Source organism: Muscardinus avellanarius (genome assembly GCF_963383645.1).
Source record: "Muscardinus avellanarius genome assembly, chromosome: X".
NCBI classification, from domain to species: Eukaryota; Metazoa; Chordata; class Mammalia; order Rodentia; family Gliridae; genus Muscardinus; species Muscardinus avellanarius.
The window spans coordinates 15,759,070-15,903,248 of record NC_137792.1 but is presented as its reverse complement, the minus strand read 5'-3'; the positions used below and the strand labels follow the sequence as shown (position 1 = coordinate 15,903,248).

The 144,179-nt window shown below is 43.2% G+C and overlaps 2 protein-coding genes across 3 annotated transcripts in view; both read right to left on the bottom strand.

Annotated features, from left to right (window-relative positions):
- PHEX (phosphate regulating endopeptidase X-linked) overlaps positions 1 to 28,929 on the bottom strand; it is a gene marked incomplete at its 3' end in the record, with an annotated part of 224,553 nt that extends 195,624 nt beyond the window's left edge. The window contains exons 1-3 of the mRNA XM_080719557.1: positions 28,587 to 28,929; positions 20,959 to 21,027; positions 12,807 to 12,968 (exon numbers count right to left, since the gene is read on the bottom strand). Of these exons, the coding sequence (XP_080575683.1) occupies positions 12,807 to 12,968; positions 20,959 to 21,027; positions 28,587 to 28,704 (349 nt within the window). The 5' untranslated portion in view covers positions 28,705 to 28,929. The remainder of the gene's footprint in view (positions 1 to 12,806; positions 12,969 to 20,958; positions 21,028 to 28,586) is intronic.
- A 37,975-nt stretch (positions 28,930 to 66,904) lies between these two features.
- On the bottom strand, positions 66,905 to 133,639 carry SMS (spermine synthase; the record flags this gene model as incomplete). Of its 2 annotated transcripts, XM_080718741.1 has the most annotated exons (11): positions 66,905 to 66,944; positions 68,209 to 68,324; positions 77,040 to 77,119; positions 78,153 to 78,267; positions 86,006 to 86,095; positions 86,690 to 86,844; positions 88,502 to 88,677; positions 95,785 to 95,849; positions 96,362 to 96,455; positions 99,889 to 100,009; positions 133,525 to 133,639. In XM_080718741.1, 11 exons carry the CDS (start codon positions 133,571 to 133,573, stop codon positions 66,905 to 66,907), a joined length of 1,101 nt encoding a protein of 366 aa, XP_080574867.1. The 2 variants fall into 2 exon arrangements, with proteins under 2 accessions (XP_080574867.1, XP_080574866.1); XM_080718740.1 differs by lacking the exons at positions 95,785 to 95,849; positions 96,362 to 96,455 and having other exon boundaries at positions 133,525 to 133,573.
- Positions 133,640 to 144,179: the final 10,540 nt, after the last annotated feature.

Here is a 144,179-nt window from a genome sequence, read left to right as displayed (position 1 = left end):
ATAAGCACAAGGCCACACTTAATAATTTCATCTAAAAATGTATTTACTCCATGGCACAGGCAATCCCACAAAGCCTACATTTAACCAGCTCAACGGCTGGTGCTGGTACAAACCTCTGAATGTAAATCTTCAGCTCCATCTAATATCCTTAGAAACATATATTAACTGCTGGTAATGTACTCATTACCCAGGGAGTCTAGACAGTGGGATGTTCAAAGATTTGGGGCTTTGTAAATATAGATTTACAAAGGGAAACAGGTATTCTGAAACAGAGTTAATGAAACAATTTCTTGTTGTTGTTGTTGTTGTTTACTGTGTGATTCATAATACACGTTACTGTATTAACTCATCCAAAGACAAGACCTAACACTGGGTCTAACAACTACTATAATTCTGAAGTCATGATGCAAGCAGGTAACATTTCAAGATACCTTCAACATCTATAATAAGTTAGAAAAACAACCACAATTCTCAGCTTTATTTCCTGAGCTTTGGTGGGCTTCTTGAGAAAGTCTCTACGAGCACCTATAAGTTAGAGAGCTGATCCTCTTTTCTTCTACTAATTGCAAAGTTTCTGGTCTATACTATGGTGATATGTGAAGTTATTACTATCTTTCTTCCTTTTCTTTCTTTCTTTTTTTATTTTTTTATTTTTTTATTTTTTTGGTGGTACTGGGAGTGGAACCCAGAGGCTTTCTACCTCCGGGCTACACTCCCAGACCTTTTTTAAAATATTTTATTTGGAAACAGGGTCTCACTAAGTTGCTGAGAGCCTCACTAAGTAGCTGAGGCTGGCTTTGAACCCGTACGATCCTCCTGTCTCAGCCTCCCAAGCATGGGGATTACAAGCGTGCGCCACCACACCTGGCTTCCCTCTATCTTTTATGTGTGATGCTGGGGATTGAACCCAGTGGCATTCTACCTCCATGGTACACCCCCAGCCCTGTATTTTAAATTTTTATTTGGAAACAGGATCTTGCTAAGTGGCTGAGAGCCTCACTAGGTTCCTGAGAGCCTCCCTAAGTTACTGCAGCTGGCCTTGAACCTGGAATCCTCCTGCCTCAGCCTCCCAAGTACTAGGATTACAGGTGTGCACCACCACACCTGGCTTTATCAATTTCACTAACGTGTTTATGTGTGTAGAAAGGAGGAGGAGCGGGGTGGTGTATGGAAGGAAGTCCACCAAGCGCTGTGTGCAAATATGCTTTCATCACAGTGAACCTCACTGTGATACATAATCCTAAGTAGCCAACTCACAAACACTGCTAATGGCACTGGGATGACTTGTCTGTGTGTTATTGTTGTGTGTGTGTGTGTGGTACTGGGGGTGGAAACCAGGGGTTTTTCTACCTCCATACTATACTCCCAGACCTACTTTATATTTTATTTGGAAACAGGGTCTCACTAAGTTGCTGAGGCTGGTTTCAAACCTGTGAGACCCTCCTGTCTCGGCCTCCCAAGTGCAGGGATTACAAGTGTGCACCACCATGCCCGGCACTTGTCTATGTTTTTGATTAAAGAAAATGCTCCAGTTCTGGCAGAGGGTAATGTAAATAATGGTGGACTTTTTCTTCCTGCACAACCTCGATTCTATCAAAAGCCGTGTTAGGAGCCAGTAAGCCCAAGGTGAGGATCCCTTGGTGATGAGGGAAAGAGAAGAAGAAAGAAAGGGAAAGTGGTGGAAATGTATGTGTGTGTGTGTGTGTGAGAGAGAGGGGGGGAGGGAGAGAGAGCGAGAGTGAGAGCGAGAGCGGGAATGGGATTGAACCCATTCTACTTCAAAGCTATACCCCAGCACTATTAGATTTTTTTTGTGTGTGGTACTGGAGATAGAATCCAGGGGCATTCTACCTCCGAGCTACACCCTCAGCCCTATTTTCTATTCTTTATTTTGAAACAGGGTCTCATTAAGTTTCCAAGGGCCTCACTAAGTAGCTGAGACTGGCCTAAAACCTGTGATCCTCCTGTCTCAGCCTCCCAAGGACTGGGATTACAGGCAGGCACCACCACACCCAGCTGGAAAATTTAAAGTGGTTTATAGAGAGGATCTAGAGCAGCCTAAGATGTCACCAATACCCATTTCCTCTTCTCCCAATGTAAGAGTGATTTAAAAGTCACATGCCCCCTGATGAATGTGTTGTGTGACCATTTAGATTATCAAAACCTTCTAGGGAGCCAGGCATGGTGGCGCACACTTATAATCTCAGTACTTGGGAGGCTGAGACAGGAGAATCAGGCTCGTGGCAGCCTCAGCTACTTAGTGAGGCACTCTGAAACTTAGTGAGACCTTGTTTCAAAATAAAGAATAAGCTGAGCACATTGGCACACACTTGTAACCTCAGCATTTGGGAGACCGAGACAGGAGGATTGCAGTTAGCGAAAAGCCTCAGCTACTTAGTGAGGCCCTTTGCAACTCAATGAGACTCTGTTTCAAAAATAAAGAATAAGAAATAGGACTGGGGGTGTATCTTGAAGGTAGAATGCCCCTGGAATCCATCCCCATTAATAAAAGAAAGTAATACTTTAAAAAATAATAATAAACCGGGAGTGGTGGTACACACTTGTCATCCCCGCGCTTGGGAGGCAGAGACAGGAGGATCGCGCAGGTTCGAAGCCAGCCGCGCTGGCTTAAGAGACCCTGTTTCCAAATAAAAATATAAAAATAGGTCTGGGAGTGTAGCCCAGAGGTAGAAGGGCTTCCAGGAAACCCCAGTACCACAAAAAATAATAAATAAATAAATAATAAAGAAGCCAAACATGGTGGCACATGCTTGTAACCTCAGCATTTGGGAGGCTGAGACAGAAGGATCGGATCGCAGCAGACAGCCTCAGCTACTACTTAATGGGGCCCTTTGCAACTCATTGAGACCTTGTTTAGCCAGGCATGGTGGCGCACATTTGTAATCCCAGCACTTGAAAGGCTGAAACAGGAGGGTAGCACAGGTTCAAAGCCGGCCTCAGCTACTTAGTGAGGCTCTCAGCAACTTAGTGAGACCCTGTTTCCAAATAAAGTATGAAATAGGTCTGGGAGTAGAAAAAGGCCCTGGGTTCTACCCCAGTACCACAAAAAAATAAAGAAAAAAAGAATAAAAAATGGGGCTGTGGGTGTAGCTCAGAGGTAGAATGCCCTGGGTTCCATCCCCAGTACTACAGAAAAAAAGAATAAAAAATAGGGCTGAGAGCATAGCTTAGAGGTAGAATGCCCCTGGGTTTCATTCTCAGTACCACAATAATAATAATTATAATTATAATAATTAATAATAATAATATTTTTTAAGCTGGGTGTGATGGTGCATGCTTGTAATCCCAGTATTTGGGAGGTGGAAACCGGGGGATCGCAGTTCATGGACAGCCTCAGCTACTTAGTAAGGCCCTTTGCAACTCAGTGAAACGCTGTTTCAAAAAATAAAAAGACTAAGCTGGGCATGGTGGTGCACGCTTGTAATCCCAGTATTTGGGAGGCTGAGACTGGAGGATTGTGGTTCGTGGAGAGCCTCAGTTACTTAGTGAGGCCCTTCCCAACTTAGTAAGACCCTGTTTCAAAATAAAGAATAAAAAACAGGGCAGCGGGTGTAGCTTGGAGGTCAAATGCCTCTGGATTCCATCCCTAGACCCCCCAAAATAAATTAATTAATTAAATTAAAAGACTAAAAAAAAAAAAAAAGGACCAGTAGTGTAGCCCGGAAGTGCAATGCCCCTGAGTTCCATCCCTAGTACCACAAATAAAAAAATAAACTTGTAGGGTTTAGGGTCTTTGCCGAAGTCTGACGATAAAAGTTGAGACTACGAACTGGGCATGGTGCCGCACGCTGTAATCCCAGCATTTGGGAGGCGGAGACAGGAGGATCACAGTTCAAGGACAGCATCAGCTACTTGGTGAGGCCCTTTGCAACCCAGTGATACCCTGTTTCAAAATAAAGAATAAAATAATAGGGCTGGGGGTGTAGCTAGGAGGTAGAATGACCCTGGGTTTCATCCCTAGTACCAAAAAAAAAAAAAAGTTGGGACTATGAACGAATTGATTGCTATGTTTTGAATTTGAATTTTCCTCCAAAACCTATAGTGAAATTCAATTGCCGTTGTGCTATCACTTTGGAGCTTAGCATAGTAGTAAACAACCATAATCCCAGTACTTGGTAGGCTGAGATGGGAGGAGATTCGAGACCATCCTTCGCAACTTACTGAGGCTCTCAGCAACCTAATGAGATCCTGTTTCAAAATAAAAAGTCAGCATAGGGTGTGGTGGCGCACGCTTGTAATCCCCGCGCTTGGGAGGCGGAGACAGGAGGGTCAAGCAGGTGGAGACAGGAGGGTCAAGCAGGTTCGAAGCCAGCCTCTCTGGTTTAAGAGACCCTGTTTCTAAATAAGTATAAAAATAGGTGTCTGCGAGCATAGCCCAGAGGTAGAAGGGTTTCCAGAAACCCCAGTACCACCAAAAAAAAAAAAAAAAGTCAAAAGAGCTAGGGATATAGCTCAGAAGTAGAACACCCCTGGGTACACCCCCAGCTCTATTTTTTATTCTTTATTTTGAAACAGGGTCTCACTGAGTTGCAGAGGCCCTCACTAAGTAGCTGAGGCTGTCCTTGAACCTACAATCCTCCACTAACAAAATAAAAGAGGTGATTAGGCCATTCCCCTCATGGACTGATAAATGACATTATCTGAGGATTAGGTTAGATACCCTGGAGTCTGACCCCCTTTCCTCTCTGTCTCACACGATCGCTTGCCCTTCTGCTAAATATGACGCATAACGAAGTCCCTTACTGGATGCCAGCACCATGCTCTTAGACTCCCCAGCATCCAGAACTTTGAGCCAAATAAGCTTGTATTGTGTATAAACTACCTGGTCTGTGGTATTCTGGTTTAGCTGCATCAAGTGGCCTAAATAGGGCCCAATCCATTGTGTTCAGCCCAGGCTTGCCTCTTTCAGGATCAGCTTTCTAATTTATAGGCATGTTGAGACTTTAGGAAAAGACTAAAATCATGGTATTTTAGTTTAACTGTGATGTTAAAAGTTTTTATATCAGCCGGGCGTGGTGGCGCACACTTGTAATCCCAGCCAGCATTCGGGAGGCTAAGACGGGAGAATTGCAGATTGTGGACAGCCTCAGCTACTCGGTGAAGCCCTCGGCAACTTGGTGAGTCCCTGCTTCAAAATAAAGAACAAAAAGTAGGGCAGGGGGTGTAGCTCGAAGGTCAAATGCCCCTGGGTTCCATCCCCAGACCCACACACAAAAAAAGGTTTTATTTCAATAATAAGTTCTATATAAACTTAGTTTATATCAAAAGTTCTTTTTGTTAGGCTGGAGAAGGAATTTTTCTTCAGCATCTACTATGTGCCAAGCACTTTTGAATTGCTTATTTAATCTTTATGAATTTGCCCAACATATCGCCAGATAAGAAACTGAGGCTAAGGCCAGGCGTGGTGGCGCACGCTTGTAATCCCCGCGCTTGGGAGGCTGAGACAGGAGGATCGCACGGGTTCGAAGCCAGCCTCAGCTACTTAGTGAGGCTCTCGGCAACTTAGTGAGACCCTGTTTCCAAATAAAGTATAAAATAGGTCTGGGAGTATAGCCCGGAGGTAGAAAGCCTCTGGGTTCCACCCCTAGTACCACACACAAAAAAAAGAAAAGAAAAGAAAAGACACTGAGGCTAAGGTGTGACTTGCTCATGGTCACATAGCTGATAAGTGGCAGAGTGTCCATTTCTCTTCCAGAACCTAAATGTGAATTGCATCCTCAATTTCTTCTTTTTCTCACCCTTAACTCACACAAGATCATACCACCAGGGAGCCCCAGAAAGGCTCAGGCCTGTCTCACTGCCCGTGTCCCTGTCCTTCACTTTCTCCTCCCTCCTGTCAGTGGCAAGCTGCAGTCACATTTCAGAACTCTTCGAGGCAGCAAACGGTGCCTCAGGCACAAGAGGCAGGGAAGAAAAAGAAACAAGGCACGTGTCCCCACTCCACCAGCCGGCACACACAGGAGACATCCCTAGCACGTCCCAGTGCCGGCCTTTATGAGGGTCACTGGGGTCGCAATGACACCCAAAATGGACAGGGGTCTAGATCCCATGGGGTTTATCATCTCCAGGGGTGGGGTGAACAGAGATGAGAAAAACATGTAAATGAGCACAAAAATAAGATCATTGCAGCCAGGCACCATGTCCTGTGCCTGTGATCCCAGTGTACTTGGGAGACTGAGACAAGAGGATTGAAGATTCAAGGCCAGCCTCAGCAATGTAACAAGGCTCTCTGTAACCTAGAAAAACCCTGTTCTGTTTCAAAATTTAAAAACTAAGCCTACCGTGGTAGTACATGTTAGTAATCCCAGTAGTTGGGAGGCTGAGACAGGAGGATCACAGGTTTGAGGACAGTCTTAGCTACTTAGCGAGGCCCTACACAACTTAGTGAGACCGTTTCAAAATGAAAAAAATAAAACATAGGGCTGGAGGTGTAGCTCAGAGGTAGAATGCCCCTGGGTTCAATCTCCAGTACTGCAAAAATAAATAAATAAATAAATAAATAAATAAATAAATAAATAAACAAACAAACAAACAAACAAACAAACTAGGGCTGAGTGTTGTTCAGAGGTGGAATGCCTCTGGGTTCAATCCCAGAGTCCCATTAAAAAAGAAAATAATTAACCAGATGTGGTGGCCCACGCTTGTAATTCTAGTACTTGGGAGGCGGAGACAGGAGGATCATAGGTTCAAGTACAGCCTCCACAAGTAATGAGACTCTCAGGAACCTGGTGAGACTCTATTTCAAAATAAAAATAAAAGCCGGGCGTGGTATGAGACTAGGAGCGACAAGAGCCTTTTCAGGTACAATGATTTCATTTCACATTTCAAAAGTCTGCAACATAAGTCCATATTTTCGTGCAGCCCGCCCCTCTGCCTTCCCAGAACTCATAGTGACGTCCACATAATCTGGCAGTTCACTGACTCGCGGATGGCAGAAGCCACCATGGTCTGAGCAAACCAGGTTCCTCTCTAAATGGTGCGTCCAGTTTATGCAGTGGACCTTACAGTAGACTTGATTCTCCCTAGGAATAAAGTCCAGCACAGTGGATGGGGTGTGTGTGTGTGTGTGTGTGTGTGTGTTTTATTGGGGATTGGACCCAGGAGCATTCTACCTCTGAGCTATACCTCCAGCCCCTCCCTTTCTCTCTCTCTTTCTTTCTCTTTTTCTCTCTCTCTCTCTCTCTTACTCTTTCTTTCCTTCTTTTTCTTTCTTCCTTTCTTTTGTGGAACTGGGTATTGAAACCCAGGGACATTCTACCTCCAAGCTACACCCCCAGGACTTTTTTAACTTTCATTTTTTGAAACCAAGTCTCATTAGGTTGCTGAGAGTCTTGCTAAATTACAGAGATTGGTCTCAAACCTGAAATCCTCCTGTCTCAGCCTCCCAAATATTGGCATTACAGGTATGAGCCACCACGTTGGCTAATTTTTGTTTTGAAACAGGGTCTGGCTAGCTTGCTGAGAATAATGATATACCAGTGAACATGTCTTCCAACCTTCGAATCTCTTGTCTCGCCCTCCCGAGTACTGGGATTACAGATGTACACCACTGCACTGGACAGTTTACCCTGTTTTCTGTGGATGTGGTTGCACATGCCTGTAATCCTAGTACTTAGTAGGCTGAGACAAGAGGATCATAGGTTCGAGGCCAGCCTCAGCAGCTTAACAAGATCCTGTCTCAAAAAAAGAAAATAGGGCTAGGGGTACAGCTCAGAGGCAGAATGCCCCCAAGTTCAATCACCAGTACCAAATAAGGAAACAAACCAAACAATTTATCCTGTTTTCAATAGTCTGAACTATGAAATGACTTCACGGGAGCTGAAGTGAAGGTTTCAGGTTTCTATTATCTACAACAGATGATTTGGCTAGGATCATTTATTTAAAAAATAAAAACAAGATGATATGGGGAAGGGGAGGAGTACCTGATGAGACCATTTGACTTTCAGCCAGTAGGTATTTACAGATAAGTCACTGATGCATGAATCACAATCATTTTTATCTGCACATTAATACATAGTCCATACTTCATCATGTTGTTTTACTGGAGCTGTGTATGAAAATAATATACTGTGTTTCTTTGCAAAATATTGGCAAAGATAGCTATCCCATAATAGAGATGATCTGGCCCTGCCTTGGCTCGTCTATCTTCTAGCTGACACAAGTGTTCTATCTCATTCATTGTCTCGTGCTTCAAAAGTGCTCATTTGCCCAATTTCCATCTGTTCATTCGTAAGCCATGCATGCTGTCAGCTTCATGGTTACATGAAGACTAATCGAGGAGGGGGATTATAAAATGGAAATTTTAAGACAAACACATGACCACATTCAGCCTTTTTTTAAAAAAAAATCTTTCTTCTTGGAAAAAACAAGTAATAATTTTATTTTCTAAGTAGAAATCTGAGTCTTAGATGCCATTTAAAGGAAAACCTCACAGAGGCAGGTTGCTCACTTCAATAGAGGGCAATTTTTCATCAGCCTGGTCTGTCAAATCCATTTTATTTCACAAATTGGACAGCCACATCTGTGTGTTCTCTGTCAGCCATAAGAAAATGGTATTCTTTTGGTTGGTAGTATTGGGTTTTATTTTTGGATGCTCTCTTTTATTGTCAAGGGTGAGGGAAAATATCTTGACAGTATTCAATATTTTTGAAAGCACATGGTATTTACAAAGGATAAGATCAGAATAAAACTTAAAGCATTTGATAGACATTACTTCATGAACCTTAGAACTATGTGTGAAATAAAACAGAGAAGCGAAAGACAAATATTTATTGAGGAGGTGCTTCATGCCAGGAACTGGACTAGGTCATATCTATAGGTCATCTCCTCTAGTCCTCGCAAAACACTATGATATGGGTTTTCTTAGTTCCATTCTAAAGTTGAGAAGGATTGCCCAAAGTGACCATGGGGATAAGTCAGAAAGAGAACCAGGATTTGCATCTAGCTCTTAGGGCTTCAACCCACATGTCCTGAGTGGCTTACAGTGAAAAAAAATACTGGAAATAACCTAAATGACAACACAGACTATGCTTAGGTAAGCTATAATATACCCTCACGAAGCAGGATGAATATATAGATCTATTTTTATTAACATGAAAACATGTCAAGCAAAAAGAGATTACATATGATCCTCTGCTTTTTTCTCTTCTTTTGCAGCACTAGAAATTGAACCCAGGCACCTCTGAACTATACCTCCAGCCCTATTTTTTATTCTGTTTTGTGAAACAAGGTCTCACTAAGTTGTGGAGGCCTCCCTAAGTAGCTGAGGCTGGCTGCAAACCTGTGATCTTCCTTTTTCAGCCTCCCAAGTACTGGGATTACAAGTGTGCGCCATCACACCAAGCTCTACAATCCCTTTTAAGATATGTATACATGGGTGTATAACACTATCTATATATTTGCATTTAAAAATCTATCACTGAGTGGCAGAATTTGAAACATTTTTCTTCTCTTTTATTTGTGGTTGGTATACAATGAGCTTGGATCACCTGAATGAAATGAATAGACAGATTGCTAGATCTATCTTATCTACCTAAGATGATGGACACATAAATAGATATAGAATATATAAAGAAATAAAGATAGAATTTAAAGATCCAGTGTTAAAAAAAAGATTGCCAGCAGATTTATTTGAAAAGCCCTATTATATACTTTAAGGATATCTTATCACCCAAACATACTTGCAGAGTTCAAAAGATATCACTACCTATACATTTACAGATATATTATTTTTCATACACTGTATATAAGTATATATACATGTACAGATATAATATCTATACACTTATAGATATAGAATGAGAAGTACTATGATACAGAAAATATCACAAAGTCTTAAGGCTCAGGGAAGGTTCCAACCAATAGAGAAAGAATCTGAAAACATTAATTAGAGTTATTTCTATAACTCTAATTAATAGTAACTTTATCACTGACATCTAAAAAATTCCAAAGAAGCCACCCAAAAACTATTAACTAAGACATCTCTAATCAGACCCAATACAGTTAGATCAAAGCTGTACATCAGGCATCAGGGGTGGTCAAATGTTGTCCATAAAGGCAAGACAGAGAGTATCGCCAGTTTTGTGGGCCATATTGTCTCTGTTGCAACTATTCAATTTTACCATTATAGCACAAAATCAGTCATTCATTATGTATAAATGAGTGGATTTGGCTCTGTTTCCATTAAATACAATTTACAAAAATAGGCAGTGGACTGGATTTGGCACAGTGGCCAGAGTTTGCTGGCCTCTATTTTATACCTTCCTACACACACACACACACACACACACACACACACACACACACACGTTGATGGGGGAGAGTTGCTTAAAACAGCAAGACAATATATAAAAGACCCAGAAATAAATTTTCTAAAGGGCAACTGGATTCTATGCATCAAAGCTTAAATTGTAAATACTCTTTCAACTCAATAATTCCATTTCAGGGAATTTATCTGGGGATATACTTAGATAAGGCTATAAAGACATGGACACAAAGATGTTTACTAGAGTATTATTTATAATAAGAAAAGTTATCTACTGGCATCGTCCATGTCTATGAGGAATACATAGTTCTTTAAAGGAGGTTGCACAGTTTTTATCATGATATTGGCTAATTTTTTAAATATATAGATATGAAGCCGGGTGTGGTGGTGCATACTTGTAATCCCAGCATTCGGGAGGCTGAGACAGAAGGATTGTGGCTTGCGAACAGACTCAGCTACTTATTGAGCCCCTTTGCAACTCAGTGAGACCCTTTTTCAAAACAAAGAATACAAAATCGGGCTGGGGATATAGCTTGGAGGTAGAATGTCCCTGGTTCCATCCCTTGTACTATACAAATATATATATATGGATACGCATATAAAATCATGCACATGGGCCCATCTGTATATGGAAAAAATACCTAGAAAGATATAAATCCAGCTGTTTTATTAGCAGTTATTTCTAGAGGTGGACTTATGGGCAACTTTCTTCCCATTTTTTGCTCTTTTTTATTTTTCCAATTGAGTTTGAAAAATAAATGTTTCATCTCCTTTTTTTAAAGCCACCAAACAAACAAACAAAAAAATCCTGCAACTCTCTGAACAACTTACTGTCATTTCTATGAATATTGCAGGGGCCTATATTTAGTAGTCTCCTCAAACAAAGCACGTAAATACTGATTTTACTCTCTACATTAAGACATCCCAAAAAAAAAAAGACTGGACATGGCAGTGCACACCTGTAATTTCAGTACTTAGGAGACTGAGACAGGAAGATCACAGGTTCGATGACAGCCTCAGCAACATAGCGAAGCTCTCAGAAACTTAGCGAGAACCTGGTTTTCAATTTTTTTAATTACAAATAGGTTTCAGAGATATAATGCCCCTGATTCAATCTCCAGCATAAAAAGAAAAAGGAAGATGGAAGGAAGGATCCCCAGAAAGTTCCTGTTGTAACCACTTCATGTCCTAAAGACATAAATCTCTTAGTCATATAAAAGGATCATCTAGCTAGAAATCTTGTATTTTCCTATCCTTCAGTGATACTCTTGCATGCATGATTGTGTGCATGTATATGTATGTGCACATGTGTGTATCCATCTATAAAGGAAGAAAAGGGACAAGAATGGTACATGAAAGACCAATAAGAATGAATGTCCTGCAGAGAAATAAGTATTGATCTATAAATTCACTCTTCAAGGTCTCATTTATGGTTCTACAGTATAGGAATCTCATCTGTTAGGTTAGAGGAAAACCTTGATATTCTCATGAATTATATATTTATAATTTACCAGACTATATTTGAGCCTGCTAATAGAAAATAAAAGTCCATGTGATTTACATCTTGTTGTGAAATTTAATTATATTTTCCTTACACTTGACAAGAGGTATCTAATTATTTTTCCAGTAGTTTTACATGTTATAAAATATGCATAAATTGATTCATATTTAATGTCATGACTTAAAATCCTGGAGAAGTAGAGCTAGAAAAGAAAGAAAAATTACAATTCTTATCACTTCACAAATAATTCTTTGTAGGTGTTACTAAATGCAAGTTATACAGCATAGCTTCCAGTTTCAAAAAGAGAGAAAAAATACTCTTTGCCTTCTCCAACCAATTACCTTATCTGTCTTTGAAATTTTCCTACTTCCCTTCTGGGGTGGCTTTCTTCAACAGCTTAGCATACAAATTAGATCCAATACAAACATAATATCCTCCCATAACAGACATTTCCAACTTTCTTTACAGGGGAGTGTAAGCACACGTGAGTATGTGTGTGTGAGCTCATCATTGCTAGAGAGACCATGGGAGAAAATTGAATCTCCCTAGAGCCAACTTAGAAATTAACAGGAACAATACGACAACCACAGGTCATCCAGAGTTCTCACAAATTATGTCAAAAGACGACCAAGTGTTAAGTACACATTGTAAGCCATGAAACTCCAGCACACAACAAGCAAAAAATGAAGCTTACCCTGAACACAACAGACAAATGAGTATATTGATATAACTTCATTTTCATGCACTATTCCTTTTCTCCCAATCTCATTTCAGTGCTCTTTAACTACGAGCAGTAGAACTTAGTATTATCAAACGTGAACATAACAACCTATAATTGGGCTTGTATTGCAATCTGAAAGACTAGAATTGTGCAAACTTTCAATTTTCCATTAAAAAATTTCTTGGAAATAAATTTAGTAGCATTAAAAGCTGAGCCGTCACAGATCAAATTCCAAACTGTTTTCCTTGTCAAACAAAGGCTGCTGTCAAGTACATCACCAAACTCCGGTAGAAACTTACCCTTCAACTTGAGGTCAACATTATGTCTCAGCCAAGGATAAACCCCGTAGCTTGGCATATCTTCAGGAATTGGATTATTGTTTATCCAGCCATCACAAGCGAACCGGAAGAAATTATCACAAGGATCCACAGACAGATTTACTTTGCTCAAGATGGCAGCGGCTATTTAAAAAGAAAATCACAGGATTAATGATGAGCAGTGAGTGTTGTTTTCTGTCCTTTTCCAAATTAAACAACAATTTCATATCAGCCAGTTTCCAAGCCGCCTCCGCTCTATATTTCCCCTCGAATGACTCTCTGAATCAGTTTCACTTACATGAAAGGACCACACTAGGAATGAGTGGGTAAAAGTTGCAGGTTATTGCCAGGCGTGGTGGCACACACCTATAATCCCAGTACATGGGAGGCTGAGACAGGAGGATTGCAAGTTCAAAGCCAGCCTCAGCAAGTAGTGAGACTCTCATCAACCTAGAGAGACCCTATTTCAAAACAAAAGTAAAATAGGGCTAGGGATGCTGGTCAGAGGTAGAATGCCCCTGAGTTCAATCCCCAGCATCAAGGGAAAAAATTTGCATGGTATTTTGGTTATCGGTTTTGTAGAATCATTGGTAACATCATGGGGTATAGAACAAGGATATAGCATGTGCAGTAGATTGTTTGCAAAGATGGTGCGACTCTTTCTTCGATTCTGCATGTCCTTCTGCATAGACTAGCCCATGGCTGTGCTATTCCTTCCGTTTCCCCTGCCTCGAATCTGGACTGGCCTTCCCATTCACTTTGGCCAACAGAATTGGCAGAAATGACTTTTTGTAAGTTTCAAAGCTAGGCCTCAAGAGGCCTTGCACCTTGCAAACACTCCCTTTGAGTGGAGTCCAGAGATCATCCTTTGAAGAAGTCTCCTGGAGAACGAGAGGCCATGCAGAGAAGAACCAAGCGAACACCAGCTTCCCTCACATAACCGCAACCATCAGAGGCCTTCCAGCCTGAGTCGTGCACCAGCCAGAAGCAGCTGCAGAAATGAGCCTTGGCGATACCAGCAGAGAAGCCATCTACCAAACCCACAAACCCTGAAAATGTGAAGTCCTTTCTGTTTCAGGCCATCCCTTTTGTTTCAGGAGTGGTTTGTGCTTCACCAAAGGGTAACTGAAACAGGCTCACATGTCATCGATGTCCAGGTATTAGAGATCTATTTATAATATGCCTTCACAAAAACATGGGAGGCTAGGCATAAATTCTTGAGCTCCCCCACACATACCCTGGAAGCCCTGAAAGAGACCCATAAAGGCCCTAAAAGGGGGGCTTGGGGCCATTTGGCAGGTAATTCTTGGGTGCAGAAGAGAGTACTGTAGACTTGGTCCCATAGACACCTTGAGTGGGCTGGGGAAAGAGATATGGCCACAGAAGAGCCGAAGTGGGGGTAGAGGTGGAGGGCAGAACTGAGTATCTATATAAATTAAAAGATGCAATACATCAGGTGTAGTGGATCATGACTGTAATTCCAGTACTTAGGAGGCTGAGGCAAGAAGATCACAGGTTTGAGGACAGCCTCAGCAAGTAGTAAGACTCTTATTAACCTAGTGAAACTCTTTTTCAAATTTTTAAAAAATAAGGCTAGAAAGCCAGGCATGGTGGTGCACACTTGTAATCCCAGTATTTGGGAGGCTGAGACAGGAGGATCTCGATTTGCAGACAGCCTCAGCTACTTAGTGAGGTCCTTTGCAACTCAGTGAGACCCTGTTTCAAAATAAAGAATAAAATATAGGGCTGGGGTGTAGCATGGAGGTAGAAGCCCCCTAGGTTCCATTCCCAGTACCATAATGTGTGTGTGTGTGTGTGTGTGTGTGTGTGTGTGTGTGTATGTGAATATATATGACTAGGGGTGTAGTTTGGAGGTAGAATGCCCCTGGATTCAATCCCCAGTACCATACACACACACACACAAAAAAAATGATGTGATACACTGAGCTACCATTTTTCTTCTTTCATGAGCCCAAACACAACTATATAATAGAAGATTATCCATAGGTAGGAAATTTGCACATAAATATGTAACCAGGAGCTTTGGAAGAAAATCATTCCTTACAAAATGAGAAGGTTCCAAAAATTCCTAATATTGAACCCTAATTCTCTCTCAACTTCCATAAAACGGCTGGCTACCACTCTAGCACAAAGATGTGTACCAAGTGATTTTTTAAAAAGCCAATATTTTAATGACATTGGAAGGATGACATTCTGGGCAATTTTCATATCTTCATTAATGCCAGAATATGTTTGTTTGAAGTCATGAAAACCCAATGATCCTCAGCTAAATTAGAATGAATTGTCCCTAAAAGTGCAATCTGCGTAAATTTAGATATGTATCTTATAGTTTGGTAACATACATAGTTTTCCTAGGTTTCACATAAGGGAGACATTTCTCTAGTCTAGACTTCCTGTGGAAATTTCAAACATCATTTTGGCCTCATTAAAGCGAATAATATACAAAGATCCTTATTTTTATGGACCTGCAAAATCTCTACCATTTTCAACCCTCCCTCTTCCCAAATAAACTAGCAAAATCTTAATTTGAAATCTGATAGATTTAAAGTCGGAAGCCAGGCGTGGTGGCGCACGCTTATAACCCCAGTATTTGGGAGGCTGAGACAGGAGGATTGCGGTTCACAGACAGCCTCAGCTACTTCTTAGTGAGGCCCTGTGCAACTCAGTGAGACCCTGTTTCAAAACAGAGAATAAAAATGGGGGTGTAGCTCGGAGGTAAAATGCCCCTGGGTTCCATCCCCAGTACCGGAAAAAAAAAAAGAAAAAAAAAAAGATTTCAAGTCGGTCGGCTTAAAGTCTTTGTTTTTCAGAGCAAATTTAGTTGTCTTTAATTAGATGTTTGCTTACTGCTACGATTTTGTTGCTATTATTTCATAGACAAACATTCAAGGACATGAAAAAAAAAATCTTCCCTCCAGTTTGTATTTATAGTTAGGCTGTGCAGCCACAGCACGGATCTGCTGCGTGACACCTCAGGGACATGGATCACACACATCTCAGCTCCACACGACACTCACAGTCACACAGGGGCGCTCTCAGGTGCATTTGCACTCACATAAGCTCTCTGCGCTCTGGCTTCCTTCCCAAACTGCCCCTGCCCCCCACCCCCAAAGCACCCTCTCCATCTCCGTGGTACCTGCAAAAACTGCAAGGTCAGCTCTGACCTCGGCCCTGAGAGGAAAGGGGGGGATACATCACTCGTGCTGGATTTGGAAAGCAGCCTGCTGAGAGAGGAAACTTCTGCCTGCAATCCATCACCGCCGTCCACAGCTGGGCATGGGGCTGCGCTTTCTGCAGGGGATGTGACTTCAAATGACAAGGGACCGTGATTGTCAAGACACCAAGACTCCTTTCCCCCTACTCAGCTCCATGGAGAAAACTCAGAAACTCTTGTTTCAATGAAAGAAATATGACGACAAGGGAAGCCTGTGAAAGCCCAGGCTGCTATTCATCCTCTCCAGTCATGGCATGTGCGGTTAATTGCTAGGCAGGCGCCGGCTGGCTTCTGCAGGACAGCTGGAGGCAGCCTTCCATATACCAAATGGAGTGTTGAGGTTTAGTCAGGGCTCACAGGAGAGCCTTGTTAAGGCTTAAACCTCATTATTTAATTAGTGTGTGTGTGTGTGTGTGTGTGTGTGTGTTACTAGGGATGGAACCTAGGGGGTCTTCTACCTCTGGGCTATACCCCCAGAAGTATTTAACTTTTTTACTTGGAAATAAGGTCTTACTAAGTTGCTGACGCTGGCTTTGAACCTGTGACTTTCCTGTCTCAGACTCCCAAATACTGAGATTACAAGTGTGCACCACCACGCCCCGCGAAACCTTATTATTCATACAAATGCTAACATACACCAGGCGTCCTTGTACACGCTTGTAATCCCAGTCCTTGGGAGGCTGAAACAGGAGGATTGTGGGTTCCAGGATAGCCTCAGCTACTTAGCAAGACCCTCTGCAACTTAGTGAGACCTTGTTTCAAAATAAAAAAAGGCTGGGTGTAGCTTAGAGGGGGAATACCCCTGGGTTCCATCCTCAGGGTTACACACACACACACACACACACACACACACACACACACACACAATAAATAAAACTAAAATAGCTAACAGCATTTCCTCTGGGCCAGGAACTATACGCTAAGTCCTTTATAAGCAAAATGGCATCGTCACAAACTCTAAAGTCAGACCCCTTGGGTCAGAATGACAGCAGGCCATGCCATGCAATACTTAGACAACCTTGGGTAGGTTACTTAAACTCCATGAGCCTTAATTTCCTTGTTGGGAAAATGGGGATGACAATTGCACTACTATGTAATGCATTGCCAGGCAGATTAAATGAGTAAATATATATAAAGTGTTTATAAACTGGGCATGGTGGCCCATACCTGTAATCCTACTATTTGAGAAGCTGAGGCAGGAGGATTGAAGGTTCAAGAACAGCCTCAGCAATGTAGTGAGACTCTCAGGAACGTAGCAAGACCCAGTTTCAAAGTAAAATAGGGCTGGGGGTAGAGTTCAGAGATAGAAATGCCCTGGGTTCAATCTCTAGTACCACACAAATACAGTGCTTAGAATAGTGTCAGGCACATTGCCAATACAGTCACCAGATAAAGTACAGGATGACCAATGAAATGTGAATTTCAGATTTAAAAAAAAAAACTACTTTTGGCCAGGCATGGTAGCCCAGGCTTGTAATCTGAGTACTTGGGAGGCTGAAGCAGGAAGGTCACGGGTTCAAGGACAGCCTCAGCAAGTAGTGAGACTCTCATCAACCTAGTGAGAGCCTGTTTCAAAATAAAAGTAATAAGGCTGAATGTATGCCATTTTCAATATGATCCACACAAAAATTTAAAAATTTTTTAAAAATAAATAAAATAGGGCTGAGAGTGTAGCTCTGAGATAGACTGCCCCTGGGTTTAATCCTCAGTGCTGCAAAACAAACCCTACTTTTTATAATAAGTATTTATGAAATATTACATGGAACATACTTATACAAAAATGTAGACATCATTGTATATCTACAACTCAAACTTAACTGAGCATACCTGTATGCATATATTTAGCTAAATCTGAGAACCATACATGTAACATTTGCTATTACAATTCCATAAACCCTTATATGAAACTCTGAGGTTAGCTTTTCAGAGCTCACAGAATTTTCAGATTTTCAAAAAGAAATAGTATATAACCACCAATGACAACATACCTCAACAATGTCTGGAGAGAACCCCTGAAGCAAGCATATTAATATGTCTATAGAGAAACAAATGCATATTCTCCTAAATGGGACAAAGTCTAAAACAGCCTCACTGGAGTTAAGATCTGTTTTTTTTTTCTGTTTGTTTTTGTGTGTGTGTGTGGTACTTGGGATGGAACCCAGGGACATTCTACCTCTGAGCTACACCCCCAGCCTTATTTTTATTCTTTATTTTGAAACTGGGTCCCATTGAGTTGCAAAGGGCCTAAGTAGGGGAGGCTATCTGTGAACCGCGATCCTCCTGTCTCAGCCTCCCAAATGCTGGGATTACAAGCGTGCGCCACCATGTCCGGGCAAGATCTGGTTTATGATGTCAAAGGAACTGAGGTCAGGTTTGCTCTTGACAACTGGGACTTGCAATGCTCTCTGGGACTGGATATTGTGGACCTGCATTACTACTATCTTCCTTCCTTCCCTCCTTCCTTCCTTCTTTCCTTCCTTCCTTCCTCTTTGTGTGTGCACGCAGAAGATCAAACCCAAGGGCATGCTGTCTCCAGATTACACACCCTGTTCTTTTTATTTATTTTATAAGTCCCCCAAATCCATCTCATTGTCTGATGTGAAACAGAGTCTTACTAAGTTACTGAGGCTAGCCTCAAAGCTGCGGTCCACCTGTCTCATTCTCCCAATACTGAGATGACAGGCATGTGCACCACACCCAGTCATTATTACTTTCTTTCATTCTCACAACTAGTATGAGAATTCAAAAACTGGTATTACCATTTCATAGATGAAACTGCACTTGGTATGGTTGTGTATTTAGCGAGGACCACGTTCTTTTTGTAAGTGGCCATATCTCCCTTCAAACCCAGGTCAGCTGATCTCTCCTTAATCCTTCTCATTAACATGTTCGTTATTTTCTTTGTATTCTTTCTACAGCTTCCTCCACCCTCACCCCCTGGGCATTCTACCTCTGGGCTACACCGCAGGCCCTTTTCTTTTTATTTTGAAAGAGACCCTAAATTGCTGAGGCTGGTCTTGAACCTGTGATCCTCCTGTCCCGGCCTCCCAAGTGCTGGGATTACAGGTGTGTGTGCCACCGCACCCAGCTAAACCTTTGTATAAGTCCTCAGAGTTTCTGTGCCCTTTCCCCTAAGGCTCTCCCATCTCCATAAAAGCTACAACTCTACCTCTATGCATCACACCTGACTTTCTGTCTTTCCAGCCCACATAGAATCCTGCAGCACCTTCAGCTAGCTTCTAGCTCCTATACCGGTATCCACCTCTTGAATTCAAGGTGCATCTCTCCTCACCTGGCCCGTGGCAATAACCTCCTCTCTGAACAACTTTCCTCCATTCTATGTGTGTGTGTGTGGGGGGGGGGGGGTAATTGGAGGCTGAATCCAAGAAATCCCACATGGAGCTACATCCCCAGCCTTTATTCTTTTGAGATGCCATCTCACTTAATTGCTCAGGCTGGTCTCAAACTTGTGAGCCTCCTGTGTCAGCCTCCCAAGTGCTGGGATTGCAGGCGTGCACTACACGCCCAGCAACCTACCTCCAGTCTTGTTCTTCACAGAACGGCCTTTTTGAATATTCGTAAGACGTACTCCCTCTTCTTAAAACCACACAGAGGCTCTTGGGCACACTTACGAAAACCCAGACTCGTGGCACCCTGCCTGCTCACTGCCTCACGTCCCCTGCTCTGTGTTCCACCCAGCTGTCAGGGCGCCCAGCTAGGTCCTTATGGAAACTTTGCCTCACCTGCAAAGCCCCGGCTACGGTCTTCACACAGCACTTCCCTTCAGGAACTCAGGGTCCCTGACCTTCAAGGCCATGTCATTATTATCACCTTATTCTCCTTGAATATTTTAATTTTCTGTGCGTACCACCAGCTGACGCTTTTCTTGTCTATCGATCACCTTGTGTGTTTCTTTGACTGACTGGTTCATTGATAAATCCCCCAAACCTAACTCAGTGTCTGATGTGAATAAATATTTGGCGAATTTATTCATTAATCTCTTAAGGTCAAGAGGAAAAGGCCCCCTGCCTAAAGTAGACACTTTCCCTTTAGAAAATTCTCTACGGCTCCTGTCCACTTAAAGAATGTGGTCAGAGGGTGGAATTTAGCTCCTGCAAATGTGGGTCCCAACACTGATTTATGGGGGAAGTTAAGATCTAGTAGCTGAGGCAATTTTAAGCACAATCTTCATGTTAAGTCACCCACTAGTATGTGCCCTGGTCACCCCAAGAGAATTCTGACTTGCAGCTTGGAATAGAAGGCCCCAAATGGATTCCAGGACAAGGAAAGCATGGCATTGCCAAGGATCCCTGCGTAGAGGCAGGCTGTTCAGACCCACTGACCGGACGATACACAAAGACTGTGTAAGATAAATAGGGGTCAGTTGCCAGGTGAGCCATAGGAGGCTCATGGTGTCTACCCGAAGCTCTTAAGCGGGCATGGTGGCGCACACTTATAATCCCAGTACTTGGGAGGCTGAGACAGGGGGATCACACAAGTTCCAAGCTAGACTCAGCAACTTAGTGAGACCCTGTTTCCAATAAAATATAAAATAGGTCTGGGGGTGTAGCCCGGAGACAGAAAGCCCCTGGGTTCCATCCCCAGTACCAAAAAAATTAAAAAGGGACCATACAGCCTTCGAAGCCCCCTTCTGTGTTTCTTATCACAAGGTTTGGAGTGTCACCCAGCTATTTTCTTGCAGGGACAAAGAAAACAGGAACCCAAAAACTCCACTACTTCACACCCAACCTTAAAAGTCAACTTAAAATTTCTTCAAAATTGCATTTCATACTTGGTAAACCTCAAGCAAACAGAAAAACAGAATACTAAAAATATCACCTGTTTTCTCTTCCACTCCCCAAGGTACCATAATTATAACTTGACACAGGGTGGACTTACCGGCTTCGATGCACTCTGGCTTCAAGCAGTACTCCTGTTTAGCTTGGAAATTCAAGAGACCTTGACTCACTGCAAAAACAGACCAAAATAAATGACTAACTTGTCGCAGGCCACCCCCGTCTAAGTGACCAGCAGGCACATACATGCACGACCTCTGATCTACATTGTTCGTCCCTCTCAGTTTTGACATGGTACTCCAAAACCCAGTGCTCATAACACCACAGAACCAGTCTGGTCACTTCCTAAGAAACCTTGGTGAGACTCACAGTTGGTCTTGAAAGTTTAGTCTTCAGAACTGCAGGAGGAGCAGAACCTGGGAGCCTGTTCGAGATACATACTTTTAACTCCACTCGAGACCTTCTAACTAAGTTCTGGCGGTGGAATACAGCCATCTGTTTTTGTTGCTGTTTTGGTTTGGTTTTTCGGTGATGGGGGAGATGGAACCCAAGACCTCAAGCCGGCTAAGTGCGTGATCTACCACTGAGCTACCCCCAGCTGGCCACGTGGAGTTCATCAAGCCCTGCAGGTGATGCTGATGCATGGTCCAGTGTGAGAAACGGAGCGCTATATGATCTCGAAAGTGTCTTCATCTCCAGTGATCTGTGGTTCATCTCAGACCTTCACTCTGTATGTTTAGAACTGCATCACAGTCTTAGAAATGGGCAAACTGAAACTTTTAAACTATGTCATTTGGAGTAAATCCAGAGTAGAAGGAGAAAGCTAGCATGTGTGGCACTTAGAATTCCAGATCTTAGCTAAACCAAAAGAGGGAGGAAGGAGTAAAAATATGTGATACAGAACTCATCTGCAACGGTCATTGTCTGCCTGTCTGGACCCACACATACTCTCTTGCTACTAAGTCCAGCCTAGCTATGAGACATATATAGCTTTGAGAACCGAGATTCCAGTTACCTCTCCCTCCCCACAAAAAATAATAAAGCCAGCAATAAATGCATGAAAAAATGTTCAACATCACTGGCAATCAGAGAGATGTAAATCAGAACTACCCTGAGATTTCACCTAACTCCAACTAGAATGGCCATCATTCAAAACACAAACAACAACAGATGCTGGCGAGGATGTGGAGAAGTGGGAACTCTAAGACATTGTTGGTGGGATTGCAAATTAGTGCAACCACTTTGGAAAACAGTATGGAGAATCCTCAGAAAAATGGGAACAAATCTACCATTTGATCCGGCAATACCACTTCTGGGTATCTACCCAAAAGATAGGACCAAACTAGCAAACTAATGCATGTGTATCTATGTTCATAGCTGCACAATTCACCATAGCCAAACTATGGAACCAGCCAAGATGTCCATCAACAGATGAATGGATTACAAAGCTGTGGGATATGTACACAATGGAATTTTACTCAGCCATTAAAAAAAACTCAATTACATCATTTTCAGGGAAATGGATGGAACTGGAGGACATTATGCTAAGTGAGATTAGTCAGTCACAAAAAGTAAGAAAGCAGATGCTTTCCCTAATATGTGAGAGTTAGGGAGAAATGGGTCATAGGAGGAACTCTAGATGAAAATGGAAATCCTATAGAGGAGCAAACAAGGCAACCTAAAGGAGGAGAAAGGAGGGGGGAAGAGGAAAATCTCTAAAACACACAATGTACTTAAACATATCGAAGTCAACCACTAAGCCAAGCAAGGGAAGGAGGGACGGGGAGGGAATGGGGTGGGAATTGGGTAGGGGTTAAATCAGTGATGTGTACAGGTATGTACACACAAGTTTTTACCCCAATATGATATATGAATATAATGCTCCAATAAAAAATTTTAAAAATAGTGATAATAATAATAAAGCCAGGGCAGGCCCTGGGTTCGATCCCCAGAAAACACACACACACACACACACACACACACACACACACACACACACATACACACACACCTGTAAAATCAAAATAGGTTTCCTCCATCTGGCTGTCAATATGATCCAAATGGATTTCCACAGAAGTACAGAAGGATGCCCTGTTTGTGAACTCATAGCACCTGGGTATTAGCAGATGTGAGTTTAAGATTTCAAAAATATTAGCCAGGCACAATGGTGCACAGCTATAATCCCAGTACTTGGGAGGTTGAGATGGGAGGTTCACAGGTTCAAGGCCAGCCTCAGCTACTTAACGAGGCTCTCAGCAACTTAGTGAGACCCTGTTTCCAAATGAAAAAATAGAAAATAGGGCTGGGGGGGTAGCTCAGAGGTAGAATGTCCCAGAGTTCAATTCCTACTATCAAAAAAGAAAAAATTAAAAAATATATGAAATCTTTTTCTCGGTAGCTAGGGAAGTTATGAGGGCTTCATTATTGCTCTTCTCTGTGAGCAGAAACAAGGAGTCATTTCAAGAGGTGACTGTGGGGAGATGGATTGCAGGGGTGAATGTGACCAACGTCCGTCATGGCATCCTTAACCGAGAAACCAGATCAGAAAGCGTGGCAATCCCTGTGTTTGTGCTAGAGACAGGAGACCTGCAGATCAGCTGCCAGGGTAGCAAATTTCATTATTTATGACCCCTCATTCTAAGAGGGGCCTGCTTTTTCTTTGTTCTTTTCTCTACTGCCATCCTCCAACAGCCTTTTTACCCATGTTTCATTATAAATTCAAGAAAACTGTCTACGGTACATCTCAAGCCTATTTTTAAGAAAAGAAGTTTCTTCTCATAAAGGTATGTTTTGATGTCTTTAAAGGAAAACAACTTAAGTAAAAAAAAAACATATGGGTGCATAAAAAGCAGTGTGGAATATTCCAAGATGCCTGAATGGCAGCACCACAGGGTAGTTTTTCTTTTCAGTCTCTTTGTATATGTTTACTAAATGTTCTTTAATGGGTGTGTTATTTTTATATTTGAAAAATATCCTTTATTATAAACTTAGAGAATCATTTTTATTATTCTGCAAAATAGCTTCTTGATACTTGTCTTTAAAAAAAGAAAGCTACACAGCTGGGCACAGGACACAGGTCTGTAATCCCAGTACTTGGGAAGCTGAGACAGGAGGATCGCAGGTTCAAGGACAGCCTCAGTAACTTAGTAAGACTCTTATCAACCTAGCGAAACTCTGTTTCAAATTTTAAAAAATAATAATAATACTAAAATAGAACCGGGAGTGTGGCTTGAAGGTAGAATGTACCTGAGTTCAATCCCCAGTAGCACCAAAAAAATAAATAAATAAAAGGCTAATGACATGGTTAAAGACACTGGGTATGAAGGCACACTGCTGTAATCCCAGTACTTGGAAGGCTAAGAAAGGAAGATCACAGGTTTGTGGCCAGCCTCAGCAACTTAGTGAGGCCCTTTTCAAAAAAAAATAATAATAATAAAATAGGACTCGGGGTGTTCAAGCCCCAGTACCAAAAGAAATAAAAAAGAAAAAGAAAAAAATATTTACTATTGGGACTTGACAAAAAACATTTGCTGATACTGCACATGGTGGCACACACCTGTGATCCCAGTACTTGGGAGGTTGAGGCAGGAGGATCATAGGTTCAAAGCCAGACTCAGCAACTTAGTGAGGCCCTCAGTAACTTAGACCCTGTTTCCAAATAAAATAGGGCTGGGAGTATAACCCATCTCCAGAACCAAGGAAAGAAGGGAGGAAGGGAGAAGGAGAGGGAAGGAGAAAGGAGAAAGGAGGAAGGAAGGAAGGAAGGAAGGAAGGAAGGAAGGAAGGAAGGAAGGAAGGAGAAGTTTGCTGACCACTATATCTGCGAAACCGGCTGGGGAGAGGGAAGGGAAGGGGTAGGAGAAGAAAGTAAGCTTGAAAAGAAACTGGTTATAAGCATATAATTATCCATGTTTCAAATTCTAGTGCTCTGGGTTCTCTGAAACCAGCCTAAGGCCACTTAAAATCACTTTTGTGTGTATGTGTGGTACTGGGGATTAAACCCAGGAACATTCTACCTCCGAACTACACCCCTGGCCCTATTTTTATTCTTTATTTTGAAACAGGGTGTCACTGAGTTGCAGAGGGCCTCACTAAGTAGCTGAGGCTGTCTGTGAACTGAGATTCTCTTGTCTCAGCCTCCTGAATGCTGGGATTACAAGCGTGCGCCACCATATTCGGCTATCACTCTTAATGCAGAAGTATGAAGGCTTAAAAGAGGGGTCATCCGAGAGTCTTGAAGACACAGAAGAGATAAGGAAGAATGTTGGACATTGCAGGTATAGGACTGAATTAGAAAAATCAGAAAAAGCCAGGTGTGGCGGCACATGTTTGTAATCCCAGCATTCAGGAGGCTGAAACAGGAGGATTATAGGTTCGTGTCCAGCCTCAGCTACTTCGTGAGGCCCTCCGCAATTTAGGCTCTTTTTCAAAATAAAGAAAAAAACAATAGCGCTCGGGGTGTAGCTAAGAGGTCGAATGCCCCTGGATTCTATCCCCAGTACCAAAAGAAAAAAAAAGACAGAAAAATATACTGCCAAGTTCACTAGAAAGTACTTTGAAAGTACCAGAAAGGCCCTAATTAGAGTAGTTTCTGGAAGCACATTCATTGCCTGGAAGGTCCCTGGAGATTTTCTTTTTTTTTTTTTTTTAATATCCCAGAAATTGTCAGGCGTGGTGGCGCACACTTGTAATCCCCGCGCTTGGGAGGCGGAGACAGGAGGATCGTGCAGGTTCGAAGCCAGCCGTGCTGGCGTAAGAGACCCTGTTTCAAAAATATAAAATAGGTCTGGGAGTGTAGCCTGGAGGTAGAAGGGCTTCCAGGAACCCCAGGACTATATATATATCCCAGAAATTCATTTGATGTTTGCTTGAATACATTTTATATAGAAAGATTGGGACTTTTATTGTTTGCTATGGGTGACCCAGTACCCACATACAAATACAGGCACTGAATTACAAAGGGTGCCGACCTGGAGACATCAGAAATGCAAATCACAGCCGGGCGTGGTGGGCACGCTTGTAATCCCAGCATTCCGGAGCCTGAGACCAGAGGATCCCGGTTGCTGACAGCCTCAGCTACTTAGTGAGGCACTCAGTAACTTAGTGAGACCCTGTTTCAAAATAAAGAATAAAAATAGGGCAGAAGGTGTAGCTCAGAGGTCGAATACCCCTGGTTCCATCCCAAGAAAGAAAGAAAGAAAGAAAGAAAGAAAGAAAGAAAGAAGAAATGTAAGTCACAAACCCAATTTTAGGACTGTTCTTAATCTTAAAGATTTGTCTTAGCCAGGCATGGTGGCGCACACCTGTAATCCCAGAATTCGGGAGGCTGAAACCGGAGGATGGTGGTTCGCAGACAGTCTCAGCTACTTAGTGAGGCACTCCGTAACTTAGTGAGACCCTGTTTCAAAATAAAGAATAAAAATAGGGCAGGGGGTGTGGCTCAGAAGTCAAATGCCCCTGGGTTCCATCCCCAGACCCACAGACACATAAAAGATATTTGTCTTTAGTGAAATCAAGCCATTCCCTTAAAAAAAGGCTCAAGGCTCAATGTATTGGAGCTACTGCGTGAAAACATCTGACATTTAGGAGGGCATTTCATGTTCTGATAGTTGGAAAATTTAAATACTTGGAAATAAAAAAAAATATTCATCTCTGAAGTTTTCAATACTGAAAAGCTTTCAAACAAGACTTTGCTATATGCAGAGTGGTGGGAGTGGCAGAGCCCGGGGACAGGCATGGAAGACAGTGAGTGGAACAGCATGAGTCTGAAACACTGCTGAAATATTTGCCCAGAAAGAAGTGTGTCCCTCAACGTATACATCCAAGTGGACCCAGTCTCCTAGAGCAAGGCTTCTCAAACTTAACGTTTACAAAAGAAAAGGCAGACAGGAAATCAGTAGGCCTGGGATGGAGCTCACCTGGGCTGGTCCCCACAGAGGTGTAGCAAGGCTGTACCCCCAGTTTGCACTAGATCTCCAGTGGCATTAGAACGCCTCCAAGAGACTGAAGAGAAGCCTGATTGTTGGGCGCACTGGAAAATGATCTTCTATTTTATGCAGATCTCCTTATCCACAATAGCATTCCTGGCTTGGTGATTTTTACTTTGCTCAGACCCATAAAAATAAAAAATAAAAAAACCTTTAGGGGCACAGCCACTTAAAGAATCATTTCCACCAAGGGGAAGCTTCCAGCTACTATGCCACAGCCCCAGATTGCAACGCTCATAAAAATTGATGTTTGGAAAAAGTTTCAAGTAGTGGCAACATTCTTTAAGATTCTATACTCAGGAGGCTGAGGCAAGAGAATCCCAAGATGGAGACTAGCTTGTACAACTTAGCGGGACCCTGTCTCAAAATAAAAAATATAGCTCAGTGATAGAGCGCCGCTTGGCATGCTCAAGACCCTGGGATCGATCCTAATATACTCCTCCCCAAACAGAAATAAAAGAGTATGTATTTTTACATGCAGGATATTCATTTGGATTTTAAGTCTGCAAGTATTTGCAAACCCTCACCTTACAGTCACTTCCAACATAGTATCTAGTCCCTTGACATACCTATAGAATTTCTCCTCCAGTTTTGAATTTCAGGAGGGAATACTTGTCTGAACCCCAAGCGTTATGAAATCTCACAAGTTTTCAAGAGCCACAAATTCAGTTGCCCGAGTAGAAGGCTTTAGCCTGACCCAAAAGCAATAAACTCGTCTAATTTCCTAAGCCTTCAGCCACAGAAAACATGGAAAGATGGTTTGCTCATTTTAGCAGAATTCTCAACCACACAATCCTAACCCTTTTAAAGTTTAATTACTGGTTTTCCCCTGCCAAAATAAACATGGTCTCCTGCATCCTGTATATGCCAAGGAGTGTTTCCAGGCTTGCTGCATTCCAAAGTGCGCCTAGAATCTCCTAAGTATAGAGCTTGTTCCTAGGTAAATTTCAAGCAAATGAAATATTGCAGGTTGTATGAAAAATAAAAGGGGTAATTATAAGCCCAGGGTTTTAAAAGCTTACAGTTTTCAGATATTTCTCACCCCTTGCCAACATATTTGATTCTTTTTCACAGGAACACACTTTTGTCATCGCATAGACTCTCCGGGCACGTTCTAACCATGAGTCATTAGAATCATTTAATCACAATACCTTTCAAACCTTGGGAGGAAAACCTTCGTTTCCCCTCATATTAAATTTTAAATGTATTAGGAAGACAGAGTTAACATTGCCTCCCGTCAGAGTCACTGGATTAGAAGGGACCTGGAAGAATCCCATTAGAGGTGCATTTCAAAGGACTTAATTGTATTTTGTGAATTAAATCTCATGATCCATTCAAGCAAACATTAACAGACGTCAAAGGAAAAGAAACCCAGGCATGGTATTGCTCACCATGTGAAAAAGTCTTTTCTCACAAAATAAAGGAAAGTATCTGACTATGGATTCATAAATTTTGAAAATGTAACCCATGGAAACAATTTTTTTTTGTTTGCTCAATGCAACTGAATCACCTGGCCACTCAAAACCACTTTCTACCCACTTCTTTCCAGTCCAGTTCTGGGCTGTACATTTGATTCTAAAGGAAAGCCTTTTTATTTGCATATTTCATAGCAACTGAGACCTCACCACCCACTCACACAAGCGCACAGCCGCACACATGCATTATGACAAGGTTGGCTGGAATAAAGCACAAGGAAACTTCTCAGCACGTGCCCAGGTCCCCTGGCCTCCAGCGTTCCACTTACCCAGAAAAAGGATCGTGCCCAGTACCAGGGTGCCCCCAATGAACACCGCCAGGGCAATCCGAGTGCCTCTGCTGGTCCCTTTTCCAGTCTCCATACTGTTCCCCGTTTCTGCTTCCATCAGAAAAGTTGCAGAGAACACTCGAGAAGAAAGTCACTTTTCTTGGTCTGGTAGCTGGTCGCAAGAGTTTGTCAGGTGTTGACATCCAAAGCTCTCTTGCTCTTCTACTAATGGACAGCTTAAAAAAAAAAAAAAAAACCCCGTCAGCAAACCTCCCCTCGCCACCCCTTCTCAAATAATCCTTCACAAATGAAATAAAAGAAACTCAAAATATTGGTTGCCTTGGCTTCCCCCCTGACTAGACAAAACAAACAGCAGCGCTTGCTTTATCTTGGTGCGCTCCCTCTGCAAAGTCCCTCTCAACCGGTCGTTTGGCAGGCTCTTCTCTCAAGCATTCCGAGTATACATGTTTTACTATGTTGCTGAACAGATGTTTTAGCTATTTAAATGTATAGTCACTTGGGGATGGAAAAAAAAAAACTTTATCAAAACTGGATTTTCGTCCACCTCCCCCCGATCATGATGTTAGGTGGCGATGACTCGCCGGCCCCACTTCAAGATCTCAAGTTAACCATAGAATTGGGCTGCAGTCGTCACCCCACTCGCCCGGATTGTCTTCATCAAAGATACTCTTTCAGTGTGTGAGTCCCTTTTTAAAGCCTTCTAAGAGTCCCTAGGATATCCTGGAGCGCTTTATTTTAGGAACTTTGTGTATGAGAGCTTGTGCCAAAAATCAGAGTCATAGTCCGGTGCAGGACAAAGTAGCAATTAAGAGGACCTACAGAGGCTGATGGTTTGGACTAGAGCTTTTTTTTTTTTTTTAAGGAAGAAGGAAAAGTGCTTCCTCTTTGTGGTGCTAAAAATTGTACGAAAGACAGTCAAGTATATGAATTAAGCTTATTAGCAACCACAAAAGACATAGTAAAAGATTTTTCCTCTGCCTGTTTGGATGAAAACTGTACCTGTATGCTTTGTCCTCCGGTTCTTCGGAGGCAGCTGTACTGGTTTAGTATGATTTGGTGTTTTCATACAGTGTCTATTTCAGCAGATTCTCCGGGATGAACTCAAAGGCATTTGGCTTCCCTGAAAACACTGCTTAATGACTGAGTCTTTAATGATGATGACTTCAATTATGAAAATCTGCTTTCTGCATGGGGAAAGACAACTACTACTTCAATGCTACTGCGATGCGGTAGATGCCGTTCTCTAATGATATGGCCACCATGGGTTCATGACACAATTGCTACCTGCCTGCTCTGGTTTTGCTGGAGATCACAAGGTAGTGGGAGTGGGGGTGGAGGAGTCAGCTGCATCCCGGAACCGGGAGAACAAAACTGCACAGGGCTTTGAGAGTCTCACCAGAGCTCAGCAGATGCCAGCGAGCTCAGGATAGCATGGCCACGTGTTCATGCTTCTAGCGGGCAGGGCTCGTCTAGGCCTTAAACCCATAGCATGGGATTCTCCCAAGTTTCAGAACTTCGGCCTTACTTTGTACTCATTTCATGGTGCCCCAAAGTCAGAAGAGCATAAGCCACTGGTCCAGGTCATGAAATCACGACATGTTGTAGCTCTTAGGTGCTCGTTGGCTGTTGATGTTATTTGTTGTTGTTATTCAATAACACATCCTCACAGGCCTTTGGCCCCTAGCACAAGATTCTCCCAAGAGGGTTTGTACTTGACTCCGTAATACATCTTAGATCAGGAGCTCCATGCGGCCAAGGAGCATGTCTGTAATGTTCCCTAGAGCCTCGGCATCAACAGTTCCGGGCCCATCACAGTGAGGGAGGCAATAAGAGCTTTGAAAATCATCCAATTGAGCCAATCAGCTCTTACAAAGAAGCTTCAAGAACCTCAGACACTAATGTCTGGGGAAACCATGCCTCTGAATCCTTCACACAGGTGGAGCAATTTGGTTTCAAACCTGTATACTTCAAAGCAAAAGCATTTGTTTTTCACATGTGTGGTAACTTCTGCACTACACCCCTAGCCTTATATTTTATTTATTTTTTATTTTTTTCCAGTACTTGGGATGGAACTAAAGGGCAGTCTACGTCTGGGCTACACACCCAGCCCTACTTTTTAGTCTTTTTTTTTTTTTTTTTTTTTTTTTTGGTGGTACTGGGGTTCCTGGAAACCCTTGTACCTCCGGGCTACACTCCCAGACCTATTTTATACCTTTTTTTTTGGAAACAAGGTCTCTTAAGCCAGCACAGCTGGCTTTGAACCTGCGTGATCCTCCTGTCTCTGCCTCCCAAGCGCGGGAATTACAAGCGTGCACCATCACGCCTGGCTTAGTCTTTATTTTTGAAACAGGGTCTCAATGAGTTGTAAATGGCTTAAGTAGCTAAGGCTGTCCGTGAACCCAGATCCTCCTGTCTCAGCCTACCAAATGCTAGGATTACAAGCACGCACCACCAAGCCTGGCTCTATTTGATTTTTTAAACTGGATCGCATCAAGTTGCTGAGGCTGGCCTGGAACCTGTGAGCCTCCTGTCTCAGCCTCCCTAGTGTTGGGATTACAGGTGTGGGCCCTGATCAGGCCTGGTGCACAAGGGCATTTTAGACTGCTTTACAAATGAGGACGCTGGACCAAGAAGTGGCTTCGGGTGGCATGAGAAAAGCAGATGTGGAAAGATGGGGAGGCCAGATTACTGCCACACGCTGTGCACAAGGGAGAGGCCAGCCACCAGCCCCGGGGGCCCATTTTTCCCTTCTTCTCCTCCTTAGCTCCTCCCAGATTTCAGGGTCCTGACAGACATAGGATGGTGGCTGTGAGTTGCCAGCTAGAGTAGCCTTCGCCAGCTTTGGCCTGCTGAGTCCCCCCAAAAGTGAGGACAAGTTGAGGTTCCCCCTGCAGTTATAACAGTCAGGAATTCATTCCTGAACATTCAACTCCTGAGTGAAAAGCCACTAAACCAAAAAATACTTCCAGTAGTGGTAAATAGGGAATCCATGCTGCACTCTGTTTCAAACTAAGACATGCACAGAAAAATGTATTTGTTGAACAATGAAAATATGTCTATCGAAGGAACAAACAACTTTCAAGATGTTAAAAATAGGATTCGCTCATCTAATACAATGTGATGAAGGTTTCTTACACTTACCAAAGAAAGAGAGCAAGACTTGAGAGTGGGTGGGTTTGAAAGAGGAAAGGGTATGGGTAAATTATTCATTTTAAAGTGCCATTTTTAGCATTAATTTTTCCACCTTTTGGGAGATGGTGATTACTTATACTCAAAATAAACTGCGCTTAAAAATAACCTAGCACAGGGGAACAAAAAACCTTCAGGGCAAAATAAAGAAGTTAAAGCACAGAGAAATAATGAGTGCTCAGCACATGGCCCATTTCCTGTCTTTGTAAATAAAGTTTTATTAGAACTAGGCCACACTCATTCATTTACAGGCTATCTATGCTACAGGGAAAAGTTATGTCATTTCAGGACTGAGACATTTTGGCCTGTGAAATGTAGAATATTACTCTCTCTTCCTTTACAGAAATTTTACTGATACATGGACTGAAGTAAAACCTGCTACCTCAACTGGGCGTGGTGGTCAATGTCTGTAATTCCAGTACTTGGGAGACTGAGACAGAAAAACACCCAGGTTTAAGGCCAGCCTCAGCAACTTAGTGAGACACTGTTTTAAAATACAAAATAGCTGGGTGTAGTGGTGCACACTTGTAATCCCAGCATTTGGGAGGCTGAGACAGGAGGATCCCAGTTTGTGGCCAGCCTTAGCTACTACTTACTGAGGCCCTTTGCAACTCAGTGAGACCCTGTTTCAAAATAAAGAATAGAAAATAGGGATGAGGATGCAGCTTGGAGGGAGAATGCCCCTGGGTTCCATCCCCAGTACCAATAAATAAATAAATAAATAAATAAATAAAATTAAAATTAAAAATAAAGTAGGGCTGGGTACGTATCCTGGAGATAGAACACCCCTAGGTTCAATCCCCAGCACCACACACAGACACACACACACACACAAACACACACACACACACACACACACACACACACACAGTTGTTCCATTCACTATTCTCAGAATAGAAACCATTGTGATTGTGTCAGGGAAATTAGTGAGTACATCTTTGCCTCAAACTGTAATATTGAAATGACAGAGTATTATTTAGTGTGATTGAAAGCAAAAAGTCATTATTCTGGGGGCAGTGAGGGAGAGAAGGGTTGTCCAAAAAACTTTACAACTTCTCCAGATCTATGAAAATAAATTAACAGAAATGTCTGTTGATGTATCTGCACCCACTCAAGTTTTTCAACTGAGCTGCCAGGACCATTATAAGCCTTCCCTGGAGTCAATCAGGGAATGAACAGAAGTTTCTTGGCTGTTTCTCAGGTACGTGGCCCTGTACAAAGTCCTGTGAGGGAAAATCCAAGAACCCATGCACAAAAATATGTGAACTCTTGGTACCTCGCCCATGGGACACTATAGCACACAGGCCAGGCCATGAGGGCAGTGGCCATCCAGAGAAACAGAAAGCCCAGTGGTGGATTTGTTAAGAAAACTTTCAGAAGGAGAGCCTGCACGAACGAGAGCTTGAGGGCAGAGAAAAAGACTTGTAGAAGCCGGGCGTGGTGGCGCACGCTTGTAATCCTAGAAGTTGAGAGGCTGAGACAGGAGAATCATGGTTTGCAGTCAGCCTCAGCTACTTAGTGAGGCCCTTCGCAACTCAGTAACGCCCTGTTTCAAAATAAAGAATAAAAAAAAATAGGGCTGGGGGCATAGCTCAGAAGTAGAATGTCAGCTGGGCGTGGTGGTGCACGCTTGTAATCCCCGCGCTTGGGAGGCTGAGACAGGAGGATCGCGCAGGTTCAAAGCCAGCCTCAGCTACTTAGTGAGGCTCTCAGCAACTTAGTGAGACCCTGTTTCCAAATAAAATATAAAATGGGTCTGGGAGTATAGCCCGGAGGTAGAAAGCCTCTGGGTTCCACCCCCAGTACCACCACACACACACAAAAAAAAACCCCCAACCCCCCCCCAAAAAAAAAGAAGTTGAATGTCCTAGGTTCCATCCCTAGTACCTAAAAAAAAAAAAAAAAAAAAACAAAAAAAAGACTTGCCTAGGCATCCACCCCTCTCCCTGTAGGACTCACAGGTAAGATTATTTGTCCCGACATCAGTGAATCCAGCAACTTCAGCCCCAGCTGCTAACTGGCTGGGACAACAGCCAGAGGTGCGTAGAGCTGAGTCTCGTGGTAGACATGAGTTCATCTGGATGCGCAGGGTCTTCTGTTTCAAGCAGTAAACTCTCAGATGGGCTATAATTTCAAGGAGAAAGAAGGAAATGATACGAATCCTGACAAATGTTTCCATCCAGCCACTGGAAGAAAGGGCGTAGGGAAGGGAGAAATACCTGGTGTAATCTCCAATCTGGGGGCTGTGGTAGGGCTTTGTTATTTATTGGCTAAGCCCTTCAGACTAGTGGGGTTCAAATCGCAGACCTTCCACTAATGAGACACATTACTTACCTTATATCTGATCCTTTTAAACATCTTTCTCTGGTAGGTGTTCTTATCTCCTTTTACAGATAAGGAAGCTGAAGTTTGGAACTATTAAGTGATTTGCTGAAGGTCACAGGGCCCTTGTTTGTCTTAAGGCAGGAATGGTCTGGAATTCTCTCTACCTAGTTCCTGGATCAGTTTGCTTATCGGGTAATTAGTGAAGGTAGGTGTACCATGTCAAAAATGACAGTAGCAGAGGAAAAGTGATAAACTGTGCTTCCTTTCATTCTCTTATTGACAAGACTAATTATCATGCTTTATTTCCTTAACTGGGACAGCAGCCATCATTTAATATGGAGGAAAGAAATTTTTCAGTTAAGGAACCAAAACAGCAGTATGTGCGATATCCTCCTTCTTTGGTGCTGCTGATAACTGAACATTAGGAAGGATATATAAATCTGAAAAGCCAGCAATCTATGTGTTGCACTTGTTCATTTTTGAGACGAATGGGGATATTAGTCCTTGATTTTCTCACCTCCTTGGCCGTATATGCTATTTCTCTGGGCCTTGCTCATTCTATGTGTATTATCATTAGTCCGAGAAGGATGCTAAAGCTGGCTGAGACTAAGCAATATCCGCATGGTTCCTATGATGGGGAAAAGACAGAGCCCAGCTGGAACTCAACTCTGTGTGGATCTTGTGTGTTTGTTTGTGGCACTGGTGATTGAATCTAGGGGCATTCTACCTCTGAACTACACCCCCAGCCCTATTTTAGTTTTTATTATGAAACAGTGTCTCACTAAGTTGCTGAGGATGGCCTCCAATCTGCCATCCTCAGGTTTCAGTCTGTCTCAGCCTTCCAAGTACTAGGATTACAGGCATATGACACCACACCTCACCCAAGTACTTTTCAAAATAGGATCCTTTTCAAAATAGGATCCAGCTGGGCTTGGTAGACATGCCTGTGGGAGGCTGAGACATGAGGATGGCAGGTTTGATCCCCAACACAAATAAGGTAGGGAGGGTGAACTGGGGATGTGGCTCAGTGCTTAGGCACTTGCCTAGCAGACAGGAGGCCCTGGGTTCCATTTCCCAGCACCACTCCAGGGAGAAAAAAAAGAAGGAAAAAAAGAAAGACAGGAAGTACTTGGAATTTGTTTTCATTGGGTGTGGTATGATATGATATACAAGGACAGCCTTTGAAAAAAAATTTGTAGGCTAGGCATGGCTTGTAATCCCAGCATTCAGGAGGCTGAGACTGGAGGATCGTGGTTCGAGGACAGCCTCAGCTACTTAGGCCCTCTGCAACTGAGCGAGACCTTGTTTCAAAATAAAGACTAAAAAACAGGGCTGGGTGTGTAGCTTTGAGGAACAATGCCCCTGGGTTCCATCCCTAGTACTGAAAAAAAAAATTAAAAAAAGAGTTTGCTAGCCTCCTAGAAGAGGGAGCATGCTATGCCGCACAGGGTCACATGGCAATGCGCCGGGTTAGCCAGAAGGCCAAAGGCCTGAGGAAGAAACACAGGCAAAAGCCATGACTGTGATTTTTTTTTTGGGGGGGGAGGTCTGGGGACAGAACCCAGGGAATTTGACCTCTGAGCTACATCCCTAGCCCTATTTTTTAGTCTTTATTTTGAAACAGGGTCTCACTGAATTGCAAAGGGCCTCATTAAGTGGCTGAGGCTGGCCACAAACAGCCATCCTCCTGTCTCAGCCTCCTGAAAGCTGGGATTACAAGCGTGCGCCACCATGCCCAGCCTTTATTCTTTATTTTGAAACAGGGCCTCACTAAGTAGCTGAAGCTGGCCACGAACCACGATCCTCCTGTCTCAGCCTCCCAAGTACTGGGATTACAAGCGTACGTCACCATGCCTGGCAAGATCACAAGTTTGAGGGCAGCCTCAGCAGCTTAGACAGACTCTGTTTTATTTTATTTTTATGCTTTTATTGGTACATTTTAGTCTCACATCATAATGTAGTTCGTAGTATAACAACACATGGTGAGAGAGATCCTATTTTTAAATAAAAATTTAAAAGGGTTGGGGGTATAGCTCAGAGGTAAAATGCCCCTGGGCTCAACCCCCAGCACCAAAAATAAAGGTCATAGCTGGGTGTGGTGGTATACACTTGTAATCCCAGCACTTGAGAGGCTGAGACAGGAGGATCGCACAGGTTCAAAGCCAGCCTCAGCTACTTAGTAAGGCTCTCAGCAACTTAGTGAGACCCTGTTTCCAAATAAAATATAAAATAGGGCTGGGGTGTAGCCTGAAGGTAGAAAGCCCCTGGGTTCTACCCACCAGTACAACAACAACAACAACAACAACAAAAATACCATACTAAATTGGTGAGGCTGGCCGGGCGTGGTGGCGCACACTTGTAATCCCCGCACTTGGGAGGCGTAGACAGGAGGATCGTGCAGGTTCAAAGCCAACTTTGCTGGCTTAAGAGACCCCATTTCCAAGTAAAAATATAAAAATAGGTCTGGGAGTATAGCGCGGAGGTAGAAGGGCTTCCAGGAACCCCAGTACCACACACACACACAAAAATTGCTCAGGCTGACCTTGAACCTGCGATCTTCCTGTCTCAGTTTCCCAGGTACCAGGATTGCAAGCCTGCGCCACTGCACCTGGCTGTGCCTAACAGTTTTTTATTATTTATTTACTTGTTTATTTCTTTTAGGTACTGGGGATGGAACCCAGGAACATTCCACCTCCAAGCTATACCCCCGGCCATATTTTTTATTCTTTATTTTGAAACAGGTCTCACTGAGTTGCAGAGGCCCTCACTAAGTAGCTGAGGCTGTCCGCGAACCAGGATCCTCCTATCTCAGCCTCTCAAATGCTGGGATTGCAAGTGTGCGCCACCATGCCTGGCTCTAACACTTTTTTAAATTAATAACTTTTTAAAAATTAATAACAGCTAGATACTGTGGTGGACACCTGTCATCTCAGTACTTGAGAGTTTGACACAGGAGTGGCTCAGGTACAAGGGCAGCCTTGACAACTTAGCAAGGCCCTGTTTCAAAACAAAAATAAAAATAGCTGGAGGTATAGCTCAGAGGTAGAATGCCTTAGGCTCAATCATCAGTACAAAAATAAAAATAAAATATAATAACTATTCATCCAGCCAGGGATGGTGACACACACTTGTAATCCCAGTACTTGAGAGGCTGAGACAGGATCACAGGTTTATGATCAGCAATTAGTGAGGTCCTCTGCAACTTAGTGAGACTCTGTTTCAAATAAAGAATAAAAAATAGGGCTGTGTAGTTTAGAGATAGAATGTCCCTGGGTTCAATCCCCAGTGCCCCCCAAGTAAATAAGTAAATAACTATTCATCCGCTAGCACCTTTGCTCTATCCTCAGACTCATCAGATCCACTCTGACCTCTCTCTTAGACTACTAAAGAAGTTTTTAAGCCGGGCGTGGTGGCGCACGCTTGTAATCCCCGCGCTTGGGAGGCAGAGACAGGAGGATCGCGCAGGTTCGAAGCCAGCCGCGCGCGCGCTGGCTTAGGAGACCCTGTTTCCAAATAAAAATGTAAAAATAGGTCTGGGAGTGTAGCCCGGAGGTAGAAGGGCTTCCAGGAACCCCAGTACCACCAAAAAAAAAAAAAGAAGTTTTTATATCTGGGGTTAATAACGGCCAATTGTTCCAGGAGGGCTTACTCAGACATTTATGAAAGGCAGAGGCTGCCAGAAGTGATTCTCAAATTTGAGTGGGCCCCAGAATTGCCAGGAAGGCTGGTTCAAACATAGACTGTTAGCCTTAGAGTTCATGACTTGGTGGGTCTGAGATGGGCTGAGATTTGCGTTTCCAGCCACCTCATACATGATGCTGATGGAGACCACGTTTTGGGGAACCACTAGCTTAGAGCCACCACTCAACCTCTTTCCACTGTAGTAAAGTAGACTAAAGAACCAACAAAACTAAACATTAAGCTGAACATAGATGTGTGCGCCTGCGATCCCAGTACTTGGGAAGCTGAGACGGGAGTATTGCAGGTTCAAGGCCAGCCTCGGCACCTCAGCCAGACCCTCAGCAACTTAGTGAGATCCAGTTTCGAAATAAAAAATTAAAAATAGGGCTGGGGGTGTAGCTTAGAAGGAGAATGCCCCTGGGTTTAATCCCCATTACCACAACATAAATAAATAAACATTAAAGGGACATAATGAAACCAGTGATCACATTCCAGACACCTAACATCAGTATGGCATGGCACTGACTGGTGCTATGGTTCAGATAAATGCCCCCAAAGGCCCATGTGTTGAAGGCTTGGTTCTCAGCCCATGGTGCTATTGGGAGGTGGTGAGACTTTTAGGAGGTGGGGCCTAGTGGGCTTTCTAGTCATTGGAAGAGTGACCTTGAAAGGTATGGGGACCCTGTCTCCCTTTTTGTATCCTGGACACGAGATGAACAGTTTCCCCATGTGTTCCCTACCATAATGTACTGTCTCGCCACAGGCCCAAAGAAACAGGGACAATTAATCATGGACTGAAATCCTTGAAATCATAAGCCCAAACAAACCTTTCCTCTTTTTAAGTTTATCATCTCAGGTATTTTATTATAGCAATGGAAAGCTGACTAACACATCAGGGGACCAGAGCCAGTTTCAGTGGCCCCTATGTGTCAGGTACTACCTGTTGGTTGCTAGATCTGGAAAATCCCAGGAGAGGCACTCAGGTGAATGAGGTGACAGGGGGTCCTGAGCAACAGCTCTGCAAGCTAGTAGCGGGGTATTTTTAATATTTAACAAAAGCCTTAGCCACACTGTGGAACCAACTGAACTGTAGTCCTTATTCAAATTTCAAATAAATTTTGTTTTTGCAATACTGGGGATTGAACCCAGGACCATTGTACCTCTGAGCTACACCTTCAGCCCTATTTTTTATTCTTTACTTTGAAACAGGGTCTTACTATGTCATGGAGGGCCTCACTAAGTAGCTGAGGCTGGCGTGAACCTGTGATCCTCTTGTTTCAGTTCCCCAAGTAACGGGATTACAAACGTGCGCCACCAAGTCAGACTCAAATAGAATTTTGATAGTGTTTTAAACCTTTCAGTGGCTACTGTCTGCTTTTAGGGAAAATGTCAGAATGTTTCACAATGTTCTTATATGATTGAACCCAAGCAATTCTCCAAGCTCATTTGAGGATAGCACTTTTGTTTACACCTTACGCACCAGGTATTCTAATTTCTTCAAGTTCCCCGTGGCATGGGGAATTCCTAGCATTGCTACTTACTGCTGTGTGACCTTAAGAAAACGGCCTATTTTTCCACCATCCCAGGTCGGCCATCTGACAAGGGAGATAGCAATAGTCTATCTAATACAGTTATTGTAAGATGAAGGGCTTAAATAGTGCCCCGCTTCTTTTCTCTTCTTTTTGGAGGGGGGACCCAGGAATGTTCTACCACTGTGCTACATCCTCAGCCATATTTTATTTGGACACAGGGTCTAAGTTGGGGAGGGCCTTACCAAATTGCCGAGGCTGGCCTTGAACCCACAATCCTCTTGTCTTAGCCTCCCATGTACTGGGATTACAGGCATGCTGTGCTTCTTATTTCGTGTTTTATTACCCATAAGTTTATGTGTAGATGTTTCCTGTCATTTGCTTTTCATTCTTATTCAGGATGCCAATGCCTGTGGGAGGTATTCAGTGCAGATTTGATGGAGGAGAAGAGGAATGAAAAGAAAATTGGAAACAACAGGAGAGGAGGGGAGGGAGTTTTTTTTTTGTTTTGTTTTGTTTTTTGTTTTTTACCATGCTAAGTTTTTAAAGATCACCTCGTCTCTGGTCCCTTCTCCTGCGCTTCACTGTGACCCTCCCTGGTCAGCCTCTGATCCTACTTGGTTCTGTTCCTAATGGTAGTCGAGGACAGCCAGGTGTGAGCACACGCTCATCTTTTTCCTCCAGCTTTCAAGCCACGTGAGGGTTGGGACCATGATTTGGACATTGAGACCCTGGGGGCCTGACGGGGAAGGTACTTAGTGTTGCCGGATGAATGCAAGTGAAATCTCCATGAGACGGCAGAATTCGGCACGTAAAGGCCACGGTAAGAAAGGGATTATTATTATTATTATTTTTGTAGCTGAAATGAAGAGAAAGGAGTAGAGAAGAATGAGACCAAAGCCTTTTTCTTAAGGTATAGTCAGTGCCAAGGACAAAAAGGAGAAGGTTTCTTTCACAATCATGGTCACGGAATGCTGCTCGCCCCTCTGGTGGGTTGCCATAACAACTTACCTTTGAATTCCTTAATGCCAGGTGCTCTCTGGTGTACCCAGCCTGGTTTTTATCAGTCAAGACAAATCCCTCCTCTACTTTATGCCCAGAATACTTAGTGGAAAAGGGAAAAAAAAAAAAAAAGGACGAATGGATATTAAAATAAGGCGTCATCTACAAATGGGGGAAGGGAACTCAGATAATATTTTCCAATTTCAACTGATTATTTTATCTTATTTTTGATACTGGGAAATGAACCCAGGGGCATTTTACCGTCAAGGTACCCCCAGCCCTATTTTATTTTATTTTTTTGGAAACAGGGTTTCCCTAAGTTGCTAAAGGTCTGGCTAAGTTGCTGAGGCTGGCTTCAAACCTGCAATCCTCCTGTCTTGGCCTCCTAAGTACTGGAAAGACAGGTGTGCACCACTATACCAGACTATTACTGATTATTTTGAATTTTATTATGCATTTGAATTTTATACTCTAAATCAGCTGGCTTGACATAATATAAAATTGCCACTATTCCAAGTATAGCTTAGTGAGTACTTGCTGTCTACAATTTTTATATGTGTGTATGGTGCTAAAGATTGAACTTAGGGGCATTGTACCTCTGAGCTACACCCTCAGCCCTATTTCACTTTTCATTTGGAAACAGAGTCTCACTAAGTTGCAGAGGGCCTTGCTAAGTCGCTGAGGCTATCCTCCAACCTGTGATCCTCCTATCTCAGCCTCCCAAGCACTTGGGATTATAGATGTGTACCACCATGCCTGGCTCACATTTTTTTATGCACCAGAGATCAAACCTAATATTGTCCATATTTTTATTTTATTTTAATTTTTGCAGTACTGGGGATGGAACTCAGGGACATTATACCTCCAAGCTACACCCCCAGCCCTATTTTTTTATTCTTTTTATTTTTGGAACTGGTCTCAGTGAGTTGCAAAGAATCTCACTAAGTAGCTGAGGCTGTCCATGAACCGCAATCCTCCAGTCTCTACCTCCCAAATGCTGGGATTATAAGCGTGCACCACCACGCCTGACCCATCCATAATTTTAAACCCTAAAATATAGTTCATTGAGCCTCCGCTCCAAATATCAGAGTCCAAGAGTACAAATAGAGGTTCAGTCAAATATCTCTTGTTTGGGGTACTGCGGATTAAACTCAGAGGCATTCTACCTCTGTGCTACACCCCCAGCCCTATTTTTTATTTTTATTTTGAAACAGTGTCTCGCTAGGTAGATGAGTTTCACCACTTGCTGAGGCTGACCTTGAACCTGTAATCCTCCTGTCTCCGCCTCACAGATACTAGGATTGCAAGTATGTGCCAACACACCGGCTCAAATATCATTTTGAGTTTTAAATCAGGCTATATGTTATTAAATCAAATACATTCTCTCCTCCTACCTTGCAAATATACCCCCTGCATGGAAGGTCAGGTTGCAACTCAGTTATGAGACTTCGTAGAATTCTAGGCAGAAAGGTGTTGGGGAGCTGGCCCTGGTCCTTGGCCACCCCTTTCTCTGTTCATGTTCCTCCACCAGCCTAGGCACAGTCTTCCCTCAGGAAGATGGGATAATAGGCTAAGAAAGAGATCCTCCCATGGGCCCTGGAAGAGGGTTCCGAGTAAGTTTGGGGAAGAAAAAATTTTTTGTGTGGTACTGAGGGTGAAACCCTGGGGCTTTCTATCTCTGGGCTATACTCCAGGACCTATTTTATACTTTATTTGGAAACAGGGTCTCACTAAGTTGCTGAGAGCCTCACTAAGTAGCTGAGAGTGGCTTCAAACCTATGCGATCTTCCTGTCTCAGCCTCCCAAGCACTGGGATTATAAGCGTGCGCCACCACGCCCAGCTTAGGTAGGAAATTTTGAGTCTTGAGGATATAAACTGTGTTTTAGGCGCACAGGTGCATCCTTTTGGCATTTGAAGACACTTTGCCCTATAGCAAGGGTTATGGCTTGAGGAGAGCCAGTGTGGAGCCCTCTTCAAGTCAGGACCCAGGGCAGGCCTCTCTCGCTCTGGGCTAAGGGCCCTCCTTTTAACACAGCTTATAATGTTAAGTCCCTTCTCATCCAACCTACCCAAATAGATTTAAACTTTAGGAGTGTGTGTGTGGGGGGGGGGTGTGTACTGGGGACTGAACTCAGAGGCATTCTATCTCTAAGCTAAACCACCAGCCCTATTTTATTTTGAAATATGGTCTAAGTTGCGAAGGGTCTCAATAAATCGCTGAGACAGGCCTCAAACCTGCCATCCTCCTGTTTCAGCTTCCTAAGTACCAGGATTACAGGTATGTATCACCACGCCCGGCCCAAGGGTTGTTTTTTTAAGCAGAGACATTTAGATTGCTGGTATTAGAGATGAGCTACCCACTGCAACTGCGGGCTTTGACAGCTAAAACAAATAGAAAAAGACTTCAACTCTGGGTTCCTAAAAATGTAATTTATGCAAGTTCATTTCTTTAAGGAGACAATGTTTTTTCAACATGTCAAATTCTAGGAACGGTTTATTGTGTTATTATTATATAAAACACATCACATGATATATGAATTTCAGAACCATAATGCATTATACAAATAGGAAAGATCATTTGTCTTCCTAAGGAGGTGCTAAATCCTACATTATACAATAGACTGCTTTGCTGATATTATTAGCCATGAATTCCATTTGGCGTTTACTGCTCGTCTCAAAAGCTTAGCATTATTTAACTGTAATAACTCTCAATCCTAAACACTCGGCTGATCGATTCTGTTTAATCACTGATGTGCCTGTAATGGTGAAAATGCTGTCTTATTTCTGTTTGAAACTAGCACACCAAGTCCCATGGTATGGTATAATTAAGAACAACTGTTTACTTTTTCTTAAATTCAACACCCTTCACCCCCACCTCAAAAGCTAGACATTAAAGTACTAAATATAATGATCTTGGTAAACCAAATTGCTATGTTCCTGGCAGCCCTTCCCTGCTGTTTCCCTTAAACATTTCTATCTAAAATGATGATGAATAAAAAAAGAAAAAAGAAACCTGGGAAATATACAGCTATCCCTTGACACTATCTCCCACCTAACCACCAGAGTTTCCATTCCAGTGCTTAAAAACACTCACAAGCCTCTTCTTCCTCTGTCCCTTTTGGCCATTTTAGATTTTTCCTGGTTTTCCTTTAAGTGCCCTCAGGATCACGAAACCCCAGCCCATGGTTTTACGCCTGTGAGTCAGTCTCCCCCAGCAGTCTGGGTGATGTTCATGACGGTCTTTAGTCATCTTCGTCCTTTATCAGGACCTGACAGAAAGAAAGTACCCAGGATGTTATTGAGTAAACATATGCTCATCTTGTTGTCCCTGTGAACTTCGGAACACAGGTTGAACATCCCACATCCCCAAACCAGAAATCCAACTCTAAAGTTCAAACTTTTTGAGCACTGACATGACCCTACAGGGAAATGCCACACCTGGACTCACAAGACAGGTTGCAGTCAAAACACAGATGTGCTAAAAATATTGTATAAAATCACTTCAGGTTATGAGTAAATGACTTGGGTTTCATCCACAGCTATCTCAATATAGATATGCTGATATTCCAAAATCACATCCAAAATCTAAAAAATCCCAAGTGTGAAGCGTTACTGGTTCCAAGAATTTTACATACTCAGACTGCACGAGAGTCACTCTTGTATAAAGAATACCAGTCAGCCAGGTGCGATGGTGCGTGCCTGTAATCTCAGTACTTGGGAGGCTGAGACAGGAGGATTGCAGGACTGAGGAGAACCTCAGAAACTTAGTGAGACTCTTCACAACCTAGCGAGACCATTTCAAAGTTAAAAAATCGATTAAAAGGCCTAGGTATGTAGATCAAAGGTAGAATGAATGGTCCTGGGTTCAATTCCCAGAAAAGCGCGCGCGCGCACACACACACACACACACACACACACACACACACACACACACGAGAAAAATAATATCCAAGTCTATGCATCATAGCAGTGAATAACTCAGTGCACTACCTTTAAAAAACTTTTTTTTTTTTTTTTGCGGATTTAGGGATAGAACCCAGGGGCATCTGACCTCCGAGCTTCACCCCCCTGCCCTATTTTTATTCTTTATTTTGAAACAGGGTCTCACTGAGTTGCAGAGGGCCTCACTAAGTAGCTGAGGCTGGCCACGAACCATGATCCTCCGGTCTCAGCCTCCCGAATGCTGGGATTACAAGCGTGCGCCACCACGCCCGGCCCTTTATAAATGTTTGGATCTGAGAATCAGATATTTCAGCTATAAGATATCCAAATCCCACAGGGTAGCGAATGGGATACAAAGAAGTTGCAGAACTCAGTGGCAAAGACGAGACTGACAAAGCATGCCCTTGGGAAATCTCTTTAAGATGCACTTTGTTCTAATTACATTTTATAATCATCAGGAGACTAGCCTTGGCTGTGTTTTGAAAAATGGTACAACGCTACATTTAATTCAAGGTTATTCTTTAAAGGTAAAATGAAAAACGTATCAGATTCTAGATGTTTAGAAGGGAATCATTCAGAATGGGGTTGGACTAAGTAATCAACAACGTGGCTGTCAGTGTGTTGTTTTGTTCTGCTTTCAGCTATCCTCTCTCAAGTGTGCTTTAATGCTGCGAGCTGCCCCTGATCGCTTTGGGGAGTAGAGAGTTATAAAATACGAATAGAGAGAGATAACCACATGCATTCCATTGCTTACCTAAGCACAATTAGGTGGTCATTAAGAAAAACGAGTAGCATTTCTCTTTTAAGGTGATCCATGGGGCCTGGCTTAACACAGTGTATTAATCCATTTTCTACTGCCATAACCAACTACCTGAGGCTGGGTACTTTAGATAGAAAAGATGTTTATTTAGCTTACAATCTTGGAGATTCAAGAGCATGGTGATGGCTTCTGCTTGGCTCTGGTGAGCATCTTATAGCTATGTGACAACATGACATCCTAGTGGGAGCGTAAGCGAGACATCAGAAGGCAGAATGATTTAAGGGTCAGGCTCACTCTTTTATAACAACCCATTGTCTTGGGAATTAACTCATTCCATGAGACTAACACTAATACCTTCTAAGCCCAATACTCTCCATGATTTGATCACCTCTCACTAGGCCTCACCACTTTAAAGGCTCCTCTTACAGCAGGGCATGGTGGCACACACTTGTAATCCCTGTACTTGGAAGGCTGAGACGGGAGGATTGTAGGTTCAAGGCCAGCCTCAGCAACCTCATGAGGCCCTCCACAACTTAGTAAGACCCTGTTTCAAAATAAAAAATAAAATAGGAGCTGGGCATGGTGGTTCACGCTTGTAATCCTGGTTCTTAGGAAGCTGAGACAAGAGGATCACAGGCTCATAGCCAGCCTCAGCTACTTAGGCCCTTCACAACTTAGTGAGACCCTATTCCAAAATAAAGTATACAAAATTGGGCTGGGGGTGTAGCTCGGAGGTAGAATGCCCCTGGGTTCCATCCCCAGTACTGCAAAAAAATAAAAATAAAAATAAAATAAGGCTGGGAATGTAGCTTAGAGGGAGAGTACCCCTGCGTTCAATCCCCAGGGCAAATAAATAAATAAATAGTTCCAGTAATCCAACTTTACCACACTAGAGACCAAGCTTCTAATAAAAAAAGACTTTGGGGGAACAAAGCACACTCAAACCATAGCACACATCCACTAATACTTGAATTGTTCCTAGGATATGGTTTTATTTTGGTGAATTGTATGTGCTAAAGTTCTCTAACCACCAGCTTAATAATCTTAGATATTTTATCACATTCCATAAACTACTTTATTCATAGCATCTCCAGTAATTTGTTATAATGCAACGATTGAGCCTAAGATAAATGATGCCATGAAATTTAGCTACAAATTTAAGTGTTCAAATATTTTAAGTTAATGATTAAAAATAAATTATACAGTGGCAATTAGAAGAAATAATATCAGAATGTGAGCAGCATCTTTTTCCCCTTTTTGTGACATTCTATGATAAATATTGCCCATTAGCATTCTGGAGCCATCTGTGTATCTTTCTTAAAGCACATTTTTAGCATAGACCCATCAACTCTTTCTTTCTTAAAGTCCCCAAAAGCTATTAGATCAAAATCCATGTTCATGAGTAAGTAAATAATTTGATATAGGACACATACATTTCAGTCATTGGAGAACTAATGGTTAATTTAATTACGGGCACTGGGGCATGTCTTGACCACAACAAAAAAGAATATTCTTATGACTCGGCACACAGCCTGCAAAAACAGCAATAAAATCTTTGCTCACATCCTACTGAAAAAATCAAAAGGGAATACCAGATAAATGAAATTATAAAAACCCAAAGTTTAAAACACTGAATAGGTTTTGTGTTCAGAGAGAGAGAGAGAGAGAGAGAGAGAGAGAGAGAGAGAGAGAGAGAGAGAAAATGTCCAGGCAAGGGGAGGGTTTCTAAAACAAGACACAAGACCCAATAAATACAAACTGTAAAAGAAAGAGTAACAATTTTTACTACATTAAAAATTCAAAACTTGGCCAGTGCGTGGTGGCACACGCTCGTAATCCCAGCATTTGGGAGGCTGACACAGGAGGACTGCAGTTCGCGGCCAGCCTCAGCTACTTAGTGAGGCCCTTTGCAACTCCATGAGACCCAGTTTCCAAATAAAGAGTAAAACAGGGCTGGGGGTGCAGCTCGAAGGTAGATTGCTCCTGGGTTCCATCCCCAGTGCCAGATAAACAAAACATTAAAAACTTATATGCACCCAAAGATACCATTGAAAAATTAAACAAGAGGAGAGCAGGATGAGTTTAGAATGGAAACACATGAAGCAAGATGTCAGCCGGTGTGGTGGCACATGCTTGTTATCCAGGTATTTGAGGCTGAGGCAGGAGGATCGTGGGTTCAAAGCCAGCCTTGGCAACTTAGCAAGGCTCTCAGCAATCTATTGAGACCCTCTTTAGAAATAAGAAAGAAAATTGGGCTGAGGGTGTAGCTTGGAGGTAAAATGCCTCTGAATTCAATCCTCAGTGCTACAAAAAAAGAGATGTTGTGCATATATATGGATGTATCATTTTGACTTTCACTCTCATATTAAATTACAATGCACCAATAAAAAAGAAAAAAAATGGTACTGAGGATTGCACCCAGGTGCATTCATTCTCTGAGCTACCCACAGCCTTATTTTTATTTTTTAAAACTGGGTCTCACGCCGGGCGTGGTGGCGCACACTTGTAATCCCAGCATTTGGGAGACTGAGACAGGAGGATTGCGGTTCGTGGCCAGCCTCAGCTACTTAGTGAGGCCCTTTGCAATTCAGTGAGACCCTGTTTCAAAATAAAGAATAAAAAAAATAGGGCTGGGCTGGGGTTGTAGCTCAGAGGTAGAATGCTTCTGGGTTCCATCCCCAGTACCACCACACACACAAATTGTCTAAGGTTAAATATTATGTTAAAAAGCTCTGAAATCATAACCAAGAAATCACTGCCAATTTCAATGTTGTGAGGTTTTATGACCCAGATTTTCTCCTAAAAGTTTATAGTTTTAAGATTTATATTTAGGTCTATTATCTATTTTGAGTTAATATTTGTATATGGGATTAGGTAAGGGTCCAATTTTATTCTTTTCCATGTAATTATTATTTTTTAACAATATTTAGTTAAAAGATTAATATTTCCACCACCAAATGTTCGTGGAAACCTTGTCAAAAATAACTTGATAATATAGGGAAGAATTTAGCTCTAGGCTTTTATTTAACTCCAATGGTTTATATATCTGCCTTTAGAATAGTACTACACTGTTTCAATTATTGTAGCTTTATATGGTTTGAAATCAGAAAATATATATCTTCTAGCTTTGTTCTTTTTCAAGATCGTTTTGGGTACCTAGAGTCCATATTCCATATTAGGATAGATTTTTTTCTGAAAAATAAATATATAAATATATGATAGTTTCACCTAAAAAATAGAAAAAAATATTCTCTGGTAAGAAAGAAAGCAAAAAGAAATATTGAAATGTTATCTTTAAGTCATCAAAAGCTTGGTATCAGACAAATGAAACTGTTATGTGAGATTATCATTTTTAATTTTAGATAAATTGCCATAATACTAGATGTCAACCACTAAGCCAAGCATGGGAGGGAGGGATAGGGAGAGAATGGGGTGGGGATCGGGTGGGGGCTGACTGGGAAAAGTGTGCATGTATGTCTACAAAAGTATGTATCCTACTATGATGTATGAATACAGTGCACCAATAAAAAAAATAAAAAATAAAAATAAATAAAAAGCTCTGTAAGCTCTTGAGTGGTAGGGGGCATGCCCTATTGAGCTTCGGGTTGTTCCAGGATTTGCAAACACAATTATTGCCCAATAAAGTGAAATAAATATAAATGATCAAAAACAGTGAAATGCAAATCATCACAAAGTTGACATATCTGGTGGTTTGACTGGAAGACCCAGTCAACCTCATGTAAGAAATGTTCAGTAATTTATGTTTCAACGGGGCACTGACAGAATGCTATGAACAAGCAAAAGATGAGCAGCTTTTTTTTTTTTTTTTGCGGGTCTGGGGGGTGGACCCCAGGGGCATCCAACCTCCGAGCTACACCCCCTGCCCTATTTTTTATTCTTTATTTTTGAAACAGTTTCTCTGAGTTGCGGAGGGCCTCACTAAGTAGCTGAGGCTGTCCATGAACAGTGATCCTCCTGTCTCAGCCTCCCGAATGCTGGGATTACAAGTGTGCACCACCATGCCTGCCTAGCAGCTTTCTTTTTTATGGAACAAATGTACTTAATCAGGCCTAAATGTATTCAGTCCTTTGAATTTGGAAGACTAATGTCAACAGAGTGAAAATTCTACAACAATGTTATTAGAAAAAAAAGCAATGGAGATGTTTGAAAATAGTCTCTTACTATGGATGTTTGTTATGTGCCAGCCACTGAAGTCACCGCATGGGAAGAAATGATAAAAATCACCTGGAGCCAGGCATGGTGGCACTCACCTGTGATCTTAGTACTTTGGAGGCTGAAACAGGAGGATCACAGTTTGGAGAACAGCCTCTGCAACTTAGCGAGACCCTATTTCAAATACAGAACAAAAAGCCGGGCGTGGTGGCACACGCTTGTAATCCTAGTACTTGGGAGGCTGAGACAGGAGGATCACAGTTCGTGGCCTGCCTCAACTACTTAGTGAGGTCCTTTGCAGCTCAGTGAGAACCTGTTTCCAAATAAAGAATAAAAAAAAGAATAAAAAATAGGGCTGTGGGTGTAGCTCAAGTAAAATGCCCCTGGGTTCCATCTCCAGACCCGCAAAAAAAAAAAAAAAAAATATAATGTGGCTCGGGGGCATAGCTAAGAGGTGGAATGACCCTGGTTTCAATGCCCAATATCAAAGAAGAAAAAAAAAAAAAACAACCACACAAAGGCAAAACTCAGCAGAGGTTCTTTTCCTGCTGTTTTGCTCTGTTCTTTCAGACTTCAGCATTTATTAGATGCTGCTAAATGTCTATCAATTTAAATAAATTCTGATCTGAGTATAAGAATTGAGGTTTCTCTACGGCCAATACTAGGCATTGTTAGACTTCAAGTTCTTTTGCCAGTCTGGAGGTACAAAATGGTGATTTCTAGCCGGGCGTGGTGACACACACTTGTAATTCCAGCATGTGGGAGGTTGAGACAGAAGGATCACAATTCGCAGCCAGCTTCATCTGCTTAGTGAGGTCCCTTGCAACTCAGTGAGACCTTGTTTCAAAAAATAAAGAATAAAAAATCGGGCTGGGGGTGTATCTCAGAGGTAGAATGCCTCTAGGCTCCATCCTCAGTACCGCAAAAAAAAAAAAAAAAAGGTCATTTCTTTGCTTTCTTTTTCTTTTTCTTTTACTTTTTCTTTTTTGGTGGACCTGGATATTGAACCCAGAGGCACTCTACATCTGAGCTACACCCACAGCCCTATGATTTATTGATTGATTGATTTAGTGGTACTGGAGATTGAACCCAGGGGCAATGTTTTAGCTCTGAGCTATACCCCTAGCCCAATTTAATTCTTTATTTTGAAACAGGGTCTCACTACGTTGCTGAGGTTGGTCCTGAACCTGTAACCTCATGTCTCAGCCTCCTAAATACTGGGATTGCAGGTGTGCACCAACATGCCCAGCCTGAAATGGGTATTTTTTTTTCCGTGTGTGTGGTACTGGGGTTCCTGGAAACCCTTCTACCTCTGAGCTACAGTCCCAGACCTATTTTTATATTTTTATTTGGAAACAGGGTCTCCTAAACCAGCGCGGGGCTGGCTTCGAACCTGCGCGATCCTCCTGTCTCTGCCTCCCCAGCGCGGGGATTACAAGCGTGCGCCACCACACCCGGCCTGAAATGGGTATTTCTTATGGCCTAATTTTCACTTACCTGACTACTAATGTACATTTTTACAAGCTAATTGGTTTTTATTTTATTATTGATCAGTTGTGCTTTAAATGTTCAGGATAATCATTTTTGCTTTTAATATTAAGCATATCCTCAGTCTGTTGCTTTTTCTTCATTAAAAAAAACTTTTTTTGCAGTGCTTGGGATGGAATCCAGGGGCATTCTACCTCCAAACTATACCAACAATCCTATTTTTTATTCTTTATTTTGAAACCGGGTATCACTGAGTTGCAGAGGACCTCACTAAGTAGCTGAGGCTGGCCACGAACCACGATCCTACTGTCTCAGCCTCCCGAATGCTGGGATTCAAGCATGTGCCACCATGCCTGGATTTATTTTTAAATTTTTAAAATTTATTTTTCCAGCCAGGCCTGGTAGCACATGTCTGTAGTCCCAGTACTTGGGAGGCTGAGAAAGGAGGATCACAGGTTTAAAAAAAGCCTCAGCAAGTAGTGAAACTCTCATCAACCTAGTGAGACCCAGTTTTATTTTTATTTATTTTTATTTATTTATTTTTTGTGTGTGGTACTGGGGATGGAACCCAGGGGCATTCTACCTCCGAGCTACACCCTCAGCCCTATTTTTTTATTCTTTATTTTGAAACAGGGTCTCACTGAGTTGCAAAGGGCCTCACTAAGTAGCTGAGGCTGGCCACGAACCATGATGCTCCTGTCTCAACCTCCCAAATGCTGGGTTTACAAGCGTGCGCCACCACGCCCAGCTATTTTTTTTTTTTTGAAACAGGGTCTCACTGAGTTGCAAAGGGCCTCACTAAGTAGCTCAAGCTGTTCACAAACCACGATCCTCCTGTCTCAGTCTCCCAAATGCTGGGATTACAAGCGTGCGCCACCACGCCTGGCTACCTTAAACAATTTTAACACACACATGGAAGCTCACTCATGGTGTCCTTAACTATGTCCTTTCAGGACACATCAAGAACACCTGACAGCTTTTATTATGCTCACTTAATTATCATTTAACATAGCCAGTTACCTGGGAGGCACATGGAGAAACGGAAGGAAAACACGGAGCATCTGAAGACATGAAAGTAACAGGTTAGTGAGTATGAAGACTGAAGAGGGTATTACTATTAGTATTTTTCAGAAAGATGCTGATTTTGTGTGTGTGTGTGCATGTGCGTGTGTGTTACGGGGATTGAACCCAGAGACATTCTACCCCAGACCTACACACCCTTTAGTTCCTTATTGGGTGCATTATATCTTCACATACTCTTGTTGCTCTGCCTACCAGGTCCCCCCAGCCTTCACCCTACACTCCTGAGATTGGAACTGTTGTAAAGAGTAGCTTTCTCTGACTTTAACCCCATCCTCTTCCCCTAATCACTCTGTTATTCCCCTGGAGTCTCTGCTCATCTACCTGACATTGCCCTTATTGACAAATATCTAACTTCCACATATAAGACAGAACATACATCTACTTGCTCTTTGGGATTGGATGTACTTACTTAGCACAATATTCTTGGTTCCATCCATTTGCCTACAATGGTACGATTTTGTTATACTTTATGGCTAACCCAGCCCCCCCCCCCTTTTTTTTTACGGTACTGAGGATGGAACCCAGGGGCAGTCTATCTCCGACCTACATTCCCAGCCCTATTTTTTATCATTTATTTTGAAATGGGGTCGGTCTTACTAAGTTGTGGAGGACCTAAGTAGCTGAGGCTGACCGTGAACCTGCAATCCTCCTTTCTCAGCCTCCAAAGTACTGGGATTACAAGCATGCTCCACCATGTCCAGCTTTTTCTTAACTTTTTGTTTTGAGATAAGGTCTTGCTACGTTGCTGAGAGTCTTACTACATTGCTTACTACATTGCTTACTACATTGTTGTCTCCCTATGGTCCTCCTGTCTCAGCCTCCCAGAAAATCACAAATGTGGGTGTCTCGTGCAGGCATAGATGCATGTGCATTTTGCAGTACTGTTTTACATACGAGGTACCTGTTGGTGTTTTTCTTTCAAAATTTTAAACATATTTTGCTAATAAGAGGTCATCTATTGAATATTTTGCTTAACGTCGGATGCAGGGTTCTAAGAGTCAGTCTTCCCTCCATTTGTCAAACTAGACTGCTGCTATCTCTGAGAAAGAAATTGTCCTTATTTCCTTAAACACTATTAATTTTAAATTAGGGTAATTAAAAACTCCCTGGATTTTAAATTCTGGGTAAAATGTGGAAGACTGAATTCTTGTATCCCAATTTTTGACTCCCCCATCATCCATCTCCTGACCATGGCCTCCTGACTGGCAGAGACTTCCCTGTCTCTTGGCTTCAGGTTTAGCCATGCAATGTGCTTTAGCCAGGGGGACACGAGCAGACATGGCAAACATCTTCTCACACACCTGCCTTTCACCAGAACATGTCTCAGGTAGCCACAGGTCCAAGAAGGATGAGTCTTATGGAGCAGACACAACAGCTTAGGGAAGAGCCCAGCCTAGATCAGCTGAACTCCAGCCCAACCCATGAATGGGTAAGAGAGAAATCACATGCTGTTGTGAACTGCTGAAATTTCAAGTCTCTTTGTTGTACAGTGCTACTGTGGTAATAGATGATACATAAACCCTCTTCCAAATGCTAGTCAGCTTTACATTACTATGACAAAATACTCGAGGCAATTAACTTATAAGAGAAAAAAATTTCTTTGGGCTCATAGTTCTGGAAACGCTAATCCCAGAGTGGGTGGCCCCATTCCTCTAGGCCTGTGATGTGGACGGAGCACCACGACAGGAGTACATGGCCAGCATACACTGATATCATGAGTCAGGAATCAGAAAGACAGGGCTGCCTAGGTTCCCATAATCCCTTTAGAGGACATGTCCCCTAGTGACCCGAGGACCTAAGCTCCACCTCTCAAAGGTCCATAGCATCTTCCAATGTTGCTCTGCTAGCCAATCCTTGAACACATGGACCATAGCAGGCTATGTAATTATTCTGAAGACTAATAGCTTTCTGGGGATGCTGTAACAAAGCACCATATGGTGTGTAGCCTAAACAATAGAAATGTATTGTTTCATAGTTCTGGGGGCCAGAAATTCAAAGTCAAAGTGATGGCAAGGTTGATTTCTTGAGGGCTGTGAGGAAGAATTGGTTCCCTGCCCCTCTCCCAGCTCCAGGCATTCCTTAGCTTACAGACGGCATCCTGTCTCCACATGGTCTTCCCTACATACATATCTGTTAAATTTTCCCTTTTTATAAGGACGAGCCATATCAAATAATGGTTCAACCTAAGGATTGTAATTTATCACCTGTGAAGACACTATTTCCAGATAAATTCAAATTCACAGGTACTGAGGGTTAGGACTCCAACACAATGGGAGGGAGGCCCACATCCCATTAACACCAGGCCAGATATTTTTCTGGGGGTTGGGGACAAAATGAGACTGAATGGGCCTGATGGCTTTTTTGATTAATGGGAAATCAATGAGTTTTCTAACTTGTAGTACTTGTAGTAAATCACTTCAATCCCTATCTCTTAAACTACAATACAAATGCTTTTTATTTCTTTTTTGATCCTGGGGGGTTGAACCCAAGGGCATTCTATGTCTGAGCCACACCCCTGCCATTTCTATCCTTTTATTTTAAAACAGGGCCTAAGTAACCAAGACTAGCCTTGAACCTAGGGTCTTGTCTCAGTGTCCCAAGTACTGGGATTAGAGGCACTGGTCACCACACCTGTATAACACGGTACAGGGGAGGGGGTATTCTATCTCTGAGCTACATCCCAGCCCTTTTTATTTTTTGTTTTCAAACAGGGTCTTACTAAGTCATTGAGATTCTTGCAGTTGTTGAGGCTGGATTCCAAACTGCAATCCTTCTACCTCAGCCTCCCAAGAACTGAGATTACAGGTGTAGGTGACTGTGCCAGGCTATATGTGCATATTTTTGAGCCTTCACCTTGTTAAGTCTACGCTTCCCCTAATGCTTCTATTTCCAGGACCCTTGACAGAGAGACACACACACATATACACACACTGGAGATTGAACCCAGGGTAGTTTTACCTCTGAGCTAGACCCCCAGTTTTTAATTTGTGTGTGTGTGGGGTGTGTGTGTGTGTGTGTGTGTGTGCGTGTAACTGGGGATAGAACCCAGGGGCATTCCACCTCTAAGCTATACCCCCAGCCATTTTTTAATTTTTATATTGAAACAGGGTCTCACTAAGTTGCAGAGGGCCTCACAAGTTGCTGAGGCTAGCCGCAAACCTGCAACTGTCTCAGCCTCCCAAGTACTGGGATTACAAGTGCGCGCCACCACATATGGCTATGTTTAATTTTGAAACAGGGTCTTACTAGGTTTCTAAGGCTGTCCTGAAACCTGCCATCCTCCTGTCTCGGCCTCCCAGGCACTGAGATTCTAAGCATGTGCCACCGCGCCCAGCTGGAGCTGGTGTTTCGTGTTTATATTTCTTTGCTCTTGAAAGCGCTGCCCTGAATCCATCCCAGACCTTGTGTCCTCCACCCCCACAGAGGCTGCAGCAAAAGTAGACCGCAAGTGCTGCCGAGAGCTGCTCTAGTCTGTCAAAATGGAATCGTGTAACCTCTTATCCTTCCCCTATTATTCTTTGTATTTTCAACAAACCTGCCAAACACCCAAGCACCCACTGAAATTTGTTCTGGTTTTTGCTCTCCACAGAAATAAACAAACTTACCTAAGCCAGTGAAATCAAAGCTTAGTTGAGTAAAGAGTATAATCCCTTCTCCTGTGCTTAGACCCTCAGGGTGCAATGTCTGTACACTGAGCAGGGTCTCCACATCCTTTCCGAATCTCGGGGACTTGAAAACGCACTGCTCATTGCTTCAAAGCCTTTACAAAAGGGACTCTATCGGCCACCATTGTTTGTAATTTTCCAAGCTTTCTGACCCCTAAACTGATGGTATATCAAAAGAAAAAATTTCAAGGTGCCTAGGATGGAACGGGTCCTTGCACATGCTAAGCAAGTACTCTGACACTGAGCTACAACCCGTCTCGCCTCTTTTTTCTTGGTAGTACTGGGGATAGAACCCAAAGGTATTCTACCTCTGAGCTACACTGAAACAGGGTCTCCCTAAGTTGTTGAGGCTGGCTTCAAACCTGAAATTTTCCTGATGGCATACCAAGTATTAGGATTACAGGCATGTACCACTGTGCCCGGCTCATGCCCTGTCCGTATAATCTATAAGAACATTTCTAACCCTTATAAATCAACGATGGCGACACCTATGGCCTTTGAGGCCCCTATTAACTACATGTTGATATTTATTTTTTAACTGGGAATCAAATGCAGGGGCATTCTGCCTCTGAATAGAACCTCAGCCCTATTTTATTAAATTGTTTGTTTTTTAAAGTCTCACTAAGTTGCAGAGGGCCTCCCTAAGTAGCTGAGGCCAGCCTTGAACCTGAAATCCTCCTGTCTCAGTCTCTCCAATTACTGAGATTACAAGTATGTATAACTGCACCCAGCTTATATGTTGATATTTAAAAGTTAAATCTGACAGTGTTTCATGCCACACCTTTCTGCATTGTGACCCATTCTTCAGTGACCAGCACTCAAAGTATGGTGCACTGGCCACATCAATATGTGCAGAGTAGATGGTGAGATATGCAGGCTGCTGAGCCCTGCCCCAGCCCTACCAAATCAGACTCCTATCTGAACAAGATCCTCAAGTAATTTGAATGCACCCTGAAGTTGAAGAAGCCCTGTCCTGGGTTTTAGCTTCCTGTTTCTAGATGGCATGATGACTTCTGTTCCAACAGAACATGTCCAAGTCCTCAGCCACTTTTCTCGTGAAGCCAAGACTTTTAATGGGATCCTATTTCCCAATTTGACATACTACAATATGGAACTCCGTGCCTTAGGTCAAGTCTTCAGACCCCTCCCCCCCCCCAGTCACTCTTCATTCCTCACTGTCCCAAGTACATGAGGGAAAGGAAGAAGGAAGGTAGGTCTTCATGCTCAGCAGTATCTGCAGTAGACCAGTCTCAGGCACAAACATCTAACAGAAGAAATAGTGGCTGAGTGTAGTGGCGCACGCTTGTAATTTCAGTACTTGGGAGGCTGAGATAGGAGGATTGCAGGTTCAAGCACAGCCTCAGCAAATGATGAAACTCTAATCAACCTAGCAAGACCCTGTTTTAAAATTTAACAAAAAAATAGGGCTGGGGGTGGAGCTCAGAGGTAGAATGCCCCTGGGTTCAATCCCCAGTACCAAAAAACAACAAAAATAAAACCAGTGGAGTGTGTGAAGCCGGAGAGTGGCTGGCAGGCCATCTGTAGCACTGTCCTCTTGCTGGGTTTCCCCGTTCGCTTCTCCTACCACAGGCACCAGTGGCAGAGCCCTGCTCCGCCAACCTTCGCCATCTCTGGCGGGGGCCCTTGCTTTCTCCTTTGTACAGCAAGAGTTACAGAGCCTCAGAGACACAGAGCGGCCACTAGTACTTGTGCCCTCAGGAAGAGGCCATCACAGTCTCCTCTGCTAGAGCCAGGAGTAGCAGCGTGCTTCTTTGGTGCCGTGCAGGTCCCTCGAACCTCATGCCTATTAGGCTTCTAATTTTCTGCCCAAGACTCTTGCTGCCATATCCCTCAAGCACATGGAAACACAATTGTGCCAAGAGTGTCCCTCCTCCTGTTTAATGTTTAATACTTTGTTATTTGGAAAAATACTCAAAACGTGGCAGTAAGAATGTCAGTAAATTCAGCGCTGATATGATACCTACATCCAAACAACTTCCCATATTCTAGTTTATCAACTGACAACCATGTCTCTTAAGTCATTTTTTTCTCCAATATAGGGCTTCATTTAGGGTCAGATAGGAATGACATCAAGTTGTCATGTCCCTTTAGCTTCCCTTCATCATAAAGCTTTTCACAGCCCTTTTAAACTGATAAGAACAAATACTCTACCTGATATAAGCCAAAAGGCAGAGAAGCAATACTCATAGCCATTTTGACTGAAATACTTTTAAAGGGGCTGGATGTAGCTCAGTGATAAAATGGTCGTCTCATATGCACAAGGCCCTGGGTTCAATCCCAGCACTAGAAAAAAAAAGTCTTTTAAAGTGTGCACTAGGCCTTTTTCTTCTTTCTTTTGGTACTGGGGATTAAACTCATGGGTATTCTACCTCTGAGGTGTACCTTTAGCCCCCTTCTTTATTTTTTTTTAATTTTTATTTATTTTTTGCGGGTCTGGGGATGGAAACCAGGGGCATTCGACCTCCGAGCTACACCCCCTGCCCTATTTTTTTAATTCATTATTTTAAACCGGGTCTCACTGAGTTGCAGACGGCCTCACTTAGTAACTGAGGCTGTCCGCGAACTGCGATCCTCTGGTCTCAGCCTCCCAAATGCTGGGATTACAAGTGTGCGCCACCACACCAGGCTCCCCCTCTTTATTTTGAAACAGTGTTTCACTAGGTTGTTGAGGGTCCTGCTAAGTTGCTGGGTCTGTCCTGGAAGCTGTGCTTTTCCTGTGTCAGCCTCCCAAGTACTGAAGTGGCTGAGACAGGAGGATCCTGGTATGCCACCAGGCTGGCTGGCCTTTTTCTTAATGCACTCTTTCTCACTTGAGGTCTACAGCCTCCTCATGCCTACATTCAGATAAAGCACTGCTAGGAGGTGAAGGACTCGTCAAATTGTCATATCGAGAGGCACAGGATGCCCACCTGTCCCTTGGGGGGGTATTGATTTTGGTCACCTGGTTGCTTTTCCTTTCAATGTGTAATAGGATAAACAAATACTCTCCCCCTAAAAACGGATGTCCGTATTCTAATCCCTGGAACCTCATGCAATATTATTTTATGTGCAAAAGGGTCTTTGGCAGATATGGGAAGTGGGGAGTTTCCTGGATCAACCAGGTGGGGCTCACTGTAATCACAGGCAGCCTCACAAGACAGACACAGGAGTCAGAAAGACAGCCAGAGGCTTGAAGCTATTATGCAGGTCTCTTTGAAACAGCGGGAAGGAAACAAGAACCAAAGAAAGCAGGCAGTCTCTGAATGAAAGAAGGCAAAAAAAAAAAAAAACCAGATTCCTCCCCAGAACCTCCAGAAGGAACCAGTCACGCCAGTGCCTTTCGCTCTGTAAGACGCACTGCACACTTTTGAGCCCCAGAACTGTTATTTTAAGGAATTAAATTTACAGCAATTTGTTAAAAGGTCAATAAGAAACTGACACACACTTATAAACAATCTGCAGGAAGCATTTTAAAGCCACATAAATCAAATCCTTGTTAAAATTTCCCATTTGATTTAATGCCAATGGATGATTCTTGCCTGACTCAGTCTTTGCTGATTATAGAGCACTAATATTTCACCTTTGGTACCTCTTCCACCTTAACCACTTGATGCTCAGCATTCTACAGGAAGAAAGAGGTTTATCTATTTATGTATTTGTGTCCCTCATTTATTTCTATATTGTCACACCTACTCATGATTTCAAATTTTCTTAGCTAGGTGTGGTGGTGCACCTAGCATACATTGTAATCCCAGTACTTGGGAGGCTAAGACAGGAGGATTGCAGGTTTGAGGCCATGGTACAGTAACTTATCAAGACCTTTTTCAAAAACTAAATAAAAAGGGCTGAGGAGAGGGCTGTGAAAACCTAGGGGCTCTCGATCATGATGGGTTGATATTAGAAATGAACAGCAAGAGCCAGATGTGGTGGCACACGCTTGTCATGCCAGTACTTGGGAGGCTGAGACAGGATGACTGCAGATTCGCAGCCAGCCTCAGCCTTACTGAGGCCCTCCACAACTGAGTGAGACTCTTGATTCCAAATAAAAAATAAAATAGTAGGGCTGGGGATGTAACTCAGAGAAAAAAATGCCTCTGGGTTCAATCCTCAGTACCACAAAAGAAAGAAAAAAAATTACACCAATGCCATGTATTTGAACAGTACACTGTTGATGAATAAGGGCATAGAAGAAATAAGGGGAAAATTAAACAATTCTTAGAATCACATAAAAATGAGGAAACAACTTAGCAAAATCAATGGCAGTTTTAAGAGGAAAGTTGCTGGGTGTGATGGTTCATACCTGTACTTCCAGTACTTGGGAGGCTGAGGAAGGAGGATTGTGGGTTCGAGGCCAGCAGCACAGTTGTGAGACGCTGCTTCAAAATAAAAAATCATATAGGGCTTGAGGTGTAACTCATAGATAATAATTCCATGTTCAATCCCCAGTACCACAAAAAGTAGGAAAGTTTATAGTATTGAATGACATTTTTAAAAATCCAAAGAAATACCTTAATGATACATCTCAAGGCCTTAGAAAAATAGGAACAAACTATCCCCAAAGCCAGTAAAAGGCAGGAAGTAAATTAAACAGCAGAAATTAAGGAAACAGAATAAAAATACAAAAGACTAATCAAACAAAAGAATTTTTTGTGTGGTACTGGGGATTGAACCTGGGGTTCTACTTCCGAGCTATGCCTGGCTTTCACAAGTTGGTTTTTTGAGAAGATAAACAAGATTGATAAAGCCTTAGCCAGAGTAACCAAAGAAAGAGAAATGACCCATATTACTAAAATAAGAGATGAAAAAGATATAACCAAAATAGCAGAAAAATCCAGAGTACCATTAAGAATTACTTTGAAAACTTTTATTCTAATAAGTCAGAAAATCTAAAAGAAATGGATAAATTTCTTGATACATACAACCTATCTAAATTGAACCAAGAAAACCTAAACAGACCAATAACAAGAGCTTGAAGAATAAAAAGCCTTCAACAAAGAAAAGCCCAAAACCAGACAAATTTCCAGCTGAATTCTATAAGCCCTTTAGAAAGGAACCAAGTCCAGTGCTCTACAAATGATTTCAGGAAATAGAAAAGAGATAGAATACTCCCAAGATCATCTAGGAAGCCAGTATCACCTTGAAACTAAACCCAAATTATAAAAGCCTGAAGAAAATTACAGGACAATAAATAAATAATGTATGTATGTATGCCTCTACCATCTTGTACCCCATTAATATGTATGAGTACAAAGCGGGCATGGTGGCACACATTGTAATCCCAGCATTTGGGAGGCTGAGACAGGAAGATCACAGTTTGTAGAGAGCCTCAGCTATTTAGTGAGGCCAATTCAGTAAGACCCTGTTTCAAAATAAAGTAAAAATAGGGCTGGGAGTGTAGCTTGAAGGTAGAATGTCTCTGGGTTCCATCCCCAGTACCACACACACACACAAAAGGTATGACTACAATGCATCAATAAAAAAAAGACTTAAAGTGTAGAAAAAGAAAAAAAATGAGCAATTGAACTAAATAGATACTTTACCCGAATAAACTGTTTTTCTTCTTGAGCAAACCCAACCCTGAGTAATTGAAGACAGTCTGCTTCCTTCATGCTCATTTCGCCCTCTACAATATACTTCAACCTCCAGAGGTTAGAAATTATTTCCTAAATGCCTACTACCTGCACAAAGGAAGGCCAGGAAGAGGGTTGCCTTCAGAGCTTACATGCTAGCCAATTCCATCTGGACTACTTGGGTTGAACTTCCTTCTCCTGCCCCATCACACTTTGGTTAAAAACCTCCTGCTCTCCTGTGGCAGAGGAAGAACTCTGATTGAGAATGTCTATTCTTTCCCAAGAAGACACACCATCTCTACAGGCATGAGACACTTCAACAATAGGTATGGGGTGAGGCTAATGTAAAAAGACTGAAGAAAGCTCGAAACACAGAGTATGAAGAGTCCAGGCAATGATGAGATATGCTGACAGCTCCCTGCAGGTAGCATATTGGACTGAGACATTAAGAAGGCCATGAGAGGACATGAAATCTTGCGGGGCTGTGTGTATAGAAAGGATCACAGAGCATGGGCGTCAGCAACCACAATCAGTAACCATGATACCAATGTACTTGAGAACAGAGTCAAGAAAAAGGGATCCGGTAACTCGGAATGATCCCCAATGAGATTAACTCTAACATCAAAGTCAACATCTATACAGAGACCTGCCCCTTACAAGTCTTTACTCTGTTGGGCTTTCCTTAGCCAGTAAATAGGGTGGCACAACCCTCCAAACCTCCTCCTCTGAATCCTGGAGGTCTCTGTCAAAAAGAGCCTGCCACTTTACCCAGGAGAGCTCCTGAGTGACTGCTACATTCCTGTGCAAAGCTGCAGAGAAAGGGGCCTATTCCCGAATGCTTCATCATGAAGGACTGCTCACTACAACGATCACATGGCTGGCTGCTGCGCAGGAAAACTGTCTGCATTAATGAGCAGGCCTGGGTGTCCCTGGGACCCCCAGATGCAAGAGATGAGTCTACCTGTCCAGTCGCATTAATCATCCCATTTCCTAGGGAAATCACATTCAAGAGTATTCAGAGCTTTCCAAAAGCACTGGGCTATTTCTTGCTCATGTTCTATTTCTCATTTTTCGAAATAATGAGTAAAGCAAAAATCAGTGGAATGACTACACCAGGTAATTGAGATTTTAAATAGTTCTGGCTGATGAGAACTGATCTGCCAGAGTTGATTTGAGGTTCTGACACAAGGCTAAAGGGCCCCAACCACCTTCCCCACTACCCAAACTCAATAAATAACGAAAGCACAAAGGTCAGGGGTCCTTAACCTCGGGTCTGGTCTGGAAGGAATTCTGCGCATCCACAAACAGGCAAAAACATTGGCAGCTCACACTTCCCTAACCCCTCACTGAAATTCAGCATTGCCTTCAAGCATGACGATGGGTGACAAACCATGTTAATGCTAGTGACACCTTGTCACATGCCAGTTGCTACAGCTCTTACGCTTATTACTACTTCAAAGTTAGGACATTTGACCCACCACAAGAAAGGAGCCCAGATATTAAGCCATAAATTTTATAACACTCTTTTCCTTGGAATCATACCATTTTATGGATCTAAAAACATTTCTGAGCCAGGTGTGGTAGTGCACTCACACCTGTAATCCCAGTACTTGAGAGGCTGAGACAGGAGGATCACTGCTTTGAAGTTTACTGAGACCACTTCAAAATTAAAATAAAATACGGAGCCAGGCGTGGTGACACATGCTTGTAATCCCAGCATTTGGGAGGCTGAGACAGGAGGATCACAGTTCAAGGACAGCCTCAGCTACTTAGTGAGGCCCTTTGCAACTCAGTGAGATCCTGTTTCAAAATAAAAACTAAAAAATAGGGCTGAGGGTGTAGCTCAGAGGTAGGATACCCCTGGGTTCCATCCCCAGTACCACAAATATATATATACATACATACATACACACATACATACATACATACAATAGGGTGGGGTAGTTAGAGGCAGAATGTCCCTGGGTTCAATCCCCAGTACCACACACACATACTTGTTTATTATCTATTTATATCTATCTATTGTGTTACTAGGATTTGAACCCAAGGGCCAGCTCTATTTTATTTTTTGGAAATAAGGTCTTGGCTAGGTTAAGAGTCTCATTACTTGCTGAGGTTGTCCTCAACCTATTACCCTCCTATTTCAGCCTTCCAAGTACTGGGATTACAGGTGTGCACCACTGAGAAAGAGCTCAGAGGTTTGCCAGGCAGTTCCTGAAGGAATCCCAAGTACATAAAAGGTTAAGAACGCTTGCTTCAGGATTCCACACTGGAAACTGAGAAGGCTAGAAGCTCCATTTAAGCTGTGACTGCCATGGGACCCTCAGGCACATTTCACACTTGGACTGCTGGCCTACTCGGTAATATTAACATCCATCACAAAGCTGTTTGAAGACTGGGCAAGATAACATAAGTGAATTTGGTTTATTAACAAAAAAGCACAACAGGTCAAGCATGGTGACAAAAGACTACACTCCCAGTACTTGGGAAGCTAAGATAGGAGGATTGCAGGTCCGAAGACTGCCTAGGCAACATAGCTGTTAGCCTAACAAGACCCAGTTTCAAAACAAAAATAAATAAAAAGGCTGCAAGTATAGTTTGGAGGTAGCATACTCTTGGCTTCAATCTTGAGCACCGAAAATAAAAGAAAATAAAATGGAATAGATCAAGCCTTTGTTTCTTCAAGGTCACATAACAGCTCCTATCTAAAACACAGGCATCTAGCCGGGTGTGGTGGCGCTCGCTTGTGGCCAGCCTCAGCTTAGTAAGGCCCTCTGCAATGTAGTGAGACCCTGTTTCAAAATAAAGAATAAAAAATAGGGCTGAGGGTATAGCTCAGAAGTAGAATGCCCCTGAGCTCAATCCCCAGTACTGGAAAAAAAAATACACACACACACACACACACACACACACACACACACACACACACACACACACACTAAAAGACATGGTAAGGAGCCAGGGTGGTGGCCCATACCTGTAATCCCAGCTGCTTGGGAGGCTGAGGCAGGAAGATAGAAAGTTTGAAGCCAACCTTGGCAATCTAGTGAGACAGTGAGAAGTGGGACCATTTCAAAATAAAATAAAAGGACAGAGCGGATATAGCCCAAGGTGGAGCAACCCTGAGTTCAAACTCCAGTTCTGACCCCTGTAAGACATGGTAAAAAGCAGGTGCCATCATCACAAAGTTGCTGCCTTGCTAAGAAAGTCTTATCATGAGGAAAAAGTTCAGCTGAAATAAAGTACTTAGACTACAAAGTGCTCTAGTGCTTCGAATGGAGGTCAACGACATAGGACACAGCACCCTCACACATGATTCCTGCCCTCTCTCAAGAGTCAAGGGAACAAAGGAAAAGAATCGATTTATTGACAGACAGGTGGTAGAGAGAAATACAAACTCGTGTGTCAGTGATAGTTAAGACAAGCAAGGACATGACTATTCAAAGTGCACAAGGAAGAAAAGCGCATTTTTATTTTGACATCAGCAGTGCTCTGGCCCATTAAAAACATCATCAACCGAGCCTTCCTCCACCCCAGTTGGATCACCATTAATCAAGTTTTATAAATATTCAATCACAATTCTAACAGAAAACAGCATTTCATTTTTATATAAATCAATTCTTGATATCTGCTGATGTGCTGAACAGAATTTAAACTATAGCCTTATTTGTCTTGTCTTTCATTAAAAACAGCTATAGAACACTACAATACATGCCATTATAAAAGACACTTTAACACTATAAAACACTATGGCCATTAATGTAAAATAACAGTGCTAGATCTTTTAACATTTTTTAAAAGGCAGCAAAAGCAAAGTTGGTTTTAGTTATTAGAGTTCAGTTTGCATGCTTTTGTTTAAAGCAAAAAGAAAACAGACACCATCCTGTTTCCAATACAAAAAAAAAGAGCAGGGTCAGAATTCACCATTACCATCCAAAAGAAAATACCTATCTTTCCATTTCTTTTTCCCTCATACCACTCCCCTCCCCTCATTTTCTCCCAAATGTATCTTCCTGGCACCCCCTGATCTACTTTACTACCTCCTCTGAGCAGGTTCTGAGCAGAACCTGTATCCCCAGGCTTACTGGGGATCTGCTGCCTGGGCCTCAAGCTAGTCTTTAAGTACAAGGTTCTGCCCACACACTAATAACACCGTATCCGAACAGCAGCTCTACTTGGTTTCTTTTCTAAAATGGAAAAAAAATTCTGTTGACCTCAACAGTGCTGTAACAGTAACAGTACCATCCATTTAAATCACACGGCACAGAGAACCTTACAAAGCATTGCAGAAGAGTGTGGAAGGATGGGGAGAATGTCTACCAGTTCTGTTTTGAACCTATACCTGCCCAAGGAAAGTATGTTTATCATACTTTCATCATGACTCTGACTCCTTTTTACCTTTTTATTCTATTTTATTTCTTCTTCCACATCAACCCAATAAAAATGGGGGAAAAAGCAGGCCTGCAATCATTTCTAAAGAACATACCATATTATTTGTTTCTACCCTGGAGGAAGCATGTTCTGTAGTGGCAATAATTCTATCTCAAAATGCACAGAGGACATTTCATTTTTAACGTGTGGGGGGGGGGGGTACTGGGGTTCCTGGAAGCCCTTTTACCTCCGGGCTACACTCCCAGACCTATTTTATACTTTTTGTTATTTGGAAACAGGGTCTCTTAAGCCAGTGCGGCTGGCTTTGAACCTGCGCGATCCTCCTGTCTCTGCCTCCCAAGCACGGGGATTACAAGCGTGCGCCACCATGCCGGCCATTTTTAACATTGTACTTACTGTCAATTCACTCTAAGTGACTCAATTGACAAAGTATAAACCTTTTATAAAAATAACAGGATAACCTAGTGACATCTCTCTAACAATCCAAGTCAGTACAAGCTCCCCTTTGATGTGGACCTTTACCCATAATACAAAAAGATGCTATTAGTTATAGGTACTTGCTTGGGAGTTTTTAAGTTGTTCTTTTTGACATAGGATTCTCCACAAACTCTATTGTGTATCTGTGCATCCAAGAATCTTCTCAAAAAGTTTCAGAGCAGCTACCAAAATGGTCTTTATTTCCACATCTCATATACCAGTCAAAGTGGGAAGAGAAAGAATCTTTTGACCTTCAACTTTATAGTCGGGAAAAATCTTTTGCTGTCCTCAAGTCAACTTTATAATGAGAAGTGGTGAATGTAATAGGCTGTGTATCATTTACCACAGTGGTATTTGAAGCCATTACTACTGTTCACAAAAGGCCCCAAGGCTATCCTATTATAAAGAGATAAACGATACTGAGTGCTACAACAAGTAAACAGTCCAGGAGATACCTTTGCTCTATGCCATCAGAGGGGGATGAAGGGGACTAGGCTGAAATAAAACAACCAAACACATGATAGTCTCTTTTGAAATTTTAATTGAAGCATTACTAATTCAATTTAACTCTCTTTTAAAAGCACCAAAATTTAATCTCTAAGTCAATTCTGGGGGAAAGAATCACCATCAAGAACTGCCCTCTAGAACAAAACAATGATGTTCATTCCTCCAAACATCCAAATTTAAGGTCTACTGAAACCAAAATGAACAAAACAAAAACAAAAACAAAAAAAAAAAACAAACAGAACTAAAAAATAATAAAAATCACATTCTAGGGGGTCAGTGCATTTTGCAGTCTTTGCTGTACTGTCTAACTGCCCTTCAGCTGAATTTCAAAATAAACACCCTAGCTCATCAAAATATACATTTTCCATTTGATTTTTAAATTAAAAATAATAATTAAAAAAGAAAACTTGAAGGAATTCACAATCAATTGCCTAACTGGTTTCGATGTCATGTACAGCATGTGGAGGTCAGGAAAGGCTAGCTGCAGCACACATGAAAGGGGACATTCCTCTTCAAGGCTTAGCTTTCTTCCAAACAGTGTAAAATACCCACCTGGGCAGGGAGTCAAGGAAAGAAAGCTGGCAAGTCATGGAAGAACAGGCATCACTTAACACGTGTGTGCTGGCCTGCAAACTGCAAGCCAGATGAAAAGCTTCACTGCTCAGAGCACCCAGGTAATGACGAAGGCCTTTGAACAAGGCCACTCTGCAGCCTGCGACACCCGAAGGGGGCACTGGGAAGACAGAAGGTCACAGGAACGCACACCACCGCACTACCGCTCCCAAGTCTTCCAAAAGGGACTTGGTGGTGGGGAGGAATAGGAGGGAGGAAGAGAGGGCAAAAAAGGGCGGAAAGGGAGGAGAGGAACCAGAGAGGAACCTCATCCCAATGTTATAAACTGATTTCTCAAGAATGCAAATATGTGAAGACAGATGAGACTGTACAAAAACACTCTGAAGGGAGCCCTGAATGAAGGAGGACAGTGGGAGATGCTAAATCTCTCCACAGGCTGTGAAAGGGCACAGCTGCCAGGCAAGCAGAGAAGACCTCGCGTTCTTCTCGCCTCTTGCCTCAGCAATGGAGAGTGCTGTTATAGGAACCTGGGCTCCACCGCTGCAGAGAAGGAAGCTACTGACTGCAGACGGCCTGCCTAGCTTTTAGAAGGAAAGGTGGTACAAATTTATGATGCTCTCTCTCTCATTTCAGTTTTTCAATGTGTCCTGTCCTTTTTCAGTGGGCTAAGTGGAAATAATGGGGAACACCGGCACTGGTTTCGTGGTCCACATTATTTTAGTTCTTGATTTCTACCACAAAGGAGCATCAAGCATAGGAACTAACATTAAAGCAGGTAATTTCGATATGACTGAAGTGAGTGTTGCTGTAGTTTTTACTTGCACGGGTGGGATATTTTCCATGAGGGCATCTCAAGTACCTCGGCTGGATGAAAGTTCCCTGGAGGGGCTGGCATCCCCACCTCCAGCATCTCTGATTGGACAACAGGTCAGGGTGAGACTTGAGAATCTGCGAATGTAGCTAGTTCCTAGGTGATGCAGCAGCTCTGCAAGTGCCTTGGAGAACTACTTTTTTGGACCAATGATACCTGATTAATTTAAAGTCCCTAAAGACTGTCAAGCCACAGCCCAGAGTCTCTGAGTGGGGCCCAGAAACCAGTTTTTTAAAGTTCTCAGAGCGTCGATAACTGGGGTGTTATAGACTACACAACTATTTCTGTTCATTACTAGGATTAAAAACGCTGAACTGGCACAAGATTCATTCAGGCATTCTGATCTAACATGATGTTATGGCCAAAGGATACAATTCCAAGTATGAAGGAACACAGACGATCTCCTTCGAAAACTCCACAGGACAGTAGAGGCGCCCAAGCTGTTCTTCATAGAGCGACAAGGCTTCCGTCAAATTGACGCAGTTCCCCTAAATCAAAGAGAAAAGCAAACGACGGGATTCTTGAGCCCCACTCATTTGAATGTCTCTAATAAAGGAGAACAATTCTTGTCTGAGATAAAAGTTCATCATTAAAATCGAGATAAGGCCTCTGCACCATCACAAGTTATATTGAATTCTATTTATAAGTATATTAGCGCATTCTCCTTCTACCTCATTTACCAAGCTATTTCAAATTATTAGAGTATGAAGTAATAGAAAGCCATGGGACCAATTTCTCCCGAGCACAGTTCATTCTATGCACCCCCATGCAACTTAGCAAAGATTCAGACACATGGCCCATTCGTTCAAAGTAACTTTTTTCCGATAATGGTCACCACTGTGTTGGAAATGAAGTATCAAAAAAAGAATAATGTTCTTGGTTTCAAGAATGGTTTAAACTACAACCCTATGAATCTAAAATGGTTGTCAGGGAATTATCCTATTGCATGCTTTACTGAAAATCTGTGATTGCTCTGAAGGCACAACAGAAATTTACTCAGGGTTTATGCTAAGGATACATCCTCAATTGTACTCTTCATCAAAAACTTCCTCTGAGCCAGGAGGATGGCGATTTGAGGCCAGCCTCGGCTACTTAGTGAGGCCCTCTGCAACTCAGTGAGATCCTGTTTCAAAATAAAGAATAAAAAAAGGGCTGGACTTGTAGCTCAGAGGTAGAATGCCCCTGGGTTCCATCCCCAGTACTGCAAAAAACAAAACAAAACACTTCCTCTGGAACTCATTTGTCATGACTTTTCTCCCTTTTTGGTCACTTTTTTACTTCCCAAGCAGTTAGGGGTGGTCAAGGAGTCCTACTAGGACTGTGAGGAAAGCTTTCAATTCTGAACAATCTAGGATAGTTGTCTTCCCCTTCAGTTCTCTTTCAGCCTATAACCAGAATGTGACATTTGGAGCTACAGCAGCAATCCTGTGCCCAGGAGGAAAAAAGGGTAGAGAATCAGAAATGCTGGCTAGAATGAAGTAGAGCTGCTAAATGAGTGTAGTATATGCCTAGCTCTAGAGCTTCTCAATCTTTAATGTGCATGAGTTACAGGGGTTCTTATTAAAATGCAGATTTTAATTGACTAGGTGTGGGGTTAAGGTTTGTCATTACTTTAAGCACAATCTTCTAGATTTTTTCCTTTTGGAAACAAGATGGGTATTAATACCGCCTATTTCTATTTATTTACTTGTGTGTTTCGGGGGGAGGGGGGTTGACTGGGGATTGAACCCATGGGTATTCTACCTTAGACATATCTCCAGCCCCTTTTAATTTATTATTTTAAAACAAGGTCTTGCCAAGTTACTGAGGTTGTCCTCAAACTTGCGATCCTCCTGTCTAAGTTGCCCAAACCCTGGGATTACAGGTGTGTCTGACCACACTCAGCTATTACCTATTTCTTTTTAACCACTTAAGTTCTTAACATTCAGAAGATTACTGAATCTTTGGGTTTTGTTGACTATTTCATCTTAAAAACTTTTAGTCAGGCATGGTGGTGTTTGTAACCCCAGTACTCGGTAGGCTGAAACAGGAAGATGGCCTGTTTGAGGTCACCCTAGCAACTTAGCAAGACACCATTTCAAAATACAAAAGGACTGCTCAGACACAGAATGCCTCTGGGTTCAATCCTCAGTACCCAAAAAAACCCTTTATTAACTTATTAATTTGCCTCATATTAGCCAAGTACAATGTAAGGTGAAAATCATTTATAAATAAAAACAGCCTGTGATGTAAGAACCTCTGAGATGTAAGAGTTTCTGAGAATGGCATTTCAAAATTGTCTAGCCAGCCACGGATAAGAGGTTAGAACTATTCCAAGAGTTGGCCTTGATGGTTTTAACTTAGCACATTTGCTTAACATGACGTCGTCCTTCAGTGCCAGCCTGTTTAATAACCCATCATCTAGGGTCCTACAGTGGGATTTGGCCAAAGTGCCCTTTGCCAGCATATAATTTGGTTTCAACATCAAGTTCACCATGAGAGCATATAAACACCACACGTGTAATTTAGGATTCATAAATAGAAAACACTACCGGGTTTTTTTAGAATGCATCGCCACTGGGGAAGCTATAGAATGGAAATGCCACCAAGGTGTACAGGCGAATGGTCTTCCTTGACATCTTAAAATTGACACTACACTCTCTAGAGAGGCCAATGGGAGGACCTTCTTATAGAATGTGGGAAGGAAACGGAAAAGCTTCAATTTGTTCTTTCCCACCAATGCCAAGAAGCACTTTTTTAAAAACAGAAGAAAGTCTCCACAAATAGATATGTACCCAAAAAAAGTAATGTGATACATTCATTTTGCTGTTTACCAACGGAACTTTTTGTTTTCAAGATAAAAACATCAGGCATAAAAACAAAAAATCTAATAGCAAAGAATTAATCATACATGAAGGATAAGAGGAATCAATGGGACAGAAATGGGAGCACAACTAGGGTCTAAATCTGAATTCAGCAGCTTTAGTTCCAGAAAGTTCTCCTTGCCCCATGTTAGATACTTGCTTTTTTTACTTTATAGATTTCTATGTTGTTTATACCTTTTAAACATAAGCTACCTAACATGTATTATCTTTGTAATGTAAAAACAAAAAAATGGGTACAGAAAGCTGGGCATGGTGGCGCACACTTATAATCTCAGTACTTGGGAGGCTGAGACAGGAGGATCGCAGGTTCATGGCCAGTATCAGCTACTTAGCGAAGCCCTCCACAACTTAATGAGACCTTGTAAATTTAAGAATAAAAAATAGAGCTGGAGATGGAGCTCAGAGGTAGAAAGCCCCGAGTTCAATCCCCAGCACCACAAAAAGAAGTAAAGAAAAAGGAAGCGAAAAAAAAAGGTACAGAAATGCCCTGAACACCTTTATTTTAAAATAAATTTCAAAAGCAAGCTAACTGCTGGACATAATGGTGCCCGCCTATAATCTCCGTATTTGGGAAACTAAGACAGGAGGATTGCAGGTTTGAGGCTGGCCTTAGCAACTTAGCAAAGTTCTCTGCAACTTAGCAAGACCCTGTTTCAAAATGAAAAAAAAAAAATAGAACTAGGGGTGCAGCTCAGAGGTAGAATGCTCCTGAGTGTTCAATCCCTTATGTATGAGTCTTTCTCTTTAAGACACACACACACACACACACAGAGCACAGGATGTTTTTTATTAAAAAAATGAAACAAAGCCGGGTGTGGTGGCACACGTTTGTAATCCCAGCATTCGGGAGGTTGAGACCAGAGGATCGCAGTTCACAAACAGCCTCAGCTACTTAGTGAGGCCCTCAGCAACTCAGTGAGACCCTGTTTCAAAATAAAGAAAAATAAGGCAGGGGGTATAGCTCGGAGGTCAAATGTCCCTGGGTTCCCTCCCCAGACAGACAGACAGACAGACAGACAGACAGACAGACAGACAGAAAGAAAGAAGGAAGGAAGAGAAAAGAAAAGAGGGAGGGAGGGAGGGAGAAGGCAGGCAGGCAGGCAGGCAAGCAGGCCAATACAGTTCCACACAGCTGTGATCCTGGTAATTGGAAAAGTAAGACAGAAAAATTGCAGGTTTGAGGCCAGTGTGGTAACTTAGTGAATACCTGTTTCAAAATAAAAAATAGCTGGGCGTGGTGGCACACGCTTGTAATCCCCGCGCTTGGGAGGCAGAGACAGGAGGATCGCGCAGGTTCGTAGTCAGCCTCGCTGGCTTAAGAGACCCTGTTTCCAAATAAATAAAAAAAGGTCTGGGAGTGTAGCCTGGAGGGAGAAGGGCTTCCAAGGAACCCCAGTACCACCAAAAAAAAAAGGGGGGGCTGGGGTATAGCACAGCAAAAGACTACCCCCTTGGCTTTAATCCCCAGTACACCACCACCAATAACAAAAAGCCACTAAGGATGGGTTACTTCTAGAAAGCAGCAGGTATTAGGCAGAAATATATATCAAGAGTACTGAGAGCCAGGTGTAGTGGCGCAAGTCTATAAGCCCAATACTTGGGAGGCTGAAACAGGAGAGTCCCAGGTTTGTGGTCAGCTTCAGCAACTTAATGAGGCCGTCCACAACTTGGTGAGACCCTGTTTCAAAATAAAAAATAAAATTGGGCTGGGGGTATAGCTCAAAGGTAGAATGCCCCTGGGTTCCATCCATAGTAACACACACACACACACACACACAAATACACACACAACTAATTATGCCAATTAAAGGTGGGAGTGGTGAGAAGTTGGTAATTATGTAGCATCATAACTTACATGCATGTTTTATACATACTTTATATGCATCAAATAGCTTACCATTTTTTTAAGAAGTGTGCAAGGGAAAGAAAGAAGGGCTTCAAGTCCCAGGACATGCCTTCTAGTCCCAGAAGAGTCATTCCTCTCCAATTTGAACTCCACCAGGCCAGCTCAATTCCCAGGAGTTCTACAACATTCCCTGGCTTTCTGACACCACCAGTTACATCACAGACTTGACACTGTGATGAGAGCCATTTTGGGCAGAAACTAATTAGCACATTCCACCTCCAAGCTATACCCCCAGCCCTATTTTTTTTTCTAATCGAGGTCTTCTTAAATTTCTGGTGCTGGCCTTGAACCTGCAATCCACCTGTCTCAGCTTCCCAAGTACTGGGATTACAGGTGTGTGCCACCATGCCCAGCTTTACCCCATCCTTGCTAAAGTGTGCAGCAAGGGGGGGGGGGGAGTGGAAATAGCAGTAATTGAGGGTGCATCCCGAGCATATTGCATGACAGTTAAAAACTGAGGGGATGAGGGTATAAACCCAGCCCTACCTAGCACGCACAAGGCCCCGGGTTCCATCCCCAGCACCTACCCCCCAAAACCACACTGTAGTAACCATACAAATGCCTCCTGAGTCAGACCACCCTGCTTCTGACCAGAGCTTCCTGAAAAGCCTACACTCCTTCAACCATGTGAATCTCACCATGTGACACATTCAATCACGGAATGTACAGCAGGATCGCCCAAAGTGAAATCACAAAATGAGATCATTTGTACTGCCAAATGTAATGAACGTGGGGAAAGAAAACATGTTATATCTTTTAGATAATTCCTGGAAAACAATACAGCCTTACGCATGTATTACTTTTTGTTTTTGGCATGAGTCAGTTGGCCGAGGAAAGCTACACAAGCCTGCGTCAGTAATACTTACGATTGGGCTGCGATAGTATTCCAAGTATTTATATTAGTCTTCATACTAAGATACCAGTTGCCTTTAGGAGACAGTCTATCAGGCAAATATTCAATACAAAAGAAGAGTCACACTTTCTAATACCAACTACCTACTACAATCGCCCTCCCCTCCCCACCCTCTAGATCATGTCTTGATATGTTGCCCAGGCTGGCCTCAAATTTGCGATTCTCTTCCCTGAGTCTCCGAAAGTAACTGGATTATAGGCTTGTCCAACTGGGCCTGGTCTTGTCTTAGTCTCCGTTTAGTTAAAGATCCTCGAACCTCGTAATCTTCCTTGACTTAACCTGCATGAGATTCCCTTATATTTGCAGAAACTTGGAAGAAAAAATTGTTATAAATATGCTCTACTTCAGAAATACCCACTTGGAAAATTCCCAACTCGCTGGATCTGGTTGCTTTTATAGTAAGAAACTTTTATTTGAGCATATTTCACTGCAGATATCCTATAAAACAGGGGTCAGCAAGCTTCCTCTGTGAAGGGCCAGGGAGAGAATATATTAGCCTGTGCTGATCATCTGGCCTCTCCCACAACCATTCTTTGCTGCTGCTGTAGCACGAAAGCAGCCATCAACACTATGCAATGAATGGGCATGGTGTGGCCAAGAAAACTACAAAAACAGGAGGCCACATTTGGCCTGTAGTTCAGAGACCCCTGCTGTAAACAGAACCAAGTCCACAATGTGTTAAAAATACATTTCTAAATATCAGGAGGAAAATATTCACTCATAGAGCTGTTTGCTCTCCTCGAAGCTTCACCACACTTTCACCAAGCGCAAGGTCCAGAATGAGTCACCACGTGCCTGCAGGTCTTGCACACGTGGGCAGAGGCGGAAAAGAGAAGAAGCTAGAGTCTGAGTCAAGGTGTCTCCGAGTTGCTAAGTTGTTTTCAGCATTAGTCATCTCGGATCTCAGAAAATGTCCAGGGCAGGGTAGGGTCTGTTGGCAAGAGCTGCCTCAGGGGGAAAAAAAAGTTAAGACTTCCTCCATGTTCTCTCTCTCTCTTTTTTTTTTTTGTAGTACTGGGGATTAAAACCAGAGGCAGTTTACCTCTGTGGAACACACTCAGCCCAATTTTTTTTTAAACAGGGTCTCACTAAGTTGCTATGGCTGGCCTTGAAACTGTGATTCTTCTGCCTTAGCTTGTCAAGTACTAGAATTGTAGGCGTGCACCACCATATCCAGCCCTCTACCTGTTCTTGACAATGAAATATATTAACAATAATTTATTTATTATTTATTTATTTATTAGTACAGGGATTTAATCCTGGGACATTCTACCTCTGAGTTATATCCTCACACCTATTTTACTTTTATTTGGAAGCAGGGTCTAAGTCGATGAGAGCCTCACTAATTGCTGAGGCTGTCCTCCAATCTTGGATTCTCCTGTCTCAGTCTCCCAAGTCCTGAGATTACAAAGCATGCACCACCACTCCTGGCTTAACAATGTTTATTTTTCCCCTCTTTTCTTAATTTTCTTTTTATTTATTTCAATATACTTTTATTGGTACATTATAATCTCACATCATAATAGAGTGATAGGGACATACGTGCACACGGCACCCGCATGTTCTTCCCCGCTCCCTCTCTTACCCACCCAAGACAGCAAGATTGGCACTGACATCAGTGTGTTTCCTTCATCAGCCCTCACTCCCCTGAACCCCCTCCATCGCTCCACTAGGCTTTCTCCTCCATTATCTAAAGTCCCTCTTGTATCCAGATGACTCCCTAGCTTCTGCATGAGTATTTTTTTCTGTGGTACTGGAGATGGAACCCAGGGGCATTCTACCTCCAAGCTATACCCCCTGCCCTATTTTTTATTCTCTATTTTGAAACAGGGTCTCACTGAACTGCAGAGGGCCTCACTAAGTAGTAGCTGAGGCCAGCCATGAACCGGGATTCTCCTGTCTCAGACTCCCAAGTGCTGGGATTACAAGCATGCACCACCACGCCCAGTGACAATGTTTGAAAAAGCAGTTATCAATGGGTGCTAAGTTGTAGTTAGGAGTCAGAAGTTTTGATCTGCTACCACACAGCAGGGATACTATGGATAACGATTAGGTTAAAAGAAAGGATTCTGTATGGTATTTGCCATAAAATAAGGACAGATAGGCTTACCTTTAGTCAACATAGCACAATATATATACTATATATCAAAATATCACATGGTATCTCACTAATATGTACAATTCTAAAATTTTGTATACTTTGTAAAAAACGAATTTAAAATTTTAAAGCTAGAATATATTACTTAACAAAATATGCATTTAATAAAATGAATTTCTACAATATATTATTACTTTGTAAAGTTCTTCACCTACATAGAGCCTCTTATATGATTAGGATTACATATGAAAGACTATGGAATACTGCTTATGGAACTGTTAATGCTCTACATCATAAGATTCCCACAGTTTACAATACTGCCCCAGGGACGCTGGGGGCGGGGGTGATAGTAGCCTCAGGTGAATTTAGGGGTTATTTGCTGGGCAACTGAAACAGGATTGTAGGTTCGAGGACAGCCTCAGGTAGTAGGAAACTCTCATCAACCTAGTGAGACTCTATTTCAAAATAAAAATAGAAAATAGGGCAAAGTTGTAGCTTGGTAGTAGAATGCCCTGGGCTCAATCTCCAATACCACACATACCAAAAAATAAAAGTAAAATAGAGCTGGGAGTGTAAGCTCAGAGGTAGAACGCCTCTTGGTTCAATCCTCAGAGAAGGAAGAGGAAGAGGAGGATGAAGAGGCAAAGGAAAAGAAGGAGGAGAAGATAAATTGGAGGCACTGAATAAAAATAAGGGGGTGGTGGAAGCACGGGGAGGGGGATATATTTTTTTCTGAAAAGGCACCAGTAAAGTTTGCAAATCCACTACTTAAATAATAAACCTCATATATATATGGTCTATGGTCAAGGTAGAGGGATTTTCCTGTAACATCAGAGTACAATACTATCTATTTTAAGTGCTGACCTTTTACTTATGAGTCAAGGAATTTTTATATCAAGTAAAAAGACTGGATTAGAGATTGGTTGCCTCTGCTGTCCTGTTTGGAATTTTATTAAAGATTTTAATATACTGTAATATAGATATTTGGTGTAAATATCATGATATATGCCTTCAAACTTTCTTTGAAAATTAAAAATCCCTAGAGAATGAGAAAAGCACCAGTTTGCTTCCATGTGGTGGCACCGCTAAATTGTTAAGTGTATGTTGCTTAAATAAGCTTTTCTAAGAACACTTTCCTAGAGGATGAGGTGGCTAAAGAAAAACGCGTTCTGTGTCTCCATCTGGTGGCAGAAGTTCATATTACAGTCAAAGACTAGGAAGGACAAATGAGGATAAACCTTGGGTCCTGCTAGGAACTCATTAGTTACCAAGAGATGCCAGGTTAGCTATTTAGATACTACCTGACAGAATATAATCCAATCATGCTGTAAAAAACATGAGTTACAAGAAATGCATCCAAAATTTAAAATAAAAATTCTTATTCATAGTCTTAGGAGAGATGAAAAACCTTGAGTAGCTTACCTGTGTAAAATATTTCCCATCCTGTTTCAATACTTTCATTGAGAGGTCAAGAATCAGCCTGAGAAACTCCCATGTGGAATCTAAATGATAAAAAATGTTACGTTGTATAAGTATGCATCAAAACACCTAACATCAAATATTCACTGTAACTCAACAATCCACAAAAAAGGAAGAAAAAGCTTGAGAGCCTGCTGATAAACAATAAGGTACAGTCACAGCTGGTGTCTCGCATGCATGCTCCACACTAATGCCAAGGTAAAAACAAACGTATGTCCACTTAGATGCTTCCCTGGGTGTCAGTTAAGATTTGACTAGGGGTTTGGGGGTAGAGCACTTGCCTAGAAGGCATCAGGCTCTGGGTTGCATCTCAACACCTTGCCCCTACAAAATAGATTTGACACAAAGGTGCTTGTTGAAATCTCAAAAAAGACTTCAAGGGGCAAAGCAGCGACGTCCCGGGAGACACTCCCGCAAGGGTCATCAGATTGTAGCCCCATTTTGCAAACTCAAAAAGAAGTCAAATGTATAGTGACTTAAAGCACATGATTTGAAAAGGGGAAATAGTCTGTCACCGCTTACAACATCATCAGTCTGTCCCCCTGGAGGCAAAAATCAAGTAATTTAAAGAAACTATCAATTTAACATTTCAATGATATTTATAAACCATTTTACTTCATGTTTGTTTCAAATGATGGCATGAATTCACTTATTTAATGGCAGGAACAGAAATTAAAGCCCAATCTAAATCCAGCCATTTTTCTACCATGGGCTGCAGCTTAATTCCCTTTAAAAAATGAGAGAACTAAGCCGGGCATGGTGGCACACATAATTCCAGTACTTGGGAGGCTGAGACAGGAGGATTGCAGGTTGGCAGCCAGCATCCATCTACTTAGCGAGGCCCTCCGCAACTCAGTGAGACCCTGTTTCAAAAATAAAGATTAAAAAATAGGGCTGGAGTGTAGCTTGGAGGTAGAATGCCCCTGGGTTTTATCCCCAGTACCACAGAAAAAAGAGAGAACTAGACAATCTCTAAAAAGAACTTTTACCTTCATATGGTACCAAGAGAAACATTTTCATGAACAATTATCTTGGGTAAAACAAAAAAGAATCTACCTTCTTCTGGAGATGTGGAGATTGGAACAGCTGTCAAGTCATTAATCACATAATCAAACACTCTCCCTTCTTTGGCATACCTCTTCAGCACTGGAATACAGTCTTCTATTAGAACCTTCCAGAGACAAGAGGATTATACAAGTGAGCCAACACATGCGGACACAGTTAAATAACACTTAAAAAGGAAAAAAGGAGCTGAGGCTTAGACCTTCATACATGTCTGTAATGGTAAAAAGTAAGTGTCCACTGTATGTCTTATATGCCTTCTCATTTCATCTCAACAACTCCACAGGTACTATTTTATCCCCATTTACCTATGGAGAAACTTACTTAGCTTGCCCAAAGACGAAGTATACTAAGAATCACCTTCAAGCAAAGTTCATACTTTTTTTTTTTTTGGTGGTACCAGGGATTAAACCCAGGGACATTCTACCTCCAAGCTACACCCCATCCCTATTTTTATTCTTTTATTTTGAAACAGGGTCTCACTAAGTTGTGGAGGGTCTCGCTTAGTAGCTGAGGCTGGCTGTGAACCTGTGATCCTCCTGTCTCAGCCTCACTGGGATTATAAGCGTATGCCACCACGCCCAGCAAAGTCCATTTTAACTCTGATCTCGACTGCCTCTCCTAAGCACTATCTGTATTTTCTATTTTTATACCAAGCATCGAATGACTTCATTGCTTATTGATATTTGCATATTAAACTGTCAACCTACGGTTTTTCAAATACTGAGTACCACTGATAGTAAAAGTCAGGTCATAAGTACCAGCTTCTATGATAGAAGAGTTATCAGAGTGGAGGACAGCAGTTAAGGGTGGAGATTCTCATACACAGCCTACATAATAAATACAGTAGACTCGCCCTTACTTGCAGCTTCGGTATCCGTGGTGTTAGCTACCCTCGGCCAACCAAGATACAAATGTATTAAATAAAAAACCTCAGTCTGAAATAAGAATTTCCAGGAAAAATTAGTAAGTTTGAAACTGTATGCTTTCTGAATAGCATGCTGAAATCTCATACCACCCCATGCAGGCTATAAATCATCCATAATACCCACACTATACACATTACTAGTCCATAAGTCACTTGGTAGCCACTTAGCCTTCTCAGCTATCAGACTGTTGCAGAATCATAGCACTTATGTTAAGGAAACCCTTATTTTACTTAATAATGGCCCCAAAGCACAAGAGTAGTGATGCTGACCGTTTTATTATATTATTATTACAGTTCTATTACATTAGGAGTATTGTTATTAATCTCTTACTGTGAATAACTTACCAATTCAACCATATCACAGGTATGTATGTATAGGGGGAAATCATGGCATATACAGAAGCTGGTACTATCCAGTTTCAGGCATCCACGAGAAGTGTGGGAACCTATTGCTTGAGGATAAGGGAGGACTACTGTACAGGAAAAAAGTTTGACGTGTGCCTCATCTTTGAAGTATTGAAGCTTTATGCTGGGGAAGTTACATGACTAAGCAAAACGCTAAGTGAGACAGGAGTTATTCTTATCTTTTGTTTTTCAAACTACAAAAAAATCACATACAACAGTCTGAAAGCAAGTCTACCATAATTCCCTAGGACAATTTATCCTGTGTGGGGTTTTTATTTGGTTTTTGGTACTAGGGACTGAACCTATGGACATTCTAACTCAAAGCTACACCCTGACTCCTTTTTATTTTTATTTTGAAACAAGGTCTTGCTACATTGCCAAGGCTGGCTTGAATTTGCAGTTCTTCTGCCTCAGCCTCCCAAGTACTGGAATTATGGTTGTACACCACTACACCTGGCTTACTGTGGTTTTTATCAGTCATAATTTTTAGAAGAATTTTAATGTCCTGTCTTATAACTGTCATAGAAGTTCAACTAGACAAAGATGAAGTATTAATGACCTCACCTGCCTATAATTCACATATCATTCCCATTTGAAATGACCATTAATTTTTGCACATGCCCATAGAGACTCATACCCCCATATTCACACATAAATACAAATGTGTTCTTTTTCATGAAACTTAAATGATTCCATAATCCTGAATTTGGACATTTAAACCAAACATTACTCTAGGTAATGAGTGTAAGATTATACCATTCTACTAAACATGTTTCTTTCTCTTTCTCTCTCTCTCTCTCTCTCTCTCTCTCTCTCTCTCTCTCTCTCTCTCTCTCTCTCCCTCCCTCCCTCCCCTCCCTCCCTCCCTCCCTCCCTCTCCCCTCTCCCTCTCCCTCTCCCTCTCCCTCTCTCTTTCAGTACTGGGGATGGAACTCAGGGACATTCTATGTCCAAGCTATACTCCCAGCCTAATTTTTGTTATTTTGAAACAGGGCCTCACTAAGCAGCTGAGGCTGGCTGTGAACCCGGATCTTCCTGTCTCAGCCTCCTAAGTACTGGGATTACGAGCATGTGCCACCACGGCCAACTAAAAACATTCTATTCCTGTTGTTACCAAGCCTTGGTCTCTCTGAGCACAGTCGTAATAAATGTTCTGGCCCTGATGCCTTTCACTGTGGGCTGTGTACTTGAAAACTGAGTTAACCAGGGAAAAGCCATGTGTGTTTTAAGGATTTTAAAATTCATGCTCCAATCAGCAATGCATGTATAGTGGAGTGGATTTAGAATGTTCCCCAGCCCTCCTCACAGAAACAAGGTAGTAATGTTAGAAGATGGCTTTGGTTGCTAAGGGCTGGTCCCTGGGGTTGTAGCACCTTGGAGATTATATATGGTTCTCTCCTCCTGCTTGCTTTCTGCTTCTGGCCTCAGTCAGCCTCATACAGGAGTCCATTACACTGCCATCACTTATTAAAGCAACTAAACCTTTTTTCCCAAGTGAGCTGGAATGCCTCTTGGCAGTGTGTGTAGAACATGTAAGTTCGTGTAACATGCCACTCCACTATTTGTCTATTCTTGGTCTTACTTCCCACTTGATTATTGTGCCTTACAGTAAATTAACAATCAACAGGACAAGTCTCCCTTCACTATAATTGTTTTCTAACGTTTTCCTGGCTATTTCTTAGATATCTATTTTTGCAAATGAACTTTAAAATCAGCCAGTCCCATTCTAAATTCCTTCGGTGGGATTCTAACTGCAATTACTTGTAACTCAGAAGAAACAGACACTGTTATTTCTATGCAAGAAATGCACTGGGCCTCTCTGTGTATTCAGACTTTATTTGGTATCTTTCAACAAGATTTTAACATAATTCAGATCAGTCTCAGGATATCACTCTTGTTCGTTTCATTCCTTGGTATTTATAACAATTGATTATTACTTTGAATAGTATTTCCTACCCACTTATCCCCTCATCTTTTCAAACTGCTCAACATTTAGCAGAGAAAAAAATTACTAATTACTTTATCCAATTCTCATGAATCCAACTAATTTTCTAAATTAAGTTTTCTAAGCATTTTATATCATCTGAAATTATTTTACTCACTATAATGATTTCATCTTCCTTTTTTTTTTTTTTTTTTGGCAGTGCTGGGGATTGAACCTCGGAGATCTACCTCCAAGCCACATTTTTTTTTTTTTATTTTTGTGGATCATATTAAAAATGGCATACTTGCAGACTGTGCTTGGTGCATGTCATTCGCAAGAAGGTGGAAAGACCTGGAGAACATTATGTTAAGTGAGATCAGCCAAGCACAGAAAGAGAAGGACATATGTTTTCTCTATTATGCCCAAACTAGGGAGTATTAGGAATACCAGACGAACTCCAGATAATGGACGGGAAAGCTCAGCAAGCCACATTTTTTATTCTTTATTTTGAAAGAGCCTATCACTAAGTTGTAGAGGGCCTCACTAAGTAGCTGAGGCTAGCCACGAACCTATGATCCTCCTGTCTCAGCTTTCCAAGGAACTGGAATTACAAGCATGTGCTACCATACCCAGCTCACCTTTCTATCTTATTTTATTAGATAACTCAAAAACAATGTTGATACACAGGCAATAAGCATCCTAATTCTGTTTCTAGTTACAATGGAAATGGTATTTGCCACTGTATTTTGGATTTTTGTCATTTACTGTAATTTTGCCATTATATTTCGGATAGTTTCTATTATGTTTTGGTTGATTCCCTCTATTTCAATTTTATTTTACCTAAAGAATTTTTATTAATAATACTAAGCCAGGCATGGTGGCGCAGGCCTGTAATTCTAATACTTGGAAGGCTGAGACAGGAGGATCACAGTTCAAGGACAGCCTCAGCAAGTAATGAGACTCTCCTAAAGCTAGCGAGATCCTGCTTCCAAATAAAACTTTTAAAAAATAGAGCTGAGGGTATACCTTGGCAGTAGAATGCCCCTGGGTTCAATCACTAGTACCCCCAAACTATATAAATAAATAAATAAATAAATAAATAAATAAATAAATAAAATAGAGCCAGGTGTGGTGGCACACGCTCACAATCCCAGTACTTGGGAGACTGAGACAGGAGGATCGCAGGCTCACAGCCAGCCTCAGCTACTTGGGCCCTCCATAGCTTAGTGAGACCCTATTTCCAAATAAATTATAAAAAAGAGGACTACAGGTATAGCATGGAGGTAGAATACACCTGGGTTTAATCCCCAAGACCGCAAAAAATAAAGAAATAAATAATAAAATAAATATAAATAAATAACGTTAGGATATATCTCAGAGATAGAATGCTTTTGAGTTCGATCTCCAATAGTCTCAAGTACCTTGAGGTAACCAAGTACCTTCTTTCTTTTCTTTTCTTTTTCTTTTCCTTTTTTTTGATACTAGGGACTGAAACCAGGGACATCCTATCTCTGAGCTACACTTCCAGGTCTATTTTATTTTGAAACAGGGTCTCACTAAGTTGTCAAGGACTTCTTTATATTATTCATATAGTGAATTATGTCAACAGATTTCTTAAAATTCACATTTCTACATTTCTCTTTCTGTGTACATAGTACTGAGAATTGAACCTTGAGACATTCTACCTCTAAAATCAACTAGTGTCTTGTTAAGTTACAGAGTCTGGTCTTGATCTTGTAATCCTGCTGACTCAGCCTCACAAGTACTGGGATTATAGGGCATGCCAACAGCATACTCAGCTTCACATCTTTATATTCCTGAACTCAATCCCACTTGGGTATAAATAGAATTCATTAACTAAGTTGATAGATTTTGCTTGAAAATTCTGTGTATATATAAAATCAATCTTTAGTTTTCTTGGTATACTACCTTTATTTTAGTATTAAGGCTATTCTCATTATAAGAAGGGATTGGGGCAGGTGTGCTGGCATACACCTATAATTCCAATATTTGGGAGGCTGAGACAGGTCAGATCACAGGTTCGAGGTCAGTCTCAGCAACTTATTTAGCAAGGCCCTCAGCAACTTATTGAGACCCTGTTTCAAAATAAAAATAACAAAAAATAGGGATTGGGGTACAGCTCAGAGGTAGAATGTCCCTGGGCTCAATCCCCAGTATCACAAAAAAATAAATACAAAATGAAAATCAAAATAAGTCTGGAAGTGTAGCTCATTGGTAGAATTCCCTCCCCCAATTCCATATTCAGTGCTACAAAAGGGGGGGCTTTGGGAACATTTTCTATTTTCTAAACAAATGTTAAAGAGAAACAGTCTATTTTTTAAATGATAAAGAGCTGCAAAGTCCTGCTGGTAGCCTTGTTAAGAACCAGAGTAAGTTTAGCAGGGTGTGGTGGCACATGCTTGTAATCCTCACACTTGGGAGGCTGAGACAGGAGGATCACACAGGTTCATAGCCAGCCTCAGCTACTTAGTGAGGCTCTCAGCAACTTGGTGAGGCCATTTCAAAATAAAATAGAAAATAGGTCTTGGAGTATAGCCTGGAGGTAGAAAGCCTCTAGGTTCCACTCCCAGTACCACAAAAAAAATATAAATAAATAAAAGGAACCAGAGGTTTACTTGCCCCTAGGGGAAGGTGCTCAGGTGGGTCTCTCCTTCCACACAGACAAGGTCCTTCACTCAGGCCGGCCCCCATCCCTCCCTACCCCTTGAGAGCTTCAGAACTCTCAACCACAAAAGAATGTCCAGGCTCCCTCTGGTGGTTGTGCTGTTCCAGACAGGAAGAGGAGGAGGATACACTGAGGCACCAACTCCCTCCAGCACCACTTTAAATAACAAGATGTGATTTGTCACTGTAGGTTCCTTCAACTTCCAACTGGTGGATCTGACACTACCCATTCATATATGCTTTCAACATGTACTTACTGAACATGTGTGCGCGCGCACATCAACAGTTCAACTATACTGTTGCCTTGCCTTGGGTTTGTGCTTCTGGTATTTCCTTAATCTCTTTATAAGAAAGCCATATAAGAATTTATTTATTTGTTTATTTATTTATTTATTTATTTATTTATTTATTTATTTATTTGTGGTACTGGGGATAGAACCCAGAGGCCCTCAACCTCTGGGCTACACTCCCAGACCTATTTTATATTTTATTTGGAGACAGGATCTCTTAAGCCAGCTGAGGCTGGCTTCGAACCTGCACGATCCTCCCGTCTCAGCCTCCCAAGTGCGGGGATTACAAGCGTGCGCCACCACGCCTGGCGGTACCATACTCCTTTAAAGTTACTGTAAAACCTTGAAAAAATTTCCTTAAAATTCTCTAAGAGTGGACTGGGGATTTAAGTTCAGTGGTAAGATTGCTTGATCACCACATACAAGGCTCTAGGGTTCAATCCCCAGAACCAAAGGGGAGAAGAAAAAACACCACCACCACAAAAACCCTCTAAGCTTCATTTTCATCCAAATGTAAAAATAGTAGCTGTTGTGTACAGATGTGAGGCTTAAACACCATGCGCAGTGTCTAGGCCTGGCTTTTATTTGCAAGCAACGGCAGCTTTGAACTAGTGAACAATTTGGCCAGTACGGAAGAACCTTATCCTCCATTCCCACCCCAAATACTAGGAATTGAATGTAGGGATCCATCCATGTTGGGCAAGTATTCTACTACTACTATTTCTTTACTCAGAAGCAGGGTCTCACTAAGTTTCTAAAGCTAACCTAGAACTTGCAATTCTCCTGCCTCAGCCTCTGCAATAGCTGGGGTTATCACCACACCTGTCTGCCTTACTAACCTTCCAAATACCATAAGCTAAATTATATCTTTCTTCCCTTTGCCTATGAAACAATCACTGTTGCATTTTAATGTGGACAGAATTCATCTCTCAATTTAAATAGTTATCACACATGTGCCATGAAATCAAATTTAGATGCATATAGATACACACTTAAGATTCTATTAAGATATGTATTTGCTTGCATATCTTGATCTAACAAAGCCCTGTATGTATACACACCAAACATACACATCCCTCAAATACAACACAAAATATACTCTACACATTATGATCGGTCAGCTTCTACGTGCAGCAGCATTTAGCAATAAGCAATTACTCTTACCTCAGCATTTAATCAATTACACTTACCAACAAAATACTTGAATCCCCCCTCTGAAAGACCAATATTCAAAGAGAACGAAAAAAGACAAAAAGTGGTGGTGGCAAAATCAAAAAAGGATACGTAACGTCTATTCTACAAAAATTAATGTGGGCTGATGCTCAGTGGTAGAATGTGTGCCTAGCATGAGCAAGGCCTTGAACCCAATCCCCAGCAGAAAAAAAAAGAGAAAATTAATGTGATTCAATTCAGAGGACCAGGAGTTGGAGGTTTCTGTTCTATTACCTATACAATCCACCCTAAATTTAAATATACACTGAACTCACATAAAGAGACAATATATTTTCTTAACCAATTATCTTAAAAGCTGTTTTAAGCACATATCCAATCAATAACATATACATGTCAACTTAGTACCAGTTAAAAGTATTTTATCAGAAAAACATAAAATTACCTGATAGCAGTCTCCTTTAAGATTGTCTAAGACGTCACCACATGTTTTTCTCATGTATTTCTTACATCCATCAATCACCATTTGGTCAATGTTCGAAAAAGGTTAAGGAGAATTTGAACATATCAAAGAATTCTGCAATAGTAATACTTTTTTTTAAAGGTTAAGACAAACACGAGAGTCTTATAATACTAATTTGAGTATTATAAGTTAAAAAGCATTGATGAGATAGTGATTTTATTTATGCACTAAGGATACTCAAAAGGAAGAGTTCTCCTCATGAAATTTCTTAGGGAAGGCATTGTGTGTGTGTGAGAGAGAATAGGGATTGAACCCAGGGGCATTCTTCCTCTAAGCTACATCCCCAGCCATTTTGTTACTCTTTATTATTTGAAATAGGGTCTCACTAAATTGTGGAGGGCCTCACTAAGTAGCTGAGGCTGGCCACAAACCTGCAATCCTCCTGTCTCAGCCTCCCAAGTACCAAGATTATAAGATTATTACCATGCACTGCTAGGGAAGAAGCGTGCGCCACCATGCCCGGCAAAAATATTTCTTCTTTAAGGCAGTCTATGTAACCTATCTCTCGAGTCTATGGTGATATGAACTTGAGTCATAAGAAACAACAGGAAAGAAGAGAAGCAAAATAAGCCTACTGCACTTGTCCTCTCATACAACAAAGGATATCTCTACCATAGTGACCATCTTTGGTTTCAGTTTGACTATCTCACATAATATGCCCCCGTCTCCACCTCCCAGAATTAGTACGTCTTTGCCGGTATAATCTTCTTTGCCACTGCCCATGATGGCCCGGGTATATGCCAGATCACTCTCTGCCAAATCTAGGGAGAAGAAACAGAGAATCCAATGAGTAACTCTACCCAACTACACAAACCACCTGACTCATCAATCTAGAAGTGCTAGAATCTAGCCTAAAGCGTATACTTTACAAATTTGGAAAATTATCTAGTGTGTGAGGTTATTTTGTTTTATGGACTGAGGAATTTTCATCAACCCCGTTCATCTGACAGCTAACAGAAATGGACATAAAACTGGAGAAAAGACACTCTGGTCTTAGAATCATGCTGATAAGTTCAAAAATCAAAGCTATGACATCTTTACAGATAAAATGACTTAACATCTAGGAGTTGTTTCAAAATAATATGACAGAGACAAGGTGGACTGGGGTTTAGGTGAAACGAGTCTAGCTAACCATTTTATAATTCTTTTTTTCCCCCCTGCAGTACTAGGGATTGAACCCAAAGGCATTCTGCCTCCAAGCTACACCCCCAGCCCTATTTTTTTATTCTTTATTTTGAAATAGGGTCTCACTAAGTTGCAGACAGTCTCACTAAGTAGCTGAGGCTGTCCGCAAGCCTGTGGTCCTCCTGTTTCAGCCTCCAGAATGCTGGGATTACAAGTGTACATCATCATGCCCAGCTTCATAATTCTTGGTGCTTGATGGTGAGTACAGGTGGAGTCAGAATACTAGTTTTCCTACTTAAGATTCAAATTCTTCCCTGACAAAGTGCCTTTTAAAAATGTGTATATGTATGTGTGTACGTACGTACGTATGTATGTATGTATGTATGTGTCCAACCTCAGCAACTTAGCAAGGCTCAGTAACCTAGGGAGTCCGTTTCAAAACAAAAAATCAAAGGGCTAGGAGTCCAGCTTAAAGGTAGAATGCACCTGAGTTCAATCCCTAGTACCACCAAAGAGAAAGAAAGGAAGAACGGAAGAACGGAAGAACGAAAGAACGGAAGGAAGGAAGGAAGGAAGGAAGGAAGGAAGGAAGGAAGGAAGGAAGGAAGGAAGAGGGAGAAAGGGGAGGGGGAGGGAGGGAGGGAGCAGAAGTAAGGGGAGGGGAGAGGAAGGGGACGGGAAAAGAGAAAGAGAAGAAACGAGGGCTCACTATGTTACTGAGTCTGGCCTTGAACTTGAGATTCTCCTGTCTCAGCCTCTCAAGTACTGATTATAGGCATGTGCCACACAGGCTCAAAGTTGTTGTGTTTCGTTTTATTTGGTTTTGTGGTGCTGAGGATTGAACTCAGGAACATTCTGCTTCTGAGCGTATATACCCCAGCCCTATTTTATTTTTTACTTGGAAACAGAATCTTGCTAGGTTACTGAGAGCCTAGCTAATTTGCTGAGGCTGTCTTCAAACCTGCGATCCTCCTGTATCAGCCTCCCAAGTACTAGGATTACAGGCATGTGCCACCACACTTGACTCAAAGTGCTTTTTTAAAAAATAAGCAATTGCATTTTCTTTTGAATTTCAGCCCAAATATTCATCACAAGGAAAAGCAATGTCAAGACAAAGTGTACATGAAAACTCAGGTACTCCACAGGTTAATTTAATGTCAGAGTGCATCTTAAAAGACAGCAGTGTCAGATACAAATTCAGAGAAAGGAACCACAGTGATGTATTTGTCAGGAAAATAACATTTTCTAACATATCATGACATTATGCAGTCAAAGCTGGAATGGAATACTTACTAACATCCCCACTAAGGATGAGAATATTTCCAAACTGCTTTGAGTGCAGAATTTTAATGTTTTGATAAGGCGAATCTTCATCATATACCACTTCATCTATGTCATACTCAACCAGGCGTCCATCAGCAGTGGGCCAATATCTGTCGATGGCCCCTCCTCGAACTATGGGTGGTAATCTGGAAAAAGGGAAAGAAAATGAGAAATGAGCCTTTCTAGAACACTGCCTTACAAGGGAACCCGGAATGAAGAGTGTATAAAAAAAGGCTACATGCTACAGGCGAACTCTGTAAGAGCACAAACAAACATATCCAAAGTTTGGGCATTTGCTTTTATATAATTGTGGCCACCACCACCACCACACATTAACACCCATTATACATGTGTTTACTTTTTACAAACATCTGGCATGCTTTAAATTTTCCCTAACAAAAAATTGGGGGAATAAATGGTCACTACAGACATCACATTTTACCCCCAAATATTTCAGCAGGTACCTATCACTTAAGACTTCCTACATAGCCACATGGCCATTACCCCAGTTCCTCGAGTTCATGTGGATGTAATACCAGTATCCAGTACAGAACCCATCTTCAAGCATCCCCAGTTGTCCCAACTATGTCCTTCAAAACTGTTCTGCTTTGGAATAAAGGTTTATACAGTTTATTTTGCTAACTTCTTGCTCCCTCTTTTTAACCCTTACTTCAGGGGGAAGTGGTCTCTTCCTAATCAAAGCCAGGTTGACATGTTACAAAGACATGCCATCAGGAAGACAAGAAGTGTGCCTGTGCTATGGCTGGTGACGACGCGAAGTGATTATGTGGTTACAGTGATACTCACTGGATCACTCATTTGCAAAGTTCCCTTTTCAACTTTTGATGTTACTAAGCAGCCTGTGGTGTGGCCTCTGAAGCAGTGACTGTTTTGATCCACCAACAAACCTTTACCAGTGGCTTTGGCACCTGGCACATTCTTTTTTTTTGTAGTTACTAGGGATTGAACCCAGGGGTGTTCTGCCTCTGAGCTACATTCCCCGCCCTATTTTTTAATTATTATTTTGAAACAAGATCTCAGTAAGTAGCTGAGGGGCATGCTAACTTGCTGAGGTTGGACTTGAACCTGTAAGCCTCCCGTCTTAGCCTGGCAAGTCTGAGTTGACAGGCAAGCAACACCACACCTGACTTAAAAAAGACTCTGACCTAAACCAATCATTACTGGGATGGTTGCAAAATGATGAGTCTCTTATTCCATGCTTTTGTAAACATTCATAGGTTTTGATAGGGTGAATATACTAGAAACTACCAGGAGAGGGCACTAAGTGACAGGAAATAACAGACCTGGGAGAGGAGCTTGGCAAATCTAACCCAAACACAAAGAAAACAAAAACACACTGCAAACATAATACAAGAATGTGCAAATTGTGTTCTCGATCACAGTAGTGTTCAAAAGTACAACAGCATGAAGTCCAGCCACAGATACAACCCTGGAAGGAACTACCTCTGTCCAACTGTGGAGTCTCTTTCTACTCCCAACTCCCCCAACTATAGCCTGAGCCTCTTCCAAGATAACAAGACTTTCTCTGAGAAAATACATCATAAAGAACACTGAGGCAGACCAAGCAAATTCCCATCAACTCTCATTTAATTCTAGCAACCACTGCTTTAACTAGTTCATCTTTCCAGTGAGCAAATTCAGCTTTCCAAATGTCAAGCAGACCAGAGCCTCATAAAAGGTGAGGCTCTCGCCAGGACAACCCCCAGGAAGCAGGCAAACAGGGCAGGTGGTGGGGAATACTGTCAAATGGAAAAGGGAACTACTTGTGGCACTGGCGAAAGATGACAAATACAGTCAGGACATTCAGGGGAGGAAACCTACCCCAATTGCCAGCCATCCAGTCATAGGCAACACTGAACTAGACACAAACTCACTGAAAATAAACAGTGCCCATCCTTAAGTGTCAACAGCGCCCTGGGTTAAGTTGAAGGGCTCTCTCTCCATTGCAACAAAATGGCTTTTAAAGCCTGGCAAAGAAACAACAGGATCTCTAGGAGGATGTGAAAGCCATTACCTTGATGAAGTCCTCAACCTAACATAAAGCACATCTCCCTGTAATGGGTTACCAGGAGATTCCATTCAGCCCTACCAAACTCCAACTTTCACTGCTGAAAATTTTAAGCAAAAGCTTAATATGTCCTGGTCTCAGGATGCTTTGTAAATATAAAGAAGTTGTTTTTCTTTGTGGTGTTTTGGGGTGAGACTAGGGATTGAACCCAGGGGCATTCTACCTCCAAGCTATACCCCCGACCCCGTTTGTCTTTTATTTTGAAACAGTCTGGCTAAGTTGCTGAGGGTCTCATTAAGTTGTTGGGCTCACCTCAAAATTGTGATCCTCCTACCTCAACTTCCCAAGAACTGGCAATATAAGTGTGCACTACCATGTCCAGCTACAAGAAATCTATTAAATAAACCTGGGCAGGGGTATAGCTTGGCAGTAGAACATTTGCATTAGCATGTATAAAGGCCTAGGTTAAATCCTCAGCACTTAAAAAATAAAACTTAGCTTATTTGTTACCTTATTTTCTTGTTCCTTTTCATTTGAAAGTAGAATACAGAAATAAATATTCACTTCTAAGTCAAAAATTCAGATATACTTCATTAGCCAAAGGGGAATAAGAATTTCAGGTGTTACTGAACTCGCTGTTATTATATAGAAATGTCACCCCCAGACAGAAAAATTTAACAATCCTGTCCTTTTGAAGCCAGTAACAAAAGACTCAAGACAAGGTTTCTCAAGTTCCTGATTTTTTAAATTAATAAACTTAAAATAAAATTAAAATCAATAATTATGAAAAGATAACTTTTGTTTTTTATATAAAAACATTGACAAGCAAAAATGGAGTATGTGTGTTGGGGGGGGTACTAGGGGTGGAACCCAGGGGCTTTGCTACCTCCAGGCTACACTCCCAGACCTATTTTATATTTTATTTGGAAACAGGGTCTCACTAAGTAGCTGAGGCTGGCTTCCAACCTGTGCGATCCTCCTGTCTCAGCCTCCCAAGCGCAGGGATTACAAGCATGCGCCGCCACACCCAGTGAAAAAATGGGGTATTTTTAAATGAACATTTACTCTGTGTGTGTGTGTGTGTGTGTGTGTGTGTGTGTGTGTGTGTGTGTGTGTGTTTCTGGGGATTGAACTCAGGGACGTTCTACCTCTGAGTTATACCCCCAGACCAATTTTATTTCTTATTTTGAAACAGGGTCTTGCTAAGTTGCTGAGGTTGGTCTCAAATATGCAATCCTCCTGTTTTAGCCTCCCAAGTACTGGGATTACAAGTGTGTACCACCACATCTGGTGAAATGAAAATTTAAAGTTTGATTCCATCCAGTCTTGCTGAGAAAATTCCTATACCAAAAATATAAAGAACCAGACTTCTCATGAATAGTGAAGCCCAGAAATGCAATCCATTTCCTCACTCCTAGAAGCAATCCTGATAAAAATCAGAGACTGTTGATGCCGGCCAAATCATTTTCGCATGCAGCAGGAATGGTTCAATTCAAATGGCTGCAGATAAGGCAAACCATTCAAGCAGAGAAAGCTGAAGTGTCCAGAAAGTGATGTGGGTGTGGTTGCTTTTAGGATTGGGAAAGGGAGTGGGAGGTACATGGGCTGCTCTTGGGACTCTGGCGCCCTGGTCCCCATCCAGGTCACACCAGTTGCTCTTATTCTTCCCTGGCTCAGACTGCACACACAGCTCTATTCAGGTGCACGCTGTGTCTCAGGGCCCTCCTCCAGCATGACCCCCACCTCCAAATACTAAAGCCCAGCTCACTCCAGGTGAGGCCTGTGCCTAGAGGAGAGGCATTCTTGTGTGGGGGTCCATACACTATGTTTCAGCCATAGTGATGAGGCATGAATGACAGCTGTCATCCAGGACTGGCACATACAAAGGTCTGTACCTACTACTGAGTCCAAAGTATGGGAAAACTGAGAATGTCTGCCTGTAAGGAACAGAGGGTAAGATGGAGCTTCTGCTGGAATGACAACTTGAATAGCTGAAAGCAACTGAAGATGGTGAAGTGAGGGAGGTCTAGTTATAGGATTAGTTTGCCCAGTATCAGACTATCATGTTGGAGGGGAAAATGAATAGGGAACAAAGACAGGGTAGCTGATGAAGAGGCTACTGCAGAAGGCCCTAGGTGGAATCACAGTGGAGGCTGGACGAACAGGGTGATGAGGTCTTAGATCTGAAAAAGCTGACAAAATCTCCTGCTGTATCAGATACAACTGCGAGGGAAAGTTGGGAGTAAAGGTCTATCCTCTGGCTTTTCCTGCAAACCTGAAAATGGAGTGAGGGAATTCAGCATAAGAAGCAGGGTTCAGAGAGAAGATCACAAGATGGATTTGAGATGTGGCAGTTCCAAAACATCACAAGATGGAGCTATTGTATGAGTCAGGGAAGGAGCTGGTCTGCAGCACTCAGAGCTTGGCCTGTGGATCACACTGGAGAGAACGAATCTTAATTTAGTATTTCAGCAGTGCTCTGCAATAAGGGAGGCAAGGGCCAAGACTTGGAGGGTATACTATGGAGAAGTAGGACATCTGCAATGCTTCCTCCAGAAAGGAAACCTGAACAGGGTAAGGTGGCACACACCTGTAATCTCAGTACTTGTGAGGCTGAAACAGGAGGATCACAGGTTCAAGGCCAGCCTCAGCAATATAGTGAGACCCTCAGTAATCTAGTGAGACCCTGTTTGTTTCAAAACAAAAATTAAAAATGGCTGGGTTTGTAGCCTGGAGGTTGAATGCCCCTGAGTTCAACTCCCAGTACCAAAAAAAAAAAAAAAAAAAAAAAAAAAAAACACCAAAAGGCCAAAACTTCATAAAAACCCTGAAAGGAGATCTGTGGTGAGAAGAATTCTGATCTGTATATATAGGAAGGGAGGCCTGAACAGAAGAAGATGGCCTGGAAAAAAGGCATTGTTTTGCAGACTCTCGACCTTGCAGGCTCAGAAGACCCACACACACACCCTCAAGGCCACTCTGGAGCAAGGGGAAGGTCAGACAGGCAGGTGAAGCACTTGGTCCAGACCTAGCCATGACATTCTGGCATCCTCTATCCCAATCAAGGGAACCTAGCAAGCATCCTTCAGAATACTATGTAATATGCAGGCCTGGTTGCTGAAGGGACCAGACTTGTCTGCTCAGCCTCTTTCTACAACTCATTCACTTATAATAAAAAAAAAATTAAAAGGCCTGGAGTATAGCTCCAAGGTAGAATGTCTCTGAGTCCAATACCCGGTGTACTGAGAGAAAGAAAAAACAGATTGAGAAAGGGAAAGATATATTGCTGAAAACTCCAAAACTGAGCTTGGGTGGGGTATAAAAAAATCTGAGTACTCACAAAGATTTCAAAAAGTGATCAAGTTTTACATCCAGTCTTGTTTACATCCAGTCTAGTTTCCGGCTTCCCTTTCTACCAACTAGAGATTAAACAATTACCTCGTTATCTTAAATCTGCCCAGGAGCTTTTCTATGGGCTGATCAAACTGAGCACAGTGAGTCATTAAGTACTTTAAACATCCTAGCCCTTGCCAATAAGGATTCCCTCTTCTGGAAACTGCTATGAACTGGAGAAACCAGTATTCAGATAGTTCCCATCAGTGACCTTTGTAAATTCCATTCTTGTCTGTCTCCACATTTGTGAAATTAACTCAATGAAGCAAGGGACAGGCCTCCTACACCTTGTGGCCTGATTAGGGACCACTAAAGTAAGGCAAGTGCAAACTGCTGAGAATTCAATGCACTTAGTTCTCATAACCTACCAGACCCTATCCTTTCCAACAAATGTCAAAAATGCTACATCTGCCAGAGTTCTTTAAAAGCTGGCATCACTTAGCTGGGTGTGGTGGCACACTCCTGTAATCCCAGTACTTGGGAGACTGAGACAGGAGAATCACAGGTTTGAAACAAGCCTTGGCAACTTAGAAAGACTCAGCAGTCTGGCAAGACCATGTTTCAAAATTTAAAAAGGTTAGCCAGGCATTAGTGGTGCATGCTTGGGAGACTGACAGGAGGACTGCAGGTTCAAGAGCAGCTTCAGCAAGTAGTGAGACTCCCAGTAACCTAGCAAGACCCTGTTTCAAAATAAAAATAAAATAGGACTGGGAGTGTAGCTCAGAAGTAGAATATACCTGGGTTCAATCCCCACTCACTACCCCACACACACACACACACACACACACACACACACACACACACAAGCTGGTACCACTTCAGAGCTGTGTAACAGAACTTCATGTGATAATGGAAATGGTTTATATCTGTACTGTCCAATGTGGTAGCCACTGGTTATTGACAAAAGGCTAATGCAAATAAGGAACCGAACTGTTTACCTTTAACCTTATATGGTCACGTGCAGCACTGGGAGTGGTAGAGTAGTAGCCTAACATGCATGAGTCCCTGGGTTTGATCCCCCCCAAAATAAAACTAAACAGGTATGGTGGCACACCCTTGTAATCTCAGTACTTGGGAGAATGGATACGGAGATCTTAGGTTCGCTGATTTCTGATCGCAGGTTTCTGCGAATCCCAGCCTCAGAAACTTAGCAAGGCCCTTCACAACTTAGACCCTGTTTCAAAATAAAAAATAAAATAGGGCAGGGGTGTAGCTCAGAGGTAGAATGTCTCCATTTTCCATCCCCAGTAACACACACACACACACACACACACACACACACACACACACACACACACGTACACACACACTTTTTTTTGGTAGTTACCCCATTGGGAAGAGAAAGAAGTTTCAACTGTTTCCATTACCATTTGAGGACAACATGCCTGTGGTGGCTAGCCAGCCTCTCAATTCTTAGCACCTTCCAAAGTTTTGTAACTTGAAAGCTTCCAGGCCAATCTTTTATCCCTCCACCCTGTCTGAAGTGTCTTATAATTGCTTATTTTTACTCTGGAGCCAGAATACAGGTTCTTTCCTCTCTTTGGGGGAGAGGGGGTCCTACCTCCCTTTTGGCTAAGGTGGCAGCCCTACCTGGGTTTCTTATACAGTTCCAGCTCCTTGGAATTATTCTGGGTCACCTTTAAGTCTCATTGTATCCGCCCCACATATGTGCTTGTTTTCATGCATTTTGTCCTGTTTTGGTGCAAGGGGCCCAGAATCAGGGTTTGCCATTGATCTTTTCACATGGTAAGCAGACACTACTAGGGACAACACTGCCATTCTGATTACTTTACCAATTAAGCAAATATCAAAGGACATTCAAAGGACTTACCGCTTCACCCGCCCAGTACTGTCCTGACTCAATTCTTTCATTCTTTCTTCTACTTTGTTCAAAAGCTACAATTAAAAGGACAGAAATAAATGAGCTTCAGCTAAACTAGAAAGCAAAGGACTAAACTAAGGGCTGACAGAGCTGTGTGACAATGGCACACACATCCGTACCTCTAGCAGACTCAAGCCCAGCCCAACTCCACACTCCCACTCAGATGAACTCTCGTGCTGCTGACCTAAACTTTCTAAATTAGCGACAAAATAATTGGGAAGGAGAAGGCTAAAGGACGCTGCAGGTATAAAATCCTGGTGAAAGGGTCTCTACTTTTTTCAGCTGGAAGTAATATCATTACTTCTATTCTGGTTAAAAGGAAAAGCTGAAACCCCAAACCAACTAAGACACAACTATATTTCCTCTTCTAAAACCACGTATCTGGAGCGAGGAAAGTTTAATTATGTTAACTGAGAAGTCTGGAATAAACAGAGAATCATTTTCTCAACATTAAGTTAAACAAATTTCCTGATCCTTGAACAAAGGAAAATAAAATGTAAAAGATAAATAAAAGTGAAAAACCAACACTGTCGATCTCTTCTTTGCCCTGTGCATCACTGTCATAACTCTGAAGGTCCAGTAACACCAATCCATGTGGATAAATCCTCAAATTGGCAAAGCTGCAAAAGAAAATGTAATTTTAAAGTTAAGAATTGTATGGGCACACCAAAGAAATAAACCACCCCAATTAAGAGAAAAACATTTTCCCTAAATTACACAGTTGACTCTGGCTTTCTTTTTCAGTACCTTTCTTTAAGGGGACAAGCTATTAATCATCAATGGGAGATTTAGAAGGTGTCCTCAAATGCTAATATTTACAAAACTGGTTCTTGGGGCTAGGAAGCCATTTAATGGCAGTTCCGTGAATCTGATTTTTAAAAAGGTTTCCAAGAGGCTGTCAGATTTAGTAACCTCAGCCTTAGCAGGAGGGGAGGGTAAGAAAGGGCAAATTGTGTTCTCCTAATTAACTTTCTAAGTGAAGAATTTACATTTTTAAAATTTTTTATTGGTACACTGTAGTCATATATCTTAATGGAGTACAATATGGTAGAGGCATACATGCAAACATCAATTAGCCCTTACTCAATTCCCACCCCATTCCCTTCCCCCCCTCTCATGTTTGGCTCAGTGATTGAGTTTGATATGTTTGTGAATGTACATCATGTACATAACAAAGGTTTATATATTTAAAGACTCTTTTTAAAAGCCAGGCATGGTGGCACATGCCTATAATCCTGGTACTTGAGAGGTTAATGCAGGAGAAAGGCAGGTTCAAGACTCATCAATCTAGTAAGACCACATTTCAAAAATTTTTTTAAAGTTGTTTTTAAAAAAGAATACAGCCAGGCATGGTGGCATATGCTTGTAATCCCAGCATTTGGGAGGCTGAGACAGAAGGATCATGGTTCGCAGATAGCCTCAACTACTTGGTCAGACCCTTTGCAACTCAGTGAGACCATGTTTCAAAAAATAAAGAATAGGCCGGGCGTGGTGGTGCACGCTTGTAATTCCAGCATTCAGGAGGCTGAGACCTGAGGATCGCGGTTCGCGAACAGCCTCAGCTACTTAGTGAGGCTCTTCGTAACTTAGTGTGATCTTGTTTCAAAATAAACAAAAAAATAGGGCAGGGGGTATAGCTTGGAGGTGAATGCCCCTGGGTTCCATCCCCAGACCTGTAAAGAATAAACAAACAGATAAATAAATAATTAAATAATAAAAAATCAGAGCCGGGCGTGGTGATGCACGCTTGTAATCCCAGCATTCCAGAGGCTGAGACTGGAGGATCATGATTCGCGGACAGCCTCAGCTACTTAGTGAAGCTCTCTGCAACTCAGTGAGACCCTGTTTCCAAATACAGAGTAAAAAATAGAGCTAAGCATGTCGCTCGAAGGTAGAATGCCCCTGGGTTCCGTCCCCAGCACCACAAAGAAAAAGAGTATGAATATGAATATGCGGTGGCACAGGCTTGTAATCCCAGTACTGGGGGGGCTGAGACAGAAGGATCACAGGTTCTTGGTCAATGCCAATTATTTAGTGAGACCCTGTTTCAAAATAAAGAATAAAAAATAGAGCTGGGGTGTAGCTTGAAGGTAGAATGCCCCTGGGTTATATCCCCAGTACTGTAAAATAAATAAATAAATAATTTTAAAAATTAAAAAAACTGAGTAGGGCTGGAGGTGTAGCTTGCAGATAGAATGCACCTGGGTTCAATCTCCCATACCACAACCACACAAAAAAATTCTCTTATGGGAAAAATTCTGTTCTAAGTACAAGAGGAATTAGTGTCTATGGCAGAAAAACGTCAAGAACTGCAGCAGCCTGGGCTTGGCCAAGCAAAGGCTTTCAGGAGATGGTAAGAAAGGGAACTTTTCATCAGAGAGTGAAGGAAGAGCCTCCCAAAGTGGCAGAGTTCTGGTCTGCTGTGGCCCCAAAAACAGCACACAGTAAAAGCAGTAAGAGGTGGCAGTGCCAGAGGGGTTGAGAGCAAGCCTGCGGGGGCAGAGGACAGCTGCAGCCCCTCTACTTCTGGCGGCCTCTCTGTGAACAAACGATGGAGGAGGGTGGGGGCAGAGAGGGCTCAGTGGGGCTGCTTACTTGGGCCACCCGTAAGGAAGAAGTGACCATTTTAGAAACCTGTGAGGCATCTGCTCCACACACATAGGGAGGCTGGCCACACAGTTAGAATACAAGTCTGGGCTTAGCATGTCTTTGAGAGGCCTCAGGATAAAGAATACCAATTAATGCCACAGGGGTGGGCCCTGGAGACTTAGAGAATAATGGGAGGGCAGGAAGGCTCATCTCACAGCACTTGGATCATGGGGGTGGTTGCTTTTTCTTTTTATTGCTTTTTCTTTTAATAGAAAAACAATGAAGGGAGAAAAGAGAGAAGGAAACCATGTGGAACTTTAATACCTTGTAACCACTGAGGGAATAGAATAAAACTATCAAAAATACCCAGCAGTTCATACTTTAAAATAAGTAGAGCAAATTAGTAAGAATCTTAATAGTTTTGCATACTAAATCAGACTAGATATAATATAAATCTAGATTTAATACTTAATTCAATGCATGGTGTCTTCTGTTACTGGTTTTCTTCTAATTTTGCTTTTCTTTCTGCTCTCTAAATCACATTTAATTTCTTTTTTAAAATTTTCTATTTATTTAATTATTTAATTTTTTGTGGTACTAAGGATAGAACTCAAGGGTATGCTACTTCCAAAATAAACCTCCAGCCCTCTTTTATGTTTTCAAACAGGGCCTAAGTTGCTGAGGCTTACCTCTATAACCTGTGATCCTTCTGTCCCACCATGCCCAGCTTACAAACTCTTTAAAAAGCAAAGACTTGAATTCTTGGATTAGCTCAACTTCCTGTCAAGCTATCTGCAGATATTATCTGCATTTTAATACGGTTCACGTTAATAACCATATTTAACAGTGTTCCAATCAGCAGCAACATCAACTGGGGGTCCGTTCCAGACCTACTGCAGCAGAAACTCTGGGGGAGGGTGGCTAGGAATCTGTTGTAACCCACTGCAGATCACTTTCTGCAGTGCCACACTGCTTAGCTGAGGATTCCTGGCCATGACCATACAGTAATGATACACATGTTCAGGCCCAGGGGCCTGTGTCTGGAGGAAATGCCTATTCAGAGGAATGTTGTGAAAGCTCTCTGGGAGATTCTGTGCGTGTGTATGATGCTGGGGGTGGAACCCAGGGGCATTCTACCTCTGAACTACACCCCCAGCCTGAATTTTTATTCTTTATTTTTGAAACAGGGTCTCACTGAGCTGCAGAGGGCCTCACTAAGTAGCTGAGGCTGTCCACAAACCCAGGTCCTCCTGTCTCAGCCTCCCAAATGCTGGGATTACAAGCGTGCGCCACCACGCCTGGCTCTCTCCTAGAAGGTTTTGATGTGTACGTAGGATTAAAATATGTCAAAAGGAGGAAAAAATAAAATAAAAACACTTGGATACCACCCTAGCCCACACTTTGTCCCCATCTCTCTTTTCCTTAAAAGCGCAAATCTGAAAAAGAGCTCTCGGGCTTCCTCACCTGCCATTTTTGTTTGTGTATGTTGCTAAGTAGCCATGGTCCTGCCAGGTGTGCACTGACTCCGCCATCCCCTGCTCCTGGAAAATGGACTGGAGGCCTTTTAGAATGGTCTCGCCATTAGCTGGAAGAAAAAGGAAGAGGATGGTCAGGAAGAAACATTCAGAAGGAAAGGTAGTGAGACATGGTTGATGACTGAACATTACAAGAAAATGGGAACAGAGTCACCAGAAACATTCTGGATCTGCAAGGAAAAGGTGCACAGTACACCCGATTACACAGTAAGAGCACAACAAAATGACCACAACGAGCTGCACCGAGGCTACACACAGATATTCAATCTAACCACAGACAATGTGAAAACACTCAGACTAACCAGAAATCAAAGAAATGGAAATCTATCAAGTAAGATTCCACTTCAGGTTAAATAAATTAATGAAGATACACAGGTGTAGAAAGGGATGCCCACCTACTGAAGATGGATATTATAAATAACATAAAATTCTTTGGTGTTACTTCCCAGTTGTTTTACAAAAAGGATGTGTTGCTTATATAAATTGACAAAAGAAATTAAATGGTAATGCTTAATAACCTAGTTCTAAATGATAGAAACTGAACATTTCCATATGGGACAACGTGTGGGGCTATAGGCATTCCTTCCTCCACACCCGTCTGCCCTGCCCTGTTTCACACTCTGGCCCCCAGTTTACACTCTGTGTCCCCAAGTAACATGGTAGGCTCACTTGGAAGCCAGAATCTTCAAGAACACGCAACAATACTTCGAAGACAGACAAAATGCAATTTTGTCTTTCTGTACTTAAATCTACAAAGCAGCCATTCCCTGATTATGGTAAAATAAAAAACTAAGATGTGAAAAGAGGAATTACTTTTTTTCTTCTTTTTTCTGGTACTAGGTTTGAAACCATGGACATCCTAACTCTGAACTACGCCCCCAGCCCTACTTTTATTTTTTGTTTTGAAACAAGGTCTTGCTAGGTTGCAGAGGGTCTTGCTTATTTGCTGAGGCTGGTTTTGAACCTGTGATCCTCTTGTCTCAACCTCCCAAGTACTGGGATTACAAGCCTGTGCCACCACGGCCAGCAAGGAATGTACTCTTTACTGTCTCCCCAAGCTGACTCCTCAAAAAGGGAGCACACCTGCAATCCCAGTACTTGGGAGGCTGAGGACAGGAGAACCGCAGCCTCCACAATTTAGTGAGGGTCTCAGCAACCTAGTGAGACCCTGTTTCAAAGTAAAAAATAAAAATCAGGCTAGAGGTATAGCTTGGAGGTAGAATGCCTCTGGGTTCAATCTCTAGTACCACCAAAAAAAAAAAAAGGGAAAAAGACAGCCTGTAAAGCATCAAAACAAAGCATGCCTGTGACCTGAACCCTGAGGCAAAAAAAAAAAAAAAAACCAGAAAGGCTTACCACTGACTGCAGGAGAGTTCCCCAAGAAAATTACATTACATTACAATTCTTACCATAAACTCAGTGGTACCACAACTGGAAGTCAAGCACTTTTTAGCTATGCACAAAGAGTCTATCTCTAAACCGGGCGTGGTGGCGCACACTTGTAATTCCAGCATTTGGGAGGCTGAGACCGGAGGATCGCGGTTCACGGACAGCCTCAGCTACTTAGTGAGGACCTCCACAACTCAGTGAGATCCTGTTTCAAAATCAAGAATTAAAAAATTGGGCAGGGGGTGTAGTTTGAAGGTCAAATGCCTCTGGGTTCCATCCCCAGACCCGCAAAAAAAAAAAAAAAAAAAAAAAAGACTATCTCTAGGGACTTCCAGTATTGTGTCTCTAAGGTCTTCTAGTGCACAGTAAGAATGCATGCCACAAATGGGATGGGACTGGGGTATTCAGAAGCCAAATTGGACAGCAGATGAGTCTTACTTTGGCCTACACTGACTTTTCAAATAATGTGATTTCATTGCCATTTAAGTATCAGCCTCAGCCGACACATACATGTTATCCCAGATACTTTGAAGGCTCAGACAGAAGGATATCAGGCTGGGGATATCAGAATCAGGCTGGGGTTTAGCTCAGAGGTAGAATGCCTCTGGGTTCAATCCCCAGTGCCACAAAAAATAAAAATACAAAATAAAAATTAAGCTGGAACCAGGCATGGTGGCACATACTTGTAATCCCAGTACTTGAGAAGCTGAGACAGGAGGATCATGTATTTGAAGTCAGCCTTAGCAACTTAGACCCTGTTTCAAAATAAGAAACAAAATCAGGTTGTGGATATAACTTGGAGGTAGAATGCCTGTCTGGGTTCCATCTTCAATACAAAAAAATTTAAAAATGAAAATAAGCCGGGCGTGATAGTGCACCCAGTACATAGGAGGCCGAGACAGGAGGATCACAGGTTCTACAACTTAGAGAGGGCAGCCTCTACAGCTTAGCAGGATCCCCAAGAACTTAGTGAGACCCCCGTTTAAACTTAAAAAGGGCTGCAATGTCACTGCGAAGTAGAATTCCTGAGAATATGAATTATGAATAAGAAGAACACAGGGAGAAAGCCAGGCGTGGTGGCGCATGCTCGTAATCCCAGCATTTGGGTATCTGAGACAGGAGGATCGCAGTTCGTGGACAGACTCAGCTACTTAGTGAGGCCCTTTGCAACTCAGTGAAACCCTGTTCCAAAATAAAGAATAAAAAATAGGGCTGAGGGTGTAGCTCAGATATAGAATGCCCCTGGGTTCCATCCCCAGTACTGAAAACACACACACACACACACACACACACACACACACACACACACGGAGACAGAGAAACAGGTGATATGAACACAAAAGCAGTGATAAAGGCCACAACCCAGGAAAGCCAGGGACCACCAGAAACTACAAGATGCAAGGAAGGATTCTACCCTAGAGCCTATAGGGGACTGTGAGATTGTCGCATCCAATTTGTTGTTCTGTTACAGCAGCCCTAGCAAACAAATTTCTGTTTGGTTTTTGAGTCAAGGACTTGCCATGTTGCCTGGGCTGGCCTTGAAGTCACATTCCTCCCACTTCAGTTTCCCAAGCAACTAGAACTACAGGAGCATGCCACAGTGTCCACTTTGATATTTCCTATTTTCAACTTTGCCCAACAAACAATAGCTAACGGAGAGGTAAAAATGGCAGTGAAACCTTAATTTTTGAATCTTCTTAATTGCTTAAGAAAGAGCAATTAGGATAAGAAAACCAAACTTCGCAGACAACATTTAGAACAAAACAAGATGACAGCATGTACCCTCCAACCTTCAAAACAGGAGTAGGTAAATTAAATGGGCCACAGTCCTGAGACCTGTGCGGTAGCAGCAATTGTATGAAAGGAGGGGGAAAAGCAGAGGGACTTCAGATGGTTGAAATGTAGAGGAACACACCCAGAAAAGTCACTAACAGGGGTTGACTCCCAGAGAGGGGGTTTCCTGGGAATGCAGGGCCAGAGCCAGAGCGCTGCTACAACCACACAGGAGAGGTAGGGACCAGGATAGGGCCAGATAGTGTCAAGGTGGTGGATGACAAGTATCCTTCTAAGAGACAGAAAAGAAGATACAGGGAGTAGGTGATATGATGGCCACAACGAAGAAACTGGCCATTTCCAGGGGAAAGGCCCGCGTCAGGGAGAGACTACAAGCACAGAATCTCCATCACACACCCTTCACAGCATAAGCACCTACAGACACGAGAAGCAGCCAACAGATCTCTGAATTTTCATTCATTCCTAGCAAAACTGTGCCTTTGGGAAACTCATTTGGCAGAAAATAATCTGGCTTGCTTTGCTCTTCTGAAATTGGTTTCAGCAAATTAAAAGGAAAGGCCTGAATTATGTCTCCAGAACTGCACTGAAGACAATTGTGCATTTGTAACAAGAAAATTCTGATTTCAAATTTGAGAACATGAACTGACCTTGTTCATTTTGGTCTTACCCTGAAAACAGGTAGGTCAGCCTGCCCTGCAGGTGACTGACTGACTGAGAGCCAGGCAGTAGGTAAAAGTACACCCAGCCCAGCACAACTGCCCCGCATGTGAAAGCCACTGTGTGATTATGCAACCCCTCCCTGGCTAGACCAGATGTTTTCTGTTTTGAAAGTGTATAAAGCAAATCATCACTCCTGGTAAATGGCCCCAAGACTAGGGTGTGCTGGCACATTCTAAAACAGAACACAAAGCCCTATGTTGGTAAAGGGGACAATCCAAGCAGGGCCACCCTGTCTGGAAATGACCAAGCTCTGAAGAGGATGAGGAACCTGGCCTGGGGGGCTAAGCCAAGGGGGGACTCCATCCCTTAGGCCAAGGCCTTTGATCTGTGCAAAGGCCTTGACTGCTGGCCACGCCCAGCATCACAACCACCCCCCTTTTTTCACTGGCACAATTAGCAGAAAGGCACCATGTGAGCTAAAGGAAGCCGTCCAGCCAGGTTTCATATTGAAGACAGAATGGTATGAAAACCAATTAAATTAGAGAGTTACTTCTTCCTACACTTATGCCCCTTGGTCAGGGAAAGCTGGCCAAGACTGAATGTATTTGCAGCAGCAAGCTCTTCATTTACCCATGCACCCAGTGGGTTTGTAATGGCCCCCTGGTCCTCATGGGGGTCTGGTTGTACCTCTCTGCCAGGAAGGTGTCTGCAGGACCTATGGGGACCAAACTATTTTGCTCACTGTTCACCCATTTCCAAATCACCTTCCTCCTGATCTGGGGCCTCCCCTGTCATCCCTGTTGATCCTAAGCCTTAGAGAAGACTCCAAAAAAGAGAACTGGGGCTGAAACAAGTCTCCAGTGTCTCCTTTCTGAAATCAGGGCTTTAAAATGAAAACAGAAGCCAAAGCTATGAGTTCCATTAAGTTTAAAGTGGTGGCTTGCAGCTGGGCGTGGTGGCGCACGCTTGTAATCCCCGCGCTTGGGAGGCTGAGACAGGAGGATCACACAGGTTCAAAGCCAGCCTCAGCTACTTAGTGAGGCTCTCAACAACTTAGTGAGACCCTGTTTCCAAATAAAGTATAAAATAGGTCTGGGAGTATAGTCCGGAGGTAGAAAAGTCCCTGGATCCCACCCCCAGTACCACAAAAATAAATAATAAAGTGGTGGCTTGCTCAGTCATTTTGGTCTCAAGCATGCAGTATCTCATGAGTGAATGGAAAGGTCTTTCATTTGACTGAATTCATCATATCACTCTACTCTAAAGTTTCTAGAATATGTAGACGAGTCGTTTTCTATCTTAGCTGTGCATATAATCACCTGGGGAGTTGTGAATATCCCAAAGTCACATGCAAAGCTCAATTAAGTAAAATCTGGGGGTGGGATCCCTTGTATCAATATTTTTTAAAGCTCCTAGGAAATTCAACTGTGCAGCTATGACCAAGAACAGTCATAGTTAAACCAATCGATACAAAAAAAGAAAGAAAGAAGAAAAAGAAAAAGAAAAAGAAAAGCGGACTGGGGATATAGCTCAGCAACAGAACACATGCTTTATATTCAAAGGCCTCAATTCAATCCCTAGCACCAAAAAAAAATGGTAAGAAACCCTCCATAATCTCTCTATTAAACACACTCAAGTTTTCATAGAAAAGATTCAACAAAATGTAAAAGGTTTTATTTTTTAACAAATTTTTATTGAACATAAATGGTATACATTTAAACTATACTTGGTGCCCTCTCCCCCCCGCCCCCATTTTCCCTTCCCCCCTCCCACCAATAGTTGTCCAGGGTAACCATGTCATATTCATAATTTTACACATATTCGGATGTAGACCCTCATTAATCAAGTTTAGCCTTCCTCCTCTCCTATCTTTCCATTCAAGCTTTGCTGGTATTTCCTCTCCATTATCTGGAGTCCCACAAATGTAAAAGGTTTTAAAACAACCTTTTTTTTTTTTTTTTTTTTTTTTTGCAGCAGGTCTGGGGATAGAACCCAGAGGCATTCAACCTCCGAGCTACACCCCGTGACCAATATTTTATTCTTTATTTTGAAACAGGGTCTCACTGAGTTGTGGAGGGCCTCACTAAGTAGCTGAGGCTGTCCGCGAACTGCGATCCTCTGGTCTCAGCCTCCCAAATGCTGGGATTACAAGCGTGCACCACCACGCCTGTCTTTAAAACAACCTTTTAAACACAAAATTTAAAACAACAAAATTTCAAAGGTTTTAAAAAATCCAGGCTGTACGTGGTGGCACATGCCTGTAATCCCAGCACTTGGAAGGCTAAGACAGGAGGATCACAGGCTTAAGGACAGCCTCAGCAAGTAGTGACTCTCAGAAACCCAACAAGACCCTGTTTCCAAATAAAAATAGAATATATGGGGTGTAGCTTGGAAATTGAATGCCCCTTGGTTCAAAACACAAACACACACAAACACACACAAACACACACAAACACACACACACACACACTTCAAACTTTTTACTAAGTGAACAACAGGTAATGTGTGAAATGCCCCAGAAAATGTTTTGCGATTATTGAAATTTTCAACTTACCTGTCTAGTGCAAAACAGGTACGATAACCAAATAAACCAGACTTGTTCTACCAGCATCCTCAATATTGGAGGGGAAACTGATAATGTGGTATGAAGGACCCACTAAATGCCAGTGATACCCCTTTGGTTAAAAAAAATACTCCCAGTGCCACACAGGCAGAGGGGACAACACAGTCCCTTGAGAACTACTAGGTAGGTGCTCTGTACGTGGTGAAAATGAGCCAGGGATCAGAAGAGAACCCAAAATTTGGAACACAAAACAGGACTGCAATGTCATAAATGCCTACAAATCAGAAGAAATGTGAAAGCAGAGCCAAATGCTAAGAGAGATAAATACACCACTTTCAAGTAGGCACAGTAATCTAAACTAGGCCAATAAAATGTTGTTTGGCAGAAGTTCTTAGAAATCTCGTGCCAATGGCCAAGCAAGATGTATTATAACTAGGGTATCACTCAGAGCCTTCCAAAGTGCTCCAAAAACAGTGACCTCTCCCAGGGCAAAATGTGTGCTTTGTCCACCGAACAAAGCATTGTCCCTGTTTCCAGACCACTGCCTGCTTTGTTTGCTCAAAAATAACTTAGAATTAACTGGTCCTAATTAATACACCACTGGCAAAAGAAGGGAAATAAAGACAGGAGAGGAGAGAGAATTACTTAAGGCCTACAGTCTTATCTCCCTGGGATCCATCTATGGGAGCTTCTTCAAGAATATCATTCCTCTGACCCTGAACACCAGCCCCAGATGCTAAGGCCCGAATCTGCCTATCCAGCTGGATCTTCCATCCTGTAAATGCTCACAGCTCTGTTCCCATAACAAGTCTGAGACCACAATCAGGCTCCTGACATGTCTTCCCCCACTGATGGCTAGACAGGATGAGCCTGCTTAACTGGAATATCCAAAATTACATTTTGTACTTAGGAGGCTGAGATAGGACTGTAGGTTCATGGCCAGCCTCAACAACAATACAAAATAAGAGCCAGGTGTGGTGGCACAACCTTACAATCCCAGTACTTGGAAGACTGAGGTGGGAGGATAGCCTCAGCTACTTAGTGAGACCCCGTTTCCAAATAAAATATAAAATAGGTATGGAAGTGTAGCCCGAAGGTGAAAAGCCCTTGGGTTCCATCCCCAGTACCACAAAAAATAAATAAACAAGTAAAATTAAAAATAAAAAATAAGGCCGGGCGTGGTGGCGCACACTTGTAATCCCCACACTTGGGAGGTGGAGACAGGAGGATCGTGCAGGGAAGTCAGCCGTGCTGGCTTAAGAGACTCTGTTTCCAAATAAAAAGTATAAAAATAGGTCTGGGAGAATAGCCCAGAGGTAGAAGGGTTTCCAGGAACCCAAGTACCACCAAAAAATATATAAATAAATAAATAAATAAACAAACAAACAAACATAAGGCTGGAGGTGTAACTAATTGGTAGAATGCCACTGAGTGCCAAATCCCCAGTGACAAAAAAATTAGAAATACTCAAAAATCTGAAGCTTTTTGAACACAAATGATACCACAAGCAGAAAATTCCACACCTGACTTCATGTGACTAGTAGCAGTCAAAACACAGGTGCACTAAAAATTCTGAATAATTACCTTCGACCTATGTACATAAAGTATATATGAGCTGGGCATTGTAGCACACACCTGTAATCCCAGTACTTGCAAGGCTGAGACAGGAGGATCGCAGGTTCAAAGACACTCTCAGCAAGTAGTGAGATTCTTATCAGCCCAGAGAGACGCTGTTTCAAAAATAAAAATAAGCTGGGTGTGGTGGCGCACGCTTGTGATCCCCGTGCTTGGGAGGCTGAGACAGGAGGATCGCACAGGTTGAAGTCAGCCTCAGCTACTTAGTGAGGCTCTCAGCAACTTAGTGAGACCCTATTTCCAAATAAAATATAAAAAAATAGGTCTGGGAGAATAGCCCGGAGATAGAAAGCCCCTGGGTTCCACGCCCAGTACCACCAAAATAATAAATTAAAAAATAAGCAAAAGAGAAAAACAGGTCTGGGGGTTTAGCTCAGAGGTAGTGTCCCTGGGGATTCAATTCCCAGTGCGCGCACATGTCTGTCTGTCTGTCTGTCTGTCTGTCTGTCTGTCTCTGTCTCTCTCTCTCTCTCTCTCTCTCTCTCTCTCTCTCACTCACACACACACACACACACACACACACACACACACACACACACACACGGTGTATATGAAACATAAATGAATTTCACGTTTAAATTTGGGCCCCACAGCTCAGCATGGTGATGTACATCTGTAGTCCCAGTGCTTGGGAGGTTAAGACAGGAGGATCGCAGATGCAAAGCTAGCCTCTGCAATGTAGTGAAGCCCTCTTCAACATAGTGAGACCTTGTTTTAAAATAAAAAATAGTACCCCAGTACTACATTAAAAAAAAAAAAAACTGAGGTCCCAGCTGGGCACAAATCTGCAATCCCAATATTTGGGAGGCTAAAAAAGGAAGATCACAAGTTCAATGCCAGTATGTGGTAACTTATGAGACCCTGCTTCATAATTAAAAAAAAAATTAATCCCCAAGCTTGGGAGGCCGAGACAGGAGGATCGCGCAGGTTTGAAGCCAGCCACACTGACTTAAGAGACCCTGTTTCCAAAAATAAAATAGGTCTGGAAGTGTAGCCCGGAGGTAGAAGGGCTTCCAGGAACCCCAGTACCACCAAAGTAAATATATAAATAAATAAAATAAAATAAAATAAATTACCGAGTATGGTGGCACATGCCTGAAATCCCAATACATGGGAGGCCAAGACAGGAAGATCACAGGTTTGAGGACAGCCTTAGGTACTAGTGAGATTCTCATCAACCTAGTGCTATCCTGTTTCAAAATTTTAAAAATAATATTAATAAAATAAAATAGATCTGGGAGGTGTAGCTTGGACGTGGAATGCTCCTGGGTTCAATCCCCAGAAACACACACACACACACACACACACACACACACACACACACACACAAATTATTATTTTGTCTTACTAGGGATTGAACCCAAGGGCATTCTACCTCTGAGCTACATCCCCAGACCGATTTTTTATTCTTTATTTGGAAAGAAGGTCCTTGCTAAGTTGCTGACAGCCTCACTTAACCTGCTGAGGCTGGCCTCAATCCTCCTATCTCAGCCTCCCAAGTACTGGAGTTACAGGTAGTGTCACTACTCCCAGCTAAAATAATATTTTTTTATTTTTAAAGGCTGAGTGTAGTGGTGCATATATGTAATCCCAATACTCAGGAGGCTGATAGAGGAGGACAGCAAGTTCAAGGCCGGTCCACGGTAACTTAGTGAGTCCCTGTTTCAAAATAAAAAATAGAGCTAGGAGTATAAATCAGAGGCAGAACACCCCTAAGTTCAATCCTTAGTACCACACATACAAAAAAGGGACTGGATACATAGTTCATTGGTTAAAAAAAAATACCCCTGGGTTCAATCCACAGTACCATAAAAATTAATAAATAAATTCGGCTCAGATCACCAAGTCTTATCATATATATGTAAATATTCCAAAATCTGAAAAATAAATCATAAACTGAAACACTTCTTGGTCCCAGGCATTTCAGATAAGATCATTCAAAATGGTGCCCCCAACAAATATTTTCTACAACTCCCCTACCACAGCTTCTCTTTTCCACCCCAATTCACTGGCTCGGACACTTCTCACTTACTGATCTAACTTCCTCAACCAGAAAATGGAGACATTCCTCTGCAAGGTTCCTGTACAGAACCCAGAACTAACGTTAGTTCCCACCATCCCCTGTGGACTTGGAAGGCTCTTTAAGCACAGAGCCGTCTGGTGAGCAGCCCGGCTTGCATGGAGATTAGCTACGGAGACTCAGCTTTCCTGGCCCAGGGAGCTTACGTTGACTAAAAACCCAAGACGCCATGTACCCTGGGAAAAGGCAGAAGCACATGATCACTCTAGTCCCGGTCCTTCTTCCCCTTCTGGAGGCCGCCCTGAGGAAACTGGCAGTTCCCTCGCATCCAGAAAACCCTGGCCACTTGTGACGGTGGGAGTGGCTCGGCTGCACGGTCTTCGGCTCAGCGGCGTGCACTTTCTGGGGGGACCCAGTGTCTCAAGTGCGAGGGCCACGTCCAAGAGCCGTGAGGCCCCGGACAGCTCGGCCTGCCATGCCGCCGGCCACATACGCAAGGGTCCCTCCTGGAAAAGGATGGGGGAAGAACAGAAACACTGTGTTCACTTTCCCTTCAGTTCTCACATTCAAGCAGCACCTGGCTTCTGAAATTAGGGGATGAATTCCTATTTGGGCCAAGTGTCATTTTTAATTATGAAGGCTGGAAATGTCAAATCTTACCCCCCCCAACCCCCCAATTCCTTTGCCTCTTAGAGCTCTCCCACAATCAGCTCAAGCTATTTAAAGCTCCCCGGGGTGGTTAATCATTCCCATCCTTGCGTCAGGCTGAAACGGATGAGGACCCAGACAGAAGCTCCGTTTCTGGCCCACCTCCTTTAACACCTGAAGGCCAAGCCACATAACAGACCTGGCCAGATCACAGACCCACCTGGAATTATTTCCAGCACTCCATGCCTTAAACTTACATGTACTTTAGAGCCCTGTGCAAAGAAAAAAATATACATAGCCATCTCCCCCACCAAACCTTATACTCTAATGTCAGGCAACCTGAGGTTGTGCAGTTTCCCTTCACACATACACTAGCTTTCTGAGCTCGGAATGGTGGTACACACCTGTAATACCAGTACTTGGGAGGCTGGGACAGGAAGATTGGAGATTTGAGGCCAGCCTCACCAATGTGGCAAAACTGTGTTTCAAAATAAAATAATAATATCTGGGTATGGTGCATTTGAGGGGCTGAGACAGGAGGATCACAGGTTAGAAACCAGCCTCAGTAACTTAGTGAGGCTGTCAGCAATTTAGCAAGATTCTATTTCCAAATAAAAATAAAATAGGTCTGGGGGTATGAGAGGTAAAATGCTCATGGGTTTAATCCCCAGCACTACACACACACGCGCGCGCGCACGCACACACACACACAGAGAAATAAAATAATAATAAAACAGGGCTGGGCAGAGCCAGGCATTGTAGCACACGCTTATAATCCCAGCATTTGGGAGGCTGAGACAGGAGGATCACGGTTCGTGGACAGCCTCAGCTACTACACTTAATGAGGCCCTCTACAACTCAGTGAGATCCTGTTCTAAAATAGATAATAAAAAAATAGGCTGGGCCGGGCGTGGTGGCGCACGCTTGTAATCCCAGCCCTTGGGAGACTGAGACAGGAAAATCACACAGGTTTGAAACCAGCCTCAGCTACTTAGTGAGGTTCTCAGCAATTTAGTGAGACCCTGTTTTCCAAATAAAAATATAAAATAGGTCTGAGAGTATAGCCCAGAGGTAGAAAGCCCCTGGGTTCCACCCCCAGTACCATACACACACACACACACACACTCTCCATTTACACCCCCCGCCCTACCTTTCATTCTTTCTTTTGAAGCAGGGTCTCACTAAGTCGCAGAGGGTCTAGGTAGCTGAGGCTGGCTGAGAACCTGTGATCCTCCTCTCAGCCTCCCAAAAACTGGGATTACAAGTGTGAGCCACCACCCCATCTCATGAACACTATCTGTTTGAACTCAGAATATGCTACATGTCATCAGAAACATGAAGACTGATAGTTGGTAACAAGTTCACATTACCAAAATTAAGGGATCTATATAGGAAAAGCCTTCATATTTCACAGTTAAGAAATTTTTAAATTATAGTAAAATTTTTACAACTTCTTAACTTGAAAAAGAATCCAGGCACAGGGAGTTTAGGCACACTCAAACTCTCAGAAACCTAATGAATTTCCGAGGATTAAAGTGAAAATCCGAGCTAGGTGTGTCACACGCCTGTAATCCCAGCACCTGGGAGGCTGAGACAGGAGTATCGCAGGGCCGCAGCCAGTCTCAGCTACTCAGCGAAGCCTTTTGCAACTTAGTGAGCCCCTGTTTCAAAATAAAAGAATAAAATCTGGCTAGGGGTGCACCTCGGAGGTAGAATGTCCCTGGGTTCAATGCCCAGTACTGCAAATAAATAAATAAATAAATAAATAAAGTGAAGGTCAACAGGTGGTTCCTGGGCATGCCTTACTTCATCAGCTTGGTTTCATATTCCCAAATTCAGTCCTTTTTACAACAGCTTCATGATTAATCTCACTGCCCAAAACCCAAGCCAACATGAATGTTCAGAGCCGCATGACTCATTATAGCCAAAACACAGAAACAACCCAAATATCCATCAAGTTAAAAATGGAAAAGCAAGCCGGGCGTGGTGGTGCACGCTTGTAATCCCAGCGCTTGGGAGGCTGAGACAGGAGGATCAAACAGGTCCGAAGCCAGCCTCAGCTACTTAGTGAGTCCCTGTTTCCAAATAAAAATACAAAATAGGTCTGGGAGTGTAGTCCAGAGGTGGAAGGCCCCTGGATTTCATCCCTAGCACCACAAAAAAATATATATATATATATATATATCTATGTGGGCTATCCTTACCATGGGCTGTTATGCAGCCATAAGTGATGCACACTACATCTGACATGGACTAACCTTGAAAACACAATGCTGAAAGAAGCCAAGCACAGAGGACCACAAAGTGCATGGATTCATTTATATGAAATGGCCAAAGAGAGGCCGCAGATTAGTGGTTGCCAGGGCCTGGGAGGAATATATGGGTTAGGAGAACCCAGAGGAATAGGAGTGGTGGCTAAGGGATACAGGGTTACCTTTTGAGGCAAAGAATATGTTCTAAAATTGACTGGGGTAATGGTCTTACATATACTGAAAACCATCAAATTATACATCTGAAATAAGTTAATTGTATGCATATGAATCATAAGCCAGTAAAGCACCCCACAAAAGCCAAACAAAGGAATTGAGTCTTCAGATTCCCACTTACTCAGAAGTAAGCAAGGCAAGACAAAAGTCTCAGAAGCTGATGGCTCCCCCTTCCTCCACCACGGCCCCTTTCAGGCACAGACTCAGCCGCATGCCATGCAGCCAGGAAAGGGGCCTCAGGGGGTGGCGGTCTCTACCATCCCACCCATTACTCGGCAGCATGCATCTAAGTGGCTGCTGTGTGCAGGCCCTGCCCCAGGCACTAGACACATGCAGCAAGAAAGTCAGCCAGGCCAGGCTCCTGCACAGCGCTGCCACTCAAGAGCCTGCAGCCAGACCTCTATTCATTCACCGCTGAGAGGTACAGCTGCACAATGCAGAACAGGACAACAGAGTGAACAATTTGGAGGGCTTACATTTAAGAGTATGCTTTCTGGTATTCATAAAATAGAGCAATCGAACCAGGAAAAAAATAACTGCAGAAAGAAAGGGAAAAATAAGGCCTACTGAAGCTGGGGTAACAGCCATGCAAAATCAACAAAGAAATAACACCCAAGCTCTTTTCATGAGAACATGCACTAAGGAAAGCCAGATGGGAATGTTTGAGTACCAGCCACAATGACTAGTTCTTAAAACTCACAATGCACTAAGTTATAGCATAATGGGAACGCGTTGCTAATTATTTCACTGCTCTGCCTTCCTGTTCCCACCACAAGGGAAAGCAGTTAAAGGGGCATTTCCCATGAGCACATGGGGCCAGCTCCCCGTCACCCTCCCCTTACACCTACTTGCAAAGTGGCAGAAGCCCTCTCCCTCCTTTAAACGAACTAATTTGGGTCTTCCATGAGCCAATTTCCTTACAAAATTAAAGTAGGGCTTAAAAATATGATTTATGACCAAAAGTCCTAAACCCTCTTTGAAAGTTTAGAAACCGACACTAATTAAGTCCATTTTCCTCACCAGACTGGGAGAGTATTCAAAGGAGAGAAAGGCCGCAGGCCTTGATTCAGCCTCACTGCCTCAACTGGCACAAGGGTGGCGCCATGCAGGCTACAGATGCGGAGCCACCCAAACCCTCCCCGTCCTTAGCCTTCTGACTTACCTGTGGGGGCACAGGAACAGGAGATGATGCTAACGCCTGCCTCTCACTGGGAAGGAAACTTGGTTAAGAGACAGTGGGCAGCTAGCCACTTGACATCTCCCAAAAGGCATCACCTGAACGAAAGGTGAAGCACAATACAACGTGTGCCTCATGGGCTTGAAGTGTTTTCAGAAGAGGAAGGAGAGCCCGGCATAGGATGCACGCCTGGAATCCTAGTATTGGGAGGCTGAAATGGGAGGATTGCAGGTTCACAGCCAGCCTCAGCAATTTAGCAAGGCCTTCCATAACTCACTGAGACCTGGTTTTGAAATAAAAAATAAAACAGGCTGGGGTCGTAGCTCAGAGGTAGAATGCCTCTGGGTTCAATTCCCAGTACCACAAAAAAAAAAAAAAAAAACCAGGCTGGAGCTCTGAAAGAGACAAGGCAGGGGACTAGAGAAGGGATGAGGCCCCACAAAGAAGCTAGAAGCACAGGAGGCAGAGTCAAACTACCAACCAAAAGGAAGGAGAAGTTAGGTGGGGGAGGGAGGCTGTAATCCCTGTGATGTAGGAGGCGAGGGCAGGTTGGAGGCCAGCCTCAGCAATTTCATAAAACCCCATCAAAATAAAAAGTAGAAAAAGGGCTAGAGATGTAGCTCAGAGGTAGAAATTTCCTGGGTTCAATCTCTAGTACCACCCAAAAAGAAGTGAGTGAGGCTGGGCACAGCAGCAAGGCAATGAGAACCAGGATGACATAAGAAGGGCCTGCAGTGCTTGAGGTTACAAGACAGAAGATGCAAGAAGGCATCTGGGCCAGGTCAAAGGGCCAGCCCTTCCCTTTAATTCAATACTGGCATCCACAGTCCCCTGTAAGGTGTGGAGAGAGGGTCCCCTAGCTGCCTCCTAGTTTCAGGCACATGGTAATAAAAGTACGTGAGTGTGAATATGAGTGTGTGTGTGTGTGTGTGTGTGTGTGTGTGTGTTACTGGGGATTGAACCCAGGGACATTCTACCTCTGAATTACACACCCCTAACCCTATTTTATCTTATTTATTTGGAAACAGGGTCTAAGTTGCCAAGGACCTCACTAAGTTGCTAAGGCTATCCTCGAACCTGCGATTGGCTAAGATTGCCATTTTTTTTTTTTTTTTTTTTTTTGCGGGTCTGGGGATGGAACCCAGGGGCATTTGACCTCCGAGCTACACCCCCTGCCCTATTTTTTATTCTTTATTTTGAAACCGGGTCTCACTGAGTTGCAGAGGGCCTCACTAAGTAGCTGAGTCTGTCCGCGAACCGTGATCCTCCAGGTCTCAGCCTCCCTAATGCTGGGATTACAAGCATGTGCCACCACGCCAGGTTTAAGATTGCCATTTTTTAATGGGAGAAGATAAAATCTGCTTTCTGAGCATTCACCATCATGAATATTCAGCCTTCTTCCCACTAACTTTAAGTGAGCAGGTCCTACCTACTACCATTTGTGTTTCTATGAACAATTCAGGTCTGGATGCAGGCATCAGACTACAAATGAACAATGAAAAGCCGGGCGTGGTGGCGCACGCTTGTAATCCCAGCGCTTGGGAGGCTGAGACTGGAGGATCGTGGTTCACGGCCAGCCTCAGCTACTTAGTGAAGGTCTCAGCAACTTAGTGAGACCCTGTTTCCAAATAAAGTATAAAAATAGGTCTGGAAGTACAGCCCAGAGGTAGAAAAGCCTCTGGGTTCCACCCCCAGTACCACAAAAAAAAAAAAAAATTAAAATAGCATTTGCAGTTTACCACTTTGGACTCTGAGCTCTGTGATGACAATGATGACATTATCAGCACTGCCCTGAGGAGGCCCCTCTACCTTCCCTTTGCCTGGCTTTGCTACAGCACTATCAGCAAAGCACACTTTCTGGTGGGCCCCTTCAGAATGGATCCCCATGGAGATTTGCGGTACTGGGATGGAACCCAGGGGCATTCTACCTTCAAGTTACACCCCTAGTTTTATTTTTTAACCTTTATTTTGAAACAGGGTCTCACTGAGTTGCAAAGGGCCTCACTAGGTAGTAGCTGAGGCTGTCCGCGAACTGGGATCCTCCTGTCTCAGCTTCCCAAATACTGGGATTACAAGCGTGTGTCAACATGCCAGGCTGAGACCCTGTTTTAAAATAAAAAATAAAACAAGGCTCAGGATGTAGCTCAGAGGTAGAATGCCCCTGGGCTCCATCTCTAGTACCACAAAAAAAAATTAAAAATAATATCGAGTTCAGGGTATATCTCTGTGGCAGAGTGCTCCTGAACTCAACTCCCAGTACCACCAAAAACAATTTTTTAAAATGCTACAGAAGAGTTCAAAGATAAAAGGCAAAGGATACCAGTCAAAACTACCCAAACATGGCCAGGCGTGGTGGTGCATGCCTATAATCGCAGTACCTGGGTGGCTGAGACAGGAGGATCACAGATTTGAGGACAGTTTCAGCAATGTAGCAAGACCCTATTTCAAAACCAAAAATAAAAAAGGGCTGGGGGTGTAGCTTGAAAGTAGAATGCCTCTGAATTTTATCCCCAGGAACACGTACACACACACACGCGCACAGAGCCAGCCATCTGCTATAATGGCTTTCATATAAGAAAAGGCTATGAGGGGGCTGGGAATCTGTACTTCAAAAATTTTCCAGATGAAGCCAGGTGTGGTGGTGCACGCTTGTAATCCCAGCATTTGGGAGGCTGAGACAGGAGGATCGCAGCCTCCAGCTACTTAGTGAGGCCCTCAGCAACTCAATGAGACCCTGCTTCAAAATAAATAATAAAAAATAGGGCTGGGGGTGTAGCTTAAAGACAGAATGTCCTACCACAAAAAAAAAAAAACAATAAAAATTTTCCAGATGACTCAGAAGCAGGCAGCCAACATCACTGGGTCTCCAGGGTCTAAAGGCAGGAGTCGATAAACTTTCCATGAAGGGCCAGTCTTCAGGCTGTGCTGGCCAAAGAGGTCTCTGTCACAAGTTCTCTGTGTGTTTGTGCCTGTGTTTTACAACCCTATAAAAATGCTTCGCTGGAAGGTCAGACAAGAACCAGCCAGATGCCAGGCATGATGGCGCACACTTGTAATCCCTACGCATGGAAGGTAGAGACAGGAGAATCGCACAGGTTCAAAGCCAGCCTCAGCTACTTAGTGAGACTCTCAGCAACTTAGTGAGACCCTGTTTTCAAATAAAAATAGAAAAAATAGGTCTGGGATGTAGCCCAGAGGTAGAGAGCCTCTGGGTTCCACTCCCAGTATCACAAAAAAAAAAAAAAAAAAAAAGAACCAGCCAGCTGAGCAGAATTTGGCCCAAGGCTTCAGCTTCCTGAGTCTCACATCTTTTTCAGCTCTGATCCCTAACCAACAAGGGAACTAAACTCTAACTTATAATCTGAATTTCCAGAAGTGACTTATTAAAAAGCAAGGTTAGAATAATATAAGGAATATTTCCTGCATTTAGGTTAGCAACTTTTTAAATGTTGAAAAATACAGCTAGCCGGGCATGGTGGCGCACACTTGTAATCCCCACGCTTGGGAGGCAGAGACAGGAGGATTGCGCAGGTTCGAAGCCAGCCGCGCTGGCTTAAGAGACCCTGTTTCCAAATATAAAAAAATAGGTCTGGGAGTGTAGCCTGGAGGTAGAAGGGCTTCCAGGAACCCCAGTACCACTACAAAAAAAAAAAAAATACAGCTAATAACCTATATAACTAGGACTCAGGCTTTGTAAGTCTTATATGTAAGTAACAAAATTAGAGAATGAGACTATTTAAGTGTGCAATCTCAGCCGGCCATGGTGACACATGCCTGTAATCTCAGTACTTGGGAGGCTGAGATGGGAAGACTGCGGGTTCAAAGACAGCCTTACCAAGTAGTGAGACTCATTAAGCAGGACCCTGTTTCAAAATAAAAATAAAATAGGGCTAGGGATAGAGCTCAGAGGTAGATAGACTGCTCCTGGGTTCAATCCCTGGTACCACATCAAATAAATATACAAACAAACAAAGTGCTAGTCTCCATTTTCAAGTCTCGAATCAGCAAGAAACAGTGCCTGTAACCCCAGTACTTGAGAGGCTGGGACAGAAAGATCAGGTTCAAGTCCAGCTGGGGGTGTAGCTTGAAGGTAGAATAGCCCTGGGTGCCATCCCTAATATCAAAAAAAGACTCAAACCGCTAATTTATGTTCCCACTTCAAGAACTCAGGAAAAGAGAAAAATAAACCCTAAGCAAGAAGAAAAAATGAATAGCAGAAATCTATTAAATTGAAAACAGAAACGCTATAGGAAGCCAGGCATGATAATGCATGCCTGTAATCTCAGCACTTGGGAAGCAGAGATAGAAGGATCCCAAGTTTGCAGCAGGTCTCAGCAACTTGACAAAGCCCTCTGCAACTTAGTAAGACCATTTCAAAACATAAAATAGGTCTGGGGCTGTAGCTCAGAGGTAGAATACCTCTGGGTTCAATCCTCAGTACTATACAAACACACACACAGAAAAAGCTACAGGAAAAAATTAATGAAGCAAGCTAGACAGGATGGTGCACATCTGTAATCCCAGTAATTAGGATGGTGAGACAGGAGGGTCACAGGTTCCAGATCAGCCTTAACAGCTCAGTGAGACTTGCAGCAGCCTAGTGAGATCCTGTTTCAAAACATGATTTAAAAGAGCTGGGTATATAGCTCAGAGGTAGAATGCTCCTGGGTTCAATCCACAATATTACAAAAAAAAACACCTTTCTTTCAAAGGGCCAATAAAATGACAAATAGCAAGGTTGGCAAAAAGAAGAGACACAGATTGCCTACAGTAGGAAAAACACGTTACAGAGGGAACCCATAGGTACCAAAATGATACAGAAATACTACAAACAACCCTACACACACAAACTTGACAACTTATAAATGGATTGAGCCACTTATTCTAACACCACAAACTATCACAACTCAATAAGTATGAAAGAGACAATTTGAAAAGCCCTACAACTATAAAGGAACTAAATGTATAACTTAAGAACTCAAAAAAAAACAAAACAAAATTTAAAAAAAACTTGAGGCCCAGATGTTTTTGCTGAAGAACTCTCCCAAACATTTTTGTTGTGGTGATGGTACTGGAGATGGAACCCAGGGGGCCTTCTACCTCTAGGCTACATACCCAGCTCTATCTTATTCTTTTTATTAAGAAACAGTCCCTCCACTAAATTGCTGAGAGCCTCACTAAGTTGCTGAGGCTGACTTTGACCTGTGGTCCTCCTGTCTCAGCCTCCCAAGTACTGGGATTATGGCATGTGCCACCACACTAAGAATTAACAGCAATTCCTAATAACCTCTTTCAAAAAATAGAGGAGGGAAGGCCTATCAAGTTTCGAAAGCTGGTATTATGAAAATACCAAAACCAAACAAAGATAGTACCAAAACAGAAACCCTGCAGCTGGGCAGAGTGGTATACACCTGTAATCCCAGCAACTGAGGAGACTGAGGCAGGAGGATCACAAAGTTTGAGGCCAGCCTGGACAATGTAGTGAAAGCCATCTCAAAAAAACAAAAGGTCTGGGAATGTAGCTCAGTGGTAGAGTGGTAGAGCACACCTGGGTTCAATCCCCAGTACCACGGGGGAAAAAGAAAAAACAAAGCTGGCACGACAGCACACATCTGTAGCGCCAATCTGTAGCGCCACTACTTGGAAAACTGATACAGGATGATCACAAATTTGAGGCCAGCCTCAGCAATTTAACGAGATTTTCTCAAAATTAAAAAAATTCAAAAGGGCCAGGCGTGGTGGCGCACACTTGTAATCCCAGCATTCGGGAGGCTGAGACCGGAGAATCATGGTTCGCGGACAGCCTCAGCTACTTAGTAATGCCCTCTGCAACTTAGTGAGACCCTGTTTCAAAATAAAGATTAAAAAAATAGGGCAGGGGGTCTAGCTCAGAGGCCAAATGCCAGAGTTCCATCCCCAGACCCATAAAAAAAAATTTAAAGGGATGGGGAGGGGATATAGCTCAAAAATAGAACTCAGCCTGGTGTGGTGGGACACAACTGTAATCCCCATACTTGGGAGGCTGAGACAGGAGGATCCGCGTTTGTGGCCCACCTTAGCAACCCAGTAAGGCCCTCAACAACTTAGTGAGACTCAGTTTCAAAATAAAAAATAAGGCTAGGGGGGTGTAGTACCATTAAAAAAAAAAGAAGAAAGAATGCTCCTGAGTTCAACCCCCAATACGACAAAAAAAAGGACTAAGCCATCAGCCCCGCACATTAAAGCAGTTCTCTTCTAGTAAAAGAATTACAAAGTTGAATTCACTCTTTATATTGTCTACTCCTTTTTTAAAAACTATGTTAAAAAACACAAATGCACTGAACAGCTCCTAAAATCTGTTTAAGAAATGCTAGATTGTTTATTCAAAGAAAAAAATTGCAGAACTCCACTAACAATTTTTTTTTCTGCAGAACTTGGGTTGAACCCAGGGACATTCCACTTCCAAGCTATACCCCCAGCCCTATTTTTTAATTCTTTATTTTGAAATAGTTGTGGAGAGCCTCACTAAGTAGCTGAATGTGCTACTTAGTGGCTGCGAATCTGTGATCCTCCTGTTTCAAGCCTCGCAAGTACTGGGATGACAAGTGTGCATCACCACACCTGGCTTCCCCTAACAATTTAACAGTCACAAAATGCTATTTGGGGGGAGGGGCGATAATAGAGATTGAACCCAGAAGCATTCTAATCCTGAGCCCAGCCCTATTTTATTTTTAACTTTGAAATAGGGTCTCACTAAGTTTCTGAGACTGACCTCTCAAACTTGTGGTCCTCTTCTCAGCCTCCCAAATACTTAGGAACATGCCAGTTCACAAAATGCTTTGGTAAGAAACCATATCAGTGGGCTGGGGAGGTAGCTCAGCGGTAGAGCACTTGCTTAGTGTGAAGGAGGTACTGGGTACAATTCCTAGCTCAGCCAAAAAAAAGTCCTATCATATTCTCCCACCTCATCCCAAAGGGAGTTGATGGTAAACTCTTTCTCCCCTCTAACACCAAAGCCACCTGCTCCAAACTGGGCAAACCCCACTTAGGAACACCAAATATTTGTTGTGCAGACCTTTCTCAAAACCCCAGGACTGGGCCACTTAGCTTCAGAATTATACAGTTCAAAGATTCAATGTTAAACCCAATTCATAAAAAGCCATGACTACCACTTCCCAAAGTGTGATCCAAAGCACGGATCCTGAAATACGAAAAAGGGCTGCTTGTTGAACCAAGTTTGAAAAACATTCTATATTCATCTCTACGCTCCAAGTCTGGTAATCTGGAATACCTGTAACAGTCTTGTTTAACCACTATGATCTGCAATCCTACTAAGAGACAGAATTAAGCATTACACATAACAATGTCCTAGATATTGCTTGGGATTCTCTCACTGGAGAAATTCCCATTCTAGGGAAAAACATAGTAACGTAACACAAACATCTAAGTGATACCTTAAAAGTCAAAGTGTCCTTTAAAATTCTGCTTCCAGCCAGGTGTGGTGGCGCACACTGTAATCCCGGTACTTGAGAGGCTGAGACAGTAGGACCATAGGTTCGTGGTCAGTCTCAGCAACTTAGAGACCCTGTTCCAAAATAAAAAGAATAAAATAGGGTTTTGGGTGTAACTCAGAGGTAGAATGCCCCTGGGTTCCATCCCTAGTACCACAAAAATAAAATAGGGCTGGGGTTGTAGCCCAGAGACAAAATACCCCTGGATTCAATCCCCAGTACCAGCACAAAAAAATACATATTCTGCTTCGTCTTCAAATAAAACAGATCACCCTTCGGATCCTAAGCCAAACCATCATTCCTCACCTTTTCTCTTGCCAGAACTTTTCAAATCTTTCAGTAAGTTAAATTCACACCTCTTTATAACAGAGCATCTTTTAATTTTTTTATTTTTATGTGGATCATACTGAAAATGACATACATTCAGACAATGCTTGGTGCCATCCCCCTCCCAAAAATCTTTCAGTAAATTAAATTCGCACCTCTTGATAACAGAACATCTTTATCCATAGGAACAATTTCAAAGTACTCGGCCCTAAGTCTTGCAATTACTCATAAGTATTTTATAGATCATTTGACACTCTTCCAAACACTTTATTGGCCATCCCACCCAGTAACACAGTGTGTGGGATTCTGGAATCATTAGCATCTTCATGGACAGGGAGGAATTAAAACTACCCAAAGTCAAGTCAACGCAAGAATCTAGAACACGCTACTGGCACTTACCAGCTCCTTATCAATTCAGGCCTTAGCACATAAATGCATTCGATCACTACCTCGGTGGCTCCTGGCAGAACAGAGGTGACAGCATCAATTTACTCAAAGCCAGGCCCACCACACCTTAGGGCTTCGAGCCGTTTTTCCTGGGATCTGGAAAGGTGCCTAGTTGTAAGGGTTTAAAAGAGCATTTGTGCAAGGTTTACATACTTGGTTTGCAGATTCAATTGAAGAGGTTTCCAAACTTTTCAAAAGAACTAAGCCTATAATTAAACAACCATGAAATGGTGGTTGAAGCCGCAACGCACACCAGGCGGCTTGGGTTACAACTGCAACGATATGGTGTTGAGTTAAAATGCCGGGAATATGCACTAGCTTCAAAAACTAAATAGTAAGAGCATTACTGAACACATTTTAAATGGGTATAGCTGGGCGTGGTGGCGCACGCTTGTAATCCCTGCGCTTGGGAGGCAGAGACAGGAGGATCGCGCAGGTTCGAAGCCAGCCGCGCGCGCTGGCTTATGAGACCGTTTCCAAATAAAAAAGTATAAAAAATAGGTCTGGGAGTGTAGCCCGGAAGTAGAAGGGCTTCCAGGAACCCCAGTACCACCAAAAAAAAATAAAAAATAAAAAATAAATGGGTATAAAGCTGGGCATGGTGGTATATGCTTGTACTCCTAGCATTTGGGAGGCTTAGACAGGAGGACCATGGTTCGCGGACAGCCTCAGCTACTCAGTGAGACCCTTTGCAACTCAGTGAGACCCTATTTCAAAATAAAGAATAAATAGGGCTGGGGATGTAGCTCAGAGATAGAATACCCCTGGGTAACATCCCCAGTACCACATAAGAAAGAGAGGGGGGGAGAGAAAGAAAGAAAGAGAGAAAGAAAGAAAGACAGACAGACAGACTGGGGTTAAGCTCAGAGGTAAAATCCTATAGGGTTGTCTCCAGTACTGATACACATACACAACATGTGCAAGTGTGCCAGGTATGGTGACACCCACCTGTAATCCCAGTGTCTTGGAGTCTGAGACAAGAGAGTCATAGGTTCAAAAGCAGATTCAGCAACTTAGTGAGATGCTCAATAAACTAGCGAGACCTTGTTCCAAAACAAAAAATTAAAATGGGCTGGGAGTATAACTCAGCGGTAGAATACTGGGTTCAATCCCCGATAAGACACACTCACGCATGTGGACACAGAAGACAAACTGTCTACCAGTTACTCATTTGGAAACTGCTTTACTTAATGGCTCAGGTGGGGCCTCAGATTACTTGAAAAAGCATCTCTGCCCTATCAGCAAAGACAGGGCATGGGAGACACTGCCAGGGCCTTGCTGTAGAGTTAACATCCTCGGGTATGCAGTACTTAGGAGGCTGAGACAGGAGGATGCAGGCTCAATGCCAACTTCAGCAACTTAGTGAAGTCCTCCACAGCTGAGTGAGATCCTGTTTCAAAATAATAAAAAAAAAATCAAATACAGCTGGGAGTATAACCCAGAGTTAGAATGTTCCTGGGTTCCATACCCAGTACCACAAAAAGGTGGCCTTCACAAAGCATTTTAGAAAAAAGAGCCAACCAAAGCCAGGCTTGGTGGCGCACGCTTGTAATCCCAGCATTTGGGAGGCTGAGACTGGAGGATCGTGGTTTGCGGACAGCCTCAGCTAGTGAGGCCCTCTGCAACTCAGTGAGACCCGGTTTCAAAATAAAAAGAATAAAAAATAGGGCAGGGGCTGTAGCTCAGAGGTCAAATGCCCCTGGGTTCCATCCCCAGACCCGCAAAAAAAAAAAAAAAAAAAAGAGCCAACCACCCAATGAGCCCTAGAAGAGGCTGCTTGATAAAAAGCACAAACTGATTTCACCATATGCTACCTCTATGGATTTAAAGAAATGGGTATAATATCGGAACAATACTCTACATAGAATTACTATGGTTTATACAATTGTTTGACGGTGAACCTGCAAAATAAATTCCCAGCACTGGCTAATTTTGCAGACTGGAGTCATCAGGAGCATGATCATGCAATTAAGAATCTTTGCCAGGCGTGGTGGCGCACGCTTGTAATCCCCACGCTTGGGAGGCTGAGACAGGAGGATCACACAGGTTCGAAGCCAGTCCCAGCTACTTAGTGAGGCTCTCGGCAACTTAGTGAGACCCTGTTTCCAAATAAAATAGAAAATAGGTCTGGGAATATAGCTTGGAGGTAGGACGCCTCTGGGTTCCACCCCACAAAAAAAAAAAAAAAAAAAAGAATCTTCACAGGGGCTGGGACATAGTTCTATGGCAAAGTACTCACCTTGCATGGGCAACACCCTGGGGTTTGATCCTCAGTATCAAAAAAAGACATCCCTACCCCAAAAAGAATCTTTGATAGAGTTTGGGAAAAGAAAGCTTGATTTAAAAAAAAATCACAATAAGCTGGGCGTGGTAGTGCACATTTGTAATCCCAGTACTTGGGAGTCTGAGACAGGAAGATAACAGGTTCTCCACCAGCCTCAGCACTTAATAAGGCCCTTGGCAACTTAGTGAGACCCTTTTTCAAAATAAAGAATAAGCCAGGCATGGTGGCGCACACTTGCAATCCCAGCATTTAGGAGGCTGAGACAGGAGGATCACAGTTGGCAGCCAGCCCCAGCTACTTAGTGAGGCCCTCTGCAACTCAGTGAGACTGTTTCAAAATAAAGAATAAAAAAATTGAGCTAAGGATGTAGCTTGGAGGTAAAATACCCCTGGGCTCAACCCCAGTACCACAAAAGAAAAGAAAAGAAAAGAAAAGAAAAGAAAAGAAAAGAAAAGAAAGAAAGAAAGAAAGAGAATTTAAAAAAAAAAAAATGGCTGGAGGTATAGCACATAGGTAAAATGCCCCTGGTTCCATCCCCAGTACCTCAAAAAAAATTTTTTTTTTGCTAGCACACAATGAGAGCATGTATTGGGGAGGAGGAAGAACCTGGTAGAAATGGATTTTCAATATGTTGATGTGGAGTTTGGACTTTATCTGTAGGCAATGGGGTCCCATGAGAGGGTTTCAAAATGAGAAAAGGGGCAAGAATCATGTTGAGTTCCTGATGATGGAGCCTTCCCGAAAACACTGAGACAAGTGGGAAGCTATGGCCAAGAAAACAGAGGAGCAATTAATTTAAGAGCATTCAGCAGGGAGAAATCAACAGCACTTAGCCAGGCATGGTGGCATACATCTGTAATTCTAGGGCGGTCTCAGCAATTTTTTTTTTGTGTGTGTGTGTGATACTGGGGATGGAGCCCAGGAGCCTTCTACCACCGAGCTACACCCCCAGCCCGATTTTTTATTCGGTATTTTGCAGTACTGGGGATGGAATCCTTTGGAACAGGGTCTCACTGAGTTGCAGAGGTCCTCACAAAGTAGCTGAGGCTGTCCATGAACCCCGATCCTCCTGGTCTCAGCCTCCCAAATACTGAGATTACAAGCGTGCGCCACCACGCCTGGCTCAGTCTCAGCAATTTAAAAGGCCCTGAGCAACTTGATGAGACTGTTCAAAATAAAAAGGGCTGCGGGCATAGCTCAGAGGTAGAACGTCCCTAGGGCCAGGCGTGGTGGAACATTGGGAGGCTGAGACGGGAGGATTGTGGTTCAGACAGCCTCATCTACTTTGTAGCTGAGGCCCTTTGCAACTCAGTGAGACCCTGTTTCAAAATAAAGAATAAAAAATAGGGCTGGGGGTGTAGCTCACAGGTAGAAAGCCTCTGGGATCCATCCGCAGTACGGCAATAATTTAAGAAAAAGAATGTCCCTGGGTTCAATCCCCAGTACCAAAATATATATATGCACACATACATACATGAAAGTAAAAAGGGCTATGAGTATAACTCAGAGGTAGAATGCCCCTGGGTTCAACCCCTGGTACCAAAAATAAACAAATTCCTGGAATTCATTCCCTGTACCAGACTATGATTCACCCAATCTAGAGTGGGGCCCGAGCTGGCATTTCCCACTGACTCATCAGGCCCCAAGACACCAATGTTAAAGCTACAGTGCGCACACACACACCTGGGTGTTTTTGACAATGGAGGGCAAATTATAATGGATGAAGAGATAAGGCGAGTAGTGAAGGAGTGTGGTGAACACTGCACTACTGAACAAGAAAAGCTAAACGCAATCAAATAGACCAGCTAGGTTTTAATTTAGACAGAGCTATTTAAAACACGCAAAGAAGGTATGCTCCCACCAGAAAGCAGCCCACCAAATATACAAGAGAATGGGAGCTGGCCTGATGAACTGAAGGTTCAGGAGTCAGGGTGGGAGGGTCATCTCCAGCAAGCTGCTGGGCAGGTAGGAAGTGTGGACCAAATCTTGGGCTCCTAACACACTAGGGGAAAATAGGAGCCAGGCGTGCTAGTGCACAACTGTAATCCTGGTACCTGGGGGCTGAGACAGGAGGATAACAGATTCTCCAAGCTACACCCCTAACCATTTTTATTTATTTATTTATTTATTTATTTATTTATTTATTATTTTTATTTTTATTTTTGGTGGTACTGGGGGTGGAACCCAGAGGCTTTCTACCTGTCGGCTATACTCCCAGACCTAGTTTATATTTTATTTGGAAACAGGGTCTCACTAAGTTGCTGAAAGCCTCACTAAGTAGCTGAAGCTGGCTTCCAACCTGTGTGATCCTCCTGTCTCAGCCTCCCAAGCCCGGGGATTACAAGCGTGCACCACCATGCCCGGCTATTTTTTTTTAATTTTGAAACACGAAGTTGCTGAAGCTGGCCTCAGACCTGCAGTCAGTCCTGTCTCAGCCTCCCAAGTACTAGGACTCTAGGTGTGCACCCCCATTCCCACCTAAGACAAAACTTTCAAAATGCAAAATCCCCAAATGTGTGGGATAATAATGTGATTCTTTATTAACATATGAAATAACATGATGTAGCAACAGGGCGGATAACTTACATCATTTTAAAGTAGAACTGAGCAAAAGCAGTATTTCGGCTATAGTGGTTTCATTGGTGATAATAGCCAGGAGTTGTTGATAATTGCATAGTTTTTGGTCTCCAAGAGTTAAGTGGAGAAAATGCTCAATAAGGACACACATTTTTTCCACCCAAGTTCAGACACCCCTGATGGAATCTACTGGCTCCCTGGGAGTCCTCCCCCTCCCCTCACAACAAAGCCTGCTCCATTCACGTGTGTGCGCGCGCGTGTGTGTGTGTGTGTGTGTGTGTGTGTGTGTTTACTGGGGACTGAAGCCAAGGCCATTTTACCTCTGAGCTATACCCCAGCCCTTTTTCATTTTTTGTTTGGAAACCGGGTCTCACTGAGTTGCTGAAAGTCTAAGTTGTGATCCTCCCCTCTCAGCCTCCCAAGAGCTAGAATTACAGGCATGCCCCTCTGCGCCTGGTCCTCCCCTGACGGCTGGGAAAGAGAAACCCATCTTTACTGTAACATAAATTTGGTCCATTTACTTATTAATTTATTTATTTATTCTTGTACTAGGGATGGAACCCTAGGAGCATTCTACCTCCAAACATCCAAACTATACCCTAGAACCTTCTTTTTTAGTTTTTTTGTTTTTTGGGGTTTTTTTTTTGGTGGTACTAGGGGTAGAACTCAGGGGCTTTTCTACCTCCAGGCTATACTCCCAGACCTATTTCTATTTTCTTTGGAAACAGGGTCTCACTAAGTTGCTGAGAGCCTCACTAAGAACCTGAGGCTGGCTTCGAACCTGTGCGATCCTCCTGTCTCAGCCTCCCAAGCGCAGGGATTAAAAGTGTGCGCCACCACGCCCAGCTACTATTTGTTTTGAAACAGAGTCTCCCTAGGTGATGAGAGTCTCACAACTGCTGAGGCTGTCCTTGAACCTTCAATCCTCCTATCTCAGCCTCCCAAGCATGGGGATTACAAGCGTGCAATACTTTGGCCAGCTAAATTTGGTCCACTTAAATCAGAACTTTAGGTTAACCTCATCAATCTACAGACACTCTGCTTCAAGAAAAGAATAAAAATTAGGACTGGGGATGTAGCTTTGAGACCGAATGTCCCTGGGTTCAATCGCTAGTACCACAAAAAATAGATAATAAAAATAAATATTATCAGCACTTACCAAACATTTACCATGTAGTAGAGATCCGTCCAGTATACAAACCCTCTGCCTTCAAAGACATGCCCAGGAAGAAAAATGGACAAAGCAAGCAAGACTGCTAGGCTTTTCTAGAGCTAACTAGCCACCTTGAAACTGTCTGCTCCAAAGGGCACCTTACTTTTGCAAACCCAGCACCCTAGTGGGCACAGGGGATCAGAACAAAAAAATGTGTTATGTACTAACCCAGAAATGCCGCAACTATAAAAAGATGGGAGGAAGGTTTTCTGTTGTTGTTAAGTCAGGCTGAAAAATTGCAAAATGTTCTCTGGGCTCAAGAGTCCTCAGAGCCCATTACTTCACTTACAAGAGGACCAAAGATGAGATTTTCTTAAGCAAAACTAATTTTCTGGGTTACCTCATTGGCCAGAACATGCAACGGCACCACCAGGCCAGCCGACCATTGCTCTTGGTGGTCTGGTGTGTACTGGGCACTAGCTGGCTTGCATCCTACCTGCGTTATATAGAATCCCAACATAATAGCTTCACTAAGTGGTTTAAGTTTAATTCCACTAAAATCACATCATGGAACTGCAGCATTAGGAAGGATTACTGACAAATGGGGGAAGGGGGAGAACATGAATCCAGGCTCCACAGGCATTTGACTCACCCTTGAGTCACATCCAATACTCACATGCCAAGAGTGATGCCTTTTGACTCATTATCATCAATTAAAATAAATGTTTTTGGAGACCTCACACATGGATTTCTCACCAAGTACCCCTTACTGAAAAGGAAAGAATTTAGAAGATTCTGGGCTGGCCAGATCCCCTGATTTTCCAAATGTGGATTCCAAAAGAAGGATAACATGAAGTGCCGGGGGTGGGAGTCAGAGTTTTCCTCCCAGAACAGTTTTTCTTAGGACTCAAGATCTGACATCAATCTATATGTATATACACTCCCCCAAGGTATTATTTATTTCCTAGAATTTTCTTCACCTTGCCATCAAAGCTTTCTTATCTTTGATTAATAACAGACTGGAAATTAAAATATTAACAGCTAATGTTTGATCTTTCCCTCCAAGGGCCTTCTACCCTGCTTTACACGTGCAGCACACACCCCTTTATCCTCAGTCTTTTTTACTTTACTTTCTTCACATTTACTTCGTGTGTGTGTGTGTGTGCGCGCGTGTGTGTCTGTCTGTCTGTTTTACTGGAGATTGAATCCAGGGTCATTCTACTTCCAAGCTATACCCCCAGCCTCTTTGTTTCTTTTTATTTTTATTTAGTTGTTTTTTTTTTTTTTGGTACTGGGGATGGAACCCAGGGATATTCTACCTCCAAGCTACACTCTCAGCCCTATTTTTTAGTCTTTTTATTTCTTGAAACAGGATCTGAGTTGCAAAGTGCCTCGCTAAGTAGCTGAGGCTGTCTGCGAACCACAATCCTCCGGTCTCAGCCTCCTGAATGCTGGGATTACAAGCATGTGCTAACACACCCGGCCTTTTTTCTTTTTATTTCTGAAACAGAGTCTAGCTAAGTTGCTGAGGCTGGTCTCAGACCTGCAATCCTCCCGTCTCACCCTCCCAAGTACTGGAATTACAGGCGTGTGCCACCACGCCCAGTTTACACAAGTGTATTTCAATGCCATATCCACACTTGCCAACTTAGAACATGCCAGTTTCTTTCCTCTTCCCTTCCAATTTGTGCATCCATGGTTCCCCTCTCCGGCCAACACCAACTCAAAGTGCTGATATTTTTTCTCTTTTTCCCTTGATCCGGGTAAGTGAAGGGTTTCCCCCCCCCCCTCTTACACAAGGACAGGGCAGACAGGAAAGTGGCCTGCTGAGAAGCCAGCATTCCAGAAAGTAACACCTGAATTAAGCTGACCTAGGAGGTTTAAGTCCAGTGAAGACAAAGTGCAGGCTTCAGACCTCATGCTGAGATCAGTCTCCCTGAAGCCCAGAAGAAAATCCATGCTGGACAATTATGGGTGAGTGTTCCCTTGGTGCTTACACCAAGGACACTTCTCAAAATCCCCTTTACCAGCTGGGTGACCTTGATCCACTTACAATTTCTCAGCACAACTTCACCTCACCACTAAATGGGGTATGCTAGAACCTCTATTAACCATTCAGCCATAAAGAGGGCAGGGTGATTCTCAGCAAAATCTTAGCTACCTCAAGCCCCCCCAACTCCACAACCCAAACACCATTTTCTCTCCAGATTTTCCCCAGCATCCTCACCTAAGAAACCTGGGAGCCAGGCATGGCAGTACACACTTGTAATCCCAGTACTTGGGAGGCTGAGACAGGAGGATTGCAGGTCTGAAATCACCCTCAGAAAGACCTTTTTTTTTTTTTTTTTTTGGCGTGGTACTGAGGATGGAACACAGAGGCATTCTTCCTTTGAGCTATACCCCCAGCCCTATTTTTTAGTCTTTTTTTCTTCTGAAACAGAGTCTTGCTGAGTTGCAAAGGGCCTCGATAAGTAGCTGAGGCTGTCTGCAAACCACCACGACCCTCCTGTCTCAGCCTCCCTAATGTTGGGATTACAAGAGTGTGTGCCACCACACTGGTCTAGCAAGACCCTTTTTGAGAAAAAGAGCCTGGTGTGGTGGAGAGAGTGGGCCCTCTGGAGGCTTAGTAGATAGTCTCAGCTACTTGGTGATGCCCTTGACAAATTAGTGATAACTTGCGTGGGGGCGCAGGCTTGTAATCCTCGCACTTGGGAGGTGGAGACAGGAGAATCACACAGGTTCAAAGCTAGCCACGTGTGCTGGCTTAAGAGACCCTGTTTCCAAATAAAAATATAAAAATAGGTCTGGGAGTGTAGCCCGGAGGTAGAAGGGCTTCCAGGAACACCAGTACCACAGAAAAAAAAAAAAAATAGGGCTGGAGATGTAGCTTGGAGGTAGAATCCCCCTGGGTTCCATCCCCAGTACTGCAAAGAAAGAAAGAAAGAAAGAAAGAAAGAAAGAAAGAAAGAAAGAAAGAAAGAAAGAGAAGCAAAAGCTCCTGAAATTTAGTGAGACCCTGTTTCAAAATAAAGAATAAAAAAATAGGACTGGGGAGTGTAGCCCAGAGGTAGAATACCTCTGGGTTCAATCCCCAGTATCGGAAAGAAAGAAAGAAAGAAAGAAAGAAAGAAAGAGAAAGAAAGAAAGAAAGAACGAAAGCTTCTGCAACTTAGTGAGACCCTGTTTCAAAATAAAGAATAAAAAAATAAGGCTGGGGAGTGTAGCCCAGAGGTAGAATACCTCTGGATTCAATCCCCAGTATCAGAAAGAAAGAAAGAAAGAAAGAAAGAAAGAAAGAAAGAAAGAAAGAAAGAAAGAAAGAAAGAGCGAGCTAGGGGGGGGGTGTAGCTCAGTGGTAGAATGCCCCTGGGCTCAATCTCCAGTACCAAAATAAAAGAAAAAATAACTCTGGGAATTAAAAGTTGCTCTATTTTCTCCGAGTCACAGTTCACAGCTAGTTTATTAACATTAAAAGCCTTATGAGTTGTGCAGTGTCCCTTTTTTATGTATACAAAAGTTGATGTCAAAAAGGTTGTGAGATAAGCCGGTGCTGTGGCCCACATGCCTGAAATCCCAGTACTTGGGAGGCTGAGACTGAAGGATAGCAGGCTAGAGGCCAGCACCGTGGTACAATGAGACCTTGTTTCAAAAAAAATTTTTTTAAAGGGAACTATAGCTGGGGATGTATATCAGAGGTAGAGTACCCACCCCGTTCTCAACCCCCACTGCCACAAAAAAAAGCAACAAAAAGCCCGGGGAGGTTGAGAGATAAACCCAAAGGTCATTATAAAGAGCCTATCAGAAACAGTAGACTCAAGAGGCGCGGTGGCGCATGGTTTTAATCCCAGCATTTGGGAGGCTGAGACCGGAGGATCGCGGTTTGAGGACAGTCTTGGCTACTTAGCGAGGAGGCCCTTTGCAATTCAGTGAGACCCTGTTTCAAAGTAAAGAACAAAAATTACGGCTCGGGTGTAGCTCGGAGGTAGAATGCTCCTGGGTTCCATCTCCAGTACCGGGGGGAAAAAAAAAAAAAAAACAGTAGAGACTCACAAAGTAGGGATCTTTTTTATTCGATCTCGTGCCCTCTAAAATCCTTTAGGTCGGAGGGAGAAAATGCAAAGTGAACCCCCAAAGTTCAGAAAGAAAGTCAATGGTCAAAAACAGTAACAGAAAAGACTGCTCCATCCAACTGGAGAAAATAGCGAAGACGCCAGGTATGGGCGACACACGCCAAGTCCAGGAAGTGCGGCTGCAAGCGTGCAGCCGTCCCCGGCTTAAAGGCCACCAGAGAAAGAGCAGGCAGCCCCAAGCCCCCACCCCACCGCCGCCCCCACCTCAGAGGCGCCCGAAGGAGAGCAGCCCGCCGGCGCCGTTCCCGCTCCCCGGCTCCCGCGCGGCCGGCTCGCCCTTCCAGCCTCCGCGATGCCGTTGGGGGCGTTCTAATTCCCGCGCCTGGACCTCCTGCCCCCACCCCCAGTAATAGAATCGCTTCCTTCTCCGCGGCCCCCGGCTGCCGATCCTGCCGGCGCTGCGTGGCCGCGCTCGCGCCCCGCGAGGGGGGCCCCCGCCCCCCGGGGGGAAACGTGCCCGCCGCGGGCCCGGGCAAAGGTGGCGCCGGCGGCCTCGCGCCGCGCACGCCCCCCGCCCGGCCGCCGCGCTCCCGCGCCCCGCTCCGCCAGGGGGTCCCCAGGACCCCGGGGGGCGCGGGGGCCCGGCCGGGGCCCGGAAGGCGGCCCCGCAGGGCCCCGCACTGCGGCCGGGACGGAGCGCGGCGGGCGCAGGGGCGCGGCCTCCGCCGCCGCCGGTGCACGAGGCGCCGCAGCCCGGGACGCCGCGCGGGCCGCCCGCATTGTTCGGCGCGCTGGGCGGCGGGGGCGGCCGCGCCGGGCCGGCAGGTGGGGGCCGGCGCCCTCACCTTTGGCGCCGAGCATGAAGTCGAGCGTGCTGTGCCGTGCTGCTGCCATAGTGCGGCGAGGCCCTGGGCCATGCCTGGGGGAGGCGGCCGCGGGAGACTGGGGGCCGCGCGGCGCGTCGGGCTCGGCCGGCGGGGAGCGCGCGGCGCCGGGGGAGGCCGAGAGGAGGAGGTGGGCGGGGCGCCGAGCCTCCCGGGCCGCGGGGGCGGGGCGGGGGCGGGGCCGCGCCGCGGGGGCGGGAGGGGGGCCGCGGGGCCGCCTCCAGCCCCGAACCTACGGCGCGGGGTGTGCGGCCCCGCTAATGGTGGAAACGTGGGCGCCCCGCTCCCTGGCGTGCGTCACCCATGGCCGCGCCCTTCGCGGAGGCTGGGGCCGGCCGGCGCTCCCGCCATCCGTTAGGTCACCTTAGGTTTAAACAGCGCAGCAAGACTTCCGGGGGGGGGGCACCCCGCTGACTTCCCCACCCATCCTCCCCACCACCACCACACCTCCACCAGCCGCCAAGGCCCCTTATTTCTCGGCCAAGTCAAGAAAATGAAATGCTAGGATCCATCCCTGTGGCCTAAAAGTATAGCTTGCCTTTCTCTTCTTAAAATGCTAGAGGTAAACCCATTCTGTTTACTAATAGTAGTGAAGGTCTGCTTTGCATTTGAGGACAGAATAGAAAGCTCTTAGCATTTAACTAATCTACATTTTCACACAAAAATAGGAAGGAGGGAAAAACAAGGAAGGCGGGAGCATTGGTGCTAAAGGTTGGCCTGGGAAATTGCAGATTGGGAAGCTCCTCCTCCGGCAGGACTCCGCCATTGCTGGTGCCTATATTTATGGCAATAGACCTTTTGCGGTGGACTTATTTCTAACATGGAGGTTATGGCTGATGTTTGGCAAAATGAGGGCAGAGAAAGCAGAAGTGTTGGACTAAACCCTCCTTTATTGCACTGACAATATCCCTGAGCGACTACATCCACCGTCATCCTGCAGGCTCCGGTGCCTCTCAGGGCCATAGGAATTGCTGTAATAACTGCTAGCCAAAATCGACATCCATTAACTCCTGTACCCCCAAAGGAGAACCTGGATATTAAACTCATCACATCCGCGGTGGCCGTTTCACTGAGTCCTTGGGCCTATAAGAAGACGGTTCTTCACAAGTATTCTTCCCCAGCTCATCCTCTGTTAAGACCCCAGGGCCCTTTTCAACACTCGTGTTAATTTTTTTCCATGGCCACCCATGTGTTGCACTGTGTTTTCTTTCCTTCTGTGGAGCAAAGATCCTCAATTCTGTTGGGTATCCTGCACTCTCATGCTCAGTCCCTCTATGTCAGCCTCTTGAGTTCCTGTCTTTCCTCTGGAGACAGGTCACCAGAATGCAGGTGTCCTTATCCTGTAGGTTGCTAGGGCAGGAAGAAAGGTTTTTTGTTTTTGTTTTTGTTTTTTGAGGTACTGGGGATGGAACCCAGGAGCATTCTACCTCAGAGCTACACCCCAGCACTATTTTTTATTCTTTGTTTTGAAACAGTGTCTTGCTAAGTTGCAAAAGGCCTCACTAAGAAGTAGCTGAGACTGTCCAGAACCACAATCCTTCTATCTCAGCCTCCCAAATGCTAGGATTACAAGCATGCGCCACCATGCCCGGCTTTATCCTTTATTTTGAAAAAGGGTCTCACTAAGTTGCAAGGGCCTCACTAAGTAGCTGAGGCTGGACCCAAACCTGCAATCCTCCCATCTCAGACTCACAAATGCTGGGATTACAAGCATGTACCACCACACCCACACCCGGCTCCTTTTTTTTTTTTTTTTTAATTTTCTGTACTGAGGATTGAACCCAGAGACATTCTACCTCAGAGCTACACCCCAAACCCTTTTTAAATTTATTTTGAAACAGGCTCTCACTAAGTTACTGAGGCTGACTTCAAACATGTGATCCTCCTGTTTCAGCCTCCCAAATACTGGGATTACAGACAGGCACTACTACACTGGGCTTCCCCAGACCTTAGAGGTGCCTCTTCCCACCCAGCACCAGGGTGGACCACATGCTCAAAAGGGCAGGGCACTGGACTTCATTATTTACTGTAGCCATCTTACAGTTCTTAAGAATTTTTGAAGCTGGGCATGGTGATACATGCTTGTTAGACCAGCATTTGGGAGGCTGAGAATTGAGGATTGCAGTTCGAGGACAGCCTCAGCTACCTAGTTAGGCCCTTTGCAGTTCAGTGAGACTGGGTTTCAAAATGAAGAATTAAAAACAGGGCTAGAGGTGTAGCTCGGGAGGTAGAATGCCCCTGAATTCCATCCCTAGAACCTCAAAAAGAAGGAGGAGGAGGAGGAGAAGAATTTTTGAACACAGGGTTTCCTGTTTTCATTTTGCACAGGACCTGAAAATCATGCAACTGGTCCTGCTGAGCAGCTGGTATCAGGCAGTGCAGGCAACCTCGGGGTTGAATCCCAATCCCTGGCCCTCAAGCCTCCCCATCACTCCCGCGAGATGCAAAATACAGAGATGGAAGCCTTAAGATGCTTTGCCGTTAACTAATAAGCCATTTGAAAAGTTAAGTTTTAGTCAGACACGGTGGCGCACACTTGTAATCCCAGCATATGAGAGGCTGAGACAAGAGGATCGCGGACAGCCTCAGCTACTTGGTGAGGCCTTTTGCAACTCAGTGAGATCCTGTTTCAAAATATAGAATAAAAATAGGCCTGGGGATGTAGACTGGAGGTAGAATGCCCCTGGGTTCCATCCTCAGTACCACACATGCACAAACACACACAAAGTGGAGTTTTAGTTAGACTCAGAAGGACCTGCTTGCAATCCCAGTACTTGAGAACAATTTAAGGAGTGCCCAGCAACCTAGTGGAACTCTGTTTTTTTGTTTTGTTTTTTGTTTTTATTTTTTGTCATGCTGGTGATTGAACCCAGGGACATTCTACCTCTGAGCTACAACCCCAGGCCTATTTTTTTTTAAGTTTTAATTTGAAACAGCATCTCTCTAGGTTGAGGAGAGTCTCACTACTTGCAGAAGCTGTCCCCGAACCCGCAATCCTCCTGTCTTAGCCTCCCAAGTACTGAGATTATAGGCAAGCGCCACCACGATGGGCTTGTGAGACCCTGTTCCAAAACAAAAGAGCTGGGGATGTACCTCAGAGCTAGAATGTTCCTGTGTTCAATCCGCAGTACCCCCCAAAAAAGAACAAAAAAGAGGGATGGACCTCAAGATGGAATCAGCATTGTTGGGGGCACGACAGAGGTTACTGCAAGGATGCTGCCAACACATGCCCTTAGTGGTATAATCCTTGGCAAGACTGTTAACGCCATGACATGGACAGGAATCAAAGGCTCGAGGCCTCTTTAAACAACTCTGCCTGGACTGTGAGGACTCATTTGAAATCTGGAACATGTTCTTATTGCCTGACTTTTACAATCGAGGCCCCCGGGCTTCAAGGTCTATTTCAAGACTAATAATCATTTTGTTTGTGGTAACTGTGTTACAGTCGATCCGTTAAAGGCTACTGCACAGCCGCAGTCGCATCAGAGGATTCAGCAGCGCATCCTGCAAGCAAAGACAGAGGACACAGTTGCCCTGATCCAACTGAAGCCTGCATTCTGGAAACAACCTCCTCATCGACACCATTTTGCCAGCAAGGAAAATGTGGCTATCATGAACTCATGTCCTCTGACCCGCCTTCACCTGCTCCTGGTCAAAAGGAAGAAATGAAAAAGTGAACCTGGCTTGGTCGTCAGGATCTGTGGAGGTGCTCACAGCTGGGCCCGGGTGTGGTGACAGAGACTAAGACCCAAGGATCACAGGTTCAAGGCCAATCTGAGCAATTTAGCAAGGTCCTCAGCAACTTAGCAAAATCATGTATCAAAAAAAAAAAAAAAAAAAAGAGCCCGGTGTGGTGGCGTAATCCCAGCACTTGGGAGAATGAGACAGGAGGCTCACACAGGTTTGAAGCCAGCCTCAGCTACTTAGTGAGACCCTGTTTCCAAATAAAGTATAAAATAGGTCTGGGAGTATAGCCCGGAGGTAGAAAAGCCCCTGGTTTCCACCCCCAATACCACCAAAATAAAAAATAATAATAAAGAAAGAAAAGAAAAAGAACTGGGAGTGTAACTCAGAGTTAGAATACTCTTGGGTTCAATGAGTCAATCTCCAGTAACAACAACAACAAAAAGACACCCAATCATAGAAGGACCCTGGCAGCATTCAATCCACAGCAACGCCCACTCCAGTGAAGGCTTCCCCAAACACATGCAAATCCTCTAATTCACCCTTCTTTTCTCTCTCTCTCTCTTCTCTCTCTTCCCTCTCTCCTCTCTCTCCTCTCTCCTCTCTCCCTCTCCCTGTCTGTGTCTCTCTGTTTCTCTCTTATGTCTTCTCCCTACAAGGAGAAGAGAAGTCAGCTTGTCTAACTCCAAGTGTATTCCTGAAATGTGTGCCAGGAAGGCAGTGACAATAGAGACAATCAGATGACATCAAAGCTAAAAAGCAAGCAAAACATGAGGATGTACGCCTGTAACCCCAGTACTTGGGAGGCTGAGACAGGAGGATCACAGGTTTGAGGACAGCCTCAGCAGGTAATGAAATTCTCATCAACATATCAAGACTCAGTTTCAAAATAAAAATTTTTAAAAAGGGCTAGCGCTATAGCGCAGAGGTACATTGCTCCTGAGTTCAATCCTCAGTAACACACACACACACACACACACACACACACACACACACCCCTAGAAACCATAGGTGAGTTGCTTAACAAAATGCTACTTAGTGTTAGGTATTACTCCTATCCTAAAACTTGCTTTCTTTCTTTTTTTTTTTTTTTGGTGGTACTGGGGTTCCTGGAAGCCCTTCTACCTCTGGGCTACACTCCCCACGGGCTACACTCCCAGACCTATTTTTTACTTTATGTGGAAACAGGGTCTCTTAAGCCAGCACGATCCTCCTGTCTCCGCCTCCCAAGCACGGGATGACAAGCGCGCCCACCACGCCTGGCGTAAAACTTGCTTTCAAGTGGGCGCACTTACCTGCTTATTAGCCTTCAGGCCAAGTTGGACAGCAGCAGCAGAGTTGTTTTTTAATTTTTTGTTTGTTTGTTTTGGTGTTGCTAGGGATTGAACTTATGGACGTTCTACTTCCTAGCTACACCTCCAGCCCTATTTTTATTATTTCTTAAATTTTTAAACAGGGTCTAACTTAGTTGCTATGGCTGGCTTTGAACCTGTGATCCTCCTGTCTCAGGCACCAAAGTACAGGGATAATAGGCCTGTACCACCACGCCTGGCCAATTTTTTTTTTTCTTACTGGGGATACAACCCAGAGGCATAGCAACAGAGTTTTAATTTTTTATTTATTTGTCTGTTTATTTATTTATTTATTGCAGTACTGGAGCTAAACCCAGATGCAACTCTCACTGAGTTGCAAAGAGCCTCACTAAGTAACTGAGGCTGTCCTCAAACTGCGATCCTCCTGTCTCAGCCTCCCAAAAGCTGGGATGACAAGTGTGCACTACCACGCCCGGCTAGCAACAGAGTTTTTATAAACCCAGAGAAAGCCAGGCATGGTGGCACATGCTTATCATCCCAGTACTTGGGAGGCTGAGATAGGAGGATTTGGGGTTCATGGCCAGCCTCAGCTACTTAGGCCCTCCACAACATAGCAAGACCCTGTTTCCAAATAGAAGAATAAAATCAGGTGGGGGGGGGGGTGAAGCTTGGAGGTAGAAATGCTCCTAGTTCCATCCCCAGTACCGTGAAATAAACAAACCCAGAGGAAGCGGCATACTGCCCTACACAGAAACTACCTATTGGGAAGAATAAGGTCAAAGAACAGAGTGCCCTTTGATAAAAAGGAGAAGGCAACCAGGTTCACAACCAACCTCAGCTACTTAGTGAGACCCTGTTTCAAAATAAAGACTAAAAAATAGGGCTGGGGATGTAGCTTGGAGGTAGAATGTCCCTGGGTTCCATCCCCAGTACCACAAAAACATTTTTTTTAATAAAAATAAAAAGGAGAAGGCGATGGCGACGATGGCGGCAAGGGAGAGGAAGCTTTGGTTACTGGAAACACCCACAGGCTTTAGGCCACCGAGGCCGCGGCTCTGCTGCGGTCCCAAGCCGTCCTGGTCAAGGGGGGGTGGGAAGGCGGCGGGAGAGCAGCCCCTAGCAGCTGCCCTGCCCATCAAAACTAGTGGGCTCCCGTTTGGCTGTTTGGGATTTTGCTTTTTTACCATTTCACTCGGGACCCTACGAGACATTCCCCCTCCCCGCCTCCTGTGTGCAGCTGTGGTGAAATCACTTCCTCTCTTAAGAACTTGGCATTAGCTATGAGGGCTAGAATGGCTGACAAAAGTCCAGATCACTCCCACCACCACCCCCATTTTTCCAGATGAATGTGGGACTCGCCCAGCTATGGGAACACTACAGTACTTTAATTTTTTATTAAAAAGTATGTAACTAGCTGGGCATGGTGGCGCACGCTTGTAATCCCAGCATTTGGGAGGCTGGGATGGGAGGACCGCTGTTCGCAGACAGCCTCAGCTACTTAGTGAGGCCCTCTGCAACTCAGTGAGACCCAGTTTCAAAATAAAGAATAAAAAATAGGGCTGGGCTGGGCTGTGTTGCTCGGAGGTAGAAAGCCCCTGGGTTCCACCCCTAGTACCAAAAAAAAAAAAAAAAAAAAAAGCAAAAAAAAATTGTAAAATATGTTGCTCCCAGTACCTGGGAGTCTGAGACAGGAGGATTGCAGATTTGAGAACAGCCTCAGCAACGTAGTGAGACGCTCAGCAACCTAGCAAGACCTTGTTTCAAAATAAAAAAATAAATCAAAAGGGCCGGAGTGTAGCTTGGAGATAGAATGTCCCTGGATTCAATTCCCAGTACCACCAAAACAGAAGTGAATAAATAAAAACCCAGGAGGTTCCCATGTAAAGCTAACGGTGGCACTGCCCGTTCCAAGAGCAGTTAGTACCACAGTAGACACAGCACCATGTTCGGAAGGATGGCTATAATAAATATGAAACCTAGAAAATCACAGCATAAGAATGTGGAAAAATTGGAACGTTTGTACTTTGCTAGTGGAAATAAAAAATGGTGCAGCTGCTGGGAAAACAGCTCGGTTATTTGCCAAAGGTGGCAGAGAATTACGTGAGTTGGCTGGGCTGAGGCTCGGGGCAGAGCACTTGCCTAGCACGTTTAAGGTTCTTGGCTCCTTGGCAAGGTGGCCCATGCCTGTCATCCCAGCAAGTCGGGAAGTCGAGGCAGGAAGATGGCAAGTTTGAGGCCAGCCTGGGCAATTTAGCCATACCCTGTCTCAAAATAAAAATTAAGCCGGGCGTGGTGGTGCACCCTTGTAATCCCAGCATTCGGGAGGCTGAGACGGGAGGATCGCGGTTCATGGCCAGCCTCAGCTACTTAGTGAGGCCCTCTGCAACTTAGTGAGACCCTGTTTGAAAATAAAGAATAAAAAACAGGGCAGGGGGTGTAGCGTGGAGGTTGAATGCTCCTGGGTTCCACGCCCAGACCCGCAAAATAAACAAATAAATAAAATAAAGTAAAACATAAAAGTGCTGTGGGTGTAGTTAAGTGGTAGAACGCGCCTGGGTTGGATTCCTAGTACAAAACCAAAACAAAACACCTCCAAATGAAAAAAGAATGAGAAAATTACTATATGATTGAAAATAGGTGTTCAAAATTATAAATGTAGCCAGGCATGGTGGCATACACTTGTGATCCCAGTACTCTGAAGACTAAGACAGAAGGATCCCAGGTTCAAGACCAGCCTCAGCAACTTGGCAAGAACCTATTTAAATATAAAAAAATAAAAATCGGGCTGGGGGTGTACGTCAGAGGTACAGAACGCCCGAGTTCAATCCTCGGTACTACAAAAAACAAAATAAAACAAAAAAGCCTTCCTAGCCAGACACGGTGACACACCTGCAATCCCAGTAGAGTGGCGGCTGAGACAGAAGGTTCAAGGCCAGCCTCCACAACTTAGCGAGACCTTCAACAATCTAGTGAGGCCCTGTTTCAAAGTAAAGAATAAACAGGGCTGGGAATGCAATTAGGAGGTAGAATGCCTGGGTTCGATCCCCAGCATCCCCATAACAACGACAAAAAGCAGCCTCTAAGTCGAGCCTCGAGTGTCACAGGCATTGTGTACAGTGAAGCGAGTGCTCAGCCAAGTGACCTCCCAAGTCAGTGATTCTTCACATCAACTAAAAGCAAGTAATTAAAATCAAACTAGAGGGTGTTTTAGGTTTTCCCTGGCCGTATCTGACTGGCTTCTGGTGAGCGTCACGTGGGGTTGAAAATCAGAAGAACACCGGTTGTGGTGACCACACTTGTAACGCCAGTACTTGGGAGGCTGAAACAGGAGGATCCCTCTCAACAACTTAGTGAGACCCTGTTTCAACATAAAAACTAAAACCAGACTGGGGGTGTAAGTCAGAGGTAGAATGTCCGTGGGTTCAGTGTGGTAAGTGTGGGCACGCCAATTCTCTTGCCACATCTGGAGCTTCGCAATGCCTGGGACCTCATGGCACCTGGATTCTTGTGATATCTCCACTTCTAGCTTCCATGATTCCGCCTCCTCTCCCCACTGCGGGGTCACATGGAGGGACCTGACCTATCAATTCTTGTGTTAAAAAAATTGTGTGTGTGTGTGTGTGTGTGCGCGCGCACGTACATGCGTGGCATTGGGAACTGAACAGGGAAGGCGATATCTTCCTGAGCTCTACCTCAGTCCCCTTTTTATTTTATTTTGAGTCAGGGCCTGGCTAAGGTACTCAGGCTGCCTTTGTGATCCTCCTGCCTCAGGCCCCTAAGTCCCTAGGATTATAGGCATACACTATTGTGAGTGGCAAAAATCCCCAGAGGAAAGGCCTCTCACAGTGGAGCCCTGGGGTTGAAGCCAGGTTCAGGGCACACACATGTAACCCAGTCCTTGGAAGGCTGAAACCAGAGGACCACGGTTTTATTTGTGTGTGGGGGTGGGTCTAGAGATGGAACCCAGGGGCATTCTACCTCTAAGCTATACCCCCTGCCCAATTTTTATTCTTTCTTTCTTTCTTTCTTTTTTAGAACAAGTGACATTATCTTTATTTGCAAATGGCACAATGATCTTTATGCTTTATACCAAATGATTAACAAAAACAGTAATAGTAATAATAAAAATAGATCTGTAAGGTAATCAGATATTTAAAGAACATTTAAAGCAGTTTTTATAGATGCTAACAATACCAGTTTAAAAATATAAGGGCAACAGCTCAGATTTCATTAGCAATGCAAATATAAAATAACGTTAATAGAAATTATGCAGGATATATGTGGAAAAAGTGACAGTGACCAATTGGGAGAAACAAATAAATAAATTTTGAATAAATGGAAGGCACAACATACTCCTGGTTAAGGACACTCAATGTTATAAAGATGTCATTTTCCTCCCAAATTAATTTATATTCTAAATCTAATTTTATTCTACAATTTATTCCTGGGGGTGGGTGTCTTGAAATCTGATGAGGTGCTTGTAGTTTTATTCTTTATTTTGAAACAGGATTTCTCTAAGTTGAGGAGGGCCTCACTAAGTAGCTGAGGCTGTCTACAAACCATGATCCTCCAGTCTCAGCCTCCCAAATGCTGGGATTATAAGCATGCACCACCGTGCCTGGCTCCTTGAGACATTTCAAGGGGCCCTGAGCACCAAACAAAATCATCATTTGTGCTGGGTGTGGTGGCACATGCTTGTAATCCCCACACTTGGGAGGCGGAGACAGGAGGATCATCCAGGTTCAAAGCCAGCCTTGCTGGCTTAAGAGACCCTGTTTCCAAATAAAAAATATAAAAATAGGTCTGGGAGTGTAGCCCAGAGGTAGAAGGGTTCCATCCCCAGTACCACCAAAAAAAAAAAAAAATTATCATATGTGCCAGGCACAGTGGTGCACATTTGTAATCCCAGCATTTGGGAGGCTGAGATGGGAGGATTGTGGTTCAAGGACAACCTCAGTTACTTAGTGAGGCCCTTTGCAATTCAGTGAGACCCTGTTTCAAAATAAAGAATAATAAAAAAAAATAGGGCTGAGGGTGTAGCTCAGAGGTACAATGCCCCTGGGTTCCATCCCCAGTACCGCCGCCAAAAAAAAAAAAAAAAAAAAAAAAATCACCATTTTTGCCAGGCACAGTGGCACATGCTTGTAATTCCAGCATTTGGAACACTGAGACAGGAGGATCGCTGTTCATGAACAGCCTCTGTTACTTCGTGATGCCCTTTGCAATTCAGTGAGACTCTGTTTCAAAATAAAGAATAAGAAGTAGGGTTGACGGTGTAGCTCGGAGGTAGAATTCCCCTGGGTTCCATCCCCAGTACTGCAAAAAATAAATAAATAAATAAATAAATAAATAATAATAATAATAATAATAATAATAACAACAAAGACTAAAAAACTTGGGCTGGGGGTGTAGCTCAGAGGTACAATGCCTCTGGGTTCCATCCCCAATACCGTAAAAAAAAAAAAAAATGTATGACCACAGTGCACCACTAAAATAATTTCAAAAAGAAAAAAATACAGCACACAGAAGGACAAGGAGTGTCACCGTAATTAACCCCTGCCAATCCTTACCTTATCCTGGCTTCCCCTGAGATAACATGTGTACCCCCAGGCTCTCTCC